Consider the following 138,137-nt stretch of genomic DNA (forward strand, 5'->3'; position numbering starts at 1 on the left):
TTGACGAATTAACGAACGATCAGAGTGTTCTTATTTTTATGATTTCACTCGCGTTGTAAATTTCTGGGCCGCGCGCAGAAACGAAATCTAAGAATCATTATCGTCGAACCTACACTCGGTTAGTGTTCGTCAAGATGTAGCGAACTTCGATGACGGTTCAAGAAAATAATTCATTGACGGACGATCAGAGTGTTATTTTCATAATTTGACTCGCGTTGTAAATTTCGGGGCCGCGCGCAGATACGGGATCTAAAAACGATTATCGTCGAACCTATACTCGGTTAGTGTTCGTCAAGATGTAGCGAACTTCGATGACGGTTCAAGAAAATAATTCATTGACGGACGATCAGAGTGTTATTTTCATAATTTGACTCGCGTTGTAAATTTCTGGGCCGCGCGCAGAAACGGGATCTAAAAACGATTATCGTCGAAGCTACACTCGGTCAGTGTTCGTCAAGGTGTAGCGAAGTTCGATTGTTGTTATTTTTTCTCACCTTTGACGATCTTCGACGAGTTTCCACTTGTCAGTGTAAGTGCGTCAGTCAAGTCTCTCTTTGCCGGCCCCGACGGAGCGTCGTAATTTCAGTAAGAATAGAACGAGGTCGTGAACCAGACGTCCGAGCAACGAACACCAGCGGGAAGGAGAAATGCTGAGGGGGAGGGAAAAGGGAAAAGCGGAGAACGAGAGAGCGAAGAGAGACGGACGTATAAACGGACAGACGGTTAGACGAAGAGAGAGAGACGTCGGGAGAGCCTCGTTACGAAATCATTTCGCCGGCGCATCGCCGTGCGATGGATCGATCGCAGCCATTTTGCATCCAGACCTCGAAGCACCGTGCTCAATGATTAATCCCCGTAGCCCGCTACTTCCCTCTTCCCTGTGTATCATCGGACACGATGGATTCGGCTTAAAATCCAGCTCCTATCCCTATCGGTTCTACGGGGTGCATTCACCCACACGGCACGAGACCGTTCACGGTGCAAGTTACCGTACTGTCTATCAGGTGGTCACGAGCTCTGTCCATCAGGTTGTCGCAAAGTTAGCCACCCCGTTTCTCGAAACTGTTCGCACGAATCTCGGCGTTGCTTACGTTCGTATCGAAAATCGTCCATCATTTGGCCGCGGTCGTCATAATTGTACACCAGAGACGTAAATAGACCACGTTTACGATCGATGTGGTCTCTATCGATATCACCACAGTCGCGCGATGTAACGCAAAACGTGAAGCTTTTCGCAAAGAAAATCGTTCTTCCGCGTTCAATCCTCGCGCGTTACTTGGATCTTTACGGACCCGTCGCGCACTCGTAATACATTATCTTTTCTCAATTGAAGATGATTTTTTCTTTTTTTACGATGCAACGTAAAACGTAAAGTTTCTAGTAAAAGAAACCTTACAATTGAAATGATTTCTTCGCGTTTAATTCTAGCGCGTGGTATATTGGGTTGCTTTTGTAATTAAAGCCATTCGAATAGATGCAACTGCATTTCCTTGCTCCTCTGGTTGTATTGTAAAGTTAGAAACTCGTGTTTCATACACTCCGGACATTTTTCAGGTAAAAACTTTGAGCGCATAGTAAAACGGAAGAAAGCTTTAATTTGGACATTTTCGGGACAATTACACGGAAACGCTTGGCTTAATATTTTATAGAACTTTCTTGACTATTTTCTATTGTTACCAGACTACCGTTGATCCCATTAGAATGAATTCTCTGTACAGTCGCTGGACACTTGTATCCACGTTGCAAGTAATACCAATTTCAATTGTTCTTTGTTCGCGGTATAATGGCGCCAAATTCTACCGTGTAGTTCACGCGGTACATTTTTCTCAACATTTTTCTTACTTGCGACGAGAAATCGATAGTTTTCCATTCTTCGGGTGTAGTCTACTTCCGTTCGATTTATCGTTTTATCATGAACGTTTCAAAGTGTCCGTAGGGAATAAACTAACGTTCGTTAACGTAATGCTCAACGAACGGAAAGGACGAACGAACAATTCCCTGAAACGTATTTCAGTTCAGAGAGTTTCCAAATTTTCCTGATGCTCGACCCGCGACAAGCGGTACTTTCCGTACACGTTCTTACGTGTATTAATTTTCCGTTAACGTTTTACAAAATGTTGCGTGACTATTTACAAATCGAACGAGTAACGGTATAGTGCGCATTTAACGTAGTCGATGCACGCGCACGAAATACAGGGAAAGGCGAAACAACGTGTAAAATTACTTTTCGCTCTGTTTCGAAATATATGAAATTCAACGTGGCGAATTTCACGCGTCTCGAGCGAAAGGGTTAAAGAATACGTGGCTGGATTTACGTTACGTTCGAGAGGCACAATAGCATTTTCAAGATCGTAGGCAAGCACCGTTCTGTTACCGAGCAATGAAACGTCAGTTACCTTTGTCTGCTCCGGTTAAACGATACCATCCGCCATCTTTCTTTAATAGGTTTCTCTTTCTCTTTCTTCAACGTATGCGCACTACTCTCAATTACAAATGCAACTGCACAACTTGTGGGTCGCAATTATTGGCCACTTCGGCACCCACGTTTGCACGGACATTTACCGTCTCGGACAACTAAATTCTCAACTCCACGGTTCAACAAATAGACACGTACGTTCGAGTGTGAGTACACGTGTACTCGTTCGGCAAACAGCCGGACAAATAATTTACAAAGAGACGAATATTCCTTGTTCGAGGAACATCGAGTGTGTAGAATTTTTGGGTCACGTTTAAAGGAAAGACCATCAAAAACAGGGCGGGATCGATCGCATCGCGAAAACTGTGAAGATTCGATCGATCCTTTTACAATCCGTTGTAATTAAAATTCAAATTCTAGCTAACTCGTGCTTCCAATTTTCCTGTACAACCCCTCCTTCCCTATACACCACCCCTATGTACACGTTTTTTTCTGCGTTAGAAAAAATCACGATTTATCAGTTTCTCTCGTGAATCCCTGGGCTGTGTAGCACTTTATCCTTTACTTTCTTCTCGGCCCTAAAACTTTACGTCGATGCGGCTCGCATAGAAGGGTCTAAAGCGAATGGTATTGCGAGAAGAAAATTCGCAACCCGAACCTCGGCGATCGCGTTTCGATTTAAGTTTCGACGAAGACTTTTGATTTTCCATTTTCTTTCCCCGTTGTTGAATCTGTATCTTGTTTATCCTATTCCTTTCTCTCGGTTCTCGTTTAAAATCGGCAGAAGTCAACCGTGACAACGTCGAGGAGCCAATCGATCAACGAGAAACGAACCTCGGGACCGAAAGTACCGCGAGGCGATTAACGTTGGAAGAAACGAGGAACGATCCAGTTCGGGTAAAACATTGATAAGGTAACTCTATCCACCGATCAAAATGGCCGAACAATTTTCTTGCTCGCTGATCAATCTCCCCCGTTAAAAGCGTAAGATTGAATTTTCGTGCACGTGCAACGCGTGACGCGATCGACGCGTCCTTCTCGCGCTGATAACGTTTAACACTCACGCAAGGACAAATTATTGAGTTAGCAAAAATCCGTAACCACACCGAACCACCTATCCGTGGACAACACTCGGAGAAATACTGGCGTAAACATTCGTTAAATCTTCAGCCATGCTTCTTGTCATTTCCAATGCAGATGCATCACTTCGAACGCTTCCGCGATTCCAAAGTTACGAGGGGCGGTTCAAATATAAACGAGACTGTTTTCTCCAAATTTATCGGGCGCATATTTTGGCAAACCGACAGAGAGTTATTTTTCTACACGGTGCTCGGTAATTTCTGCACACCTTCGTCAACGAATTGGCAGTTATTAAATACCGTGGAAACTCGTAGAGCAGTGATCGTATCAATCGTGCAGGAATTCTTCCAGCTATATATACGTATATGTCAAATTTGTTTCTTCGAAATCTGAACGATAAATGTTTCGTCGCTTGTCTAACGTGATATTTTTTAAATTTGTTGCATCGTTGGTGTTGGATCTTGTGTTGCAGCGATACACTGTACATTGAAACGCCTTCTAGATCGTTTCTAAAAGTTTGCAATAACGAACAGGATTGGTACGTACGTTGTTCGCGAATATCAAAATACTTTCTTGAATTTCGTAAAGTTGTAACGCGAATTTTGGCTTTCGTTGAACCTCTCCCGCTTATTGAACGCCACACCATACTGGTTCGCCTCGTTTTCGGGGTATAATGACGCAGCCATGATTCATCGACTGTTAGAATACGGTTTATAAATGCTTCTCCTTCCGCTCCAAAACAGTCTAAGTCATTTCGACGAAATATATGTATGTATGCCCATGTGGAAGAATTCGTGCGCAGTTGCGTTCATACGATCCACGAATTTTTACGATATTCGTACTTAAAAATTGCCAATTCTATGACAAATGTATATAGAATTGAACAGACGTTGCGTAGAAAAATAACTCTCGATGCTGTTGAAAAATGCAAACACACTTGTTCGTTTTTGATAAAATACAAATGTTGTGTAATATCTTAAATAATGTGAAGTTTAAAAAAAAGAAATAAAATAACGGATTTAAAGAACTTAATTTATAATCCACACCAGACTGTTCGTATACGACCTAACATCCAAACACTTGATCAGTGTACAAAATATTCAAATATTCAAGAACAGTAGAACTCGGTTATAACGAGCACCAGAGAACCGACAAAATTTGCTCGTTATAAGCATTGATCGTTGTATCAATATTGAGTTAAATCTGCCTTCTATTTTTCAATGTTCGATAACCGGGCGAAAAGATTTAAAAAACAAGAAAAATAGAGAGAAAAACTAGTATCTTTACACGTATACGCGCATTTGTATCGATCATTACAAATGAATGACAAACACCATTTGCGATCGGTCCTTTTAACGATGAATCTTAAAATCGATGTTTCCTTCGGACGATTTCGTTTCGACGTTGCTCAAATTTTCGAAAACTTTTACATCGCGTAGCACCGCTCGTTATAGAAGTGAGCGATCCCGTGGGAATACGCGTAAATTACCATCGTTATAGTTTTGTGCCCATTATAGACACGATCTCGTTACACACATAGGTGCTCGTTGATATCCAAGTTCGACTGTATTCGAATAGTGTTCGAGTTACCATTCGCGTAACACTTCTGTAATTCGAATACACTCGATTACGGAAAAATTCGAGCACGTAGCCCCGACCGTAGAACTGCGAATGTAACACACGTGGCTCGACTCCGATACAACAATCGTCGAGTCGTTAGAAATTCAAGTGTCGGCGAAGTAGAACCGTGTACAGAGACCCGATAAGTTACCCAGCCCGAGAAACGTTCCACGATTCGTATTTATCGGCACGAACTCTAAACAATTACAATTTTTTCGATAATACGATCCCAGTCTTTTCTTACACTACTCCGACGCGGTGTCTGCGCTCTCATCGGAAACTGGAGCACTAAAACACTTTTTGCCCCCGTGACGTACCGTTCGCCAACTTACCAGCTCCATGTATCACGCCGCATTAAAATTCTAGGACAGGGAGACGGTTTCTCGTATCGTTCCGTCGTGGTTCCAAGTAACGGGTCAGAAACGACCCGAGACACGTTGCCAGAGAATCGAACCGAACGTTGGCGACACGGTCTACCCGGTGTGGGCGGCGCTAGCTTTTGCGCGAAACGCGCGTATCGACTACGCATCGTAGCATCTACACACCCACGGCACCCCGAAATTTAAACATCGGCTTACCCTGAACCAATTACAAGTTTTTCCGCGCGAATGTCCCGTCAGCAATTTCCCAGCGAATTTCACGCCAGCGTAGATACCCGTGTTTCGCTTTTTTCTTCCTCCTTTCGGTGTTTTACTCTTTTCCCCGTGCCCGGCTTTTTCCTTTTTCCCTGAAACGCAAGCATCGATCGTTCTGCACACGCCGGCAAATCCTCGCTTGCCGTATCCGCATAATTGCAGCGATATACCGACAAGGGTGGAAGGGGGAGTCATGGGGGACCAGAGAAACTAGTTGGTGGGTTTCGGGGGGAGGGTGGGGGATGGGGTGGGGCAATGGGAGGACGAGATAGATGGAAAAAGAGAGAATAGGTGTACATATGTACGTTTCTACGGCGTTACGTTATCCGAGGACCCGCGCGCTCTACGCATGTCATTGTTCCGTGGATTCGAATACGCTTGGAGATCTACAACGTCGGCCATAAGTCATCGGACACTTGGCTCGTCCGGTTCCGAAAATGCGAATTAAGACGAGGGATAGAATTTTTCGAAACGTGGCGTACCGTCGACTCCACTGGATAATTGTACGTTTGCGTACAAGTTGTCGCACCAGGGAATTATCTTTTTTTCCTTCTCGTTGGTTAATTTCCTTTAAGATTGTGAATTCGGTTCGACCGATCTGATTTTTTTAAGATCCACGAAACAGTCGCTGTATTTATCGTTTCTTCGTTCGATGAACAATTTCACGACCGGATCAAAAGTTTCATCGGCTCGAAGAATGTACAGATGTCCCAGGGAGTTCAATTCACGAATTTTCGTGCTTGTGTCGCCGAGACGAAGCGACACTTTCTTTTCGGTCTGTACGAGCTCCGTTTCGATCGGTTGTAAAAAAGAAAAGTAACCGACGACTCGTTTTATCGATTAATTTGTTCTCGTAAGAATCGAGGTTAAAAAGATCCGGAACGATTCGAACTCTGCTCGCACGGGAGGCAAGGAACTTGTCAAATGCCTCTCGTGAAAATTGTAGATGCGGACACTGTACACGGAGATGGCGATAATTAACGAAGAGTAGAGACTGTGCTTTTCGAGTTTATCGGCTCCGCTCTCGAAAAAACGTTAAGAACTGACAATACGAGCAACGTTTGAGCGTTGTTTCGACGAAAGTTCCGTAGGTAAATATAAAAACGAAAAATACTCTATTCGTTGGATCCGATTAGAAACGGTGAACGAACACGAGAGTTTAAAGTCGATAAATATCGTAGAAAGATCGTTTGTACGGTTACAAAGATAAATAACGTATATGTCCCAAATGGTTGAACGTTGCGCGAATATATCGGAGATTAAATAACGACGAAGATTTAATTCTAGTTTTTACTTTCGTCCCTTTCGTAACATCGTGCTGATTTATTTTGGTGCTCGACGTTTCGAGCAACACGATCTTCAGAAATTGATAAATACGCGTCTACGAGCCGACCCGTTGCACCTCGCAACGCTAACGATGATACTTGCAAGTAGCTTACGAAATAGGTGCAATGCTAAAAGCGAAGCTCGCGCAAGAGTCGAATGTACATACGTAGAGAGGAGAGTGTGCATTGCGGAGCAAGCGAGATACACAATGCCGAATGAAGAAGCAAGCCACGTGGTAGAGAAGGATCGCTAACGCCCAACCGATCGTGCTGCGCTCGCTCAACAAGCTCCGTGGAACTTTCATTAAATTATTCTTTATCCATCGAATTACGTCAAAACTGGCTACACTTGGTTAGTTTTCAATCAACACCGACACCTTTTGTATTTACAAGGAGTTAATGGGTTTTACTCGTCGAACAGTAAATTCGCAAATTGCACTTTCCGCGACCTATTGCTTCTTCTTACCCGTCTGCCAATATTTTAATACTTTAGCATCCAACAACGCATCGGCGATAATATATTTACAGTTCGTAAATTGTAATTCTTCGTAATACGAAGGTATGCGTATTTCTATTAGTATTTATTGTTACCCTTAGCTGCACAATTACTGTATAAATTTCTTTGTTTTCTCCTACCATTGATGCAGACTTTACATCTGCTCTGTTATTTCGAATCACGGCTTAACACATTTGTATCTTGAACGTGAAAACAAAATGTGGAAAGAAATTTATTTTTCGAAACTGTCAAAACGACGCTCCCCGTTGATTTTTGTTGCGATCGAAACGCGTTTTCCAAGAACAGGAAACGATCGAGGTTGCGATTCTCCGAGGCACATTCAAAATTTGAACTGACGTTATCTATAGATTTGTTGCGTCGCCGGTACAGGTATATTTGGAAAAGCTGTTAAAATCGCCTGCAACCAGTCGTCGCAAACTCGACACACGTGCCCTCAACTTCGACGCAGGCAACACTATAAACCGCCACCAGCAGGCGTCGCAACGCTTGATCGCTAGACACGTTTAGTTCCAGAAACTTTCCAGTTTCAACTTTTTGGCAACCGATTCCGTACCCTCGAACGACATTCTCTTGCGCCATCAGCGCCGATCCCTCGTTAATGGAAAAATATGAAAGCGCCAATGGTTGCGGCTCCAGCTTCCAACAGTTACGTTCCATCTACCTCCAGTTATCCTATTGGACTTATCTTACTGTACATTAAGGTCTTCTAAAGAACTCTGGCTTACCTTTTAGAAGCCCGTAGAATATTAAAAAAAATCTGGTTTACGTAATAAGTAGGCGTGTACCAGAAATCAGGTTGGGAATTTCGATCGAGATCGGGTTGGAAATTTTTCATCGAGATCGAGTTCGAAAGTACGCAAGTATCTGTAAATTCGGATGGTTTTTCAATCGAGATCTCGAAAGTTTGCAATACTCGATTACTCGAATCGACACATGGGGAAGGTTTGTTTAACAAGATCCTACCTCAAAAGCGACTCTAGTGATCGTTTGTTGAACAGTTCCCAATTTCTCGATAGTTCGTTAGCACGTAATTAGTTCATGAGATCGTTCAAACGATTAACAACGTCACGTCTGAGACAGAATCTGCTCGATAACTGATAACATTGCTCTTTGTACTACAACGTTACAAAATTGTGTACCGATCAAGCGAAGAAGTGTAAACTTGTTCGTTCTTAAATCTCACCGTTATATTTTATTCAATTTAATTTCGTAGCTCGTATTAAGAAGTTGCATCTGTAACGAGAAATCTCGATCGATTGCTCCCTCTCTCTATACCTCTTTGTACGTTGCACGATTTCCGATTTAACGGTTAAATTCTGCGAGTTTTCTCGGAAGAAATTGCGAATCGAGAACAGATTCTACCGGCGATGAGAAAGTGGAATAGCAACGGGCGCGATAAGACGGGCCAAAGGAGCGCGAGGCGGGGGAAACGTTGAGCGTAGTATAGTGTGTCACGCCATGGTATGGCAGAACGCAATTTTGGACGACAGAAGATGGCAGGAGACGGCACGGCACTGCACGGCACAGCACAGCATGGCACAGCGTGTTATGTCGCGTCGAGTCGCGTCGAGTCGCGCACGGTGCGTCGCCACTTGAGCGTCGCGATCGACGAGCCGAACACCGAACTCCTACGCTCGTAGAAGTTAGGATAGTCGCGGATGTACACCGGGCGGTACAAAACTTGTCGGTAGTAGTCACGAGTTACCGAGGCGGGAAGGAAGCCTTGCTATTGGTAAAACGTGCGTGACGAATATTATTCTACGTTCCCCGATTCGGACAACTTTTGCCCCAGTACTGTCGAGAATTGGAAAAATGACTCTCGAGTTTAGAAGAATGTTTACATAACCACTCTGGACTACCAGTTTTACTTTTACAATACGTATTCTCACTGTTGGTCGAGGTAACGAAAATCAACTGCAACCGATAGCGTATGATAATACAGGAGCTAGTAAATTGTGGGCTACAATGGGGATGCAAACACTCGTTGGCCTTCTTTTCGCGGGCAGACAGTACATTCTCTTTAATCCAGGAGCGAGCGTCGATTTTCGTAATCGTTCTCGATCAATAGCGATAATGCGTGCTATAGTAGGGGAGATGGTATACTGTAAATATAATAATATAAATGTTCGTTGGTCTTTTCTCAGTAGTATCATTTGTCAGAGGAGTGTTGGCAGTATCGAGTAATCTTCACTCAGTCGTGGGTCTTCGAAGACCTATTAAAATGTTTAATTCGATACGATTCGCAGTTCCTTCCAGAGGTCAACTTCTCAGCTCTGCACAGTACTATTTAGAGATGGAAAGAAGACGAGTCTCAGCGGCTTAGTACCACCTCTACCGATACACGCTTCAATCTGTGGCGTAGTATCGGTTACAGCGGTCTCATCTATCGGTATCATTTATTGTTAGATCTGTGGTCCAAGTGGGCGGAGCGAACCACCACACCTACTTTGTCGCGTCCCACTCGTCTTCTTTCCAGCTCTGAATAGTACTATCGACTTCTCTACCGACTGAACTATTTAGTCGAGTCGAGCACCGTCCGCGACTTCTCGGTAGTCGAGTGCCACTTTCACTGTTTCGTCGAGCAGAGGACCGATCGACAAAAATATGCGCATTTTCGTATAGGTTCGTGCAATTTACCGCATCGACTAAACCGTCATTCGACAGGGAGTCGATGGTATGCGATTAACGTCGTTATTCGATCGAGAAACGAATAAACGAAGGGCGAATAGTGTCGCGTAAGTAGAACACATATTGTAAAAAACTGTTTGCGACGAATGTCGATCGCCTGGTCTAGCATATGTTTCGATAAAAATGAAAATTTGGAGTAATGCTACTTTCAGCACATCTCAAGTTAAATTTCTCTCGATGTCAGTTACAACCCCCTATAGTCAAAAATATGTAACGTTTAGATGATTTTTTTGACAATTTGTAATACCTAACTGTATAGCCGACCGAAAGCTACCTTTTTTGTTCAAAACATTTGTTCCGTGGATCAACGAAAATGCCTGAAAAATAATCAAATTTAAACGATACGCCCCGTTTATTCCGTGACTGCTTCTATTTGTGACTCGTTACTTAATTATGGTATTTCTTTAACTCGTAGAATGTACATCGCCGCAGAGAACCGTACAAACAGTATTCGTGATCATTCTAGCAAGAGTATTCTACGGCCGAGTAATTAATTCGAAGACCAAAGCTCGTATTCGAAAAGAGCGAAGTGATCCGCTCTTCGAATAAATTGTTTCGAATAAAGATTCGATATTCGAATCATTCGAGCGATACTTGTACGGCGTAAAAAAAAATGTAAAAGCGGAGCCTTAAAACTCGAAGCAAGATTAGATCCCCCGTCGGCTAACTTCGCGTCTTCGGAAAAATCTAGACGGTGCAGCACGAAGTTGCAATCATTCGTGCCGCATAACCTGGGGTACTGCTCTGCATTATCGTCATGGAAACGCAAAGCCCCGAAAGATCGTTTCGACGTTGAGCGTCGGCCGATAATAAAAAGGAAGATGGACCGTGAAACCGTTCTGTTCAAGTGAGCGAGAGAGCGAGGACCAAGGAAATTGAGAGTGTGCGAGAAGGAACGAGGCCGAGGCGAAGCAGAGTGCTTTTTCCGTACAGAATAATCGTCGAGTGGAGACGATAATACCAAGCGTTTTGGAAAATTACGCGAAACTGCAGCGTGCAGGTCTGGAACTTTTTGTGCTGTAAAATCGCAAAAGAAAGGGATGCCAAGAATTTTCGCCGAATTGAACGGAATAACCAAATCGGACTTTGTTGTCGATCGAACGATACCCTAGCATCGATCGATCGTTTCGTCGACGTTGAGAGGAAACAAAGGATCGAGGGAAAAAGTAACGACGAGAAGATATCTTTTCTTTTTATCCATCTTTCTCGTCTTCCGTATTGGTACGACATCGCGAACGAGATCTCGCGCGAAGCATCGTAGAATTACATTTCTCAAAAAGAAGTTAGAAAGATAGCCTTCTATTTTCTTAGAAAGATAGCCAAATCGGATTTTGTTACGGATCGAGCGATACCCTAGCATCGATCGATCGTTTCGTCGACGAAGAGAGGAAACAAAGGATCGAGGGAAAAAGTAACGACGAGAAGATATCTTTTTTCTTTTTTATCCATCTTTCTCGTCTTCCGTATTGGTACGACATCGCGAGCGAGATCTCGCGCGAAGCATCGTAGAATTACATTTCTTAGAAAGAAGTCGAAGAGGGGATACGACGACGTCACACCCTGACACTTGACGCTACCTCCGGGGGATGATTTTCCCCGTGGTAGAGCCGTATCCTAGATGCAACGGGTGTACGAAAAATGAAACACCGTGAAAGGAATCGAATCGATTTCATTTTCGTACACCGAGTATCGGCCACTGGCGCTACTTACGGTTATCGAATTAATTTCTATCGCGTTTATATTCGTATCTACATCGATGAGAGGAGCGATTTGATTCGAAACGGAAAATTATAATCTGCGAACGTATCGAATTCATCTTTCGGTAATGGAACGGCGGGATATGTATAATTATGTATGGAGCGATGTATCGTATAATTTCGATAAGAGTGAAATTGTTGAGAAATTGTACAGTTTTCTATACGTTGTATTCGATACACTTGTTCGCTGTAAGTTAATATAGTCGGGCAACGTTGAAATACGAATTGCGCTCACAGAATGAAAAAACTTTTCCCGGTTGTAGGATGTACGTATGCGTACGTGAAATAGAAATGTGTTTCTTTCTATGCGATTTCTGATAATTGAATTTTCAGATACAGGAAAACGCCGTTTTTAACGTTCACCGCTATACAAATAAAATTACTTCACCATTTTTTCGTTCCCAATACGAACCACCATCGCGCTCTGCTCTAGTTTTAGGAGCCGATTTCAACGTCGTCGAAATTTTATATTTCAATTGACGTTTTAACCTTTGTCGTCCTCGATACACCTATACACAATTGCTTTATTAATCATTTTAGGATTTATCGCTGTTTCTATGTCACAAAAGTTTCACGAATACACGACGAAACGCAGTGGAAATTTTCCACCACCTTTTTCTGCTTCATGGTGTCCGTAAAATCTAACGTACAAATACGATACTTTTAATATCAATGATGAATCGATACGCGTGTATTACAATTCGCAACGAAAGGGAGGCTGCATCTTTTAAATTTTTGCGACGAAAAAGAAAAATGACTATGTATTTTAATGTATGTAATATCGTCTATAAAAAATATCAGGGCTTTACTCAGTTTTGGTCATTTTCGTTTCGTAGAAGGAAATGTGGGTAAATAGATGCATTTAAATATTTCAAAGACGAAAGTTTTGTCTAAGCGCGGATCGAGCGTAACGCGCCTTAACATTGCACATGCACAGAAACGCAGTAACTGCTCGATTTGTCGTCTCGTGTATATTTTATTGACGATCGGTGCTGCTCCATCGAACCATTGTTATACAACAACGCGTTACAATAATCATTTGAACCCAACCGAAGATATTGAAATTAAATTCCGAGTCTCGCCCAAATATTTGAAGCGCTGTTCTATTACGTCTAGAAACTGGACAAAATTCGTTCGAAGAATATTCATTGAAAAAAATAAAAAGTCAATATCCGAGAATTCGTGTATCCGTGAATTTGAAAAAATATCCTACCGTTCTGTAACAATATTTCAAGCTCGGTCAGATTATGGTGCGACACGCAATCCTCGAGACGGTAACAAGGTGTTGCGCGTCCAAACGCGCCTAATTAAATTTGTGCGAGCGAAGAGTGAAGGGACTAGTACGTACTTGCGTCAAAAATTGTACTTACGAGGAAAAGGTGTCTAAAACGAGCGCATAAGAAACCGGTTGCGTAATACTTGAATATTCGTTGAATCACACGTGTGTCGTATCGTTGCGAAACGTTGACTTTTCCAAACTTCTAATCGATACATATCTCGCAGCGCGAGTGGCAAAAAATCGTGGCACGATCGGTGTTCGAGGACATTGTACGTAAATATCCCTTTACGGATAAAAATGGGACTGGAGTGAAAAATAAATGTCGAATCGAATATAATTTTCGATTATATTCGAAAATCTGCCCGATCGAAGTTCGCGTCTAGCGTGGAACCACGGTGAACCAGCGCGCCTCGCGACTCGTTCCGGGCGTTAGGGTCGCGCGCGACAAATGTGCGGTGCGTGATTGTTTCGGCTCGTTTACAAACTATTGCGCAGCGCCACCCTGCGTGCACGATGCGCGCCTAGTACGAAGCAACGTCGCGGCTCGGTGCGTCTGGTCGCCGATGCGAAACGTTCAACGGTTTCTTCCCAACGATTTTTCCTCGGGCCGTTTTCGAGACAAAGGGACCGGGGCCAAGATCGTCTCATCGTCCGTATCCGAAGACGGTGGAGGGAGTGTGAGAACGCGTGCCATCGCGCATAGAACGTCGGAGATGGAAGATAGCGTGCGATAGCTTCGTCACGCGTCTCGGTAGTTGCTCGACGGCTCAACGGCTCCGACGGTCCTTCGGTTCGGGCTTACCGTCAGAAGGGTGGGAGATCGAGGGAGGGGTTGGGTGTGGGGGTGGGTGGGGATAGCAAGTGGAAGTAGAACGACGGCTGGAAGGGACGACGGTTCCTCCGCGAGTGAATGGATGGGCGAGTGTGAGTTATCAGGGACAAGCAGGCTCATGGCTCTGGTGCACCGTGTGTGGGGGGAGGGTTAGAGAAGTCGGGGAAGGGCGGTAAGGGAAATCGAGGGGGTTTTGGGGGAGTTCAGGCCTAGTCCTCATCCGTGAACGGATGGTTTGGGGTGATCGATATGCTTGCCGCCACTAATGTCACGGCGCCGCAACGTATATATCAAAGTGCACTACGCTCGGTTTTGTGGCGCGCAAAAATAATCGTTGTTAAAACTATCCGTTGCAACTGGCCCGTTCTCGTAAATTCGATCGCCTACCGCCCGATGCGAACGTTCCGAATAATTTTGTAATTTTCACCCTGGGTTAGGGAAGATTGCGAGAACGAGAAACAAACGATCGCGTTTGGATCGCGATTACACGTTGGGCGAATAAACCGCGACCGGTAGTCTCCGAGTACCCGTATCGCCTCGATAAAAGTCCGCCAGGAGACTTCCGACGAGCACCGTGGACAATTTTATTCCGGGAATCGAGCCACTCCGACTTGGATCGAACGCGAACCGAGCAACTTTCGCGAAGAGCGTACAGGGTTCAGTGAGAGCGAACGAGACAGAGCAACAGCGAGCGAGACTCGCGTTATATGTGCTCCGCGAACGAAGCTTCAAAGCAAACTTGCTCGAGCGTGTAGCTGCACCCTGCGCTCTTCTGGAACGAATGTTTTTTATTTTTTATTCCATCCTTGCGAAAGTATCGTCGATAGGGGAGCACTTTTCGACTCTTTTTTTCATTATACGTTACATAGGAATCATTTTTCAACGACTTTCGATTGCGTACCGATCCGCGACGTAATCGAAAGGTGTTGTTTTGTAATCGAAACAGTTTAACGTTTTTAGAAACAAGACGAGAAAGTCTCGTTTGGAGAAAATAATACGTACGGCGTTCAATTACGCTACGCGAGGTATACGTCTACTAATTTTTCTTGCGATTCGGTTGTTGCTTTAGAAGAAAAAGAAAATAACAAAGAATACTCGATTTTTGGCCCAGAATACTAGACGTTCCCTTAACAAGGAGTTACGATCTACGATGTACGGATGCGAGCGATGGAAGCGAGGAATCGATGCGACAGGAGCGATCAAAATTGTGGCACGAACAGCACGAGCGGCACGAGCGTTACGCGCCATTCCGCGCCGTGGCGTCGCACGACTAGCGACGGCTTCGACCTAACGTGTCCAATCTTTCAAAAGTATTACAATGAACCGATCGTTTCTGTAATTTAGCCCTCGCTGGTCGTTCAAGTGTTTTAAATTGTTGTTTCTCCGATGATGCGTAACATTGTTCGCACGAATAATTGAAATAACAGGAAAGCGTGTAAATACGATCTCGCAATACGAAACGCAGCATTGGAAACTGAAATTGGAAATGTGACACGTGAAAATTGTCTTTAAATTAACGTACACTTAAGTCGACTTGAATCAACATTGCAACGAAATGTAAGTAAAGTGAAAAGGTGCACGAAAAATCACGAAACCAAGAACTGTCACCAACTATTTTCAACCAACGTTTAAAACTACGAACAACGATTCCAATGTCGAAGGGTTCTTAATTCTCGTGCCTGCGGTGAGCAATGAGTGTAAATTTAGCGATTTCTAAAATTTACGCAACGTATTTAAGGTCATATTTATTTACTTTTGTGTACAATGGTAAATATGGTTGAGTATCGATCGATTGTTCAGAACTTAGCGCTATTGGCTCGAGCTTAGTTCAGATCAAACATAATCGAACCAAATCATCGGTCTCGCGACGTTCGTATACATCGCTACTTGCATTCTCTTTCCATTTCCAGAGGTTCACGGCTACTGTACGGTTGCGCGCGCGGACGTGTGAAAATGCCACATGTGAACGACAAAAGAGACATCCGACCAGCGATATATTTCTCGTCTAGCTCCCTCTATGTTCCGAGCTGGCCAGAATCTTTAGAATAGAATTTTTTTCTCCACGATCTCACCTCTGTCTTTCGCCTTTTCTGCGATTAGCGTTTCATCTGTCCGATTTTATTCCGCTACCCTTTTACCCTAAAATGACCATGTTTTTTTCTTTATCGTTCTTCACAATTTTCATACGGTGCCTTCTCTCCTCAAAAACAAAAAAAAGAGAATCTTTGTAACCGAGATACGTAGACAAGAAATTGGTATTTCGTTTACTTCAACCCGTTCGAAACTAGTGTTCTCATTGATTTCGATGCACCGAATATGACATATTATTTAAGAAGAGTCTCCGATTAAATGTTTGCGAAACTCTTGCACCGATAAATGAATGATATTTATCGCAATATGTCCCGCGATAATGTGAAAATTCCAGTGGCTAATGAACTACAGTCGGACAAAACCTGTACCTTGTTGCACGGTGTGTTATCGTGCGAAATAGAGTTCGAGAAACGTTGATTCCTTGGAAAATGTGTTCATCGTCAAGTGAACATTACCGTTTTCGAATCTTCTCGATTTACAGTCATTCCCGCCTTCGAGTGAAAAATTCTGAATCGCCGATTCACTTTAAAGCGGGTTAGGTAGCGACTCTTATCTTGAACTGAAGCCAATAAAGATCGCTGGCGCGCTTGTAACCAGCGATCGCGTCAGTCGATGAGTTGCTTAAAGCAGGAATTATTGTATATTTCTCGTTTTGTAAACGAGTTTTTTTTCTAAAGGAATTTAAAAACACACTCGACGTTTCTGTCGCGAATCGTTTCACTGTCTGCGTATGTTTCACGTACGGGCACACCTAAGCGGGGTGGACGAGAACGTTTGGTACAACCACACGCAGGCTGAATTCTCGTGCAAAAATAAATCGAAATTGTGGAACGAAGTTGTTTCATACGGGGGCTTCGTTTTTTCGAGAAAATCGATTCCGAAAATTCATCGGGTACAGGTGCGATTGAGCACAACTTGACTAATGCATCTGGCCATCAATCATTATTTCTACTTGTGTTGGTGCTTCTAAACATGGACGATGGTATTTTATCTGTTTCCCATTGATCTTATCATCTTTCACCTAGCTAGACCCAATGAAAATAGATAACACCGTAAGACTGTTAATATTTACAAACACCGATACAAGTAGAAACAACGGGTAATGGACAGACGGGTCTGACCAACTCGTATCGAAGTTTTTAAGCAAAAATTTTTAGATAAAATTAAAGCAAAAAAGATTGAAATAAAATTTTCTTGTAATATTATGCTATAAATCACTTGTCCAGAAGAGTCTCTTTAAAGAAGTACTTCGTATGCCTTTTAAATAGAAGAAAGTTTGTAAATTTACCTGCATTTGTTTCTACATGTCAAGGAGAACGAAAAATAATAATTTTTATCTTCCACGAAAAAATAAGTCTCGAGTGTACAAGCTTTAAAGCTTCTATGCGTTATACGTGCATTCTTTTTTCCAAAATCTTCTTTTAGTCAAATATCTATGTTTCAATTTCAATTGTTTCTAAAGGTTCTTATGAAATTTTTATGTACTCATATACAACATTATCTATATATCGCCTAAAGGGTGATTTCTCGTGCAAAAATAAGCCGAACATATGGAATAAAATGTCGTTGTAAGAAATTTCCTTTTTGAGAAAATCGACTTAGAATACTTGTCGATTACATACGTAATTGAACAAAACTTGACGAACGTGTCTGTCCATTACTCTTTAATTCAACTTATGTCTCTAACATTGACGATGGTGTGGTACCGGTCCTAATTTGTTAGAAGATATCAACGAAACATAAATAATACCATACCGTGATAAATGTTCAGAAATATCAACACAAATAGAAATAATAAATAAGGTACAGTCACACTGGTCAAGTGGTACTCAAGCGCACGCGTATCGGACGAATGTTCAAAATCGATTTCCTTGAAAACGAAGGTTCGTATCGACAAATTTTATTCTACATTTTCTATTGATTTTCTCACAAAGAATCATCCGATATCCTCGTCCGCCTTGTATCGTTTTAGATGAGCTCGGAATCACCGATTTTACATTGCAAAATTCTTCTTCTTTAAATTTTTGCTTTAAGAAAGTATAATTTGAGAGGGAAATTAAACAATTTTGCAATCGTGTAAAATTTATTTAAGTTTTTCAATTGTTTGCTTACGATTCTTCAGCGAACACTCGTACACATCTCAGGGAACACAATTTAGGGAAACACTGTCCTAATTATTGACACAAGACTAGTTCAACATAATCTAGAAACTAGATATCTATCAGCATGCAAATTATTGTCACTGACCGACTTCATAGTCGAGACATCAAAAATTCGATCGGTCAAATGTTTTTTTTTTTTCTGAACGTGGTATTCTAGTTCACAGGATCCGCAAGAAATCGATTTTTCAATTTTATATTCGCTTAAAGTCGACGATTTTGAAAATCGTATCTTTAAAATTTTTTTAAAAATTTGATTCGAATAATTCGGAAAAATCCGATCGATATCACTGGTTGAATACAAATTTCGACGAAGTCGGTCTCTATCTCGATAAATATTGAAGATAATTTCTTTCAATTTCTTTACAATGTTTCTATACCAAACTTTTCTTTTCGTCTATACCAAAATACACTTTTGAAAAAACCCTCTACTTCGATCTGCGCATCGCGCGGATCGAATTTCATTTGAAAAGATCATCGTTCGTTAAAACGAACGTATTCCCTACCTTTTGTTCGTGTTCACGAGTGTACAACTCGTGATATCCAAGGATGAAATAACCATGGAGGTGGAAACAACGAAACTCGAAGGAACAAGATACCAAATCTAATTCATAATTGTACACTTTATTAATTTCAAAAAACAAAGGAGACTGTACATTGCGACGTTAGGCAAACGATGAAAAACCGTCGATCGAAACGTATTATTCCAGATGAATTTTGTTATACGCATCGCGGCAAGCTTGTCTTCATTTCTCGTAGCACTGGAATTCGGTGATTGTAAAGCAACACGCGTAGCAAGATATCAAGAAGTTGGGGAGGAGGGGTCGGGAAAGGGGTTAAGTTGCTAATACATATAGATATGGGATTTATTAAATATCAATTGATACGTTGATCATCGATATGATATCGCCATATCGTATAAGTAGGTACAATGTGGTTGTGCATTGCAGTTTCATAGAAAAACGTTATGCCTTTAGCTTAAGTTACGATTTATGATACGTATGGTTATCGTTATCACCATACGCGCAGTCGATTATCGGTATACGTTTAGGATGTGTCGCGCTTTTTACCGATCAGTCGAATCGGCCATTAGAGCAGAGTTCCAAAAACGTCACTGCCAGCTCTACTTCTTCGGCATCTTCCTAAGTAACTTGACGCACCAGCGAATATCAGCGCAAAATTATTCCCGGAAAATGTCGTGTACGTTGCCGTACGCGCTTAGCGATGGCAGTGAATAGAGTGAGCTTCCATTTTTTTTTTTGTTCATTTTTTCATTTTTTCTTTTTTTGTTTTCTTTTATTGATTCCGAGCAACTAGGCATGTTTTGTTTTTTTTTTTTCGACTCTTTGTTCTCGGTTCTCACAGTGTTCCGCTCGCACGATCCCATTTTGTTTCGTCTATTTCTCAAACTGTTTCGACCAATCGTCGATACTTCGTTGCTTCTCATAGTTTCTTATACCAAAAGAGATAATGTTCGCCTTCGCTGATTTGCAGATCATCGACGCCTAAAAATTTCCCTCTTTAGAGTGCGATACTCAGCGCTGACGAAGATTGGCAATAACGAACGTTTGGCTCGGTTTGACGACGCAGCAAACGAAAACGAGAACGTCGAGTTGTCAACGTATGTGACAATGACAGGCTTGTCATGTACATGCGGAGAGGGGAGAAACAGTGGTACAGTCGAAAGGGGTGATTTTGCGTGTAAAATCGAATCGAAAGTTTGGAAGAAAATTTGTTCATTCGAGAAGGAATAACATTTTTGTTGAAATTTATAAAGGAGACCTAAGATTCGGGACATGATCGAGAAGGGGATGAATTTCGCGTGAAAATAAATCGAAAGTTTGTTTCTTTTCGAGAAAATCAATTTTCAACAGCGTGTAATTCAACACAACTTGGTACTATCGTGTCCTTTATTCCTTATTTATATTTGTCTTGGTGTTTAGAAATATCATTCGTTTTTCGTCGATCTCGCTATCTTTCAACCAATTAAAAACTAGTTAAACATGTGTTATGGCTTGTCATACGGCGATCAACGTGTGATGATCGACTTCCTTCAATTGTTTCCCATAAATCCATTTTCTTCTGCTTCCTTTGTTTTCTTTTCTTTGTTCGTTTCTTTTTTATAATTTTTATTGTAATTTATCTCCGACCGCTGCTGGTACTTTGTAACGTACGTCTTCTAATATTGGAAGCTCGCAATAAATATTTTGATTAACGTTAACGTCATGGAGGAAACCATGCCACCATAAATTTTTGCAAACACCAACGCAAACAGAAGTAATAAACAACGAACAAATTATCTACATTCCATTTAATCGCACGTGTACCATATAAACTTTCAAAATCGATTTTCTCGAAAACTAAACCTTGCTATAAAAAAAACATTACACCCTATAGTCGTTCGTATAAAAATTCTATTGTACTCGCACGTCTGCGCGTAGCTGTTATTGTATAGATATCTTATCTTATCAAAAGGTTTAACCAACTTTTTTCCCCATGAATGTTCCGATCATATCGTACGTAATGTGGCGAATTGTATTTTGTGAAATTTTCACGTACATTGCTTCGTTTTCTTTTCATAAAATTATAATTTCATCCAATAGTATGTTAACTATTCAAACGTATACGCGAGTTCGTAAACGAATCACCTTTTTTAATTACATATAAATAAATAATTTTGAAATTATTGCCAATATGTTGTATAAACGAAGGAGGACGTTTCGTTTACATTTTCTGTAAATTTCATGTACGAATGCAATTCTTTCACACGTACAAAATAGACACGAATAATTGCAGAATTCACTTCATATTGGCTGGTTATTTAAATTATAGAATATACAAGTGGAAAGAGCTGAACCCTGTACAATGAAGTTTTAATCGATAACAGAGTCTCTCGAAGAAACGATGAACGAAAAAAAGAAATTCCATGCAAACGTATTGGGTCAGACGTTATAGTCAGCCTTTGTAAGGCAAGATGACTCGACGCTGTCCACATTCTACTTACTCGTAGACCACATTCCCCTTAAGACTGTCTTTCGTTCCCCCTGCGACACTTCGCCTCAATGACTCCCGTGCAAAGATCGTCCTGCACACAGGAACGCTTTTAGGTCAAAGCACGGCTTAGGGGTGAGAATGATTTTACATCGAGTCATTTCGACCAAGTAATGCATACATAAAGTCTCACCAGCTCAGAGTGCAACGCGTCTATCGATTCTTTATATTCGTCCACTGGTCGTCGAAGTCAGTTCGGACTGAAGATTTGATCAAATTCACATTACGTACAATCTGTTAAATTTAACTTTATCTATAGAGATCACTGTCCGCAGACTGCTGGTTCGACCAAATCTATGATAATATTTGTTCCAAAAATGAAACTCGATTCTTAAAAATAAATTAATCGAAATTAAACGAAAATAAATCGTAAAAGAAGCTGTCCATTCTGTAGATAATTTGTGCGTTCTCGTTTCTCTTCGATCTAATCTACTTTCCTTCGAAAAATCGTAAACTCGAGGAATTACCCGATATAAGAGCACCAACTTGGAAGGTAGGACACTCGATTTTTAAAAATAAATTAATCGAAACTAAACGAAAATAAATCGTAAAAAAAGCTGTCCATGCTGTAGATGATTCGTGCGTACTCGTTTCTCTTCGATATAATCCACTTTCCTTCGAAAAATCGTAAACTCGAGGAATTACCCGATATGAGAGCATCGGCTTGGAAGGTGAAACACTCGATTTTTAAAAATAAATTAATCGAAACTAAACGAAAAGAAGCTGTCCATTCTGTAGATGATTCGTGGGTACGCGTTTCTCTTCGATATAATCTACTTTCCTTACGAAAAATCGTAAACTCGAGGAATTACCCGATATAAGAGCACCAACTTCGAAGGTAAACGTACCGAAACGCGTCTCGGTCCCATCGTTCGGTTTCTCGTTACCCATTTACGGTCGAGGTGACTACCGGAGAATACGTTAACGCTCGCAACCGGTCGTCCAACTGGGAAAACGTTCTTGTTTGGATCCAGGCGCCATTTCGAGGCAAACTCGAAGGCGAGTCGACGGTGCAGCTGTGTCGACGTACTTGTGTTTCAAATATACGCGAAGAACAGGATCGCGTCGATGACGAGTACGACGTTGTTCGCGTTTGAAATGTACACGAAAACAGGATCACGTCGATGACGAGTACGACGTTACTCGCGTTCCAAGCGTGCATGAAAAATAGGACCACGTCGATGACGGTTCGACGTACTCGTGTTTTAAATATACATGAAAATAGGATCACGTCGATGACGGTTCGACGTACTCGTGTTTTAAATATACACGAAAATAGGGTCACGTCGATGACGAGTCGACGTTACTCGTTTGGGTTCGACGTTGTCCGTTCGAATCGACGTCGTTCGTTCGAATCGAGGTTCCTCGTTCTAAACGATCGTTATTCGATTGCTGCGTGGTCAAGATTCGTTGATACGTACCTCCGGGGGCAACTAGTTGATTACCCGGTGGCGAAGAGGGTTCCGGTGGCGTTGGGAGTCGATAAAGTAGCCAATAGTGATAGGACATCGGCTCCTCCTTGTAACCGGCTATCGTGTGAACGTAATGGCCGTTTGGCCATTCGGAAGCGGCGAACTGAAAATGCGGGGACATTTCCGCGGCAAGAAGCATCACCTCGTAGAACGTTTCGTTCTTGGGTGCGGTCACTGTCAAATTGTACGTCTCGTTCACGTTATTGCCGACCCAGAGAGTGTACGAAACGTTCACCATAACCGGGGCCGTGGTACCAACGATCGCGGTGTTATCCGTATTATTGGCGTTGAACGAGTTCCCAGCGTTGTTCCCCTTGTTCCCGTTAGTCCCGCTATTTCCGTTTCCACCCTCGTTCCCGGTACTTCCGTTGCTCGAGTTGCTTCCGGAAGCCACCGACACAGCTTCGCTGTGATTGCTCGAGATCGTCGGCTCTGCGATGAAATACATTGGAAACGTTTTCAACGATGTACGACGACGTCTCTGTACCGTGATATAGTAATTTTCAGAAGAAGAAACCTAATTCGTTTACTTACATTTTCATTCACAGGTCCCCGAGTGTAAGAGCCTCTTTTTTAACGAGTTTCTGTTGCAAGATAGTCGAGTCACAGTGGCAGAGGACACGATCGGGGAGATCATTGAACAACGATTCTTACCATCTCTGTTAGTCTCGACCATAGTGCCACCGAAAAGCTCTAACGTTGACTTTTAAATGAAGTTTTGAACAGCGACAGGGTTTCGGATTAGGGATTCTCGAATGTTTCCGTGTTCGAACATTATCTCGTTCAAATATTCAGTGAATTGAATTCGAATACTACTCGACGAATGTTAACTGTTACGGTGTTGTAACTAACACGCTATCGACGAGACTGTTTGAAGCTTCAACGTTCCACGTCGCGTAAATTATTAAACGTGGACCTCGAAAAATACATAGCGCGTCTTGGTATATGCGAATACTATTTCAATGATCGATTCAGCGCTTGAAGACGACTAAATAAATTCGTACAGACGCATACTCGTCCGAATCCTACTCTGGAATTATTGAAGAGTTTCGGTAACTCGTACTTTGGTCGATATCTCTGCGTTCTCGGTTACACCGTCTCAAGCTCCATCGCTGTGCAAAACTCCGTTAAGCAGTGAACGTCACCGGGGACCTGTCATTGCGAGTCATCCACTCGATCGAAAACCTCCGCGTCCTCGATCTCGGTTACGTACACGATCGAGGAGGCAGCGAGAGGGATACGAGTAGGTGGAACACGGAGAAAGACTATACTCACCGTTACCATTGCCATTACCATTACCATTACCATTACCATTACCATTACTGGTGGTGGTGGTGGTGGTTGTGGTTGTGGTCAGTCGCGATGGTGAGGTATCGGTGGGTCCTTGGCCACAATCGAGGGTTCTGATACTCGCCAAACTACGCGGTGTCACGCCGAGAAGAGCTTCGGCTGTCACGCGGACATCACCGGCGAAGGAACCATCGGTTCGTTGTTGATTCGACAGCCACATCAAGGCGGCCGATCGATTCCAATTGTTTGCCGGTTCGTTCTCGGCCTCCTTGAGAGCTTGCATCACCAAAGCCGTGGTACGGAGATCACCGAAGCTGCCGTCGAGTCTCTGTTGTTGCGCCAAACCGATCGGCGGTTTGCGCACGAAGTGATGGAGATTTCGATATCTGTGGTCTTGGACGATACACTTCAGGGCCAGGATCACCATCGCGACGGTGTCTGAAAGAGAAACGAGCATCGAGGAGAGAAAATTCCAGGAGAGCGAATTCGAAGAGAGAAAAGTAGCTGAGAGCGAATTCAAGGAGAGGAAATTCGAGAAGAGCAAACTCGAAGAGAGTTGGGCGGAGGAGGGTGAATTCGAAGAGAGCAAAGTAACGGAGAGCGAATTCAAGGAGAGGAAATTCGAGAAGAGCAGACTCAAAGAGAGTTGGGCAGAGGAGGGTGAATTCGAAGAGAGCGAGGTAGAGGAGGGCAGATTCGAGGAGGGAAAATTCGAGAAGAGCGAATTCAAGGAGAGCAAGATAGAGGAGGGTGAATTCGAAGAGAGCGAACTCGACAAGTGCAAGTGTAGAGGAGAGAAAATTCAAGGAGGGAAAATTTGAGAAGGGTAAATTTAAAAAGAGCAAACTCAAGGAGAGCAAGGTGAAGGAGAATAAATTCGAAGAGAGAGAACTCGAGGAGAGCAAGGTAGAGGAGAGCACGTTCAAGGAGAGTAAGATAGAGGAAGGGAAATTTAAAAAGAGCAAATTCAAGGTGAGCAAGATAGAGGAGGGCAAATTCGAGAAGAGTAAATTCAAGATGAGTAAGGTAGAGGAGGGCAAATTCGAGGAGAAAAAATTCGAGAAGAGTAAATTCAAAGAGGTTGAACTGAAGAAGGGTAAATTCAAGAAGAGCAAATTCAAGGAGATCGAGTTAAAGAAGGGTAGATTCAAGAAGAGCAAATTCAAGGAGAGTAAGGCGAAGGAAGGTAAATTTAAAGCGAGCATTATTCAAGGAGAGCAAGGTAGAAGAGGGTGAATTCGAAGAGAGCAAATTCAGGGAGAGCAAGGTAGAGGAGAACATATTCGAGAAGAGTAAGATAGAGAAAGGCGAATTAAAAAAGAGCAAATTCAAGGAGAGTGAGGTAGTGGAGGACAAATTCGAGGAGAAAAGGTTCGAAGAGAGAAGAAGATTCGAGGAGAGAAGATTCGAGGAGAGAAGATTCGAGGAGAGAAGAAGATTCGAGGAGAGAAGAAGATTCGAGGAGAGAAGAAGATTCGAGGAGAGAAGATTCGAAAAGAGAAGATTCGAGGAGAGCGAAGCAGAGAAATAGAGACCGGGTCTCTCGCGAAGCTCTCGTGAACACGATCCTCACCAACGTTGTGATCCTGAGCGGCGTTCGCGATGTTCAGCAATCGATGTATCTGTCTCTTTCGCACGTGAGCTTGCGCGTTACACGTGGCCAGTGTAGTGAGAGCGAACTCGTAGTACGTGGACGGCTCGTGATGCTGGAGCGTTCCGATCAGATCGTGACCGTGAAATTGTCTCGGGTCCGTGCACATGGCGTTTAAGGCGAGGGTGTAGCGCGCCAATCGGACCGGGGAGAAACTGATCTCTCTGTGCCTGAGGAAATTTAATCGTCGTTCGATCACTCGGCCGGTCGAGAATCAACGTTCGATCTATCGAGCCGGCGACCGTGGAACGCGAATCTTCTTTGCGCTTCGGGACAGTCGTAATCCCGTCTTTCTGAACATTCTTCGCGATACAGTGATTTTCGTAATAATTTTAAAAGTTCTGCGAAATAAAATTCGATTCGATAGAAACGTTTTTAATTTCACGAGTGACAATAAAATTCAAATATCAAGATATCCTAACGAATTAATGATCTCGGTTTAAACGCACGCCGAGAAAGTAATTTTTTAACGCGAGACTCAAGATACTTTTAATACTTTTGATACGCTTTTGATACTTTTGTGCGCGGAACGACGCGAAAAATCGACTTAGGTTTAAAAGTGCACGGTTGTAATTTACACACAAAGAAAAGGAAAATAGATGTAACGTGCACTTACTTCTCTAACAATGTTTCTGTATCTTCGTTCAGAACGTACAGCTTGTCCCAGTTTCTAGGATCAGCTTATACGTAATCGTGTTACAGTCGAGTACGCGCGAACGGAATTATTTAAACGCGGCTAAGTGCGCGTAAAATGATACCAATGTACCAAATTGAGAAAGTTACACCACGTATACCGGAGTGCTGAAAAGAACGCATCGCTTCGTCACATCGTCTACGCACCATGTGAAATACTTGTCTTCTTTTCAAATGGTTCGCGCGTTCGAAGAAAAATCGTTACGGATTATTTCGTTGAACGGAAATAATTTTTCAGCGTACGACGATAAATTTCCGCGAAATAATCTCGCTTGACGATCATGGAAACGTTACCGATTACGTTTCTGACTATCAGGAGGTATAAATTTTCGAAAAATCTTGTACTCGAAACGCTAAATAAAAGTAAAAACGATACTTCGATACTCGAAAAAAACGATACTTCGGTACTCGAAAAAAAACGATACTTCGGTACTCGAAAAAAAGAAAACGATACTTTGGTACTCGAAAAAAAAGAAAACGATACTTTGGTACTCGAAAAAAAAAGAAAACGATACTTCGGTACTCGAAAAAAAAAAAAAACGATACTTCGTTTCGTTAAAAAGGTGTCGAGTTATCCTCGAATCGTAGACCTTGGAGAACGAACGACAGGAATCGTCTCGCGGTATGGTATCCACTCGGGACGTATCTTTACCTCCAAAGTTGCATAACTATTTCCAGCTCCATCTGTTTGCTGCTGAGCTGCAACTCGAGCGGTGGCGCGGGAGCGACGTTATCCTCCCGCGAGAGGTTACCCAGTCGTAGAACCAACAGCACCCGATGAGTATCGTTCCCCCAACCGGCGTCTTTGTCGCGCTGACTCCACAGCCACGCAGTCGCGCGTTCCAAAATACCCTCCGCTTCCGTGTCGCTCGAACCGACCTCCGCCATGTTCCCTATCGAATCGTACCAAGTTACCGCTACGTCCTCCTTAACCCCGTTTTTTTTTTTCGCGATACTTCCCCACCGAAGTACGAAAAGAAAAGAAAAAAAAAAAATAAAGAAAACACGGTTCGAACGCACCTTCACCGTGAACCACGTCGAGCGTGCACAAGCACGTTAAAAGTAGAAGGATCATCACCGCTGCCATACTCGGTCTTCCCCGCATCGTGACCGTAGATCGAACGATCCACGTGTCTAGACTCGGTGGTGTCGATAAACAGCGTCTGCAAACACAAACGAAACAACAAAGATATTCGTGTTTGTTCGATTCGCGTTCACCGACCGCACCTCCCTCCGCACCCCCTCCCTCAATCCCTCCCCCACCCTCCCTCGATTCCACGAAATCTTGGAAACGTTTCTTGCCTCGATGTGCGAATAAAAGTTCCCGCGTCCGAATCGTCGTTTCCGTGGAGATCGCTCGGTTCGATCGATGGGCAATTTCGTGTCAACGATCGATCAACGGGGGAATCGTACGAGCGTCGTCGTAGTCGTCGTCACGGATACCGGGACAAACGAGACACGAGGACGCCTAGAGCACGTCGCTACGCCTGCGGAAACACTACTGGGAACAAACGCGATATTGCGTGGGATCGATATCGCGGCAACCGTCGTCCTCCGTGGCGACGTATATGCCCGTAGTTACTCCTTAACTATATAGGTAGATACGTGTACCTGCGCTCTCCCTTTCCGTGCTATTGCCTGGTTGCGTTTAGTCTCTCTTTCTTTCTACCTCCGCCCCCGTCAACGCCATCGCCATCTCGTCACCGTCACCACCACCGCCACCGCACCTCTGAACCGAGCCGTCGTCGTGTCGTCGACGTTCTCGTTGTCGTCGCGGTCGTAATCCTCGTCGTCTCTCGCTACGTACTTTTCTTTTTTCCTTTCTCGACACTTTTCATCGACATCTCTCTACCCGCTCTACGATCGCCGCGCGTTTCGACACGACCCCGGATAGAACTCGGTGTCGTTTCCCCCGTTTTCGATCGATCCATCCGCGAGAACCTCGACCTCCTCGTCGAACGATCACACCGGTGTATCGTAATCGTGTATCTTCGATACCCGCGCGCTCGCCTCTCGTCTCGTTCGTTCGTTCGTTCGTTCGTTGGACAATTACCAATCGTCGTACGACGCTCGATAACCAACTGCTCTTTTCGTACCGGTAATACACCGCGATAACGATCGACACCGGTGTTCCAAACGTATCGCGATATTTTTGCGCATCGATGTGTATCGATATTTCTCGAATACGAACAAAAATCGAATACACGTTGATAAAATAATCGCACGGTGATTGGATACGAACCGAGAGTAGTATCTCGACTCTCCTCGAGTATCGATTTCCGCGTGATTTCTCGAAACGTTTTCTCGCATCGTGCTACTCGTTTCTCTCTCGCGATTTTTCTTCTCCGTGAACGCGCGCGCCCCGAAATCATTTCATCGATTCTCTCTCTCTCTCTCTCTCTCTCTCTCTCTCTCTCTCTCTCTCTCTCTCTCTCTCTCTCTCTCTCTCTCTCTTTCGTTCTTTCTTTCTTTCTCTCTTTCTCGGCATTGTCCGATCATCTGCGCTCGTTTCCCGCTCGTCGAGGGGTTGCAACGAACGGTTTCAATCGGTCGTGAGTAATCTCACCATCTAGCGGTGAATCGATCGCGACTCGTGCGGAAAAAATGCCGTTTTATCGACCCCGGCGCCGACCGGAATTGTGTAAAGAATTCGTACATACCGTCCAAAGCGGAATACCGTCGAAAGGTGGCAAAGGTGTTGACAGAGACGAAAGAAGAGGAAGAAACTGAAGAGAGTGCGGACAACGACGATGGCGACGATGGCGACAATGGGACCGAGATACCGTTGTGCGATGCGCCTCTATCGAATGAATGCGCAATGCGGATCAAACTTCAAGGAAAATCGACGTGTCCGGTGTGAACGCCACTGGAACCGTGCTCGATTCTGCGCAGATTTTCCCACTCCAGCCAATGACTTTTTCGACTACCGAATCATTTTTCGAACCCGGTACTCTTCGCTCCCCACCTCTCGATGAAGAAAAACTCTACTGGAATTTTTACGCGATTCTAACCGCGAACGCGCGCACACACGACGTCTTTCGTAACCGAGCGTTGTTACCTGCACTCGCTGGTAAATCGAGATGTTTTTCTTTCTACGCGCACACACGTTCCGCCGATATCGCGCCAACACGGATATCCTCTAACGCTCGAGAAAATTACAACACACGCGTCGGATCGTGCCCATCGTTGACGGAGACTGACGCGAACACGCGAGACCGACGCATCGAGCGAAACGGGTGCGAAGGGCTTCGAGGTCGCCCTCTTTCTTCCATTATTGAGGGTAGCTAGGCGTATCCCCTCTACGAAACGCAGATCGAACGAATCCCTTCTCTGCTGCGGAGAAAACCTTTTACACGGTCAGTCCGTCTCCATCGGTACGGATGATCGCGTTGGAAACGTTCGCTCTTCTTTTTTGTCAGGGGTTTGAGAATTTCTCGAACGGACAGCTTTCCGTTTTACCGCTCGTTCGTTCCTGTTCCTCGATACTTTGCATCCTCGAGGATGAGGCGATTTTTACTCGCGAAACGTCGCACGATCGATCGGAATAAATTATGAACCGTGGCGTGTGTCGTCGTTCGATGAGTCGCGAAACGTAATATCTTTCGATTGGGTACTCGGTTTGTCGTAAATTTTTTTAAATAAAGGTACGTAGCGAGAGTCGATGTATTTCGTTTATTTGTACGTGCGGATATACGAGGGAACGTATTCAAAATAATAGTACGATTAGCATAAATACTTGTGAAAAAATAATGTACCTGATAAGATTGTTTTAATATCCAATGAAACGGTGTGCGTCGCACGATTTCGGAGCTCGTATGTTGTATTATAATTTTAGTGTCGCATCCTACTTTATCGATTCGAAAATGGTATCGGCTTACCGACGCGAGAGAACCAATGAAATTTAATGTTACAATATTTTCCGAAAGTTTGAAAAAAGCACAAATGATACGCAAGGACGAGTTTCCTTCCTCGTTTACTTTTATCGACGGTGATTCGATTAGATATACTTTTCAAAAGCACTTTTCTTAAACGAAGACATCGCTTTGAAATTACCGCTATATTTTACGGAATCGTTTCTCTTTCTTGAGGTTTATGTTATATTTCGTCTATGATTTCGACTGTATCGAAATAACTAATTCTTGTGTTTAGTTTCAATTCTGACATCAAATAGCGTTATATTTTATTCCAGTCGATAACGTTGAAATTGACACGAAAATGGTAAAGAACCGCGAACGCTCTTACCATTTCGGTGTCACGAGGTCACGATCAACGTTATCGATTCAGATTGGAACAAGATTACAATGCTACAAGCTACAAGAATTAAAACTACGTGTACCGACAGTTGCTTATTCAAAAATGATCGAAAAAACTCTCCCTACGTATTTCAAGTTTTATATGCGAAAATGTATAGAAATTATTATTAAAATATTTTCTGAGACTGATAAATTTGATAGAACCTTATATAGTATACAGGGACCTGTGTTCTACATTTATCAGCTTTACCGATTTCGGTGACGCATTGAGGTCGGTATTTCAGATTGTGGAATCATAAAATCAATGAGATGATTCGTCTACTCTCTATTTTGTCTATGCTTTTTATACGTGGTCGTCACTTTTCATAGAGTATCCGGTCAATTGTACACTTCGTTTGTGCCTGTACGAATATTCTAGAACAGATGGTATTACGTATATCCGTTGAATGTGAGCACATTGGAAAAGGGTTCCATGGATCTCAGGACGTGGACACGTAATTTTCTAAGAACTGTTGTTACCCTATTCACATGGCAAACATGAAGAGTTCGCATTTAATTGGAAAGCAAAACGTTATAATATCACGCTTTCAACGATTACGGCTGACTGACGATTACGGCTGATATTGTTACAATTACGGTAATATGCATTTTTTTAAAAACAATTTCTTTTCATCTCATCGTTTCGAGAATTTATAATTTATAGAATATTTTTCTCGTTTTATTTTTTATTCATATTTTTACCGGACTTATAAAAGCAAAAGGATATAAATTTCGCGTCTGCGAATTGACCACGTGGAGCATTACCAATAACAATATTCTGGTATTTGTAATTAACATATTGAATGATTTGTAATTGTTTTTGTAATTAACATTTGAACAAATGTACTATGGACTAAAGTTATATGCTCTACTTTAAAATGCCTCAATTGATGTTCAAATAGTTTGAAAAAATGTGTAAGTTTTAACACACGTTTTTAACTAAAAAAGATACATCTTCAAGAAATACTCAAATGAAATCCTGAAAATTTATTAAACTGTTATTAATATTAATTAAACTGTTATATTTTCTATGAAATATATATCTATAATACGTGTAATGAATAAATCATTTTTAAATTCTAGATCGGCTCCTAAAAGAGATGTTTATGTAATAAATGATGCACAGAGTACCTTGGAAAACATGGTTTTGGATCAAAAAATTACCAGTTTGATGGTTCAAGTATTTCATTATTACCTTATTTGAAGTAAGTTGTTTTTGTCGTTAGTATGGGTACAATTCTTTTGCCCAATGATGATAAAATATGACAGAGGAGGGTAAAAGTTTAGATGATTAACTAACATAAGTTTAGGTTTATTGAATTCTCTCCTCGTATTTCCTATTACGAGAATGAAAATTAAAATCCTTTATGCGTGTTAGTTGACAATCTCTCTTTTACAGTTACTCCAAAGATTAATGATTATGAGATCTGAGGGCTTTGTTTTATTTTCATAAATTTGAGAAAATAAATGTTAACTGTAGTGAAATAGCAACACATTTTTTCAGCTAATTCTTTTAAGGAATTGACGGCAGTTAAATTTCGTAATGCAACTTCATCAAGAAACTAACATTTGATGCTATTAGGAACCAAATGTAATCACTGTTTTCATTACAGTGGAAATAAAATGGTAATATGTTAGAACATGTTCTTCTTAAAGTAAACAACAAGCAAAGAGAATTTCAGTGGTATTTAATTATAACTAACTGATCAGACACTTTGCAAGAACAAGGCATTTCAATATTCTTTCTTTTGTTCAATTTTCACGAATTTAATTGAAAACAATTTGTCTAATGCTACAACTCTATGGGTTACAAATTTTGTTCAATCAATAAAAGTATACCAATTTATAAAACTATGTGTATTTCTATTTTAAGATTATCGAAGATGCAGAACCATCCCAAATTTGCGTGCGCAAATCAAACCAATATCAGCGTCTGGAATGATTGCTCGAATTGCAACACGCTCTGAATTTACTATTATCTGTTACTCGTTTTCGTTGTAATAAACAGCAATCAATCATTTATTAATGTCGCAGATATGAAAGTGTAAAGCGTTTTCGAGACATTGATAAATAAAACTCAACAAATCCTATTAGTCACGCAATTGGTGAAAATGATACTTAAAATTGATCATGTACGTTCACTGAGTCCGTGATGTAGCCTAAAAGGAATACATATATTCTACTTCGACTATGAATTATGCGAAGATAATTACATTAACTTATACACTCCACTTTCACTTTGAGTTACATTCACATTTTTAATCGATAACTACGTTGATGACTCATACCTGTTCCGTCGTTGATTCGTTACAACGATAATTCGAATAAAGTCGTTTTACTTGTATCAATACTTACGACGTTTTGGGTTTTATTAAAATCCTCTCATTCCTGGTATTTGATGACACGATAATTCACATTTATATTTACATACAGATATTCATATATAGATTGAACGAAGCACGTCTTTCCATCAACGATCTCTTTTTATTTTCATTGTAGGAACAAAAAAATTTGTCACATCGAGTCAAGGTATAATCGTGTTAACAGATTCTTCTTTCTGTATGTACACTCCAGGATAAGGGATTTTGTTTACAAAAGGTTTGTTCTATAGAATGTATTCGTAAAGCGTAAACATAAATGCAGATCGATCAACGTAAGAAACAGAATTTGGTTACTTTCTACTAACAGAATGGCACAAAATACAATCGCTTGTACATATTTATAAATTATATTATAACAAGAATATATACCTCTGTCTTACTCTCTCCTGCTCATTTCTCTCGTATGTTCGGTCTTCGGTCTCTGTGAACCGACTTCGTAATTAATCTTTCTCGTATCACAAAATATACAATCTATCCCAACGTAACGTTATATCTCTTCCTCGCCTTTCCTTTTTACATATTAAGTACACATCCCCAATGGATTACCAATATTGCACGCATAAAGTTCTTGCTTGGAGTTGCAATATTTGCCATAACAATTTTCGATAGACTTAACAATATCGAAAACACAACGCATTACTTTAAACTTCTTTAATCTCGATAACAACGCTTCTGTATTTTTCAATACAGAATTCGGCACTTCGTTTCATCGTATATATTTGCATCCTTATAGTTCTCTATCCTCGTTTACAATAATTCTTATCCCATTCGAATGTACGAATTGCAAGCTCCAGCAAAGCCTTATACATATTGACACGGTCCTCGAATCTCGACGTATATCGTTATACGTTAAGAACAACGAAAAATATGTTTTTTATCACTCATGGAACGTATTCTTTAAGGGGGTTGACCAGGGTGCCGATTCGAAAAGTACGATCATCTTTGCAATTTATCTTTGAGCTTAATAATTATATTTCTATTCTAATTTATTAATATACTAAACATTCATTCTTTGGGGAGTAAAATAAAAATAATGGTTAAAATCATTCATTTTATTTAAAGTTATTTATCATCGAAATTGATCTCCCGAGAAAAATATTGTTACGTGAGTTATCAAATCTTTGATCGCTTGAAACATTTCGAATAAAAAATTTTAGTGACAAGAATTTCTGAGTGTTTCTATCGTACAATCGTGGTTTTTGTAAAATAAAATTTTGGTAAAATGACTTCCATTTAAATTAAAAAATTTTACATTGCGATAAAATCAAATAAAATAGAAACAAATGAAAAAAAAGCCACGATCGAGCAGTAAACAATATATTTGAGAATCTGCTGTAAAAATATGAAGTCAGTACTGTTCGTTACATTTCGAGGAATCTTGACAATCAACTCGAGATAAACACGTTTAAATCTTACGGACGGTGTGCTGAATAATTCGACACGTTCGCAAAAATGATTCGCGATTTTGTTACTTTTTCAAATGGTTAAATCGTTAAAAGTTGTAGCAAGAAACTTTCGTTCGTTTCGATACGACGGCACCGTGATTATCCCCCTTAAACCGACGTGTTTCACGTGGAAACGAATAGGAATTATGCATCGTAAAATACAAATTACGCGAGTAAAAAAAACAAAAAAAAAAAAAAAACATATAAAACATGACATATCGATGACCCGCTCGATGCGTTACCTAACTCAGCCAAAACGATTAGCGTTCATTCTTCATATTTTCTTCTTCTTCTTTAATAAATAGGCTATGCGAATTTCATTATTCGTTAGACAATTACTCAACTAAAAGTTACATGCGCAGCGGGGCCTCTAAATTTCTCGATTACTATGATTACAATTTCTTGAGCATGGGCAAATGAAGTACTTCCGGTATTTCGATATCTTCCAATCTTATATTAGACGGGTTGAATGGGAATCTTACCGGGTACGAATACTTTAGATCCATTAGAAGCTGAAAAAAAAAGAAATATTCACCGTTTAGTGTCCTTCCTATCGATGTAAATTATCAATAATACGTATCGAACAATTACGTAAAACCGTAAACGAAATAGAAAAATTTTGGGGACTTACTTGCTCGTTGTTCTCACCCCGCTCGCTCAGCTTGGCTTTTACGTTTTTGATAAACGAGACTGGCACGCGTGTCTCGAAATCGTCGGCGGGTGTGTACAAATTCAAAATTTTCACTATTTGATTGGCGGTTAATTTGTTACACATCTCGCATACCGCGTTCACGTCCTCGTCCGTTTTACGAGCTTGTAGAAGCTGTGCAGCCTGGATGATCGGTTGAAGCGCTTCCGAGGCTGGCTCTAATTCCCGGTCCCTTCCCCATTGCTCTAGATGGCTTAAATTGTACCTTATCTGCATACCCTTTGTCCAGTGACAGAGCTCGTTCCTCAGGAGCAAATTATTCAGAGCACTGGCGCACATGAAATAGAAAAGCTGCTTGAAGAGCTGCACTACGATCTCGAGATCGACGCCATGGAACTGGAGGGTTTTGTAGACGGACGAGAGCTCATCGAGAAGTTTGTTGAGTTTCTGTTTCGTTGATTCTGGTTCCTCTCCCATGGACGAGGACCGAGGTCGGCCGGGTTTGTTCGTGTTCAAGCCGGTTATGGCCTCGTGTTCCAGAAGAGCAGGCACCGTCAGAGCTTGAATCCTCTCCTTGAAGCTCGTCACGATGTTATTGAAGATCCACAACGCCACGTTGCTCAACACGACTCGGTACTCGCTCAAATCGAAATTCCTGAGACACTGTTCGTTCTGTCGCGGTGTGTTCTCGATCTGGAACGGTTTGTCACCGGAGTACTGTTTCATACTGTGCAACAACCTCAGTGTATTGCTGAGCCAGAGCACGCTCGAATCGAAATCCTCGCGTTTCTTCACCACGCGTTTCACAGCGTTGAGGTAGCCCGTTAGTATCAATCGAACTTTCGTGTCATCGTTTATGCAATCTGTGTGCCTGATACACATGAAGAGGATGTACGCCGGCAGACCAGGAAGCAACGTCACCGCGACCCTGGGTTTTAAGTCTGCGAAAAATTGTCGTAGCTCAGAACCAGTTTGAAACATTTGTAATCGTTCGCGCGAGTCTACGTACACCTGTTTGGTATAGTATGAAAATCCAAAATGAAGAAGGTTTTATGTTGTGCAATAGGAAACTAACGAAATATTAATATACATTGCGATGGAAAATCTTTTTCCTAGGTATTCTTCAATATACCTGTATTACACCTGTATACATCTGTTTCATTGTTGTTTTGCATTCGTCGAGCTTAATAGACAGTATCACTTTGTTCAAAGTTCCTCTCGTTCCACTGGCAAACGATACCTACGGGATTATCGAAACTCTTATGTCACCCGTAATATTGTAATTTATACTCGCTCGTGTAGGCGTACGTAGACTCCTGCGATCGATTAAACATTTTATCGATCGAATTTACCGATAACTAGATGACGTATTATTATGTTAATGTCCTCCTTCCTGCACTCGAACATGCCCTCGTAGTCCCTCTCCTTCTTTCGAACGATTGGCATGTTACTTCCTCTATCTCCCGAAGTACCATTGGAAGACGTTATCGTAGGATCGCACGTAGGTTCCGCGTTATCTAGCACTGCAAAGTAAGAAACGTTAAACCATTCGAATCCTATTTTGTCGTTTGGATAGATTTTCGAGCTTCGTCGCGAACAAACTGTGATTGTTGATTCATGAGCTAGGGTGAGTTATGGCCTGTGTAAAGTGCGATGAAGATATAAACACTGGACCATGCACTCACCGGCGCTCCTTGAATTATATTGTCGATCCTTATGTTCCTTATCGTCTCCCTCATCTTCGAAAGCATTGAAATGTTATAAAATTTTAATACCGTATTTCTCGAACCACGTTGTTCCGCTACACCATGATTCTTGCGTCAGGTGTTTGCGAAGGCCGATTAAATAATTATTCTTGTTTCGTTATTAATTTTTCAACGACGTACGGTATGTATATACTCACAGCCTGCATCTCGGAGACGTTTCGCCAGTATTTTGCATTGTTTCTTGAATTTCCGGCACTCCTCTGCTATTTTGTCAAATTTCTCTTGCAGTTCCTGCAATTCGATGTAATTGTTAAAAAGAAAGAACATTTTTCCGATATTCTGTAGTAAGATTCGCGCGATTTTTACCAAATTTTCGGACGTTAGTCGGGCAATTTCGTGTTGCATGTAGGCCTCTGTTTGAGTCTGCGGCGATTTGCTCAGGTTCACGGACAACAGTTTGTGTTGTTTCTCAATTTCCTCCTGTAACCTGTCGATTTCCGCCCGCCATTCGTTTCGTTGCTCCCGCCATCCTTTTTCTTTCATTTGAATCTCGTCCTCCAATTGCCTTCGGAACGAGGTGGAAACAAACAAAAAAATCATTTAACGCGCCGCGAAATTCGTCAATTGATACGAGACTTGTTCAATCGAAAGAAATGTGAAAATTTCGAATACTTTCGGCTATTTCATAACCGGAATACCCTTGAAATTGAGAACATTATTAATAAGTATTAATAATGTACTAACACTTGACAAGTATTCAACGATTGGGATTCCTTTGGCGTATAATCGTATATTTAGCGTCAAAAAAAAAAAAGAAAGAAAGTAAGAAAGAAAAGAAAACAGAATTTAGCGTATATACTGATTTGTCTCGATTGAACAGTATAAGGATCGTTAAATGAGACCGCCGACTATTCGCGGGCAAAGTATCTTCTCAACTCACTCTCCTCTTGAGGCCTTTCGCTTTGTCTTAACACTACTGAAAATCGAAGTGCATGCACAAACGACAAAACGACGATTAGTCACGGTGCTCTCAATCACGTGAAGAAAAACGTGGCTCACGCCCCGGGAATTCTCGATTTACCTGTTGATCTTTTTCTGCGTCTCGAACGCGAGCACCAGTTCTCCGTCCTCGTTTATGATGTCCACGTCCCGACCGTAATTCGAGCCTAAGCTCTTCATTCTCCGTGTATTATCGGCCAACACGCTGTGCAGCTGAATGCATTCTTCCCTTCTTCTCTCGAGCTCCTCCTGAAGCGCGTCGAATTGTCCTGGAATGGCAAATTATTTATCGCACTCACTTCGCCATATTCGTTTCGCGAGACGCGGGTTTCGAAGGATGATGATTACGTGATCAAAATGACACATCAAATAAATCACTCAATTTTGCTGCAATGCTTTTTATTGTTTACAATTATTATAAACAATAACACGAAGAGGTGCGTTCAACTTCGAAGCGTTCTACGTACGCAGAGTGTCCCGCGATTTGCACATACGAAGTCTCGTGTAAAAAGGAAAAGAAAGAAAAATTTCATCGTATACTTTCGATCAATTTGTAAACGAAAAATCGCATTATTTTGGACAACGCCGCGATTTACGAGACACTCTGCGTACAAAGCGGGAAATGTTTCATCGTCAATGTAAATCGCGATACGTTGAGTCAGCGTGCGTGAATTACACACAAAGGGTGCGGAAGCGAAATAATCCACGAATGTGCAGTGTATGTGTGCGTGTTATACAAAAATCCAGTTTCGGTTTACGAGGATACAATGCGAGTGAGAAGAAAGGAAAGAAAATTAGCAAACGATTTGTACACGCTTCTCGAAGCGAGCTCAAGCGAACGAAACGAAGAAAAGCAAACTTACAGAAATCGATGAAATACATATTGAAAGAACTCTTTACTCAGGATTATTATCAATTTACCCATAAGACTCTGTTGTGCACCTGGCAGCCCTGCCGAGGACACGCTTTTCCTCAGCGTGCATAAATCTTTCTTCAGCTGAGCGTTCTCCATTTCGAGTTCCTGAAGCTGCGAGCAAAGAGTTCAGAGCGTTAGCGTTCGTTACGATTGATTGTAACCGCGATCGGATAAACTTTCTACGATTACTTGAAACGAGTAAATATTACTTTGAACGAGTCTTGCGTCCTCGAGGTCTCTTCGGGATTGTCGCGCTCCAAATCCTCCACCATCCTGATCAATCTTCCTTTTTCTTTCTCAACGTCCTTCAATTTCTGTTGAAGTTTCAGGACCAGACCGATGTCCACGGGGGCGTGGGCCGGTCCGTTGGTCTCCGCGGGCGATTTATGCGATTGCACCTCTCCGTCGGGTGGACTCTCCGATCGTTGTTGATTCCAATCGATCGTCTCCACTCGTGAATAGGCGGTAGACGAGGGAGCTGTCGATCGTACCGATCCGTAACCCAAATCCTTCGAAATTACACGGGAATGAAAATTGGCGCGCGTTACGAACAAGAACGTAAATACTTCGAACCGATTGAAAGAAACGAGAAACGATCTTACGATATTCAGATCATCCGGCGGCAGTTCCGTGGAGACGATTTGTCCGCTGCTGCTGGAAGCGTTGCTCAGCGAACGCGAATGCGCCGGAACGTGCGTCGTGAGCTTCTGTTCCAAAAGTTCCGCGTGTTGCTCGAGTTCGTGATACTCTTTCAACAGTCTCTGATAAGCACCGCGATCCTGATCCTGATCCAGCAGGAGTAGATCCTTCTCTTGCTCCAATCGGTGCTTCAAGTTCTCCTCGGCGCCCCGTTGGTTGTTCTTCAGTTTCTCGTTGGCCACCGAGAGTTCCTTTCGCAACTTGTCGATCTGCCCTTGAAGCTTCTCGTTCTCGTGTTGTTTTTCCAGATTGCTTCTCTCCTTGTCCTAACCGAAACACATCGAATTCAATACCAAAAATTCCTTTCAATTTTCGAACTCGACCAGCTACCTGCAAGATGTCCATTTTTTCGTCCCTCTCGTGCCTCACTGTGTCCTGAATCTTCTCCAGTTCTTTCTCCTTCTCCAGTAGCGCGATGTTCAATTTCTTATTCTCGACCTCCACCGTCTTCAACGTTTCAAGCTTGTGTTTCAAGTCGATCATTTCGTTCTGAACGTTCTTCAATCCTTGATTCTCTCTTGCCTAAAAAAAGAAAAGAAAAATAACGGATGAGAAATTACGTGTTCTCGTGATCGACTCTACGAAGAATTCGAGTTAAACAACAACGTGAGAACGAAACACACGAGTTCGGTGATCTTTTGCTGCAACGTGATGATCTTCTTCTCCAGTCCTTTGTTCAACGATTTCACGTGCTCCACGCTTCTCGCCTCGGCCTTCAATCTTCTGAACATCTTCTTCGCTAGGTACCTTCTGACGGAGGACTGGACGATAACGATGTCCCTCAATTTTTGTTTGCACGCCATTCTCACGAGGTATCCTCGAGCGAATCGTTGTATTACGGTCGCGGCGGCGTTGTCCTTCATCAACTCGTACTTCTTACGCGCCATTTTGCCTCTCCCGTACGTCTGGATGCCAATAATTGTGCGCTTTATCTTGAGGTACCGACGCCTCTTCAGCCAACCTTTCACGTGAGCTTGAATCTTTATTGCAGCTCTTTCCTCCCTCACTGCTCGAGCTTTCTGTCTGGCGATGTAACCCCTGCCGTACCTTTGAAGACCGAGCACCGCTTGTCGTATCTTTCTATACCTGTTACGACATATCAGACCGCGTACTGTCTTCTGCATCATGATGCAGGCATCACGTTGTCGTTCCGCCCTCAGCTTCTCCAAATAGGCTACTTGACCGGCTCGAAACAGTACCTTCGTCTTACCGAATTTGAATTTGTCCTCGTCCTTGATATACCTGAAGAGTTTCGATTTCAATTCATCACAGGTTTCGTAACTGAACACGTTCAAACGCAGGGGTTCAAGAACTCGAAGGAGAACAGTACACTTTTTCGCACGTTCGATAATTTACCTCCTTCTCTAGACCGGAATAAACGTAATCACAAATTCAATGAAAATAATCAACTTTACTCCGTCGTTGTATTTTCCTGGAACCGATACCAGTGGATCGGTTAGAATCTACCGATGAAAACGAGTCTAAACACGACCCTGATCAGACTATTTTTAATTTTACTATTTCGAAATTTCTTATTTCTCGTTATAATTGGAAATAGTCCAAACGACGTCGTGTGCATCGAAGGTACAACGAAAAGCATACAAGATTCATTTTCGTATTCGTTTTGGTAAAATTGGAACCGGTCCGAACGACGTCGCGTACAACGAAAAGCGTACAAAATTCATTTTCGTATTCGTTCTTGTTTTCCGAAAGAGAGAAAGAAACTGGAAATCGATCGATTTCTGGAACGAAAACTCGAGCCAGCCCGAATAATCGAAATGTCGGGGAATCGGTTTCGCGTCGATTCAGCACGTCGGACGAACGTAATTCAAACGAAAGAATACGTAAACGACATCGAGTTCTCGACGATCAAATATTATATTTGACACCCTGCACGAACACTTGAAAGAATTACAGGTAGGTTGACCAACCTTGCCAATATGCGTCTGCAGGTTTCTTTGAGATCGTCGCGTCGTATATCCTTGAATTTGCACAGGGATCTGTACCTAAGGAAGAATTCACCGTAGGTTCTCTGACTTGGGAATCCGGCCGCGGATATTCTGATTGTCTCCAGTACACCGCAAGCTCGTAATTGTTGCACCGCGCGAACTGGGTTGTACTCGAAAGCTTCCTTTGTATCGTTCGGTTTAATGCAGCGCACGTAATGCGGAGTGGTCGCGTTTAACGTCGCCATCAGCATATTCAAAGAATCACGGAACTGCGATCCTACCTATGGATTTCGTGCGTCGAGATATAAATTTGATTTCCTCGCGTGCGCGGCTCGCTTGAACGTTACCAGCGACATTTTTCACTTGGAGGAAATTTACCGTTTTCTTGTTTTGCTTGGGCGTGTTCACCAGTGGCTTCTGAGCGAAGATTTTCACTCTCACGTTCGACGGTACGGCGAGCTTCGGGTCCTCCTCGCTGAACAACTTCTTCAACAGTTTATTCTGAAACGATAAACGACGCTGGATTTTCGATCGGACGGAACAAACCGTGCACACGCTGGGACAGTGAACATAAATAATAGCCCGTGGCGGTAACGTTCCATTCAAAGCCGATACTAAATTTCGTTAACGCGACATGTATCGATTTTGTAATCTTTCGCGGTATCTCTGTTGCACGATAAACGTAAAATGTTCCGTTATCTTTTGCTTTAGATTTTTTCATCGATAAATACACCGAAGGGGGACTCGGAATATAGGATCGAAGCGTTTAATTACACTGTCCAACACGAACTTTTGTTTGCAATATCCATTGGGCGATGCCCGTAGAATTTCTCGATCTGAACACAAATCCGTAAACAGAATTGCTCTGTCGCTTTCGATGTTCAAAATATTTCAAGTTTCGTAAAAACGTCGAAAATTTGTTATCGAGAAAAACTCAACCTGGATCCCCCGGGCTGGTAGATATTGCAAAATGGAAGTTAAAAATTTGTTGGACAGGGTTATCGTTCGAGCCATTATTTATGCACTTGTTCTCGTGGAATAAGTAGCAAGATACGTTGTATCGAATCTACTTTACGCACATCTCCGTTTCGTAGCACGTCAACCTGCTCCTCGATAACAGTGTCTCGATTCTTCTCCAAGAAACCGATCGTCTCGTACTGCACCAGATCGGCGAAATGATGGATCAGGAAAGCGGAGGTACCGAATCGTGGCTTCTCAAAATGTTTCGATTTGCCGCATTTGGCGTAAAGTTTCTCTGCCCAGGAACTGTCCGAACCTTTCGGCATCTGTCGTTAAAAGCAGACTGGTTAATAATCGCGCGGAACGGTTTCTTCGAACGATCGGTAATACACGATGAAAGTTAACTGACTCTGCACTCCTCGTCCAACAGGTCCAAGATACCCAGCTTCGTTTCGATGAGGTCGATACAGGGCTGATTGTCATAGAAGTCGATGAAGGTCCACTCGATCTCCTCCCGTAGGTACTCCTCCTGCTCTAGCTTGAACACGTGTTGGTTAAACTGCTGTTGAAGTTTCTCGTTCGCGTAATTTATACAGAACTGTTCGAACGAATTGATCTCGAACGTCTCGAAACCGTAAATGTCGAGTACACCGATGAAGCATTGCGGCTTGTTCTTCGATTGCAAGGAATTATTGATACCAGCCACGATCCAAGCGAACAGCTCCGCGTAAATGTGTTTCGCCAGGGCATCCCTGGCCCCGATCGCCTGTTCCACGTTTATCGGTTTCAGAAACACCTCTCTCATCGAGACGATTTTCTTATGGCACAGCCATTTTCGCATCGCGTTCACCTCGGTGCCTAACAATTCGCAAATCGTCAACAGATGTCTGTCCGACGGCTGCAAAATGAAGCAAACAGGTGTCAAAGAGACAGCTAAGAAAAGATACGATTCACGGAACGCAAAAGTAACATTTAGGGAAGTGTACGCTCTGATTTAACGTAACGTGGTAAAACGGTAGATCACTATTTGTAGATAGGTGTTGAAGAGACAATTGAGAAAAGATAGGATTCACGGAACGCAAAAGTAACATTCAGGAGAGTGAATACTATGATTTGACGTAACGTGGTAAAACGGTAGATCACTGTTTGTAGATTAATATTGTAGATCACTATTTGTAGACAGGTGTTAAAGAGACAGTTAAAGAAAAGATAGAATGAACATTTAGGACAGTCAACGCACGATAGGATTCACGAAACGCAAAAGTAACATTTAGGACAGTCAACGCATCGATCTAACGTAACGTGGTAAAACGTTAGGTCATTATTCGTAGATTACAATCGTTCAGATTCCATATGTTACGATAGTAGAATTTGCTAGAGATAATTTTTGAATGCATTGTCATTCATCGATACTATATTTTAAGTCGATATCTTTCGTTCAGACCATCGTCAAAGCCTAAACGAGGTCGAAACTATATGTCGGTGTTAACATTGATCGCACGAAACTGATCGATTAAAATGAAATTAACGATTAACAGATAGTCAGAGAACGTGTACGTCGAATGTTGGTACGTTTGTCAAGCGAATATAAAAGAGTGTATATTTACAGAGATGTAGCTGCCCTCGGCGTCGCTCTCGTTGTTCGAATTCTGAGCTTCTGCACTTCGTATATCAACATTTCCTAGGTGCATTATGGCCGCTAAAATACGAAGCATGTCGTCCTGCTGTTTGGACGTGAATCCGAGCATGGTGAGCGCGTTTATCGTTTCGTCGAAACACGCCAGGTCCTCCACGCCGTCTATCACCGGATTATTTCCTTGTTTCAGGTAGTGAAAATCATTCTGATGGCCTAAATGCAAGTGAGGATGACGTCTCGCGGCTGCGCACATTTGGTAAAAGATGTGGTAATTCCTTTCCTCGTTTGCCTAGAGAATCGCTCGATTTATAAATTCGTTTCGTACGGTTGCACGGATAATGAACGCTCGCACGGCCGTCGACGGGTTTTTACACAAATTACGGTTGCAATAATCGTGAAGATACCCGATCGGTTATCTGGATATATAATTTATATATCTACATAGACAATTATATCGTAAAGAAGACGATTACTTAGATTTCTTTTAGAGATTTTTCATTTTTCTTAAAAGGGACAGCAACTTTTACGAATCGTAAACACAGTTTACGCGTTCCACTCTTCTCGCCACTATAGAATGGCAATTACTTATGCAATTTACGAAACGAAATTATTTGCATTTTATATATTTTTGAAAGTACGGCTCAGAGAACCGATACCGAAAAGAACGCGTAAAGTGGATTCGAAAATAGATGGAATTGTATACATAACCGTATAGACCAGTGGTCACCAACCAGGTACTATGTAAATCTTATGGTTCTCGGTGAAGTATTGTCGAAATATTGGAATTTTTGTACGTATACGCGCAAATTTAAATAATAAAATGACAAGACAGGTGAACATTTCTTTGAAATAAAGAAACAATGCTTTCGTACATAGTACTATATGCAATGTGGTAAAAGTAGGAGTAGAAAAAGTTTTACCGTTGAATTAATTTCACAATTTATTTCTCAACGCGTTTGCTACTGGTATTCTTACGTTGGAAAAGCGGGTACCACAGACCACGGTTATATTTGTATAATTTTATTTAACGTAGCGCGTGCTTTCAACTATCCACACATGCGGTGCATTAAATAGGCCAACTGAATATACCGAATAACGTGTCACACGTAATGCGACTCTGGTATATAGTTCATATTTCATTTGTTCTACGAACATGAAATAGAGAATTTTCGGTGTCATACATTCACATTTATGCGATATATTATGGTCTTGAACCGAACTCGACGTGTCATACGTATGCAAGCGTGGTAGCGAACGTATTAATAATTATTATGTATGAAAATTGAACGAAGAAGTAACAAAACTTACAGAATTATCTACGAAAGTAAAAAAGTTTACTCGGTGTTTTCTTTGTGTATTTATTATAACTTTTATCACAAATCAAACCCCCTTTGGATTGTAAAATGCTCATCTTAGAGGTTGCATCCTTTACCTTGATCTATTATTAGATCATTATGTATGAAAATTGAACAAAGAAGTAATACAACTTGCAGAATTATCTACAAATGTCAAAAAGTTTACTCGGTGTTTTCTTTGTGTACTTATTACAACTTTTATTACAAATCAAACCCCCTTTGGATTGTAGTGTCCTTCTTAGGAGTTGCATCCTCTATTTTGAGAAACAGTGATCTAGAAAGATCCACCGACAGCCGTGCGAGCATTAAATGTTTATCGATTGGCATACCTGAAAAACGACTCTCGACTTTTCCAGAAGGTACGTTCTCATGCTGGCCCCCGTTATGTGGTAATATTTGTTAAATTGAATTTCGATGAACTTGCCGAACCTCGAGGAATTATCGTTCCTCGTTGTCTTCGCGTTACCGATCGCCTCCATGATCGGCAAAGAAGCGAGAACCTTTTTCTCGACCTGTGTTTCTGTCGTTGAACCGCCAACAGTGGCGAAATATCGCATCGTGTATTTCGCGGAGACCGTCTTTCCGGCGCCTGACTCGCCGGAAACGATGATGGATTGATCGTGGGCCTCCCTGAGTTCACGTTACAATACGTAAAAATCATTTACCTAAAAGTTTCTCGCAAGTGGGGACTGTGAACTGTTAGACACCGATGAAATTTCGCAGAAAGTTGCCTATTAATTTTTGCTAGTTTTAGATTCGAAGAGATAAACCACCCCTCGTATGACTGAATAATTCTGAAATTATTACAAAAGGTATCGAGAAACATTTCGAACGAATGTTGTTCCACAGGTCTGTGAAAAGTACAATTTATTTGAAATATTTTCGATATCTTTTCTAATTTAAGTGTTATCCGGGAGTTAATAAATTGGGTCAGATTCATATCGTATGCAATAAAGCAACTGTAACACTTTGACGGCCGTTGTCGCGTACACGTGATTTTACTCACTCAACGTATATCACTTTGCGTCGTTTGTTTATTACAATATCTACGTTTACATTTTTTTCACGATAATATCCCGAACACCCTCGTGCGCCTTACTTTGCTCTACAAATATCAGAAAAGTGTTCAGCAAGGTGTCTCGTGTCGGTAGTACGTTTCAAATCGTTCATCGTTCGCCTGGAAACGATTTATTCTACTTACACTGTTCATTGATTGACAAATTCGTTAAAATTGACACAAAACCACGATTCTCGAGGATAACGGTAAAATATGTACCGATTTTTTCTTTGACTTCTTTCCGATTTTAAGAGCAATACGTTATATTTCATTTAAGATCGATCAAAACGTTTAGAATAAAGTCTACACCGTTTCGAAGTTAATAATTTCAAATACTCGAGTAAACAACCACAAACGAACTTATATAATACATTGGATCGTTCGGAAAGTCGTCTCGCTTTTTTTTTCGGTGAAAATGAAACACGATTTTTTCAGAGCGTACAAACATTTTGCTAAATTATACATTCTCCATTTTGGAGAACGAAACGACTTTCCGAAAACCCCGATATTATTCCACGATATTCACGAAACGGCGATATTCAAATATTTTCGGACCGAATGACACGTTTGGAAGCTAGAGGAAGACCGTCAAAGTGTTGGGATGAAAAATTGTGAAAAGATGGACTTGAACCTTTCCAATTTCGTGTAAGCCTCCTCGGCGACTGCGAATATATGAGGCTCCAGGTCGCCCATCGCTTGACCTCTGTACGCCCAGATCGTGTCATTTCCGTAAATGGGTAGCTCATTGTACGGATTGAAGGCGACCAAAACGATGCCGCAGTACGTGTAAATGCAATGTCGTTGGAAACGTATCTGGAGATTGTAGAGGACGGCCGGTTCGTGAAGAAACGACAACGACGTCAAATTATTCTCTCCGATGAGTATGTCGGGGTTCCTCAGGGGCGGTAGGTTGACGTCCGATTTTATTTCCAGAGTCTTCGTCTGATTCGAATCGTCCGTACGGACCCTCAACGTCCGCTGGTTTAGCTTGTAATCCTCCAGGAGCACCGCGCCTTCCCAGACCTTTTCTGGATGTGGTACCCATACTCTACCACCCTGGAGAACATAGTTGCTTCTTCAACGATCGTGTCTTAACGTTTACCTACAAGTCAAGGGGTTATGTACAGTAATCCACGCTGGTACCGCACCGATATTCTCCCCCGTGTGGAGGACACGGAGTGATCCACTGCCACTGCGTTCTTGTTCATTCAACCGGAGCGATTCGATAGCCACGGCCGAGAACGATTCTTATCTGAATCATCGTCGACGAAGATTAAAATTTTCATGCTTGTCGTTATACCTCCGTACGATCATTATCAACGAGTCGGTGATGTTTGCCCGATGTAAATGAGTCCAAACACGGCCTCGTACGGACCAGTTTTAATCGCGCGTTGTGCGAATCGCTTTTTAAAAAATTCGCAAACGCGTATTGTCGAAAGTGGACGGAACTGGGTCGTGTTTGGGCTCGTTCTCGACGAGTAATTTCACGCCGATACATAGGTAATTTCCACGCGCGGATACAACGTCAAGTGTAAAAATGAAAATTTTCGTTACCGGAATGACTCAACCGCGCGCATGTCTTATCGCTCTCGATTGCCGACAGTTGAACACAGCTTGTCGAGACTCATCCGTTGTTGCTCCGTCTTGCTCGCTTTCGAGACGCTTCGTTCGCTCTCCTTCTTAAACGGCGCGTATATGGTTCGCGGTCCGAGATAACAAAAAAAAAAAAAGAAAAGAAAAACAGGTCGATTGTTGAAACGAAACCTCTACCTTCCCCGGACGTATCGAAACGAGTGCAACGTTTACAGAAACGCATCGACCTTGAAAAATGCAACACTCATCGAAGCCACAACGAAACCAGTTTTTCGAGAGAGGAATAGTAAAAACTTTTTCAATATTTTTTCCTTACCGTTGTTACACCAGTTCTACAATACGAAGCACCAAGCCTGTAATCGTGGTTCTACATTCGAAACACATTTTTCAACGATGCAAACGAGCTCTTGCGAGTTAATTACTCAGCATCTAATTCTCCTTCTTTTGAAAAGATGACCCGCTTTTTCATATATATATATATATATATATTTTTTTTCTTCTTCTTTTGCGAGTGGCACTACGCATGAAAATGAGGTCGGCAATACAGCCATATCGATTTCCACGTCGAGTGCGCCAAATCGGGATTGGTTATCGTGTTAACTGTTATTACTTCTTCGCCACGAACAGGGAAACGCGTCCCACCGCAAAACACGACCACAATATCGGAATCCAGAAGGCGGAATGAATCGAAAATCGTTAGCCCGCGAGTAATTTTCGCCTAGTTAAATACACGTATCGGTGTTCCCGTAGAGACGATTTTACGTGCGAAACGAACACCAGAGAACTCGAATTTTTTCGTTAGGGGACAAAGGTATCGCTTAACGGTATCCGCGAAGTTGTACTTCGACACGAGCCGGTATAATACAAACCTGGCACGAAACGCCAAAATGTACTGTTACCGAGCACAACGTCGGGACAGAAGGATTACGTGATCTGAACGAATATCGAGCAACGGTAAAGTTCAATGTTTCCTCGTATTTTTTCCTTCCCACGCTGTTCCCTCTTTTCCATGTTACATTTCTGGCAAAGAGCTGGTTGGAAAGACCGCTCGAAGGTAGAGAAATTTAAGCATTACGGTCTTCGAGCGGGACAGCGATACGCTCGCAATAGGTGAGTCAACTATGCTTAGAACGATGTGAAAAGTAGCCCTGAACTCTCACGATCCAATCTTGTATGTCAAGTATTACGTAAGACACTGGTTGAAGGACACTAAGAGCGAAAAATAAAAAGAGACGAATTTACCGAGTCGCCGATAGTTTCGATTACACGTAGTTTCGACAATTCTCTACGTGTACTCGACAAATTTAATTAACGCGACGTGGTAACGAGCAAGGTAACGGGCGTTCGTTAAAGCAATTTCGAATCGCGTTTCGTCGCGATCGAGGACCATCTGCCGAAATTCTTAACGCTCTGACGTACGATAACGAATTGTAATCGATCGGTCGGTGTGTTTATACATAACGAGAGAAGCATTAATCGAAACGGAAGCACGCTCGTTAGAGAGAATCTCGACGATTTTTAAATAGAAAATCGCGAACGTGAGTGCAATTATACGTGAATTTATTACACAAGGTATGGAATTGATCGATGAAACGAATTTATCGATAAGGTACCGTATAAAGAGTTATGTTCGTTTTGAAACAAAATTTCGAAGTTTCCTATTTGAGGACACGTGGAAACGCATTTTTGTGCATCGGTTTTGCTTCGATATCGCGCGATTTTTAACACACGAAATTGATACCTGAATAAAGTGAACTGTAATTTTTGTTAACACGTCTAAGCACCGGTATCTTACACGCAAGACGCGTCGTGACCTACAGGAAAAATATGTTTCTCGTAAAAAGATCACGTTTCCGAAATGCACGTAAAATAAACACGAGTTTGCGAGAAACAATAATTACGTGCTCGGCGGTTCAAGGAATCTACGTTTCTGGGTATCATCGCGGTAGATTTTCAATTTGAACGTTCACCGTCGAAACCGTTGCAATATCGTTGAGAAATGCTTACTAATGACACGTTACGCTCACCGTGGTTATTTTATTTTTGCGACTCGAAGGTTCGTCGATCGCTGACATTGCAACACCGAATTGCACAACTACGAACTCGCGAGTAGACGCATCTCGGTGAACGATGGAATTTCTTTACGAGGACTTTCGTAATCCCCGTTATCGAAAGAGATCGAGAGAAATGATCGATTCGATGGATCGGTGAAATAACATCGATCAAAACCGTACCGTACGGGCTCGTGTTGCATTAATTCGTAATTTCAAGTTCTTCCGCGGCGAAGTAGGCGCACACGTTCGCGATGGTCGACTTCGTTCATCGAAGCACACCGAAGAAACGGGGTTCCCATGCTTTCTACGTTACATACCAAATAACGATTACGCTCCTAAGTCTTGCACACCGAAAGGCATAGAAAAAGCGGAATCCTGCCGGGTTCCCACGCAGCTTGTTAATTGAAAAGGTGTCTAGAACGAGAGAGTGAACCGCTCGTGGTTGAGTTTACACGCGACAATCGGCGAGTCCAGAGATGAGAATACCTGACTTTCCCTTTTTTTTTTTTTTTTTTCACGAATTAATTAATGCTCGCGATCCTCTCACGATACTCGTAGATTGCGTAACCCACGATTAGCTACGCAAATTTCTCGGTTTCATTCATGAATGTTTCGTTCCTTTGCTGGTCAACATCCGAGTCGAACATGAAGTTCATGCGACGTTTACCTTTTAATTGAACTTAAGGTGAAGTCAAGAATGGATAATTCCGTGTACTTGGGAAATGAATAGATGTAACGTTATAGTTTTTCGAGTCGTAACTGTCGCCCGAGGAGAGCCAAAAAATAATTACTAACGACACTTGGGTATTAGTTACAGTTGTGTACGATCGTTGTTTTTGGACTGAAAGTATATATTTTGATAATTTATCGCCCGATAACGAATACCACCGAACGTGTAACCATTTTCTTTAATTAGATTTTCTTAATTGCTACAGAAATTCTCTTCCGTAATTTCTTAACTCGTAAGAAGAAAAGCAACTGTTTTATAACATTCACTGCAAATTATAAAGAAAGCTAGGTGAAGGTACTATTATTAGTCTATTGTTGATCAGTCATTCGCAGGAGATTGTATAGGTGTTTGAAAAGATAATGGTGTGGGTCTTGGGCATAGTTGTTCCATAAATCGAACAAAAGAATTTTACTAAAGTAACGGTTAGAATTAAAATAATTTCAATATTGAAAATAAAAAACGGAAGAAGGTATTTTAAATTAATTTTAGGCAAAATAAAAAGAATAATTGGAATCGTTATTAATATTAAATATAAAAGAAATAAATGCAATACTGTATACTATTTAAATTGTTTAATCGAAAGTAACAAGTGACGACATTGTCGCGTATCGCGCAATGTCTACAAAATATCAATATCAGGGTGCAGCTTCGATAAAATCTACAAAAATTCCTACCAAAAGAACCTATTCAATTTTCAAGCAGATTATAAACTATCACTCGCAACTATTGGCGATATCAAAAACTATATTTCTGATGAAACATAAGGAGGAGAGATATTACAAATGTGAAATATGTATTAAATAACGCTAGGCGTTAACCAAACGCCTACGATTCTATTCTAAACACCATGTATTTTTATAATTCGAATATTCGTCTCGTGCGTTCCAACGTGTTAAACTAATGCAAAAAGTGAACATTTATCGTGAAATATTCTCCGAGCTTGCAAAACGATAGTACCAGACGCAAGCTTGTATTTTTACAATTCGAACATTCGTCTCGTGCGTTCAAACGGGTTAGAACTAATGCAAAAAGTGAACATTTATCGTGAAATATACTCAGAGCTTGCAAAAGGATAGTTCCAGACGCAAGCTTGTATTTTTATAATTCGAATATTCGTATCGTGCGTTCCAACGAGTTAAACTAATGCAAAAAGTGAACATTTATCGTGAAATATACTCAGAGCTTGCAAAAGGATAGTTCCAGACGCAAGCTTGTATTTTTATAATTCGAATATTCGTATCGTGCGTTCCAACGAGTTAAACTAATGCAAAAAGTGAACATTTATCGTGAAATATTCTCCGAGCTTGCAAAACGATAGTTCCAGACGCAAGCTTGTATTTTTATAATTCGAATATTCGTCTCGTGCGTTCCAACGTGCTAAACTAATGCAAAAAGTGAACATTTATCGTGAAATATTCTCCGAGCTTGCAAAACGATAGTACCAGACGCAAGCTTGTATTTTTATAATTCGAATATTCGTCTCGCGCGTTCCAACGGGTTAGAACTAATGCAAAAAGTGAACATTTATCGTGAAATATTCTCCGAGCTTGCAAAACGATAGTTCCTGACGCAAGCTTTGACGCCTGTGTAAATGCAGTCCGTTCGCATGTTGTGTTTGAGCTTTGCCAACCGTCTACCGATCTACGGCTTCTGTCGCGTTCCACCTACGGCTCGTTTCAATCTTCGAACTATGCAACATTTTTACCACACGTTCGCCGCGCGGCATTGAAACTTCGATACCGTCCATTATGCCGGTAATAAATTAAATTTACCAGCACGCCCGAGGGCTTCGAGGATTCACCTACTTCCCGTCTTGTTATCGACTAACAATTAAAACATCCGTGACGGAGGATCCGTCACTGCGATCGAATGATTATCCATCGTTGAAAAGAATCGGGCGCCGATCGAAACCCGCGAAGAGCACCCGTTTAAATGTCCACGTGACCCGTAAAATTAAACGCTCGAAAAAGTTAAACGGAAATTACGTTCCATGGACGATTCGAACGAAGAGCCAACTCGACGAACTCGTTTTTCGAATTAGTTACGGTATTCGCGCGAAAGTAGGAAGAGGATGAAACCAGCAATCTTATCAACGGTTGCGCGGGGCCACTCGGGAATGAATCACTACCGTCACAGTTTCCTCCCAAAGAAATACAACATTGATACGGTAGCCGCGCGAGAGATTTCCGCGAAACGACTAACGCGTGCGCTCACCGGAGAGATATCTCTATTGCTATCGTGTTTCGAATCGTCGGGTGTTCATCGATCGAAATAAAACGTCGGGGAACACGGAATCCTTTCTCCCGGTGATTAAAGTCGGCGAAGTGTTAAACTGCGACGACCGCGGGTGAAATATAATCGAAATTGTTGCACGGTGTCGTGTTTCAACGTTAAAACGGAACACGGCCCGTGGTGCTCGTACGTTTACTCGCGACACTTTATGTAACATTTGCATCCATTGTCCTCCAAACTCTTACGCGTAACGTCCATCAATATTTCCACCGACTTCGTTCCCTTGGGCTTGCAAGTAATTGCACACGTGTACTATTTATACGGAAGATGAAATTCAACGAATCGTATTACCCACGTTTCGTGTCGCGAACGGTGCCGACCAATTCGAAGCGTTCTCGTGGCATCGCGCCGCACACGGATACCGCTCGACGACGACGACGTCGTCGTATTCGTCGTCGCGAGATCGATCGTTCATGGGCTCGCGTTGCTCCTGAGAAACGTGCCGTGTTCTCCGTTATTGAGAATATAACCGGGTCAAGTTTCCCGCCCATCTACGTTTCTTTACCGCGTGCGTGGAAAAAATATTGCCACCGTTGACACCGAGCTGCCTGGCTACGTGTCCCTCGCGCCCTTTCGCTCCCGGAAGTTTTCCCTTTCGTTGAACCAACAATAGTAACGGTGCCCTTCGGGAACAAGGATCTTTCCTGTGGGACAACCGAGTCACGATTCCGTAACGCTTCTTCCGTCGCGATCTCGAACAGGGGAAAGTTTCGAAAAACAATTTGTACCAACGAATCGATTCTGTTCTCCAATCATCGTTTGTCAACGTTTCTCTCTTTTTCGTCTCTCGATCGATTTCGAAAAGTACAGAACGAAAGAGTACAGAGCTTCGAGAAAGCGATTTTCGGTTTGGGAACATTGAAACGAACGTGGGGTTTGTTTTTTTTTTTTTTTTTGCTAAGAAATAATTAGGGATTTTCGAACATCGAGCAAAAGGTTGTACTCTTGACATTGTAACGCTCGATCTTTTTTTTTTCGAAAAGAGATATCGGTTTATCGGAGTAGTTCGGTATAAAGAAATATAAATTCTTTGTATTTGTGATAATTTAAACTCTGTTCACCGCGAACGAGAAAATTGCATTTGACGTTTGAAATAAATGCAGAGAAAGTTAGGGACGAAAGGAGAATGTTTACTGCTGGAGTTTTTCAGGACATTGCCACCGAAAGGGCAGATTCGAGATAAAATGATGGATATAATGCCGACACGGTCGATTATACGCAAGCAACTGTATATTTCGCAATAGAGTACGTTACTAAACTTCGCAGCTTAGTTCGAACAAATTGCAACTTTCCCCGAAAAGAGTAAAAACAGTGAAAACTAAACTGAGTTACTCTCGTATTGAATCAACTTTAAGAAAATGTAACGAACGACTATCGATTCTTTCGAACTTCTAGGCTGGAAGATTCCCTTCAACTATGAAACCAAATATCGGAAGACCCTCTTAAACTATGGAATCAATATCAGAAGGCCAGCTAAAACTATGAAACCAGTATCAGGAGAAAGCGAAGATAAAAGTTCCTCTGTGTGAAACACATCGAAAAGAATCAATTCGCCGGAAGTGACTCCAAACGCAGGGATCTCTTTATAAAAATGGTCGTTCTTGGTGCTCGGACTGCAGTATTTATTTTCCAAAAACGTGCGAAACTTTACACGGTGTGTTCACCGATGAAATGAATTAAAATTTCGGTAATTAACATCGGCTGGTCGTCTTTGGAATTTTCTTGACAAGCGTCCTATTAAAAATCTACGAAAAAAAAAAGAAACCAATTTCTATTCAAAGTATAGTTCGTCGCATCCTTTTAAGCCGCTCGTGTTGCATTTGCGTTACACGCGAACCATCGCTGTCATTACCTACTTCAATTATGAAGTAGATACTGACAGCGTGCCGCGTTAAGGACGGCCCGATATTACAAATGCAAATTTCGACGCTAGTAAGCTCTCGTCGAGGAAAGCTCGTGACCGTGAGAACGAGAGTTTGTTCTTTCAGCGGTGTCCCCGTTGAGTAAGATCGAGAAACGGGATGCCTTCGTGGGAAATTGCTGCGAGGAATCCTCTTTTTTCGCGGAGACCTGGACAAAAGGGCGATCGCAACACTGTATTTAACCGGACGATAATTTTGTCGAATTGCTGAATCACGTTCAGATGGAACCACGACTCACCGAGTTCCACGCGTGTTCTCCAAAGAATACGCTGAGTCGATCCGTGAAAAACCAAGGTGTACACTCTACGAGGGTACGTGGAAACGATGAATATTTTTCAAGGAAAGACGTAACTCGAAAGAATAGCGTAACCTACCATTAACTCGACCGAGAGAAAGTTACGGAACGCGACCTTTACAACTTTGAGACACGTAGACTGCGCTCACTGTGCGTGAATCCCGTGGTCCCGTTTCTTAAGCGTACTCGACGAACGCCCATGGGCGTTCACCGCACGCGACGAGCCCCGATCGATCGTACGCTTAGAAACGCCCGCAGCATCCGACGTATCAATGTTTCATTCCGTTCTCGGTCGTTTCGTTCCCGGAGATTCTTCGTTGGTCGCGTTGCGAAAAATGTTCGCAAGAAATCTTCGTTGACCTTTCAGATAAAATCTCACGGCAACGCGGAATAGAGTCTCCGCGATGGTACCCTCCGTCTTCTCGCGACGGGGCACGAAGAAGCAAGGAGAACGACCTATTCCAAGACGTTTTGCTTTTCTGTCCCGAGAGAAAGGGAACTGCTCGCGAGCGAGCGAACCAAGTCTACCGATCACGTTCCACGAACCGATCGTGCGAGCAACAGTTTCGAACGGGGTTAGCTTACCTTTAAATGTAAAGGCGCGATCGGGACCACGGTTCGAGTTTCGATCCATTGCGTAACATTAATTTCGATGCGTTACTCGTACACCGTACCAATTAACGTTTCGTTAATTTTGTTACAACTTTTCCCTACCACGAGCGCGAACACACCGAATACTGGTTCGTAAATTCTTTGCCGGCGAAACGTTGCGTAAGCGGTCGAAAGCTTCGATACCGATCGAAAAAGCTCGTGTATTTATAGTAGATCTACCGCGAAGCTTTCGAGAGAAACGATATCGAAGTTTCGGAGTTTCTTCGACACTCGACGAACCGAGTTACCCAATCCGTATCCACGCCACGAATTCAATACGGATCGTAATTGAAATAAACAGAGGGACCGTCTGCAAGATGTCCTGATCAATATACACGCTCTATATAGGCGGGATAGTCGGCCCTGACTTTATGCGTGCCCACACACTTGGCGTCAATCACGAACACCATTATACTCGACCACTCTCTTATTATCCCTTCAATTATCGCCAACCTTACGCGTACAATTTTCTCACGATTAATATCGCGCCGCTCAAACGAACAACCTTACCGTCCCAGAGAAATGTCGATCGAGAAGATAAACTCGTTACTTCTACGGACATCATCGTAGAGGGTGATTACAGACACTGGGCTATAGGTTACTTCGTAGCTGGAATCGAGAGGGAAACGACGAAGAAAAATATTATAACAATTTTCTCTGTTCTAACTTGGAAAGGGGCTACGACGGTTCAGTGTTTGGATCAACGTGCCCGAAGGTTAACATTTCGTCTCGAGGAATAGAGTGAAAATCGATCGTTTAAACAGTGGAGAAAAATTCCTGCCCGAACAATAATACTGATAAACTATTACCACGATTCGAACGATACTAAACGTTGGAAGGACGACAAAAATTGCGACACGACCTCGGACAACCCGCGCAGTTCACCTGACCAAGGCAATAAATCAGCCAAGATGGAGAGCTACCGGTACGACCTTAAAGGGGCAGGTTCGAGTTGGATTAAACTCTGTTCTCGTACAGAGAATATTTTCTCACATTTCTGGTTTGCCGCGCGCGTACAACTCGTACCAGTTATCTTAAGACCGTGGTGTAAAGAGCAGTTGCCACGAAATAGTTACACTATTGAATTAAATACAGAATTATTTAGAATGTTGTTTTCGCAACTATTGTCGTTTCAATTCAACATCATTTCCCGAGCAAGTTCCTCGCATTAACGGCGTTCAATTTTATTTATTAACGAAGCCCCATTTCTCCGGTGTAATCGATTCCAGCGATTTCTCGATGCAACGAGACGTTTAAATAGCGATAAATGACCGCGACGAATGGTGGGAACTAAACGACAGGTGTTTCGTACCCGCAGACGCCGAACAAACGTTTCAACGCGATAGTCTTAGGAAAGATATCGCGTTTGCGCTAGGACACTTCGTTCTACCGAGTAAACAAGTATTCGTCTAAGCGTGTATCGAAATAAACGTGTATCCGAGCAAGCGAGTAGACTAGTGAATGTCCAAGTAAGCGAGTATTCAAGTACGAGAGTATTCGAGGAAAACGGGTATCGAAGTAAACGTGTATCCGAGCAAGCGAGTAGATTAGTGGATATCCAAGTAAGCGAGTATTCAAGTACGAGAGTATTCGAATAAAGCGAGTATCGAAGTAAACGTGTATCCGAGCAAGCGAGTAGACTAGTGGATATCCAAATAAGCGAGTATTAAAGTAGGAGAGTATTCGAGTAAGCGGATATTCGAGTAAAGCGAGTATCGAAGTAAACATGTATCCGAGCAAGCGAGTAGACTAGTGGATATCCAAGTAAGCGAGTATTAAAGTAGGAGAGTATTCGAGTAAGCGGATATTCGAGTAAAGCGAGTATCGAAGTAAACATGTATCCGAGCAAGCGAGTAGACTAGTGGATATCCAAGTAAGCGAGTATTAAAGTAGGTAAGTATTCGAGTAAGCGGATATTCGAGTAAACGAGTAACCGATTAAGCGTGTATTCAAATAAGTGAATATTCAAGTAAGCGAGTATCGAGATTTACGCGCGACAAACGTTATCGTGTTCGTCGATCCGACTCGACAATCGTAATCGTGCCACCTGCTATCAAAACAGAATTTAGGTCTTGAGTCACCTTACTTCCTAACGACAGTTATTGATTTTTGTTTTGCAAAGAGATCCGTTCGCTTCGCGGTTCTTCGCCGTATTTATTCTCGACTGGAATATTCCGCACGATTTTCCGCCGTGTTCCAGAAACGGACAAAGTTACACGAAAAAAAGAAAACGTTACTCGGTCAGCCATTCAAAGTGTTCGGTTGTACGCGTCTCGATCGAAAAGAAACAGATTTCGGAATTCGATAGGTAAATTATATCCAACGCTGGCAACTTTCTTTCCGACGAGAGGGAAATCGAGTAAGCGTTTTAGTTGTACGCTTTACTGCTCCTTCGAGTCGAGTTGTACGTGCTTAAGAATATCGCAAATCGTTTGCATGTGCATAAGTTCAAAGATGCGAACACCTTTCGTGAAAGTTGTTCCTAGATCCAGCCTGAGAAAGATACCTTCACTCGGAGCCAATGATGTATACATCTTCGACTAATTGGTTCAATATATTGTCTACCCCATTATTTTCTCAAACAATTAACCTTGCATCGTGCGCAACAGAGGAGAAGAAAGTTTTGCTCGATTTTGCGAAATTATCTACAGGGTGTTCCATGGAATTCGGACGTGAGATCGAAATTCTTCGAAACGAGGAAAACGATACTGGAATACTTTAAGTACTAAAATAGTATTATACAATTATATTTCCATAGATTCTTCTCATTCTATGTACGAAAGTATTAGAAAAAGGTGCTCTACAAATGAATGCTTTGCGAATTACTTCATATTTCTTAATTCGGTATACGTTTTGTTCGAACAAAAGATCGAGCGATCGATCCATTCACATAAGAAGGGTTTGTTTGTTTACGTATGTATCTTGTTTGAAATATCTCGCAAAGTATTCATTTTTCGACCACATTCCCCTGACACTCTTGTGTACAGAACGACAAGACAAGTTTTTTTTTTACGTAAAAAAAACATATCTGGTTCCATTTAAAGAAAAACGATAAAATTGTACATTGTAAACGCGCGCGTGTACATTAACGCGCAACTGTGACATAGAAAATCGAAGTATTTATTGGGTTGTTCGGAAAGTAATTTCGTTTTTTTGTTTTTCGTGAAAATGAAACACGATTTTTTTAGAGCGTATAAACATTTTATTAAATTATACATTCTCCATTTTGGAAAACGAAACGACTTTCCGAACAACCCAATAAAATTACTCGATTTTTCCCAATACGTTATCGTATTTCGCATTTCGAACAATTTCGACCGCACAACCCCGTTGACATTCCGTGGGACACCCTGTACGCGCAACACCGTTTCGTTACGGAATTTCGACAACGTAAATCTCCGAGTGTCCCAAATTTGAAACAACTGGAGCAACCTCGCGCAATTTTCGTGTGCGCGGAATTATTCGAAGCTGGCGTAAATCGAAACAGGAACGCGGCATTACGAGCAACCTGAAAATCGATAGGGGCTCGTTAAATCTACTTACATCGGGCGTTTGTTCCGCAAACCGGGGTCCGACTTTGTGCAACTTTAACGAAAAGCACGCCAGAGAGCCCTGTGCCCCGGGGGAGTATCGTGGTTCACGGAAAAATGTCAGGTAGTGTGTTTACTCAAGGTATGTTTCGAGCCATCTGCTCGAGGACCAGCTTTGAACTTCCAACAGTGTAGCAAAAACTCTCCTCGAAATGTCGTACACGGAACGAAGGACTACCGACAAACGCGGTCTAAACATTCCCCGTATGCGATACGAAAGATACTTCGTAGGAAAAAGAAAGAAAAAGAAAGGGGAAAAAAAACTGTTGCCACGACGTTTCGGACTCGTCCTTGGTCGTCAACAGACCCGATTAGTTCGGCGAATGAAATTCCTTTCGAGCGAGATTCACACTCTAATCCGTAACAGAACGAATCCTTGGACCGTCCCAGCGAACAGTTTCACGACGATCGCAGATGTCAACAGACAAACCAGTCGTGGAACAAGTTACCATCGTGTAGTATCTAGCAGGTACCTGCCGCGCGCCACGATAATCTAGGAATTGGCTCGTACCTTGACGTACAATTCCCTCGTAGTCATCGTTGTCGGTCCAGGCGGTCCACCTGGGTCAGGTCAGGTACGAGCGGAGGTGAGTATCACCCACGGGCACACCGCGTTTTCAAGCACACGCGCACACACCTGAGCACAGATAACGAGGGTACCCTACGACGGTCGTTCGAACGAGTATCGTACGTGCTACGAGCACCGCGAGTTTCCTTCGTTCTTACAGTACATCCTGGTGTCACCTGAGGTGCGGTCACGGCATGTTTATGTTTTTATTTTATGTTTTTCTGCCCCCCCTCGGGCTCGGTTTTCGTCTCGTCCCGATCTAGAGCTGTCCGTGGATCGATGACGATGAGCTACGGATTACCTCCTGTTCCTTCGTCTAGTCACGGTGTCCGTCGCTGTCGTTTTTCGGGACTCGACCGTACGAATCATCGACCGTGCGCCACGGGAAAATGGATTTTCGCGAAGGTCGTACCTCCACGTAAACGTCGCACGACGGCACTGCCACCAGCTGGTTCGTTATCGGGCTTAGATTCGGCGCCCCTCTACGTCTCCTCGCTCGACCACTCTTCGGCTCGTAAGCCGAAGCGCCCTTTCACCTCTTTTTCTAACCGGAGCGCTTTGTGTCGCGCTGTCTCCCTCCGATGATCGAACTACGAGTTCCACGCCATCTCACAGGGGAATCGGAAAACGCCACGGACGACAAAGTGTCCGCGCGCGCTTCTCCCGTTTCGTCGATTTCGCGTGCGTAATTATTTTAATCGAACGTAACTTTTTTCCACGCGATCGATCGGTATTTTGTATCTAGAGCGCGTTCGTGCGTCTCTCGCGAGGAATTACCATCGCGAGGTGTTATCCGTCTCGTGAATTACCGTCCGTCACTTTCTCGAAAAAAGTTGAGCAATCGAGATCCGTTTGAACGATAAACGTATCTCATACGTTGACACTTTTTTCGGTTCGCGTCGATCAATATCGTTGCAATGAAATTAAAAACATATATATATTATGCAACGGGCTCGCGTTTGTAAAATACCGGAAAGACGGTGCGTTATCAGTCCGTGTTACGCGCAGCTTCAAACTTCCACGTGCTTATCGTTTACTCCAATGATACGTTATCGGCACTATCGATAACCAATTGCGAATTAACCGACGGAAACAAACACGACGACAATTAAACCGTGCAACAATTACCGATTCGTGCAAGCGCGTATCGTTACAGTTTACTTCGGTGGTACGGTAATTGAGACAGAAAAAAAAAATAAAGTCGCGGTTCTTTTAAATTACACTGTCAACGAAAATGTCGACTTTCGTCGGTCGCTTACAGTAACACGTTAACCGTAAATTCGGACGATGAACCTTTAACCGGTACCGAACGGAAACTAATTTCAGTTTTAGTTAGCAGTATGATATATTAGTGACGGGCGGACAGCCGGATCATGGCATTTTTCCAATTAGTCCTGAAAGCCAGGAAGCTCGAAAAAGCGAGGTTAAAGTACGAGGATGAAAAATTGGCGTCGATCGCGATCTCGAAAGGTGCCAAGCCTCGATACACTTTGAAGCAGCGTCTTCGTCGAGCGAGATATCGGTGAGATTCTCGTTTCTGCCAGAAAACTGTGCCCGAAACTTTTTCGTAATAATATCACTACCGTAGGTTCAAGAAAAAGGTTAGAACCGTCTGTGGGAAAATATGCGCCTTCCCGAAAAGTCTCTGGCCTTGCAGAAAGATGATTTCGATCCGTACCGATGGCACTTGGGAGAATTACATAGCGAAGAGTCTTCTTGGTTTCATCGGTGGAATGTTTCTCACGTATCTTTTCTTCACGTTCTTCGTTCTTCAGCTGAGCTTCAAGCTCTCGTCGGCAACGTTTCTATGCTCGGTAATAGGCGTGATCCTCTGTCTCGGGCTGGCGTTCTCGCCTCGAATTCGGTAAGACAGAAATCGATTTTCCAATGTTTACTACAACGAAGCTGCGCGTCGCTGTATAATACGGTCTCGCGGTGGTAACCAGAATCCAAACACACGCTGGGGTTAGGTTTTTCGCGTGAAAATACAAATCGGAACTTTACGCGAAGATTTACGAGAAATTTGAAAAAAACATTCGCACAAAGTTTGCTAACATTTTCTAGCATTATTAACTCCTGAATACCCAAAAATCTACCAATTAAATAACTGTTCGATACTGGGGGATAATTTTTCGTTCGTTATGAATTATATTTACATTTTTCCGAATTATCGATCTCTATTGTCAAATTTCCAAGAAAAAGTTTTCCTCCAACGAATCGAAACGCTCAATTATCGAAAATCCAAGGAATCGTGTTACGTATGTTTGCGACCATGGTTATCACCTTGTCCTGTATATTCCACCATTCGACTTTCGAACCTTGCTTCGAACGTTTACCTATACTTTACACTTTCTTCCAGTTGCTTGGTGTTCCTGTTATTACCACAATTTTTCTCGAAGCGAGGTAGACAAGCCTTAATCGCGTACGTGTTTATTTTAGCCTTCTCCGGACCGGTCAAGAACACTTTGCACAACATCGGCGTTCTCTCGGAATCACTGGCCTGTGCGCAAGTACGGCTATATCATTCTCTGTCATTAAATCCGTCATTCGCGATCATCGAACGTATCGTTCCGAACGGATTTCCTTACATATTATATATATATATATATATATACATATACGTTCGAAAGGACGTGCTCGGCGATGCGATATCGAAGAAACAATTTTATTTTCCAGGAACAGTTAAAGGAAGCAGTGAAGTCCATCGTGGACTTGGTGAAGCAACCGTACTACGCACTACGGGACGTGGTATCGAAAATCATAAGATCGGTAAAAGTAGTCGTGAAGAAAATTAAACAGACACTTCTCGCGATCAAGAGGATCGTTCTCAGTATACGTAAGCGGAAATGCGACGCGTTATCAATTGCCAATTAAATATTCTTGAATATTCTTAAATATTCTCTCGTACAATTTCAACGCAACGATTTAACCGAAACCCATCGTCTTTCAGTCAGGGTCATCACTTCGGTGTTCCAATGGTTGGGTAATGTCGTAAACATCTGCAATAAAAAATTAGGCACGCCGTTCGATAGGTGTCAAAGTGTCTTCGACGGTGCAGTGTCGGACTGTAAGGCGAAATTGGGACCGTATTTGGGAGCAGTGTGCAACCTGACCTACGTAGTCAGTACTCTCTGTTACGTGGTGAAACCGTTTGATCTCATATGCATGCTGGTCTCATACATCGCCGATACCGTAGTCGGTGCCGTGAAAAAGAGTAAGTGTCCTTTCGAACCCATCTCGACCGACTCTTCCCCATATCTCTCATCTCAAATCGTTCTGGAAACAAATCTAGAGTACTCGTTGTTACGGTTCGCAGGAATAAAAAGATTCACGATGCACATGAAGGCGATGTTCTACGTTAAGGTCAAGTTCTCGCATTCCTTTCATTTCGAAACGAACGAAACCAAGACGATATCCGAAGTGTCCAAGGGTATCACCACAGAGATACGCGCAAGAACGGACAAAATCTTCAGATTCTTCAATTTCGTCAACCTGGTTACTTCCATCTTCGTTTTCATTATCGTGCTCAAGTACGCGATCGTGGACCAAGTCCGTTCGACACTTAACGAAAATAATTATATTCCAAACACTTGGTATTCCAGTCTACGGGTTACGGCGAATCGTCTGTCCCAATTTCCAAAAATGTTTTCAGGGTGATCCGTTACCGTTACAAATGGATGACCAGCGAGCGCTACGACAATCGATACATCACCAAAGATATACGTACCATCGATTTGATAAGAGCGCGCCAGGACAAGGAAACGGTTTTCCCGCTCAATCCGCGAGAAAGGAATCGCTACGTGTCACTGACGTCCGTGAGGTTAATCAAATCGGAGAGGATCAGGTTGGCAAGGTCGTTGGTATTTTTAACCATGGCTACGATCAAGATCACGGCCTACATAATTATAGACTACAGTTTCTACTGGTTACTGAACCTGATTCGTGTCCACGGCCGGTTCCAAAACAGGGTAAATTGAATTTCCGTGTTCGACCTTCTAGAATATTTCACGTACGAAAACCCAGTGACAATTCCCAGGTCGAGAAACCGAGCGTGGTGACCGTTCACGTAGCCGGTGATGGATATTTGGCTGGCCTTTACAGAAGTATCGCCAGATCTTTCACACCGGATGGAAAGGAAATGGAAATAGACACGATGCTCTGTCTACCGATGCCGGTGCCACCCGATCAGGATAATTACATTCATATCGGCTTTTTGTTGATTATTTGCTGGTTCGTTACGATTTTCGAGCCTTACGGTTTACGAATAAGACACGTGGTACTGTGTAACTACTATCCCGAGAGAGCGCAACAAAGAGCGGCCTGGTTGTACAACCAGATAATCAGGTATGAACCAGAGACGTATTGTCCGCCTTGGAGAAGATTGAGACTAACAGAGCAAACATTACCGGGTCTACGTTTCTCTTAACTCAAGATCTTTCCCTTTACGATACAGTTAGAAGGCCACGAGAATGGACCTGGAAAGAACAGTCTATTGGTCAGACTCGTTATTAGACGGTACACAAATGGAACCGAGAAGCTCTCAACACACGATAACCGTCAGGTCCATTCTCGTCGACATTGTATCTCGATAACGCTCGCATCGAGTCGTTCCTTAAATAGACGAAGACACGTACACGAGAAATTTTCACTCAGCCTTTTCTCTAGAGATTGTATCGACGGACTACCACCTTATCTGAAGTGCGCTTAGGACCGACAAGTTCTAAGTGTTAGCTATTTAGACGAGCATAACAGTAAATAATATTATACTTTTCGTAATCTCGGTCGAACGGACGAGAGCGATTGATCCAACGATGTTCGATACACTGTTCGCAACATTGTTGTGAAAATGTTTCTCGTTGTGCAACAACAAAGATCGATCGCGTAATTTTGATTACACGTAGACGAATTCGTGGTACTCCATCGTTCGGAAATATAAACGAAAATTTCTTTCAAAAAAAAAAACTACTCGACGTTTCTCTGTTGCGTATTTCGTTAATTGTTATTCCCAAATGCGAGCAGGTCGAGGGGACGGTTCTTAAAATTCGCCAGACGCCAGCTACGAAGGAAGTTCGGTCTGGGTGGAGCGGACCCGATCGAAAGGATAACTTTGAAGGAGAGACTGTGGTCGGTGTTCCCTTGTTTGAATTTTTGTTTCCCGCTAAAGCAGAACATGTGTCTACTATGCGGCGCGGTGGAACGTACCGACGCTAATCCGCACGTGAAATGTCAGACGCCTGGTTGCGTCGGTCTGTACTGCGCGCAGTGTTACGCGGATTTGCAAAACTTGTGCACCATTTGTCGGTCGCCGATCGAGTACGGCGATATGTCCGACATCAGCGAGGAGAAGTGAGTCACGCTCGTTAACGAACGACTTTATCGAACTTACGGGCGGTTAAGTACGTTTAGTATCTTTGACGTTAGAGACTCTTCGGATGACCAGTTAATGGAGAAGGAAATGATAGGGGTTGAAGTTGAGGAGTTGGTAATGGAGGAAGAGGAAGAGGACGAGGGAGAGGAGGAGGAGGAGGAGGAAGAAAAGAAGAAGATAGAAAAGGAGGTGGAAAAAGAGGAGAAGAAGGAGGTGGACGAGAGTATGGAAAAAGCAACGATAGTAAAAGACATGGTCCAACAAACGGATGATAAATACGTCGAGGATTCCGATCAAAGTTCCAAGAGTAGTTACAGTTACAGTGAGAATTTGGCGTATAAGTTTGAGTAACTCCCGAGAATACACAAGGTGTTCCTGAAATATATAGCCAAACTTTAGGACCGCGTTCAGGTGATTGTGGTTCGGAAATTTATCTTTACAATAAGTAGGATACGGTCCTGAAGTTTGGCTACCTGTTTTAGAAACGTCGCCTATACAGGGTGATTCGAAAACAATTGCTCTGTGAAATGACATCAGCGACCTGTAAGAAAACGATCTGGAAACGATTTCCTCGATCGAAATATGCTCTATTGTATTCGTTAAAATGTTCAATCGATGAGTTCTTTTGTACGGCAATTGTTATTCATCGCGTACCGTTGCGATAAAATATTCCACGAGTTCTTTGATCGTTTCAGCGTATCAGTACGAGTCACCGGAGGAAACGGTGATCGAGAAACGAAGGAAACCGTTCAAAGACGTCGAGGCGCAGAAAATTAGAGACGATGTGACGATTCAAGTATACATAATGCGTACTTCGACGAAATCTCGGGCAATTTCATTTTATTCGATTTACCAGCACCGTCGAACGAGTGATTTCCAATCCAGATATTTAACGAACCGTTTGCGAGAGAATCATCGTCGGGCAGCGAGACGTCGACATCTTGTTTCGTGGTGAGGGCACGTAGAAACGTTCGTACCAGTTCGAAAAAACGACCGTGCTGTTCGCCACCCTTGGGAAAGGATTCCGATTCATCGAGCTCGACCGAGGAAGTCGTCGACGAAGAAGTAATACACATGGAGGTGGACGACTCCTTGGAAGAATTACTTCCGAAGGATCGAAAGGATAAGAGGAAATGGGGTCGTATAAATAAAATCGTCGGTGCAGTCGCGAGGATTCCGTGGATCGGTAAAGGGGAAGTACGAATCGTTCTAAATCCCTGTAATTCTACGATATCCCCGGTCCCTTCGTAATTTTTCGTCGAAATTTCACCTACCGTCGAAAGAAGGTGCGATATTGTAGGAATTTATTTAATTAGATGGCGCTGATGGTCGTAAAACAAGCGTGAACAAAGTTCTAGGATACACGTGTATCGAATAATGTAGTTGCAGGAACGAAACTTTGACAAATCGCACAATTAATAACTACCTTAATAACTACGTCTACGACGTTACCTTTATCGTTCATCTTTCACACTTCGCTCTATTCCAAACACTTCGAATTCTCCCCGGGCCGAACGCAATCCCTTTTGTTCTCTTGCATCACAATATCGATTTCTGTGTACTAGTAGTTTATCAAAATTTCCTAGTACAACGCTATCTCGATCGTTCATCTTTCACTCTTCGCTCTATTCCAAACACTTCGAATTCTCCCCGGACCGCACGCAATCCCTTTCGTTCTCTCGCATCACCACAATATCGATTTCTGTGTACCGTAATATTCGTTTCATCGAACAAGGTACCATGCCAGACGTTGCAAACGAGGCGGCCTTCCCTTATGAATAAGATCGTCAGCATGTTACGAAAGAAGTCGTTGTTGCCGGCGATGACGTACAAGCGAACCAGGAAGACGAAGTTGAGTTCCGCGTCGAGTTCGTCGTCGTGCGTCGACGAGAACGCGGCTCTGTTGAAAACCGAGGACGGATCGTCCGACGATGATTCCAGCGACGCGGAAAATTTCAATCTGGGGCGATCGCGCGACAAGAAATTCGTCGCGAAGAAATTACCAAGGTAGTCCGCTGAAAGGTAAACGGTGAACGACCGTTCGAATTTTTCACGAAACCACGACGAATCCAGGTATTTGGAATCCACCGCGAGCTCCACGGCTTATTTCGAAGTGGACGAGACCGAAGATTCGCGAGTAGCGCGCGAACACGCCCGACAAGTAGAAGACGTCAACAAACTGTCAGGCGTGAGAGTATCCTCGGACTACGCGGAGAGGAACGCGTGGAATATAACGAAGGACGACGAGTCTGTGGTAATATTTCTTCTTTTCTTTTTTCTTTTTTTTTTTCACGCAGGGTTTCACGTCACGTCGGCTATTGGATGGTTAGCGATTACTTGTAGCAGTTTTGCCTTTTTCGCGTAACGATTGTACACTCTTTCGGTAGATGTTGATTTCCTTTAGGAATTTCGGTATATTATCCGTCCTCGCACGACATTAAAACGCCAGATGGTTTTATCTTGTATTTTTGTTCCAGAGTCTGCCATCTTTTACGTTCGTGTCGTAATGTTATACCTTCGTGTAAATTACGTTCCGTGAGTTATTCTAAAAAATAATTTCGCATCTCCAGGGTCCTTGTTCTTGCTCGTCGGAGATCATCCACGAGACGATCGGGAAGAAAAATGTTTATTCGTTGGACGTAAGCACTGTATCGGAACGCACGGACGACGCATCGAAAACCATCAACGAAACGGAGATGGAGAACGTATCGACTGTTCTTGAAAGCGGCACGGTGTACACGGAGGGGTTGGAGAGGACGAAGAAGACGGAGAAAACAGAGAGGATAAAGGAGACAGAGAAGACGGAGGGGACGAAGGAAAAGGAGAGGATGGAGGAGACAGAGATAACGGAAATGACAGAGACGGAAATTGAGGGGACGGAGGAAATGGAGGAGACAGAGAAGACGGAGGGGACGGAGGAAATAGAGGAGACAGAGAGGACGGAGGGAACGGAGGAAATTGAGGAGACAGAGAGGACGGAGGAAACGGAGGAAATAGAGGAGACAGAAAGGACAGAGGGAACGGAGGAAATAGAAGAGACAGAGAGGACAGAGGGAACGGAAAAGACGGAGGAATCGACGGAAATTTCGGAAAAAAACGATACGAAGGATACTCTCGAAACTAGCGAAATGTTCGTCGACTCTAGCGAATACGAGGAACGGAGTGATTTGGAGGAAACGAAAGGTGAGATGACAGAGACGAGCGAAAGTCCACGAGAAGAAATTAGGATGAAAGGTGGCGCGTCCGTGAAAGGGGAAAAAAGATGGCCGATAGTTCGCAGAGAAACTGAGACAATTTCCGCGAAAGAGAATACGAAGAAACCAATGTATCGAGAACGAGCCATGCGGAATGTGCTAGCGGGGTTGGAAATTTTTGAGGTTCCTCGTAAAATGAGAAGAAGGTCTAGACTGGTAAAACGCGGGACAGTTAAAGGAAAATTAAGCGAAGAGAAGAAAACAAAGAAGGCTAAAAAAAAGAAGGCTGCGGAGGAAAGGATTAAAGCGATAAAAGCTGAAAAGAAATTTGCCGAAATGAAAATGGCCGAAGAGAAATACGCTGAAATGATAATAGCTGAAATAAAAATGGCCAAAAATATGAGAATGGCTGAAGAGAGATATGCTAAAATGCAGATGAGGAAAAATGGAAAGGATAAAGAGGAGAAGCCTAAAGAGGCTTTGTTGATTAAAAAGGTCAAGGAAAAGAAGAAGGCTAGAAAGAAGAGGGCTGCAGAGGAAAGGATTAGAGCGATAAAAGCTGAAAAGAAATCTATTGAAATGAAATTGGCTGAGAGAAAATATGCTAAAATGCTAATGGCTGAAAAGAAAATGGCCGAAGATATGAGAAAGGCTAGAGAGAAATATGCTAAAATGCAAACGAGGGAAGATGGAAAGGCTGAAGAGGAAACGGTCGGAAAAAAGAAAAAGGCTAAAAAGAAGATGACTGAGGCGGAAAGAATTAAAGCGATAAAAACTGAAAAGAAATTTACCGAAATGATAAAAGATGAGGAAAAGACCGATGAGATAAAGGTTGATGAGGAAAAGATCGATGAGGAAAAGATCGATGAGGAAAAGGCTGAGAAGGAAGAGAGTGAAAAAGCTACAGAAGCTGATGACAAGACTAAAAAAAAATCCATCGATTCGCAAACTCTTAAATCAAAGATTGACAAAGCTACCGATTTACCTGATAAGAATAAACGAACACAAACTAGGTATTATAAACATGTTAGGAAGAGAAAAGCTACTTCGATGGAACGAGATACCGAATCTCCAGATGTAAAAGGTTATGAAAAAGATGCAAAAAGAAGGTGGAAAGAAACGAAGAAAAGGTGTTTAAAAAAAAAAGAGCGCAAAAAGAGAAGGTATTGAAATGTTACTTGTCGTAATTCTTTTAATTAGGAAAGCTTCTCGAGTTCATAATACTTTTCACTTATTTTTTTTTACAGACGTAAAGATGACGATTGCATCAAACACTCGAAGAAACGAAGAAAGCAAAGTTGCTCGGAAAAGTCGTCTTTAACGGACGAAGAATCGTATGTTATATGTAGAAGAAAAAGGAGAAAGAAAAAGCGCCCGCGAGATACCAAGTAAAATTAATTTGCATTAAATGCTGCAATGATTTTTCTGAAAAAATTATGAAATTTATTATTATGAAAGCGGATTGATTAAAGATTAATGAGAATAATATTTTAGATCGCATATATGGTAACGATAAGTGTTAATAATAGCTATTCGAATCGGTGCATTAATTTCTAAGAAGAATTGCAAAGATGTTCTTTTATCCAAGCAAATGATTTTTTAATCAAAGGACGTTTGATTCTGGGTTGCAAATGGAATTTTCCCCTTCTAGCGCTTTTACTTTTCATGTAATACCTCATTTTTGTCGAAAATTCTGGGTCTTTATAAAAGTTTTAATTTATCGGACAGTGTAATTTAGAATCACACAAAGAGTATACAAGAAGACCAGGTAAAGTAAGAAAGATACTGGATTACTCGCAGTGAATTCATTTCATATAAGTATTATTGATTCTTACACTCTACAAAACTTTTCGATATCGTAGTATAATATTATATTACGATACGCATTTCATTCTATACCCAGTCTAATTAAGTTTTGATAAAGGAACAAATTTTAAACTCTTCTTAAAAGATAATGCATCGGTAATGTCAACCATTGTTAACAAACGCAGATTACATTACGAAGACAAAAGGCCACTTCGAAGATCAAGAAAGAAACGTTTAAGCGACGAAGATTCTTCCACAGATGGGAGGTTGTACGAGGCCTCGAAAACCCGTTATGATAGATCGATAGACAGAAGAAGAAAGGAAAGAGAAAAATGGAAACCGTGCGAATATGACGAATATCCTCGATACGATCGTGGTACGACATGTCGTACGCAACGATGTTCTGATAAGTCCTCCGCAACGGATGATATTGTGTGGTACGATCAATCTCGAGAAGACATAATTCCATCGCACGTTGAGCGCGAGAGGAGGTAATTCTTACTTAAAAAATAAATCGAACACTGCATTTGTGCAATCAACGTTGATAAAACATTGCGTTTCAGACCTTGTCACTATTATCCCCGCGATTACGAGCTGGACGATTGCAGAAGGTTCTCTCCCGAGCCATGTGACGAAGCCCCCAGATACGTGAGAAATCATCCTGAAACATTGAAACGAAGTTTCGAAATGCCTATATTGAAGAAATATTTACCCATGTACCAAAGTCCAGAATTGATCGAGGAACTGAAAGGACACGATCGTATGAGATTGATCCGCGAGAGAGAGGCTATAAGACGCCGACAGGCGAGTTCTCCTCGATCTCCAGATTCTTTCTCTGTTAGTTCGAAAATGGTCCACGAAAGATCCAAAAGCGCAGATATGCGTCACCCTCAAATATCCGTGAGTATCGAAACTGGAAACGATAATCGTCCATTCGAAACTCAATTGTACAATTATTTCGTTTGAAGATGACGCCGATCGATGTGGCCAAACTTCCTTATCAAGAGACGCCAGCCTATAAAAAGGTGTTGCGCGAATTTCAAAGGACCGCGCAACGGACGAGTCACGGAAATCGTAAAAACACCGTACCTCTGATACGTTTATCCAAGGAAGCGGATAGAACTATGAAAGTAAAGCAGTTGTATCCCCCGCAAGACCGAGGTCAAAGGAAATCTAGTACGGTGAAGAAATTCGCTAGCAAAATAATTACTTCGCTCAAGGTAATTTAAAACTCGAATGGAGGTTGTAGTTTGCCAGAATCACGCGCGGTGTTTTATAATCCATGTTTTGCGTTTAGCCGGTCTCGTGTACGAAACACACGTGTAAGAAACGTGGTAAAACGATCGAACAAACGGATAAGTCGCATTACAAACGTTCCATCGAGCCGGAAATGTTGAGCGACGTATCTCCATGCACTTGCCCGAAAAGGGCTCGTAAATTTGACTATACGAGTTCTGCCGATGAAACCACAGACAATAACGATTCGACGCATTAAAACGGTAAGAATTAAGTTTAAATATCTCTTTGTTACTTGATAAAAACTTTCCGAAAATACGATTTACGCAAAATTAATTTTATCACCCTATTAATTTTAATCGACACAAAGAGACCGTCGATTGTTCCAAATCCTCACCGTCATCAATATGTATAACCTCTGGGGTAACACCGTGAAGTAAAATAAAATTTGACCCCTACGCATTCGAGATAAGAGTAAATTAATGTGTCGTGATGAAATAAAGCAAACAATTAATACAGCAAACAAATTCGACACTTCGTACACATCGACATGCGTCGCAAATTATTAAAATGATAACGTAAACATTGGAGTGACGCGAGCGGTTAAAATTAACCAAGAATGATTTTATAACGATATCGGACCTACGTATTCTATATACATTCGCGAACCGTGTACGATCGAAACGTGTGAATTACTCTTAAATTCGAGCTTCGGCGATGTCGACGGCAACGCAGAATATTGCAAGCAGAAGTATTACAGAAAACTGCATTACGTACTTTCCGAAAGTCAAAAGTGTTCATTTGAGAGGCGATACAAAATTCAACACCGATAGAAGAAAGAGAAAAAAGTAACGAAGGGGAAGTTCTTGCGAATCTGTCGATTTCTGGGAAACGGAAATGGTACTCGGAAGAATATTCAGTCCCAAGAGAAAGACAGAGGAGAATGTTCTCGAACCTGACAAATCTCCGGAGACGAAGAAAGATGAGGCCGTTTTAACGAAAGACTCGAACCAGTCTCTGAAACTCAACAACGCGAAACCCAACGACGCGAACGGGCTCCATTTGATTCACGATTCGAAACTCAGTAAAGCAAATGTGGTCTATCCGTTTCAAGATGCGAAAGCGACCAGCTTTCCGTCGCCCCTCTCCAGCGATACGTTGATGTTCAACGATTCACAAAATCAAACTGCAGCGTTGTTTCAGAACGAGAGAGAACGATTTTTCAGCGGCCATGGAAAAACGGACGAGAAAGAGAAGGTGGACGAAGTCAAGGGCAGTGTCTGTGACTCCAAAACCTGCACCAAGGAAAAGTGTACGTCGGTGTCCCACGAAGGCTCTCTAAAGAAACAAAGCGATTTGTCCAACAAGCTCGACCACGACAAATTGACGGAGATGATCAACAGTTCGATCACAGAAGCGATGAAGACTATCGTGAAGCAATGTAGAATGGTATTTAAGAAGCAAGTATCCAAGATACTTAAACCCTCGAGTACGATGACTTGAATATCGCAGACATATTTACCGAATAAACGTTTAACCTTCGTTACGGTAGTTATCTCGATTATCCGAATTAATTGGAGGACACGATATATTGGGATAATCGAACATCAGAGATTTCACAGAGAGAAAGATCGTTTAAAGAGTAAAGATGGAAATTTAGTAATTTCCATCGATCTCCATTCTCGTTTCTCGATCTTTCTCACCTTTCGACCAACCAATGTATTTTTTTTTTAATTACACCGTTCTGATGAAATTACTTTCTCTTTAGACGGGATTTTCTTCCAAAGTTATTTCTAAAGCGATAAATGCTCATGATAAATATTAGAAATATCTTCTTCGTTGTTCTCGTAGCTTCGAACAAACTTTTCGATAATTTCATCAACTCGTACACGCTCAATCGTTTTATTTTTCATCGTTTTCGTTAGAATGTATACGCTACGGTCGGTTGTATAAAATTACGAGCGTGTCGAAACAACGCTCGGGTAATCGAGGTAATTCACTGTATTTTGAATCGACGCGATTTATTTTATCGTGTCAGTAGTATGTTTCCCTGTTTCTAGAATCAGGAGGAAAAGGATCTCGAGAAGAAACCGAAGGAGGAGTGTCCGGTACAAACTAAACACGAGAGTCGACCGCGTACAGTTCAGGAACAGTTCAACAATCGTTTAAAATCCAAGAAAAACGTTCACAAATCGAATCGACCGCAGGAAAGGTACAATATCGTGCGCCCGTGTCCGAAGAAGGTATACGAGGAAAGCGTCAAGTGTAAAAAGGAGACTGTATGCGAGGACGCGAGAAGCAAACGGCATTCGAAGCCGGGAAACGTGAAAACCGATAACCGTCGGATGACCGGAAACGTGAACATTTACATTTGTTCCGAAGCTAACGAAAATGCCCAAGTAATTTTATTCTTCGTAACTTGTGACGAATTGAACGAAATTGAAAAAAAAAACAGTTGACCACCGTAATTCATTGAAACGTATCCCGACACGATATATTGAAAAGAAGTTAAAATTCAAACTTCGTAAACGAGATCGTACACGTTATTCGATTCATCAAATTTATACGTAATTATACGATCTCGCGTAAAACGAATCTTGAGAAAAAGTAGTGTACTCGATCGTTGCAAAGAATTACGGTACATTGTCGATTATAATACGACAAGAAGGTTACGTTCAAACAGAAATAGTTAATTCCAACCCAAAGGTGTTACGCAAACTTTGAACAATTAATATACTTTCGAACTGTTTTTTTTTTTTTTTATATTATTCGTACATGCAACGATACTGTCGAATGGTCGTTCCATACGACAATCCCTCACAGGTTACGTTCAACATGGTCGTATCGAACCAATCGTACGATTGAACGTCTCTCTGTGTTTACGGTAAGTTATAGTCCGGTACGGTCCGTTTATGATACTTTGAACTCTGGTTCGCAGGCAACGAACAAGCAAAAGAAATCCCCGCCGTGCGCGGAATCGAGTTCGGAGACAATGTCCACGCGATCGGACATCTCGTCGAGCAAACTAGTAACCAGTATACGAAACAAACGCAGGAAGAACAAGGAGAAAAATTCGGTCGAATTCGTTCCGTGCACGGAGGAGAGCAGCGTTAACAGCAACTCCTGTACCTGCCTTACGAAATCGACCGAGTTGAGCGTCGCGGCGAAATTGGCGAGCAGCGAGTTCATCGATGTCTGCGCGGTGGAGACGGGTTCGACTTCGATCGAATGCCATTGCGAGGACGCGAGCACCAGCAACAGCGACAAATCGGATTTCTCGTTTCTGAGCACGAAGTTCGTCGTGTGCGAGAACGCGAAACCTTGCTCGACGATCCATCCGTCGAAAGGTTCGTCGTATTCCGACAGCGTGGAATGGTCCTCGAAATCGATGGACAGCGACGGTACAACGAGAGTGTTGTGCGATCAGAATCGAAGGGATTGGTCGTTCGGTGGGAAATCTTCCGACAACGATGCTTACAGAGCACGCGTCAAAAGGAATTTCGATAACGTTTGCAAATGTCGTAGGAAGGATTCAACGAGCGCTCGTGACGCTCAGAACGATCACAGAAGTAGAAGACAATTTTGCAGAACGGTCGAGAAAGAGAATTCGATGCAACCGTGGTCGACTTGCAATTGCATCACGGAGGAGAACGAGGAGGAAGACAACGTGTGCATCGATGTTAAAACTCTACCGGAAAGTAACGTGTGCAGGAAATCGGACGAACAAACGCACGAGAAAACAAAAGCTTGTCCGCACACTTCGAAGAAGGAATTGACGGCGAACGCAAAGGAGAACGCAGCAAGAGCGAAAGAGGAATCTCCCAGAGACACGAGTCCTGCAAAGATTTTGAAAAGTCAGAGTCCTGAGAAGATTTCGGAGAACCCGAATCCTCAGAGGATTTTGAAGAGCCCGAGTCCTGAGAAGATTTCGAAGAGCCCGAGTCCTGAGAAGATTTCGAAGAGCCCGAGTCCTGAGAAGATTTCGAAGAGCCCGAGTCCTGAGAAGATTTCGAAAAGCCCGAGTCCTGAGAAGATTTCGAAAAGCCCGAATCCTGAGAAGATTTCGGAAATACCGAGTCCTGAGAAGATTTCGGAAAGCCCGAGTCCTGCGAAGATTTCGGAAAGCTCGAGTCCAGCGAAGATTTCGAAGAGTCCAAGTCCTGAAAAGATTACGAAAAGCCCAAGTCCTGAAAAGATTACGGAAAACACAAGTCCTGAAAAGATTACGGAAAACACAAGTCCTGCAAAGAATTCGAGAAACACGAGTCTTGTAAATACTCCGGGAAACTCGAATTCTGAAAAGATGTTGGTAGACAAGAGTTCCGCGAAGATTTCGGGGAACTTGAATTCCGTAAAAGCTCCGGGGAACTCAAATTCTGGAAAGATTTTGAATGACAAGAGTTCCGCGAAGATTTCGGGGAACTTGAATTCTGTAAAAGCTCCGGGGAACTCAAATTCTGGAAAGATTTTGAATGACAAGAGTTCCGCGAAGATTTCGGGGAACTTGAATTCTGTAAAAGCTCCAGGAAACCCGAGTCTTGCAAAAGCTACGAAAGCCGACGAGAAAAATACGAAAGGGAAACAGCCGAACGTAGAGGTTCCTTCGACTCGGCCAGTATCGCCGGGTCAAGCGATATACTTTCCAAGACCGATAAGACCCGAGACGCGAACGCTTCAATACATTTTATCGAAACAATCGAACGCGCCCTCTTCGGCCGCGGGTCAGAACGCCGACGAGCCGGCTTACTTGAAAAAGTTCAATATACGCGATCAACACAAATTTATGAAAATACCGAACCTTGAGAATGCCAAACAAACGTTACCTACGGAGAAAGGAACTTTAGGATTTCCTGCGCACGAGAAGAAGTTAGAGGAGGAGGATCGGGACAAGGGAGCGAGGAAATGGTTCCAGGATAGATTGAGGGACTCGTTTCTGGGTAGAACGTTCAACAGATTCGTGTGCAGAGTGGATTGTCCCGCGCAGCTGCAGAAGGGACTCGCCGAGAAATCGATCGACGAAAAGCGTCCGGACGATCCCGGTAAGATCGAGAATCTCGAAGCGGAGAAAACAAAACAGGAGGAAAAAGTAGAGTTTAAGTCGACGAAGGTTGACGATGTTCCCGAACCAGCTGTTCCTGAACCTGCTGTTCCAGAAATATCACTACCCGTCGAAGAGGTGGTCTCTTCCCCCAAGGTAGACGACGTTATTGCCACGTCACCGGATTCTACGATCAAAGAAGAAACAAATGGAGACGAAACAACTGCCGTCGTTCCCGAAGAGGAAGAAAACAAGACCGAGTTGTTGGCCGGTATCATTGCCAGACAAAGCAGCGGTCTCAAGGTGACGAAACGAGCAAAGTCGCAGGAACTTTCAAACAGATCCGTAACACTTGTTGATTTTACGGAGAAGGACGAGATCCAGGTGTCTCGAAAACAGTCCGAGGTTGAGCAAGTGTTGCGCGATCGAGAGAAGGAGGAATCCGAATCGCGAGTATGCGTAACGCGACATCAAGAATCGATGAAAGAGATTAGCACCGAGCAACCGGAAAAAGACACGGTGACCGTGTGCATGCAATGCGTTCAACGAAAATTGTCGTCGAAATGGTCCAGGCAGCCCCCAGCTTTGCAGTCTCGGGAATCGGAGACTCGCACGATATGTATCAGCTCGAAATTTCCAAACGAGAGTTTCAACTTCGATAACGAGAGACTCGAGGAGAGCAGATACAACTGCTGTTGTTCGATGACGTCCCAATACAGCGACAGACACACGGATTATCCAAAGAGCTGCTTGAAGAAGGAAAGGCAATTCTATCGCATCGGTGTCCGGGACACTAATTCGACTTTGTATCACGAGAATAGAAACTGGGAGGAGTGCAATTGCAGGAGAGTGCTTCCTTGCGATAATTGTCGCGGATCGAGAAACGAATGCAGGTGATTCGTACGCTAGCATTTTTATATATATATATATATATATATATATATATATATATATATATTTTTTTACGCTAAAATTTCTTTACGGTAGTGAACAACGATCGTGATCGATGAACGTTTATCGTTGCTCACGGAAAGATCACTGGTTTAGGTTTTCATCGATTCGATCAGCCAAGGGAACGTCGATAAAATGAAACTGTACACCATTCGTTAAAATGGTTTCATTTACCGGTTACAGTACGTACGTTGTCGATGAATGCTTACGAATATAGTTCATTGTCGATTAACTTCGATGACAATTAGTTCGTCGTTTAGAAAAGTATTAAAATCGTAATCACCTGTGAAGGAGATTCGAAGCAGATATTAAATGGGAGATCACACTTGTTTAAAAAACACTTACGTTTCATTTGAATTCAATGAATCGAGAAATCTTTCCGATTTCTTCCTTTTCTTTCGGAAAAATTTGTCCGATGACGTCGAACGATCGTTAATCTTTTCGAAGTTTCTTTGTAAAATGTTACCGGTCGTTCCTTGCAGTTGCAGACCGACGATATCTTGCACGAATTGCCGCAAACCGAGGAACGAGTGCGAGTGCAGTGCTGTCTGCAACGCGAGGAACACATGCAGATGCATGAAGTCGATGTTCTGTCTCTATTGCGACAATCCTCGTGAAAAGTGCGTGTGCAGGGCGCCGTTGCGAAAATGTTCGTGTTGCGAGCTGTCCGTGGATCTGTGCATGTGCGAGGATCGTAAAAGCTACGGGGACGGAAGACCGGTCCTTACCGAGCCCGATAACGAGCGCACCATGTACGTCACCGCTTGGAAACCGAGGGAAGAGGTGAGACGTTACTTTTCCAGAAATTTCGAAAACCGTCGGACCGATTCCGTCAACGAGTGCCGTTGCCACGAGAAGGTGAAGTCACGCAACTCCGATGACCTTCCTTATCAACGGTTACCTGTGTTCTCGGACGTGATGGACGAGCTGCAACAGAAGATCAGCGAATCGACGTGCTGCACGCAATGTAGAAAGTCTCCCTGTTGTTGCGGTATCAAGGCTGAGAGGGATGAGGTACGGGAGGAGAGAAAGATGAAATACCGTGTCAGGTAAACCGCGATTTCCCGTGAGAACGCGCGATAGTCGCGAACGCGTGTCTCGAGGAAACGTTTTCACATCGATTTCTCGTCTGTTCCCGTCTAGCAGTCCGAAAACACGACGCAAAATCGTCTGCCGGGACAAACCCAGAAGCAAATCGCCGAACGTGTGCAACTGCGACGCCGCCGCCGCTGGTCAAACGAAAATCGACAAACCGAAGAAGATCGTCGTGCCGGTTTGTTGCGCGTGCAAATCGTCGCCGTGCAGATGCAGGAAAACGAAATCGAGCCCGAAGAAACCGAGAGCGAAGTGTTACTATTGCAAGAACTCGCCTTGCGTGTAAGTAGCGCGCGCGTAAACGGAAACGACGATTTGACATTTTGTAAGCGGTCGTTGAAACGGGAGAGATAAATAGATAGATAGAGAAAGAGAGAAAAGAAACGAGAAAAAGGAAGCGAAACCTTGCGTTAACGAGAACACCGCTTCCATCGGTTAATCGTCCCGAACGTAGATCTGGTACTTCCAGTTGCTGATCTTTTATTACATTCCTTGCTACAGCTGTATTACGAGCAGAGAGCGCGGCAAACCGAGGCCGTGCAGGTGCGCTGATTCACCTTGCCGTACGAAGGAGAAGGAAATTGTCCCATGTGGTAAAACATCCACGAAACCGAAGAACAACGAGGAAAAGTTAATTTGTGTACGTTAACGCGAACACCTGCGATTACTTCGCTCGTGGTACTCGCCGCGTGTGTCGCCGCGGCTCGAGCGACACGCCGATCGGAATTACCGAGACAACGAACAAAAGAACCAACAAAATTACCAACAGGGCGAAAAGTTTGCTTGCCAGCGTTTACCGTGGAGAAAGGAATGTTTATACGCGCGTTCGTTAATTGTTATTTGTTGTCGTGGAAACATTACCGATATTTTATAATCCATTCGTCGTTGCGTCCCGTGAAACGGAATAAACAGAAATTTAGTAGCGGTATTTACGTATCGTACTTTGATTGTCTCGTAGCAGGAGAGGCACCAGCAACGACAACAACACAGGGACACGTTCTCCCGGCGAGTGTAATCGCTACGTGTCGATCGTACTTACGCAATCGGTCGAATAAATAGTCAATTCTTGAAAAAGAAGACGATAGCTCGCGTTAGTCGTTTGTCGTTTTTATATCAAGAGATGCTGATACAAAACAACGGTGCTGCTGCTGCTGCTGCTGTTGTTGTTGTTGCTCCTACTCCTGTTGTCGCTTTTTCGTATCGTGCGATGAAGCAAACGGAGTAACAAACGTCCGATAAGAAGCTTAAAAAGAAATCGGCCAATTCCGGAACACGAGGATCGGAAAAGCGTTAACGTCGTTCGATTAATTTTCGCGCGATAACGCTCGTCGAGTAATGTTTGAAACGCGTGTTCGAACGGACTCGTCAAGATCCACCGCACGAGGAACATTCATTCCATTCATGTGCAATTGTTGCAAAATTGTTGCGTAATTTCATCGTACCGATATCGATCGATCGATCGAATTTCTTTTCCAGAAGCCCGAATATTGTACACAATCGCGTAATCAAGCTCCGAAGCGTTGTTTCGCTTCGTCGCAGGTCAAGAAACACCGATAACACGATCACGTCAAAACAATCGACGTATCGACAAAAATTAGTTTACGAACGTGGCAAAAGTATTTGAATCTGTTTATAAGCGGTGGGAGGAGTAGGGGGTATCTTACGCTTCGTACAAGACGCTGACTCCCCTGTTCTACTAGACCGGTACGAGCCGTAGACCGGTAACGTGTTCCTCCTCTGTTAAACGCGCTCTTCGTTTCCTCCCGCTTCCTAACGTTTTTATCTCTGAACCTGAACGAAAATAAAACAAACACAAATCGAGCACATCGACGTTCATTCTCGTATCCCCCCTCACGACAAGCTCACCATATTCCCTATCGAATCTTTTCCGCGCGAGTGTGACAAGATCGAGTCGCTTAGAGGAGAAAGTAAATCGAAACGAAACGGGCAACATAGTCGAACAAAATCGAAAGGAAAATGCAAGTCTACGGCGAGGATCCTGGATTGCTCTCCGTTACACGTGACAAGCTGCTCAACGATAGAAACTCCCACGAACGGAAGGTAACAACCCTACGCGAGCTCATAAACGGGTTGTACGAAGCCTTCGAGACCGATCACGTGAACATCGACCACGTTCAGGATCTTATGGCCAGCTACAGAAGCAATCCTTCGGAATGGAAGAAATACGCGAAATTCGATAGATACAGGTAACCGCGACACGTCTTACAATATTCCGTGATCGATCGTTTCAACGGTGAATCGTTCGATCGTTCGACCGAGTATCGATTGGCGAATTATTAAAATTCTGTACAAGTTCCGTCTGTTGATAAACACCGTGAGGGGACGTCTTCGAAACGGTTCCACCGAAGCGAACCGCGTCCTTTGTTTATCGGTAATCGTTAAACAACGGGAACATTGTTCGGCGACCCGATTAAAAACTGGTTGTTCGCGATCGGCTGGGTTGTTCCAATTGCGACGAACGCAGAAAACGTAATTGCGTTTCGCGCGCGTGTTTCGTTCTACACGAGTAATCGAATTTCTCGGTATTTTATCTGGCATCGTGCAAATAGAACGCGCACAACCGCACCGGAATTGTGAAACGAAATTAACGTAGTTCACGATAGGTTATCGCTCGTCACGGTTTCTCCAACCCCGATCGTCTCGTAAATTTTCTGTTCGTTTTCGTAAAACGAGCAACAGGTCGCGTACGGTCCACGCGTGTTTACGAGCGAAGCAAATGACCTCGCGACGAAACGAGAAGACGGACGATACCGTAATTGAATTTAACCGCAGGTGTTCCAACGTAAATTTTTCAAATTGTTACCGATCTCGTGGACACGTTCAGCGATCCGGCGTGCCCCCCGTATCGGAAGCGGCACGCTTTTCTTACGCGCGATCGATACTCTCGAAAACGCGGTTATTCGAAAACACGAAAAACGCGCGTGACCGTTACGTGCATCGAGAACGATTCGTTGTTGCCCACCAGCAACGCAAAATCGATACGAAACGGATTAACCGGAATCGTTCCCGAGAAACGCGAACTTGATCGAAAGCAAACGACAACAAACCGACTTCACGACCATAATGCACAATACGCGCATATATACCCCGCTAACGGGTTTTCATTCGAGAAGGTTGAAACGACCTCGTAACACGAATTCTATCTTCTCGATCGCTTCGTAATCTAATTTCTCGGTCGATTAATACGAATAAACTAATCGCGGAAACGAACGTGGGCGTTGCGTTGCGTTTAAACGTTTCAAAAGGGGCCGGTGAATTCTTTTTAATTCACGTTTCCATCTTATTCGCGTGGTCTCGGCTCGTTACGAGAATCGTTTCGAAAAATCACGAAGATAACGAATAGGTCGAACGTGTAACGTAGAATTGTACCGCGTAATAGCCAACACGGCCGATTTCCACACGACATGCGAAAGTATGGAAACTGCAGTTCACGCGGTCGCTACGTCTTGCAAAAAGTGGGACGTGAGTATAAAAATGCGAAAAGGAAACATTTATCGAGCACTCAGCATTTGCGAAACGATTGAACCAATATCGGTTATCGTTTTACCCTGTACACTTGTTTTTACACTAACGAACGGAACTAATATCGTAAAGCGATCTTTGTTTACTTTCTCGTTGATTTCGCGCTAAATACCTCTCTCTTTCCTATCATACCCGATAATATATCTACGAAAGAACGGACACGATCGAAATGGTTCAACATCGTTGCAATCTGAGGCTAAGTATGCGGAACACTTCAAAGTCTGTGTGTATTGCGGGTAAATCAGTGGTGTTCGTACGGTGAACGGCTGGTTATACACACTTTCCACGTGTGCTCCTCCCCTCCGTCCCCCTTTCTCTCCACTTACATTACGTTTAGAGCCAGAACATCGGTTCCTCGACACACGACACATGTCGGATCGAAAGCGATCAACGACCAGAGTTTTTCACACGAGTAAGACTGATTAACCCGATTGCGCGACGGAAACGCTTCGATCAATTTTCGTTAACAAATATCGAAAAATGTCCCTAACCAGCACCGTTTTCTTATTACCACGATTCAAAAGCCCAATAACGTGGTCGATGGTAATTTATTCCCCTTTAAATACGGATGTCGATTAATTATCCTTCAACGCGACCTGACACGTACTCCACTGTTACTCGTTCCACTTAGTCGAAGAGGGCAATTCTTAAACGGGGAAATAAATGAATCATTCTGTTCAGATACACAAGGAACCTAGTTGACGAAGGAAATGGAAGGTTCAACCTCATGGTATTATGCTGGGGAGAAGGTCACGGATCGGCCATACACGATCATGCCAATGCTCACTGTGTTATGAAAATTCTCCAAGGTGAACTTTCCGAGGTATCGAGTGATTATTTCGTTTCTGTCGCGTTTCTAGCGAAAGATTTTTCTCGAGAATGCCAATTTCCCACAGACTAGATACGCGTGGCCTACGGAACGCGACGACGATAGAAAATCTGACGAACCGGAAGGACTGGAAGAATTTAAAAAAGTTTCCGTCGGTCTCAATGAAATTTCTTACATCAATGGTACAGTTATTTGTAAAATTAAGTGGAAATTTTGTTTCCTTCGTTGTAATTACGAGCAAAGGTGTTCCTTGTAGACTCTTTGGGGCTTCATCGAGTAGAAAATCCGAGCGCTGTAAATCCTGCGGTTTCGTTGCATTTGTACTCACCACCGTTCACCTCGTGTTCGGTTTTTAATAAGCAAACTGGGCAAAGGACATGCTGCAATGTCACTTTTTGGTCCAAATACGGGGAGAAGAGAAACCGGGTAAGATTGTTGTTATTATTTCTTCTTATAAGTTTAACAAGAAAATTAGAGAAGCATTGCAAATAATTCTATTTTAATCTGCAGGAGATTCAAAATGCCAGGTGTCCCGAAGACAATTAATGCGTCAAAAATGAGATTTACCGTGAGGGAAATTTTTTAATAGAAATTCTTCTCAAGACGAACGAAACGAAATTTAAAGTTCAGAAAGGTTAATATGTAACTGTATAAAATGTTAAGTACTTAAAATGTATTTATGAGGACAGCTGTACACGTCGGTGTATTTATGCTCAATAACGATGAGGTCTCTGAAATTATTATATGTATCTTGATGACGACGTTTTATATTAAAAATGTAAGTTTTAATTTTAAATTGTTACGTAAGTCGAATTAAAATCAAAATTTTCCAATTACTAATCTTACGATCAACGACAACTGAACCAAAAGACAATAGAAATATACGTGTTACCTGTTTGTTGTAATAAATTAGATTTTAACAGTACGTACTTCGTGAAATTCCGTTTAAATTGATAATCGATAGCGCGCCACTTACACTGGACCCAATCAGGGATCGGTGCTAGTAAAAAAGGCACATTTGTTAAAATGTGCGGTTGTATTATAATTGAGCAGCAATTGAATTCGAAATGTGTCTCGAAAGATAGTGATTTAATTTGGGAAAACGTATACATATATCGATCAATTGATATTGGATGGAAAACGGAAAAAACGCAAAAACCGATTCAACCTTTTTCGTAATGTCGATTTAATTTATAATCAAACGTGTATTAATATTAGATCAAAGTACTAGTAAAGACTAAACAAATGTAGTAATAGTCGGTAGAAGACATCGAGTATCAAAAGATAAAACATATGTATGTATTTCCAAAAGCTGACAAGATCAAGGTTAAGAAGGATATGGACAACGTCGGATAATTTTTGCTTATCCAGCTCCCTGAGGTACCTTTAATATTCGTAAAATATAATTGCAGTATAATTATTTGCCGTAACTGCTCGAGTGACAAATTAGGCAGTGAATGGGGAAAGTTCCAACCTATCCACTGAAATTTATATTTTTAACAAAATGTCACAGAACGTTGCATCTATAATAATATTAGTAATACATTCCGTCTAAACCGCCTCGGATAAAAAGTAAGATCGTGAAATGAGCAAAGACACCCATCTTATATTTACTTTTTCAATGGATGATTGTCATATATTTTGATATTTTTCGAGGAATAAATTGTTTGATATAAGTATCTTTATTTAAGAACAATATAATTATCTCTTAGTCTAAATATTTGTTTCACGAACGAAAAATTAGTTTGTAGATATTACACATACCTCACTATGACTAACCTAGTATAGGACTGTATATCGATACACACACACATGTAAGGAAACAGAACATATATTATAGTATAAGGTATATTTGGCGCGAGATTCTATTGAATCTCTCTGTTTATTGCGTTTTGTTTGATAATAAACTATTATGTTATACAGATATTGAGTGCAGACTGTGTGTTAGTATGTCTGTGTAAGATATTCTTAATAAATAAATTATGACAAGTTTGTCTCACGTGCAGCGTGTTAGAATGCTGTACAAAACAATTTTAAGGTTACATCGTGGTTTACCGACTGAAATGCAATCCTTGGGAACTAATTATGTACGAGATGAATTTAGAAGGCACAAAAAATGTAATGAAACTGAAACAAATATTTTTTTAAATGAATGGACAGTGAGTAACATTGAGTATTGTATTCCAATGATTCTTTAGAAAAATTAGATTACCTTTCATTTAGTTGTCTTATGACAAATGTCAAAAGGTAGGATATAAAGAACTAATTCTTATTTTATGCCTAAAAATGATGGTTTGTGAATTGAATAATGACAATTATTTTTTCATTGTAGAACTATGCAATAATGCTTGCTACTCAGCTCGGATTAAAGGGGCCGCATACTGCCAAGCCATTAGGTGAATATTTAACGCAAGAGGATTTTGAAAAATTTAGAGATGAACAACTATACCAGTTGTATGAGTTAATGAATGCAGTAACTGGTAAAACAGAAAAAGATACAAACTAAATATAATCTAGTCGCCCCAAAATATTAAAATTTCCTACATTGTACAGTTGATGAAGTATATCATGTTGTGTATTATAATCATGTGTTATTCACATAATTTATAAATGTAATAATTATAGTTTTCATGTACATAAATTTTAATTAACATTGTACATTTAAACAGAATATTGAAATATTAGTGTTTAAAGACAGTGTTCAATAAAATTGTACATATTTATCAAACATAGTAATACATATCTATGTACCTAATGTTATAATAAATATAAAATGTGCTCCAACGATTTCATGAATCAGTAAATCATATCTGAAATGAAGATGAAAGAAATCTGTGGAACATGTTAATGTTGGAGACAAATTTTGGCAATTAAATTACACAATTGAAAAAACAATAGAACCATTTATTATAACTGTAAATGATAGTTCTGGTAGTTTATAATTATATACAGACTGGATGTACAAAATATGTAATAAATTGATAAATTATGTATAGAAAAACATTTTTTTGTAACTTATTTTGTACTTTAATTTATCTTGTTACATATTTTAGTTCAAAATATCAAATTAATATTGGAAATAAGGAATTATTGTTTAGAAAATTAACTTCGTATTTTCTCATGTGCAAGGATCTGAAAATTGGGTTTCGGCCCTGTTCTGCTCAACCGTCGTTTACGTGCAACTGTTTAAATTTCCCGCCAATTCTTGCTAAACAGAGTTACAGTTAGATTGCAAAATCAACTTATGAAAGTATAACCTTAACAGTTATTTTCGATACAAAAGCAATTATATAAATTTTTAGATATATTCGTAAAATTATAAGTACTTTATTAATAAAGAAAAATGAAAGCTTTTAAAGAATCAGCTAGTTTAATTCTAGCAGCTCGTTACATGAAAAAATGTATTCGTCCTTCGATTCCTCTAAACGTAAGTAATAAAATTTGTTGCTTATTTTATAATTGTTTATGATTGGATGTTATTTTAGTTTATTGTCATATATAATAAAAAATAAATATTGTTAGATATTATATCAAAATTTAAAAGTATATAACTGTTAATTGCAATATTGTATTGCTGTAACTGTAAGAGTGCGCGAAAATTTAAATACTTTAATAATTATACATCTCATTGTCAAGACACCGAATTAGAGCTATTTATTAAATATGAAAAAGAAATGTAGAAAATATTGTGTAGTTTCAGTATAATTATAATTTACTGTGCCTGAAAAGACATCATAATTCAAACTTTCTGCCGAGTTCATACGTATTCCCTGGAGGAGTAATAGATCCATCTGACGCGGACTTAAAGTGGCACAATCTTTTCTCCACATTTGGTTTTGACACCAGCAGCTTTATGTCTTTAACTCCAAACACTGCTGTACGACCACGAATTTTTAAATCGAAACGAGACGAATTACCAAGAGAAATTTCGTTACGAATTTCTGCCATTCGTGAAACCTTTGAAGAATGTGGTATATTAATTTGCAAGAAATCACGAGAAGACCACACACATTCCGAGTGGGCACAAAATATTGAAAGTAATTCTCTTAATAAATTCGAGTTTCGTAACAGTTTGAAAGTTTGTTCATTATAGTTATGAAACACACGTTTTAAACAAAATAGCATAATCATAAAAATAATAAAATTTTGATTATTTAGTTTCCAAAAATGAATTGCAAAATTGGCAAACAAAAGTACATAACGATGCTACGGAATTTTATACTTTATGTGAAAATTTTAAATGCTACCCGGACTTATGGGCTCTCTACGAATGGAGCAATTGGTTGACACCTACTTATTCTCCCAAGCGTTACGACACCGTCTTTTATTTAGCCTGCATACCAATGATGCCGTACGCTAAGTTCGAAGTTACAGAAATGGAGGATATGAAAGTAATACTCTACTTATTAATACGTTAATAGAATGATTTGCATCTAGCGAGAATATGTTTTGTGCCATACAGTGGGATACGCCAGGGAATTTCATATTTTCTTCTTCGGGTATTTCGTTACCACCTACACAACAATATGAAATTGCAAGAATAGCAAACTTTGAAAGCATAGACAATTTGCTAGATTTTGCCATTGATCGTAGCAAAATAGGAGTGTGTTTGAATTTGCCAGTACGTAATACATTTTTTTAAATTTATTTTAAATTTCAACTTTTGAATGATTTTAGTCAAATGTATGTGATTAGGTGAAGGTGGAGTTACGGGATGGATGCGTGCACGTTTTGCCAGGAGACACAATGTATCCTAAATGCCCTAGTTTGTTCAACAAAGAAGTAATCGACAAAACAGACATCACTATTGGCGAATTTCGAGATATGTCATCCGTAAAAAATAGAGTGGAACTTTTCAATCTCGAAGTAAAGGAGCTTTTCGTTCAAAATTTCGAGAGTATAGATGGTCATTTACCTCCTATACAACTAAAAAATATTCGCGTACAACAGACACATAAAAAGTAGAAATTGTGATACAACGCAATTTGTGATATTTTCATGATTAGTATATAATTTTACATGATGTTTGAGTAAATGTTTCGTTTCTATTGCGAAAGTTAACTATGATAACAATAATTGTAAATAAAAGTGCACTTCAAGTTATACTTCGTATCCTTTTATTTCTAAATATTTGGAAATTTTGTGTCGTACAATGTAAACTGCTTATTTAGTAGCAATTTGTGTATTCCCCTTTCTATCACAGCTCCTTCAAATAACTGCGGGAAAAAAGCGCGGTAAACCTGATGATATAGAGTAATGGCTGCATAAGTTCTTTGAGCAAAAGTAAGTGTTTTAAAGTCGAACAAATAATAAAAATGATTGTTCTCAGTGAATAAAATAACGTTTACTAAGTATGTGTAAACTTTCTTGCGTGCGTTGTTAATCATTCAATCATTTTTTTCTTTGTTATAAATCACTTCAAAAGACCAATATATGAAAGTAAAGATTAGAATGTTTAATATAATTGAAAATAAAGAATTATGATACATTTGTCTTTTAGAACATGGAATATACAAAACGACGGCGATTTACAATTAATGTTGAAGCTAGTAACCTTCAAGATATTTATCAACATGACTTGCAAATGTATGATTTCCCTCCAACAGGTGAAATTCCATTTGTAGAATTTCAACAACTGGGCATGGAAAGATTAAAACGTAAGTTTTTGGCTGACTAGAAGCTGATGACTATTCAGTGATTATTTTTTTATGCATTTAACTCATAAGAAAATTGAATAATGAATGTTATTTCAAATGAAGTTACTTGTACATATATATAAATATATAATTTTTTGTAGTTCTACAAAATATTGAAAACAATGCAGTACGAACAGATTTAAAGAACCTAAAGGATCGTAAGGATGATCTAAGTGCAGTTCTAGGAAAAGCAGGTCTTAAAAATTTTGCACATCTCTTAGATGCGAAGGGATGTAAATCTTCTACCGAAATAGATTTACAACGTAGAAAAATGGATCACGTATCGCATTTTATCATGAGATTATCATATTGCCAAGATCCAGATCGTCAAATGTGGTTCATTAATCAGGAAGTAGAGCTATTTAAATTAAGATTTGATTCATTAGACAAAGAAGGAATAAAAAAGTTACTTAATTTGCATGACGTCGAGTGTGAACAAGTAAGAGATGCAACTTATAAAATAAAATGTAAAGTGGTTACATAATAATTTCATAATCATTTTTCCAAAGATTACACAAGAAGAAAAAGATGAAATTGCAGATGAACTTACTTCGTCCAAGCCAAAAGGTATAAATATTGTTTCAACAGAATTTTATAAAGTGCCTTTTCAAAAAGTCACTGACCTAGTTAGATCACGCAAGGTTTACCTTACTCAAGGAATGGCATATATTCCACAGGCAGACTTAGTGTCTCTGTTTGTTTCTTATTTTAGAAAAAATTTATACGATGGTATGGAGGTAAGTTTTATCAAGATGTTACATTAAATTCATAAAGTGTTTAAATTTAAATTCAATTGAATATATTTTTATTATACAGTATGCAAAAAACTATGTTTCAAATATATCTGACGATGAAAGATTAATGTCTTATCTCAAATCATTGCCTGATTCTTTCTCTGGTATGACACGTGTTGTTTGGTCGACTACCACTACCCCTGTGGATAAATTAGACGAGGTAATTAATTTGTTTTCCATATCTTTATTTTTGTTCACTATTGTTTAACTTTCAGTTATCAAAAACCTCTTATCCTTTGTGTATGAGAGTATTACACGAAGCACTTAGAACTCAGCATCATTTAAAAAATAGTGGGCGTATTCAATATGGTTTATTTGTAAAAGGTATAGGTGTAAAATTTGAAGATGCTTTGCATTTCTGGAAAGCAGAGTTTACGAAAAAGATTGATTCAGATAAATTTGATAAACAATATGCTTATAGTATAAAACATATGTTTGGTAAAGAGGGAAAACAGACTAATTACACTCCTCTTGGATGTCCAAAAATTATAACTTCTACCGTGGGTCCTGGAGAATACCATGGCTGTCCTTATCGGCATATGGATTCTGAATCATTAAAGCAAAAATTATCTACTTACGGTGTACCAGCAAAAAGTAAGAGTACTATAACTTTGTTTGTGAAATATCAATCCCGATACTTACAATTTTGTGTGTTTCAGATGTAAATGAAATAGCAGACAAAGCCAAGAGTGGTCATTATCTTCCTGCTTGTATAATGTATTTTGAGGTGTTACACAACTGTCGGCTAGATAAGGCGATTCTTCATCCAAATGTATATTTTATGGAGAGTCGAGCCATATTGACTAAAGATAATCCTACAGGCGAAGGTAACCTAATTTTTAAATTTAAAAATTATGATTTACCATTATAAATAAATGTGACCTTTTTTATTTTACGCAGAATTCGAAAACAACGAAAGATTTTCACAAAGTGGAAGATTTAATGAGAGAATAAGTAACACACCTGCGAGAACTCCTATAAGAAATAATGATAGAGCGATCGGTACCCCTTTAAGGAATAATGATAGGTCGATCGGTACCCCTTTAAGGAATAATGATAGGTCGATCGGTACCCCTTTAAGAAATGATAGATTAATCGGTACCCCTTCCAGATATATAGATAAAAATAGTACACAATCCAGAAGATTAGATAGAACAAGTATAACCCCAATAAGGGCTGGTAGAGCTACTCCAAAAAAGCTAGACATTAATCTCAACGCCGATGATATCGCCGAATTAATGAGTGAAGACATGTGAAAACAAATAAATAGTAAAAATATCATTGAAGAATTATTAGTCATATTTTTTATTATAAAATAAATATTATTTTTATAACTTGTCTAATTCACATTAATTATTTCCTAAGTGACATTGCGTTATACGTAACTGTTGACCTCCTTCAATGATCTGGACGAGAAGTTTGCCCTCACATCACGTACCATTGACTCCACAAGTCTCTCCAAGTTGTATCGATGTTGCCATCCCCAATCTCGTCGCGCTTCGCTGTCATCGAAAACTTGTGGCCAACTTTCAGCTACAACAATTTAAATAGTATAATCTTTTATTTAATCAAATGCATCGACGATTAATACACCTAATAGTATAATTAATTAACCAATGTATTGTCGTCCATCTGGTTTGTACGTAATCTTTAATTCAGGAACGTATCTCTTAAGTTCGTTGAATAGTTCTTCGGGTGTGAAGCTCATTGCAGTGACGTTATAAACTCGCCTTTGTAACAGTTCAGTTGGAGTATTCAAAAATTGAAACAACGCAGACAGACAGTCCTCTATGTACATCATCGGCAGTCTCGTGTAAGGTTCTAAATAACACTCGTATGTTTTATTAAGTAATCCTTCGTAGAAAACTGCGACAGCGTAATCTGAAAAAGAAAAATTAAAGTTTAACTCGTCGCATAATTATTCTTACAGAAAATAAACTCGACCGCATTGATTGTATCACGGTTGCCACTTCGCAAATATGATTCTAAACAAATTTTGCCGCATATCGTAGTTTCTGATTCGTCTATGTAGTCACTCCATGGTTTACGCATCAGGAGATAAGGGAAACGCAAAGAGCGATCTCACGGCTCATGATCAAGAGACACTCAACAATTTACTAATACTATTGTCCTTGAGGAACGATGGATTGCACTATTATGCAGTTACTCTAATATGGAATGTGTTCTATTTCTTGGCACAAAAGATTATATTTGTAATAAAATTCTGGTCGTTGAAAAAAGAGGAAAAGGAAACTGATGTGTGCGGTGATTAACTCGTGATTATTCGTCAATGTTTTTTAAAATTGTCCGTGTATCGATTACCTGTGGTACCACCGCCCGGTGGATCACTGCTGACGACTCCCGGAAATCGAAGACAACGGAAGTCAAGTCCGAATCTATGATGATAATATTCACCTAAAAGTTCAGCGTGGACTTTACTGACACCATAAATAGTCCGTGGTCGTTGAATGGTAATATTTGGAGTGGGATTTCTTGGCGAATCAGGACCAAACGCTCCAATTGTCGATGGAATGAATATCCTTAATTTGTACTGTTTTGCCAGTTCAATAACATTGTGCATACCTGACGCAAAAACGAATCCTTAATAATAGTCGAGGTGAGAATTATTTCGTTAGATTGTACGTATCGTTTCTATATTAAACAAGAGTTTGTGTTTCTTTAGGGACAGCTAGGAAAAAATCCACTTTCACCGACGTGCTTTCCTTCGCGGCGGCGGTAACAATATAATTATTATCGTAACGACAAATTCACTTGGCACGGCATTCCATTTCACCCGAGCGTAGTCTCGAAAAGCAACGAAGCGTTTTTAGAAACTTTCGTTTTGAACAGTTCATTGAAGAAACAAAAAATCATTTTACCTTCTATGTTGACTCTTACGGCAAGGGGAACGTTTTGTTCACCGACAGCGCTGAGAAGTGCGCTAAAGTGAATCAGCCAGTCGATTCCATAGTCCACCACGATTTTTTGAAGACCTTTGAAATCAAGGATATCGGCGAAGATGAAAGGTCCGTTCGACAGGCTGTCTTCGGTCGGCTTGATTATGTCGGAGAGAATCACGTTCTCGTTTCCATAATTCTTACGAAGCAGTTTCGCGCACTCGGTACCCAACTGTCCAAGACCACCTTGCAAGAATGCAAATGAAAAAGAAATGATGTAATACAAAACACGATGCAATTGATGATTTACAGGAAATGTAAGAATGTTGTTTTCATCGTTGAACCGTCATCGTTGAAACGCGTTATTTTTTAATCGCTCCACGTATTGAAATTTTAACAAGGAAATATTACAAAGATAAAACTGATTTTATAATCTACATTCTAATTAGCTTCCTAAGATCTTACGTACCAGTGATAAGTATTCTCGGCATTTTCGTTGTAACGCTCGATCTGTTGTTTTCACTTTCTTTCGAGTCCCGAAGATAAGAGTTACGCGTAACGTGGGAGCATCTCAAAGTGTTTCTCGAAAATCGTTGAAAAATGTGTAGAAATTTGTTGGACCACATGTCTATTTCAAAACAAATCACACGAGCCTATCGGGAAACGGTAATGTAGTTTCTTTACCGCGGGATGAATACTTCCCGATTTAGTTTTAAACGCGTATCGCTGTAAAATTGAAAAGCACGGTGGTTAGCCGCGAACGAATCTTTCTTCCTTACAAATGTAACAGAAACAAACGCGACTGCTTTGTCTCAGGACTACGAAAGATCGATCGAGCCCCTCTGGTCTCAGTGAGGATAACTGGCTTAGGCTTGCTTGGTTGTATCATGTTATAACGTGGTTGATTCTGAAAACCAGTTAGAACACACAGATAATTCCCTTAGCTTGTGTTCGTGCGCCAATAGATGCAAGACCTTCAACATAATGATGTTGAATATATCGCGTAGAGATGTTTCAATTTATCGAAGACGACGAACATTACACATTATAATCTTTATTTTGCTGCCAATTTGTACTGCGATACTCGTAGCATATCGATTACTAGACACGATAAACCCAAGTATTTTTTCAAAAAATTCTCATTCATTTTATTTCGTGTACTGGTAGTTCGATCACGATTGTCGACAAATTAGATCGAACTAACGTGTCTCGTTTTCCGTGTCGAAACGTGGCGTACAAATAATTAACTATTCTTCAACGCGTCAAATAACAAAGGTGAAATGTTCGTACTCTGCGGTAGAGTAATCCGTTCGTTGATACGGTTTAGAATCGGTTATTGTCGAATATCTTATCTCGAGCGTGAAACATCGAATACCAAACTCTAAACGAAATGCTACGGTACTTGAATGGAAACATACATATAAAAAGATCGCCAAGTTTTTTGAAAGACGGGACCGAAAGAATCGCACAACAATAAGGCGAATTTGTTTGCGCGGGTTCGATACGTTGCATTCTTCTCGAGTCGATGTTTTGCAGCGACTACTCTCACGCGTTCGTTGTTGTTTTGTTTCAGTTCGAAGATTTCGTACGTTCGACGCGTACCGTGTACGGAGATCCCGTGCTTGCCGTTTGCCACGTGTATTCACCGACGTTGTTCACCGCACGCACCGTATGTTTCCATCGAACGTTAACGATGGGTCCACGTTGCGTACAGGCTCAATTAGAGCCGCGAAGATACAACGAGATCGTATTGTTGGTACCGTTGCCGCATCTCGAGAAGAAAAAAGTTGGCCCGAGAAAGATGGAACTCGTGGCATCTGGACTGGAACCCGTTTAACTGCACGTTTCTGAGAAAATCGTAGATCATTACGATCATTGTTGACTCGAATCGAAGAAAGCTCCAACATCGTTACGAGGACAATGCGAACGCAACGTGAGGACGATCGAACGGTATAACGATTATCGTATCGATTTAAACAACGATCTCCAAAGATTCCATTCTGTAATTTCGATCGATGTACGCTACGACGCGTGTAAAATATAAACGGAGAGAAACGTTTACTCGTAGATAATCTCGATTGCACTTTGTCTTCCAGATAGCCGCGGAGATTTCACGAGGGTTCGATCCGGTCGAGTCCGTTCGAAATTCCACGGATGTCCTCGCTGCTTCTGACAAAAGGACTCGGACACGTAAAATCTTCGTTTACGAAATATGTCGCCCGTCGTCAAATCGTTCGAACGCGAAGATTCGGTGGAAAGGGAAGAATTTCCTGGAAGCGTGCCTTCACGGTGGTTGGACACGGCACTTCGCAATTCTCTTTTCGTCCCGCTCGCCATCGCCCACGCCACAGTCATCTTCTCCCCTCGACTTTGTGCATCGGCACGCTTTGCGGAAAACTTCTTCGTGTAGTTAGTCCGTGCCTGGCCGTAACGAGAGCACCGAGGCTCTTGCTCGTGTCGTACCGCGGGTGCAAAACGCGTCGTTTGTTGCTCGCTAAGCTTTGCGAACAGGCTGTGATAACACACTCGTTGCTCGAGGAAACATCGAGGGTCCACCGCGAACCGTCGAGTCTCCTAGGAGAACGTCGAGCAACTTTTTCTTAAGGGATAACGTAACCACGAGCCATGACGAATCAACAGGTAGGGACGACTCGAAGCACCGAAGGGGTGGGACGGTGGAAATTGTTAAGAAATTGTTGATCGTCCTCGCGCGACCGCAGACTCGTTTTTATCGTTCGACTCGATCGAGGTACGTTCGAAAGGTACACGACCTTACGTCGAGGTTGCATAATTCTCGAACGCGTTGCGCTCGTTAGGGCACGATGAAAAACGAGAGCGGGGAAAAATGATGGAAGTTCGCGTATCACTTTCACCGAATCGATACACGACCACGGTGTTTCGACGATAGTTACCGGCGGTGTGGTTGACAATGCAGATTGCCGCTGCTGCACCTGTATCAATTGTACACATTGTAAACTAACAGGCGGTACGCAATAGGCGATTGTGTGTCGGCCGTTTGTGGTAGCCATCGGGCACGAATCACGCGGAAGATCCGCTCGTCGTGTTACGCGCGACAGAGAGGACTCGTTCGGTATCGAACGAAGCTCGGTTTAGCGATTCATCGAACAACGAACAACGATCCACCGAGCGATCGGGGACGTACCAGTTCCAGACCGCGATGCAAATGCAGTCACGTGAGTGCAGCGACCTGTATTCCTCGATTCTGACGCGCTCCCTTAAATATCCGACCGAACGCGTCGTCTGGAATTGTACGCGCTGCATCTTAATTGAATCGTTTTTTTTTTTTTGTTTCTTTCTTTTTTCTTTTTTTTCTATTTTATTAACGATCACACGATATCAACATTCTTCATGTTCGGCTGCCTTTCCAGGCCGTCCGATTGTTCGTACTTACGGAAGACGTTATGAAACACACGTGGTCACCCGTGACAACATCCTAGGAGAATACCTTTGTTTTCGTTCTGGCCGATAGAGCGAAGGGACGTCTTCCGCGTGAAGCCCTTCGAAACCGAACGATTCGTACAGGTCGCTCGAAGTTTGAAATTTTTTTTCTTTTTTTTTTTTCTTTTTTTTTTTTTCTTTTTTCGGATCGTTGTCGTCTTCGTCGGTTGTTTCAGGCGACGACGAATCGCTACGGGGCAAGATTGTCCTAGCGGTGTTTAGCTTTGCTTACGGTACAAAACACATTAATTTTGTCGTTTACAACCGTGACGTGTAGCCAGCAAGATATATACCCACACACGTACGTACACGTGCGTTCCTCGGTTCCACGCGTAGGGAACACCGTGACAACCAAGGACAATTCTAACACCTAAAAAAAAAAGAAGAAAAAAAGAGTGCCTCGTGAAAGTCGATACGTAGTTTTTGTGAATCAAAGCAAGGAACGGAATATTTCGTCGCGCGGTAGGAACGAGGTGTCTCTTGACATTCTTTCCACTGGACAAACAATCGTCTTCGATATCGAACGCGAACCGGTCGAAGCGCGAGATATATGATTTCTTTTTGCAGAAAATGCGGGACTGGTATTTAAGGACGTAGACCAAGGTCTAAATGCGCGATGGTTAAGCCCCCGGAGGGTGGAGGCCTCTTTTTAACCGGCTGGTTTCTGACACTGTGTTGCATCGGTGTCGGTGGCCAGCCGAGTTCGGAGTACGGGTGTCCTACTCAGGAGAGGATTCTGCCTTGCAGATGCTCGACCCGTGACATGGAGATACAGATATGGCAAGTGTACGCGCCGATGAAAACCACCGATTCACGTGCACCGGTTCCGAACGAGCTTCCTGGTCAACGCGAGCGTCACGCGCGAAACTCGTCTCGAACGATGATTTATCGTTTTTTCTTCTTTTTTTTTTTTTTCTTCGCTCGAGACGCGTGCACGTCAGCGATCCAACGATCGCTTCGAAAACAATTACAATGTCACGAGGTAGCGCCGTACGCGACTTTTCGTTTCCCAACGCGAGTAAAGTTTCTCTCTCGAATATGGAGATTTCTAATTTAATCGGAGAACTGGTTTCGTGCGGGATGCTCTGCCGCAGCGTTTGATGCAAGGAGCTAGAAAGAATGCTCCCCGGAGCGATGTTCACGGTGCGTGGGGTCGTTGACCAAAAATTCTATACCGTGGCGACGCTTTCGATCATTTGGTTATTTAGCTCGCGTGAATTCCGATCGATGGGGAAATAATATTTTTCGAAGTTTCGGTATCCATTGTAGGGGATCCTCTATCCAGGTCTGCGTGTATTTATACCAGACGAATTTTTTCGTATCCGGTGCACTCTGTCTCCCGAATAACTGCTCAGCCTTTTCTTCGTAATTTCGTCTATTAGTGTCAATTAAAATTTTTTGCACGCTAATACATTCGCGAACGAACGACGAAGTTTCCTCGTTAAGAATAAATCCACGCGCAATCACGCTCGAATTATTTTCAATTGTACGTTATTCGAATCGCCGTTGGAAAGTTCTCGATTAGGTAAATCGAAATTAACCCGAGCGGGGTTGCGTTCGGACGAATTTGTTTCTCGAGATAATATCGTCGCTTCGTTCTGGCGATACTTTCGCGGGGATATATCGGAAAAGTTTCGATTTTCGCTGACTCGTGACTCATCCCACGAATGACTCAGACCGAAACTCGGTGCATTATCTCGCTCGTTCGCCATGTATTCCATATCGTTCTCTTCGTCGAACGATACGTGCGAGGTACGATTACGGATCGAAATAAAATAGGTCGATCCTTGAAAAGAAAGTCGCTACCTGGTCTAATGGAACAAAAGCTGACCAAACGCCCGATCAGTTATCCGGGATGCAGTGCTCGTTCGACGTAAACGAAAATTAACCGCTTTGTTGGTTTCATCGGCGACTTTTTTCGTGGAGAATTGAAAATTGCGTTTCGAACCTTTGCGAATCCTTGTCGAACGATCTAACGCGCATTTTTATACGTATTCTCGTCTTTGACCCTTTGGACTCGAGAGGAGCCTGTACCTTTTCCAATCTGGTAAAACTTTGTGACTTGGAGTTCAAATTGGAATTTAACTATCACACTCCCGTAAGATGTAAACGTATACACGCAAAGTATTAAAATAAAAATGTCCCAGATGAACGTTACCATTTGAAAGATTTTATCGAGTCGCCAGTTTCTCGTAGCGAGAAAGCTTCGAGCGCAAATTTAAAAAAGAGCACCTTTCTATCTTTTCCTGTAAAATTACAACGCGAAGGAAAAAAAAATGTACCATATCATATAATGTACCAGTTGTGTATTCAACGAGGATCCGTACAAGTTCGAGACACGATGTTTCTACGTCCCTTGAGACATCGTCGACGAAACAGAAACAAAACCCGTGGATTTCGTTCGTAATTGGACCTTAAACACGTAACAAAGATGGACTGATTCGCGGTCCTGGAAGTAGGTGCAGCCACAGCGAGCTACCGAAAGTTTTGGAAGGTCTGAAGGCGGTGAGCCATTATCTGGATCGGCCGGTGGACGAGCTGATCCTGGAGAACAACAATCTACCGAGTCTACCGGGCAGAGTATTCGCGACGTTGCGGGTTTTGCGTTTAATGCTGCGAAACAATCGATTGGAGAGGGTGTCACCGGGCTGGCTGGAAGGTCTCCACGATTCACTTCTGGAACTGTTCGTCGTGGAACCGGACTTGCGTTCGTTGCCGGTGGACAGTCTGGAGGATCTCCAAGGTCTCGAGGCGGTGACACTGCAGAGTCGTGTGATGAAGAAACTTCCGAAATTCTCCGGACTGGCCAAGCTCAGATACCTACAGATCAACTCTCCAGCCCTGTTGGAGCTCGCGTCGCGTAATTTCCGTGATCTACCCGGTTTGGAGCAACTCCACGTCTTCGGTAGCTCGCGTCTGATACGCTTAGAGGCGGGACTGTTTCGCGGTCTGCCGCGGCTCGAGTTGGTGAACATCACCGATTGCGGTATCCATTGGGTACATCCCCGCGCGATGATCGATCTACCGGAATTGAAGGAAATCTCGTTGGTCGGTAACTCGATAGTGGACGCGGCGATGATCGGTCGTGCCTGTACCGATCTACCGTCTTTGTCGGCGATTCGGCTCGATCGTAACCGGATAAACCGTCTCGGGGAAGGCGCGTTCGTCGATCTCCCGGTTCTCTCGCGTCTTTACTTATCGAGGAATCAGATTACCGAGGTGTTCGCCGGAGCGTTTCAAAGAATGCCGGCCCTGAAGACCGTGGATCTCAATCACAATCTGATACATCGCGTGCATCCGGAATTCTTCCCGCGGCGGCCCGGTAACGTGCTCGAGGAGATCTGGCTGATCAGTAACGATCTCAGCCACGTGACCGAGCTCAGATCGATCATGGAAGCGTTGCCGAGACTGAAGTTCCTCGACGTGAGTCACAATCAAATCGAGGAGATACCATTCGGCGCGTTGAGGGGTCATCCAACGTTGGAGAGGCTTCACCTCGATCACAACCGCGTGGCCTTTCTGCAAAGGGAGACCTTCACCGCGATGCCCGCTCTCAGGGAACTCCGATTGAAAAACAATTCTCTGTCGAACCTGCTGGAGGCGCCGTTCTGGGACCTGCCTGCCTTGAAAGTGAGTCCCGCGAAACCGTCGTTGTTCATCGTAATACAGCGACACTTGCGATTTTCAGGGCCTGGATCTATCCGAGAACTACTTCCGTCACGTGGAGCCGCGTTTGTTGGCGAATCTACCCAGCTTGAGACGTTTGGACATCAGCGGGAACGCGATCGGGCTCATAGAGCCGGAATCGTTCCTAGGCACACCGGTCCTCGAACACATCAACGTTTCCGGGAACGCGCTCTCGGTTCTCCATCCGCTAACGTTTCATCATTTGAACAACCTGTACGAGCTGGACGTCGGCTGGAACCGAATGCTCGAAATCGTTCCCGGTTTACCGCGAAACATCGAACACCTTCATATGCCCATGAACCGTATCGTTGTACTTCCGGCCGTCTCGTCTCAGGATCTGGCCCTACCGGTGCTCAGATCTTTGGATCTCAGCGCGAACGGAATCGAACGAGTGTCACCTGGTAGTTTGACCGATCTATCGAGCCTGAAGAAACTGATCATCGGTTACAATTCTTTGAGAATACTCGAGGACGGTGTTTTCGACGGACTGTCCAGGTTGGAGCAGTTGGATCTTAGATACAATCGACTGGTCACGCTACACGGACGTAGCTTCAGACCGCTCAGATCGTTGATGGATCTGAGCCTGCGGGGCAATCGACTGGAGGTACTCAGGCCGGATATCTTTCAAGAGAACGTGCGACTGCAGAGGCTGGATCTGAGCAGGAACAATCTCGCTCAGATCCCTCACGTGACATTCGCGAACACCAGGTAAAATCGGACGAGTGTCGCGTCGGTTGGTTTCCGTATGAGAGACTCCAACGCGACTCTTGTCCGACAAAACGGTACAACGAGGAGGCGTTTCCTCCCTGCGCGTTAACACGCCGGCTGAAAAGCGGTTTCACTCGTGGTCGTTTGGTTGCGTCACCGACAAATGGTACCTAGAAAGTTCTTCGTGCTCGCGTTAAGTGTCCCCTTCTAGCTGCGAGCTGGCACCATCCTGGCGTGTCGCTCATTTTCTACCAGGTGCTTAGCGTTGCTTTAGCAATGGACTTAACGTGCCTCCGTTTCATCGAAACGGAGAGACTGTTTTCTCTCCGACGATCGAGAACCTGGACATTTCGTTCGAAATACCGAAATTTTACGATCACTCCGGTCGATGATTCGTTCGAAACGCGTACAGATCTTGACGCGATCGATCTTAAACGCGACACGCGATCGAATCGGTGTCCACCGATCTGGCCAGGTCGGAAACGACTCTTTCCGTTAATGACTCGATGTCAAAGGGAGGAAACGACGTTAATTGCAGAGACCTTCGGGAACTGTACGCGTCGCACAACACTTTGACCGAGTTACCCGGATCGTTGCACGGCTTAACAGCGCTTCAGGTTCTCGACTTGAGCTTCAACAAGCTGAACATCCTGTCGCCGGAAACCCTCAGCAGCCTATCGGCCTTGCTCGAGCTGAAGCTGGTCAGAAATCGCATCCGTGAACTACGCGAGGGCGCCTTCGACGGTTTGCCCCGGTTGTCCTTGATCGATCTCGAGAACAACGATCTCAGGATCATCGAGAGGAACGCCGTCAGAGCGCTGCCGGAATTGCAGGCGTTGCGACTCGGGAAGAATCGATTGCAGGTAATCAAACGATTCTCGATTCTTTCTTCGAGACGCGTACAGGTGTGCGTTCGGAACACAATGAACACGTGTACTCGATGTACTTACAAGTACGCGAACATAATGAACACGTGTACTCGGTAAACTTACAAATACGTGAACACAATGAACACGTGTAATCGGTAAACTTACAAGTACGCGAACACAATGAACACGTGTACTCGGTGAACTTACAAATACACGAACAAAAGGAACACGTGTACTCGGTGAACTTACAAATGCGCGTTTTCTCGTTGTTTCGTTCGCAGATGATACCGAGCGGTGCTTTCACCGAGCTGCCGCTTTTGCAAAGCGCGGAACTTCAAGAAAATCGGATTCAGGAAATTGCGAGCAACGCATTCATTAACGTGCCTCACCTTCTCTTCCTCAATCTGAGCTACAATCATTTACCCGCGTTGGATTACGTTGGTTTGGAGAGCCTCCGTTCATTGGAGGTCTTGGACTTGAGCAACAATCGACTGGCCAGGGTGTCCAGCAATAGTTTAGCGTCGATGGAGTGGTTGGTCGAATTAAAAGTGCGTCGTGGAAGATTTTTTTTTACAGAAGCGTATTTATCGATGGTCCCTTTGGGAAGTATTTTTAATTGTTGCGTAGAACTAGAAATGTAGAAGCATGGAAAAACTTTTCATTTTCCGTTTTCAACGGGAGATCGTTGAAACGAAATTTTATTTCGTATTTTCGATATGTTCACGAATATACGAGTTAGATTTCTTAGTTTAATTGTACGGTAATAGTTTACATTGAGTTTGTAATTTAAACTCAAGAGAACGAGGTAGAACGAGGATTGATTTTAGATTGAAAATTCAATAATTTACCGTATAATTCTCACTTTGTTTCTCAACTCGTCCACGAAAAATCGAAAAGAGAGTTCGGATGCCACTCTGTGTAACGTTTGAAAAAGAGGGTGTGCGAAATAATTGCGACGAGAGTCGATTTTTCGTAACGATCGCGTTAAATGAACGCGAAAAATGAAAAAAAAAAGAAAAAGAAAAAATTACACGACGTCGGGGATCGACTTTAGTAATAACGGAGAATACTTTCTCGTCGAGAGTGAAACTTCTCCACGAACCGTGGTGCGAGGCCACGTTCGTTATGCTAGCAGAGCAATTATTCGTATAGCTGAATCGTTAATTAGAGAGATAGCGGATCGTTTTACATACGTTTTCCACTTTGCCCACAGATGGATAACAATCGAATTTGCGCCATCCAAGGCTCCCCTTTCGATGAAATGCCGAGGCTTCGAGTTCTCAGTTTGAGAAGCAACCGGATGGCTTCCGTTTCGGAAGCGGCGTTCAAACGATTGAGATCGAACATTGCTGTTTTGGATATCGATGGTACCCGAACATCATTCTACATCGGTGTTTTACAACGGAGAAGCGAAGTTTCGAAAAGAAGACGTATCGATCGTCGTTACTTACAAATAAGTTTAAATTAAAAAATTCTTAATCAACGAATGAATCGTCGGTACGAAAAGTTTTGGAAGTTGTTATGCGCTTCTCGTACACTCGATTCGTAATTGCAGAATCGATGGAAATATTGGTTATTTTACCCAATAGGGAGAACTTTTGCTTACAAAATTCAGCGACAATATTTCCTATCCGGGAACTATTGATTTAACCATTACTTTTAAATGTACCTGAATACTTTTTCAGTTACACTTTACCACAAAGAAACAATTTCCAACTTCTACGGCAATACTTTTTCCTATTGTTTAAAATTTTCGATCAAACGCTCTGTTGAACGCTCTCCGTATTAAACTACATCGTCCTGGCTACATAACGCCGCTAATTCCGATACCACATTGTTAAGGCAATCCACTTTCGTGCTCCTGTGGGATGTTGTGGTTGCGAGGATGGTTGCAGCAAGCCTCGTCCGAAGGTCCGAGATGCGCCGATGGATCTCTGTTCAAAGAAATTCGACTGTCGCGACAGGATTGTCAACGAGAAAGACAAATCGATCCAATTCATCCCGGCTGCGAAGCTGAATTCATCGACTCGGCGCCCTATCCTGTCTCCTCGTCCAGTGAGTAAGATTCGCGCGAACAATTTTACCAACCGTGTGAAACATTTACGTTTCCCTCACTTCCAGTTTTCGGAGCAACGGAGATTGTACCGCTTCGAATGCACATAAAGGAGTCATCGACGCGAAAGCCTCCCAATAATCCGGACTCCGAGTACTTCTACGAGTACACGGATTATCAAGAAACTAAAAACGACACGTCGAACGGGACATCGGTTGAGTCGTCGGTCACGGTGCCAACGGACACCGTGAACGTCCTTCATACACAGGAGAAGGTACAAACTCGAGCGAACAGTACCGTTCCAGTGAAGAAGAACACTTTGATGCCCCCTTCTCCAAGTAGCTCGGGCTTTACGTTTTTCGGGGTACCGTTGCCCAGTCTCAATTTCAATCTATGGGGAAACACAGGGAGGAAATCCGAACGGAAGAATTCATCGGATAGACCCGGTAGGGGCCGTTACAGAACGTTTCCACCAACCGAGCCAGAGATTCACAGGGGCGGTTTCGTACCCCTGCCTCGTGGACAGAGCGGTTTCGTGCCAATCGTTGATCCCAGACTGACCTACCAGAGGCAAGTTAAAAACGAAACCACGAGCAAGCAGAATACAAGCATCGCGCTAGAGGAGAAGAAACGATGGAGAAGCGGGAACGGTACTGTGGTGAAGATCGAAAGAAGCCAGGTTAGAACGAACAGACCGAAAACAGGTATCAAAGAGAGGGAAGAATTGTCCACGATGGCTACGAACGTACCCGATCCTCGAGGGCAATCTTCCAACAGAAGTAAAAGGTAAGTGTCCAAAGGGACGGTGGCTGGAGGATTAAGAGGAATAAATTCTTGCGTTAACACGATTCTGTTGAAGTTCTGGTAATTCGACGAAAAGCTCGGATTCGAGCACCGCGGCGGACGAGTCCGGCCAAGAAGCTAACGAAACCTCCGTGGCGACTAGGATCCACGATGACGAGGTAAATCGAACACCGAGCAAGGTCGAGGAGAATCCTCGAACAGAAGTAGCGAGTAGAATCGTTTGGACGACACCGAGAACGATTTTGGAAGCGACGAGAGGACGTTCCGTTAAGGAAACGACGATGGAAACACTGAAAGGAGAGAAAAACACATTCTGGAATTCCAAGGGAATGGAGTTTCAAGAAACATCTACCTCGACAGCGACGAACGTTCGAAACGAGCCGAGTGGTAAAGACACAGTTTCAATTACGATTGTTCGATCGTGGTTTTAGGTAAATAGTTTCTACCGTATTGTTTACAGACGACTCGAGGGTGACCGTAACGGAACAATCTACCTTTCGTTCGGCTCTCTCGGAGAATCGGCAAAACAACACCTCCGCGTCTCAGTTTCCTCGGGAAACAGAAGCATCGGCTCTTTCAGCGTTTCTGGTACCCGGCGGTCAAGTACCCTCCTCCGTGTCGGTATCAAATTTACGACCATTAGGGAGGTCGACTATAACGAAAGTTCCTTCGCCGCATCTTGGACTTTCCAGCGAGCCGGAGAAACAAAAGTCCGTGGCCGAGGCCGTTCAACGGAACGTGGAAAACGTAGAGGGCCAGATTCTTGACAAAGAGGAATCATCCGACGAGAACGCCGAAGTTATCGAGGACAGTTCGTTCAATTGGTATTTTCAACATTACAACGATACCAATTTAGAACCCTACGTGGGCATAGCGTACAGTGCAGGTGAAAAGACAAGTACGTGTCGATGGACCCTATTAGGTCAGATATGCCTTATTTTTTACACTTTCGTATAGAAACGTAAAAGATTAAACATTCTAAACGATTAATTTATTAAGCGATTAACGCGGAATTTCCATTTTTTAAATACGCGGAAAACGTTGAGCAATTTATTTCGCGAATGAAAGACGAAGAGAATCTATATAGGTTTCTTAAAAAATAAATTAAGAAATAAGTCTGTTAATGAAAAACAGCGTGTATCTCAAATTATGTAACGTACAAGTACAAGCATGATAAAATGCTGTTTCACGGTACACAATTTTGCAGTTCGCGCGTACGTTTAAGTATGAGTTCGTATGATACAAAGCGAGGAGTGCACGATCGATTTGTACATCTCATTTTGGTCTTCGTAGAGTCCCTTTGTAGTAACAAAGAATAAATAAAACCGTATGTTCAAGTGATCCATTCTTCTTTTTCTTTTTTTTTTTTTTTATTAATAACGCAGTGTGTTAATCATGAAAGCTCGAGTTCTTTAGAAAACATGTCTGTAGCGTCTAAACTGTCTATATTATGAGAGAGATATCAGATCGGAACTGATATCTTCGGATAATATAGGAAACTTTTATACATACGGGCAAATTGTTGACAGTGATTGAGCAGTTCACGAGAAAATTGCAATAGTTTGTTAATATCGAGACGTTATATAAAAATTACGCAGTTTCAAGTAGTCGCTTGTTCCTGACGAAACAAGGCAAGTTGATGGTAAGAACTCAGTAAACACATCTATTGTGTTATGCCGTATAAAAATTATTTAACGCTATAATTTTTAATAATTATGCTGTGTTTACTAGATTTAAATGGTGAAAATGTGTAACTGCGTTCCTACTATCGTATCCTTTGTCTAATGTACATTTTTAAATTCATACTATATTGGAACACTTTAAGAATAAGGTCATTCATGTTTATTTTTGGTGTTAACTCGAAATACCGGCCGTTTAAAAGCACGAAATACATTTGTACATGTATAAACAAACTTCGCGACTTTTGTGAACTTTCGTAAGATTAGGAGTCTCAAACGCACAGGTTAGTCTCGATTTCACTTTATTCACTGACTCTTAGCTTTTACTTTATCTTTCTCATCCTTCTTCTCCTCTTCTTTCTTCTCGTCCTTTTTCGTTTCCTTTTTATCCGTTTCTTTTTTCTCGGCGTCGCGATTTGTTAATTTATTATTAATCAAATTATGTAGCGCCACTATGGATCTAACAAGAGCTGCGAGATATACGACTAACATTTGATCATTCGTTTTTACGTACAGTGCATCGACGAAGCTACTTTGCGACATATCGGGTAGAAGATTAAAAATGTCCTGAAGTTGGTAAACTATCTGATGGTTTATTGGTAATTTACCACTGCCAACTTGAAGCAGGTAATCTCTAATTTCCCTAATTTGCTCGTGAAGACCTTTCAAACCTAATAACTGGTTTGTAATTCTCTGGCTAAGGGTACCAACGGTAGTATCTTTAATATCTCTTAACAAGTGTTCCACGCCTACTTCCTCTGCTTCCTCTGCGCCAATTTCGCTAGGGATGTGTTCAAAGGTTTTAGACGTCGGTGATCCATCCTATAAATAATTTCATCGCGTAACAGTTGCGTTAAAAATGATGAGATACATTATATAATAAAAAACTTACATCGTGAATTTCTTCAACGGCTTGATATGCTTCTGTAGGAAGCCCAAGATCTTTGGGTTTAGCGTCAATGATGACCAACACAGAATTAGGGCAATATCTCCTAATGAGTTCATTAATAGCAACATCGTTTTGATGTAGTTTAGGCCCTGTGTGATACCATCCTACTACCTTTTCACGGGCTAATAATATATACAATGTTAAATCGATGTTTTCATTAAAAAATTTCAAATTTTTGTATACAGATGCCAGCCTTACCGTTAACTTTTTTGAACATTCCATACATGTTTTCGAGATAATCATGGTCAAGAAACCATACATTCTTCTCTTTGTCATCTTCGTCAAAGGGCACTGTAAGAAAAACAATTGATTTTTCTAATTCGAATGTCTCATTTACTCAAGTTTTGGAATTTGGGTATAATTACTAAACCAGTTACACTGTAAATCACTGTGCAATCAAAAATTAAAATTCATTTACGAATTGATCACAAACGTAATAAATTATAAATACTTTGTCGCAAAAATAAGTAATAATTTTAAGAAGTTATAAACGTTGGAAGAGTCATTCTAACCTGCAAAACTGTTTGACACGTCCAGCACACCTTTAGCCCTCCAACATCCCAAAAGAACACCGACGACTCGCTTTTGATTGCCAATCTTTCCCATACGATTAAAATGGTCTACTACACTCAATAAAACCAAAGGGTGAACCACCACTTTTGTAGTCACAACCTCTTGACTCGGCATTTTTGGGCAGTTTCTTTGCTTTCCACAATGAAGGTAGTCACGTTAGAAACAAGTTCAAGTTACACGTTAATCTTTCGCTAAAAAACCCTTCTACATGCAACAATGTAAGTTTCGAAATTAGAGTAGAAAAATTTATAGACCACTTCTCAATGAATCTAAGAACAGTATTTACTATAAAATGAGTTAATTTATATCGTAGTGGTACTGGAAATATTATTTCCCAATGAATTGGCGATAAAAAAATAGATTTTATAAAGAATCTAATGGAAGTTTCTTCTAATTTTAAGCAAATCATGAAACGTGAAAGTTTTAGTTTATTTTTTCGTTTTACAGTTACAACAATGTTTCTACACTTATCGAAAATTCAAAGTAGTGTTACAGTTAGCAGCACTGTCAAGAAACATGTTTTTTCACAAGTGTATGCAATTACAATTGAATGTCATATTACTTTGCATTTAACCTGTTGCAAAAAGGTAGTTCCGTTTATTATAATATTTTTACAGTATACCAATTGTGAAATTGATACGAATAAGATGTTTTTGAATTGTGTTTCGATTGTAATTTATTGGAAAACAGATGTATCGTTTCACGTTTTCACTGCAATATCTCACTAATCAGTTATAGCTGAAAGGCGCGAAATTTCAAATCACAATTTTTTTTGTTATTCGAATGGAATATTTTTGATTCCAAGAAAGTCAAATATTTTTAAATCGGACAATCTAGTAAAGATGCTTCTTCAAAATTTTTGTATTATCTAAGTTCTGCTTTAGTTTCTTGTCACGTTTTCGTAAATAAACAATTTTCGAATTCTATTCTACAGGATGTCGAAGTCCATAGTATTCGTAACCGGAAATGCAAAAAAATTGGAGGAGTTCATAGCCATTCTGGGCAAAAATTTTCCACGAAATATCACAAGCATGAAGATCGATCTTCCAGAGTATCAGGGTGAAATAGACGATATTTGTCGCAACAAGTGCCGGGCTGCATCTGATTTGGTGAAGGGTCCGGTTATCATCGAGGACACCTGCTTGTGTTTTAACGCGTTAAAGGGCTTACCTGGTCCTTACATTAAATGGTTCTTAGACAAACTTGGCCCAGAAGGTCTTTATCAAATGCTTCATGGCTGGGAAGACAAAACAGCGGAAGCGGTCTGTACATTTGCCTATTGTTCCGGAGAACCAGAAGCACCTATTATACTGTTCCAAGGTCGAACTCAGGGAACCATCGTGAGTCCTCGAGGACCACGAGACTTTGGTTGGGATCCGTGTTTCCAGCCTCTGGATAGCGATAAAACTTATGCGGAACTACCGAAAGAAACGAAGAATCAAATTTCTCATCGCAGCAAAGCACTAGAGAATTTAAAACAGTATTTTACGAAGTACATCGAACAATGAATCAGTGCACTATTCCTATCCAAAGAACAATATTAAATATATAGTAATAAGTTTTTTGTAACACTGTTAAATACAAATAGTAGATCGATTGTTCCTCGATGGAACTTTCTTATTACTTCTTCCCTACCTAGCTGCGTGTTTTCCTTTACGAGCGACCGATTATCTCCAGAAAACACGCTGGGCACTTTGACCCAATATCAACACGAAGTTTCTTTCTATTATCGAAGGTGATTCGATGTTAAAAAATACATTTTAGTCGGTGTCACGATAGCGAGTGAACTCTGGGCTACAGCCCAAATTTTCATATTATTTATAAACTCGGCATATCGTTAATTGCACCGTTGCATCGATAGAGTTAATCGATTACCGGTCGCAGATCCATCGTTTCTTTACTGTTATTTTACGATTATTGGTTTACGTTTTCTGCAACAATAATATTCTGCTAAATAAAACGTAATAACAGTCAAATGTTGATCACGGTAATCAATACCGTGCGAATCGCGAGTAGTCATGATATTACGTTTATCAAAATGGTTGCTCAATGATGCAATAATATTTAATATGTTGTTATATTATTTTTACAAGAATAAACGTACAATTGTTAACGATGTTAATTTCATTTTATCGAATTTGGCAAAACGATCTATTACTGTTTTATTATTTTTATTATTGTTGTTCGTTACGAGCGACGGTAAACATACAATCGTTTCCGATTCGTTGCTATGGAGAGCATCGTTGATAAAGTTAATTAAACTCTTTGATTAAATACGCTTGGAACGCTGTGCTTTTTAAGCGTAAAGAAATCTCGAAATTTTTTATCCGATGTGTCATAGTTTCTTATAATAAATTCAATAATAAGTTCCAATTACTCTTACTTGTATTCGAATGTTGTAACATAATAGAAATCGTTTACAGGACGACTTATAAATATTCTTTATTAATTAATTTATCTAAATATGAAACTAAATATACCGATCGTTCGTTCGAATCGTGATTTCGAATTCTTGGTATAATTTTAAGATTATTTTCTCAGAAATATCAATGTTTTTCCGAAGTATATTTAAATTCTTGTGCAACGAAATTTTAATTTTTTTACGTTACTCGAGCGAAATATGTTAACGAGAACGTTGCGACACCGTGTATATAAATAAACCGCAGTTCCATTTAAATGTTTGTTACCGAATTACGGGAAAATTGTAAGAGCAAATGTCACCGAGTTTAAAGCGTAACTACAAGATGATACGACTTAAAATTTATCTAACGATGAAAGAATTTTCAAAAGGAAGACTCGTAGGCGGTGTCGACCATAGAACTTACGATACCTCGCTGATCCTTGCTTTTATAGCAAAAATATACTAGATAAGAATGATCGTGAATTAAATTTGGAAACTTTTTCGTTCCGTACCGATTATCGATGGAATCGATGCTAATCGAAATAACGATTCGTTTCTTTCTTCCCTCGAAGAATCGGTTTTTCCCATATTCTGTATTGTAGACAAGGTTTATCACGTCGATGTACTTTCGTTAATTAAAATATAATTCGTTTGCCGCGAACGAAACGAAGGAGATGAGAAAGAAATTGAAATGGAAACGAACGAGGAAAGAAACGAGTTCTATTACGCATTCAATTATCTATCGTTACGAAAACGCGAGAGGAAAACACGGAAAACCGCGAAACGTTCGCTCGAGGGGACATGGATATTTTTAAGAGTCATTCACGGGATGAAAAAAGAGTCGGAGAACGATGTCCGAACGGGTTATCTTTTGCATTGATTACACCGGCACGGTAACACCCTCTTGTGAAGGGTTATCGTTTACGTTTGCACATTCTCGTTGTACCCGGATTCGCCGATTTTTCGCCTTATAAAAGGGGCAAGCCGCGCGGTAGCGTCTACAGTCATTCTTCGAGTGTCGTACTACGATGAATGCCCTAATCGGTAAGTGAGACGATGAGATCATAGGTCGTTACGTTTCTTTTATTCCTCGCCGTAATTCAACCGTCTCTGTCCGTGAGCTCTCTACACGATCTATATAAGATTCTTTTCATTTTTTTCAGTATTATTGGGGTTGTTGGCGGCGGCGCAGGCCGTGCCAGGTACGTTGATCGAACTAGACGAACAATTTCGAATTTTCGAACGAACGTTCCCGTGTGTAAAAACGTATCTTAAAACGCGAGAATAACTTTATTTTTCAGCCTACTTCCCTCATGGTAAATTGGTCAAGTACAAGTACTCGGTGGACGTGAAGTCCGGTGTTATGTGGGCGCCGAACCAGTACGCCTCGAGTTTCGGTATAGAGTCACAGCTTCGTGTACAGCATGTGCTCAACGAACAGACCCTGACCAACTCCTATTACGTGGAACTGAGGAACGTGGTGCACACGATGCACAATGGGCCGGCGATGCACGCTCAACGTCCCGATACCAAGTTACTTTCGATCCGTGACGACGTCAAGCTGATCGAGAGCCCGTTCGCGATCGTTTTCGACAACAATGGTCGGGTAAGTGGTTGAAAACTTTCAAACGTTCGATCCAGCGGTAAGCGGTAGCTTTGAACGGTGAACATCCCCAACCGTTGGAATTCACACGTAAAATTCTCATCTTTAGCTGAACGGTGTGAAATTCCTCGGTACGGAGAGCGAATGGTCGAAAAATATAAAGAGAGCCATCGCCTCTACGTTCCAATTGGACATGGTTCACATTTTCGGACACAGCCCGGTGAAACCGAGCAGTTTCGTGACGCAAGAGGTAGGTAACGACTGATGGGAACATCCCGGGGATTGTGGTTAATGTTCTCTTTGGTTGTTACCACTAGGAAACCATTCACGGGTGGTGTCAAGTAGCCTACAACGTGCAACCGAAGCTCCAAACTTCTTCGTTCGATACGGAAACCGATAACGAGCTGACGATCACGAAGTTCCACGAACCGATGAATTGTACCGAATTCTCCCACCACACGTTCAACAGTATCGAGCACGATCGTTGCGAAATCGCGGAAGAGGTACTACCGAGCAATCGTGGATTTTCCTAAGCGTATCGAAATTCTTCTGTCTGTGACTTGATCGAACTTTTGTTTCCCCTGGGTACGCGCAGAACGACATGACCACCGCCAGCAGACGCGTCTTCGAAATCGAGAACTACGGTCATCAGATCCTTATAAAAAAATTAATCAGTCACGGAGTGATCAACTATTTCCCGTGGATGGCCAGACAGGAGTCGCACTACCTGCTCACCAAGTAAGTCGAGAATCGTGTCTCGTTCTTGACCCTCGTCTCGCCACGTCTGGGTCTCACCTTTGGAAATTAAGAAAGGTGAAACGATCGAATGTTTCCTCGATATGTTTGTGCAAGCGTGGCGAAGTTACGGGTCCGTTTGGACCCAGGCGTGGCCATTCCCGTGGTCGTACGAACCGCTGGTATCGCGAGGGTTGAGAACGTTCGTTCATTGAGAAACGTTTACTCTTGCGCAGCCAAACATTGATCTTCGATGGTTTCGAGCCCGAATGGCTCAACATACCGATATCGAACGTTCCGATGGAACACGTCGTGTACTCAAAACCGACCATGAATCACTTTATAACCGGCCACGTAGACCTGACGCAAGGTGGTCACCAAGTCAAGCGGATGGAAGTCATCGAGAAAGTGAAGAAGATGCTGGACGAGGCCGTCAGTTACCTCAAGGAGGACCACATGGAGAAGAAAGACCCCGAATGGAAGCACGGTCAGACGATCAACAGGCTTCTATCCGTTATGAGTTACATGAATCTGGAATCTTTGGAGGAGGTGTACAACGACATTAAGCATCCAATGGACGAGAGGAGAGCAATGATGAAGTGCGTGAATCGATGTTTATCGACTATAGGGAGTATCCGACGGGTGAATAACGATGATCCTTTCCCGTTCGTTTTCTTTTCAGAAACATTTTCCTCGGTATAGTGCCGAACGTGGGTACCACGGCCGCGTGTCTCTTCACGCGAAACGTGATTCTTCAAAGAACAGTTCCCGATTTGATAGCGCTCACGATGCTCAGCAAACTACCGATGAGCGTGAGACATCCGACGGAACTGTTGCTCAAAGATATGCAGGAACTACTGAAGAAGGACGAGTCTATTTCCATCGACGTGAGGAAAGCCAGTATACTTTGCTTCTACACCCTGGTCCACAAGACTTACAGGAACGAAATGAAAACTACTCAACGGAAGTTGTACCTGCAGGAGCTCATGGAGGAGCTTAAAGGTAACACTGTTTCTGCATTTGACTCCGAAATCTCGGCACGGTCTAACGATAGAACGCCTCGAAACCTTAAAGAAACGACCGACTCGAGCAATTAATCGATTTCTCGTACGTTTCACAGACACTCCTAGCGAAGAAATGAAGGTTACGTACTTGATGGCCCTTAGAAACGTCCGTCTACCCGAGGTACTGGACCTCCTCGAGCCAATCATCCGCGGCGATCTCGTCGTGTCCGATAACCTGTACATGATCCGCATCTACGCCATTTTGGCGATCAGGGACGTGGCCCACGAATCCCCGACTCGTACTTACGCTTTGCTCTGGCCAATTCTCAGCAACGTCACGCTTCCGGTAGAGCTCAGGATCTCCGCTTACGAAGTGTTGATGCACAATTTACATCATACCGGGGATCTGATGAACATGTACTGGTTCATGGTCTACGAGAAGGACGAACATCTCTACAATTATCACGTGGAAACGATCAAGGGGCTGGTGAACTCCGTCGATCCTTGTTCGTTACAGATTCGTGAAACCGCTAGGAAAATATTACGCTTTACGAGAATGAGGCACGTTCCTGGCCAACTGTCGACCAAGTTGCACATCGAGACCCATGACGAATCGTACGGACACGGCGAAGCCGTGAAAGCCTCCTTCATCCTTGATCGCAGATTCGGTCTGCCGTACATTGGCTCGGTTCATCTCCGTACGTCCACCGCTCGTAGACCTACCAGTCGATGGGGAGTGAGTGTCTCTTTTTTACGAGATTCTTTCGTAATACCGAGTTACAGAATTTCGGATTGTTCGTTAACTCTCAGCGCGTGTATTTCTTTGTTCTATGGTCGTTCTAGGTTTACTGGCACGTGGAGGGTATGCCCGAAATAATAAGGAGCCTCAAGGGCGAGGTGTTGGGTAAGACCGTAAAGACCATCAACAAGCAGAACGTGAAGAATCTGATCACCGAGGCGGCCAAGAGCGCGCCGATCGACAAACCCGTCAAGATGTACATGATTCTAACCGGTTTGAACGACAACGTTGTCGCGGTACTTCACTACAACAAGGACACATGGAGGAGGTTCTTCGACGAGTTGAACTGGTGGAAGCAGTGCATGACCGATCACAATAAACACGTCAATTGGCAGAACGTATTCTACCAGGAGAACTACGAGATGCACGTGCCGACCGATTTCGGTGTACCGGCCGTATTGGCGACGAAAATGCCGATGGTCGACTCCTTGAAACTGAAAACGATTTGCTCGAAAGAGGACAACGTCGTGAAAGTGCAACTGATGGCCAGATACCAGGAATGGAAACACGGCGAGTACTTCATGTCGATCTACAATCCTCTCGCCGATACGTGGCACGCCGTTCGTAGAACCGAAACACGGGACGTTGTTCTACCGCTCGATCTGACGATCGCTTACAACAGCGTTCTGAAGAACTTGATGGTCACAACGTCGAGACGATTGTTGACGGACTACTCGACCGTTGGATTGTTGACTCAAGCCAGAACCTATGTCACGGTAATGGAGGACGAGACTGGCGTCTTGGCGAGCTGCTGTCCCCATTGCTCTCACGTACAGAACGTCACCACGGTCATCAACAACAAACCCCACGAGGTTGACGTTCACTCTAGGGACCTCGCGCTTCGGTATTACTGGGGTATATACAACTGCGACCGTCACGTCACACCTTTACCATTGGCTGGATGGGTCGAGGCCATCACGGCCGACAGTGTTCCAACGTAAGTGGTAAATGCACGGTGAACTTTCGTGCGAACGTATTAACAAAGTTTCATTTTCGATGTACAGGGACATAGAGAAATTCGTGCTGTTCGTTTTGAGACTACGCCAGAAGGTGAAGAACGACATGATCTCGTCTCAGGGGGCGAGTTGCACGAATCTGATGAAAATCGAACCGAGCACCGTCTATCCAGCTGTACAGGTAAACCGGAAGAGATGATTCGCGCGTGCATCGTGTGTACGTTCCCTCACGTTTCAACGTTAACGTTTCTTTTTCGGGAATGGAAACTCAGGTCGACTTCACCGTCAAAGCCAACATCAAGGATACACCCACCGAACAATTGCACATCCTCGAAGCTATGAAGATAGACGTCCGCGGGATCATGGACGTTAAGGGGTACACGAACGTATCTATGGGACAATGGGAGGCGAAGGTTGACATTCAGTTGTCACCGGGACACGAAGAAAACCGCGCGAAAATCGTGCTCACCCACACCGTTCCGGGAGAAAAGATCTTCAAGGTTCGAAAGATTTCGCGGATCGAAGTAACAATCGATAACTGGTTCTGTACTTTTAGATATGCATCGACGGACAAAAGGATTATCCGCAAATGTATCACGATCCGTTGATAGTGAACGTTACGGATAGACAGACCTACATGAAAGTAACGATCATAGCGGGTAAAACGATGGACAACAAGTGCGTGCGCGACGACATGGACGTCACGATTAACGTGAAGAGCGAGTTGTCGGAGGACCAGCATCTGATGGATCACATAGAGCACGAACGTCTTCGCGACACTTGTGAAAGTCATATCCACCATCCGGATTTACAAGTCTTCGGAGTGAACGTCCCGAGAACACGTGAATGCATCCGGGAAGCTATACTTCATACCACACCGAGAAAGTACAATATAAACTTGGCGTTGAAGAAGGTAAACGTTGGTCGTGAATTCGAACAGCTGTCGGTGTCCTTTTAACGTTTGAAGCTACCACGCCTGGGTCTCTGCGGACCCGGAGAGACTTTTCCACGATTACATCGTTCGTAGAGCTTTTCTTCGAAATTAAGAAACGTACTGTAATATAATGGATTCCATGGAAACATTTGCCCGGGAGAGGTCAAGTTACGAGTTCGTTCGGACCCAGGTGTGGTCTTTTCTGTGACGTTTTTCGAGGTCGTTGAAACAGCTGGTCGAGGGTTGAAATTGTTTCGTATCACTCGGACATTAATTTCCAATTGCTGTTCGTTGTTCAGGTGCCACCAGTCGTGACGATGTGTGCGAACGTGATGCAAGAAATTGTACGCGGTATTTATTTCTCGCACATACAATTCACTTCGGAAACCGTGTATCCTGGAAACATGAATATTATCTTGGACTATTCCACTCGTACACCTAAACTCGACATGTCGGTTATTCGTTCGTCCCACAGCTACCGATTGCTCCAATTGCCATTCGGTGATCTGGTATGGAATCAATTTATGGACAACGTTAACTTCCCTGTTGATGTTTTGGACCAATATGTCGATCAGACGAGCAGTAAGTTTGAAATCATTTTGTAGTACGAGAGAACTTTGAGATCGGTGCAACTTCGATAATTGCACGCGAACCTCGTTCGTTGCATTCTGTCCGCAAACGATATGTAAATTTTCCGTTCGAGGCAAAAGACGATGGAAGTTATTTAAGAAATCGTGACCATTACGCAAGTGATCGAGTATCGATTATTATTAAGTAGAGATTGTATAAATAGAGCTATGTTTTATCGGATCGGTTGCCTCGATAATTGCACGCATCTCGCTACACGGAGGAATTTTCAACTCCGTTCTCCTGCACCCAACGAGGCTCCGTGGTTATGATAATCGATAAAATTAACATCAGTCACATTTTCATGTTACAAAGATTATACGTATTTACGGATATTAATTTTGATTATTTCTGCAGAGATATGCACGACCTACCCGCAGATTATATTCAATTATGACGGTTTCAACATTTCGACGATTATCCCTAACACTTGGACCCTTCTGACTGCTCATATGCATGGTACAGAAAGTACATTCGCGATCTTTGTACAAAGAGTAATGAACAACAGATTGGGTATATTGTGTTACATCGGTGAACATGTACTGGAAATCGTTCCCAGCGGTACGTTGGTAGTCAAGGTCAACGGCACGGAAATAAATAATTATAAAAATGGTATCTTAGTACCCCACGGTGAAGTGGATTCCTACGTTATGAAGTAAGTATTGTTCGAATATTAACGTATTCCCTAATTTTTATGTAATATATAATTTTTCATATCAATCTTACCGTCTTGATAATTTCTAAATTAATAAAACAATTTTTAGAAAAAAAAAATAATTTAATTACGATAACGATGGGTTTTCTTGTCACAGGTTAACATTTAACTACGACCAGATAATGATCACATCACAATGGGTACCGCTGATCATCTCTTACACAGCAAACAGCCTGTCTGTGATATTAAATACGGATCTTCAAGGTCATGTATTCGGTTTATGCGGTTCCATGAGTAACACTCATCCCACAGTTCTAGATGTGCATACTCTTTCGGGCTACTGAAGGTATCAATAAGAGACCATTCAAGCATTGCAGCCATCTTACTAACTGCGTTCATTAGTTTCATAAGCCACCAGACTCTCTTCCTGTTTTAGAATTATGTAGAACGATAAATGTAGAAAGAAGAAATGACAGAATAAATTTTTATTTTGGGTGTTCCGTGACCATTTACTTCTAATATTTTCAGTTTCGTTAGACGAAGTACACGCGAGGTGAGATCAATTCAATTACTTCGCCAGCTGTTCCAAATCTTCCAAAGGGTGAAATATATTTTGCAGTAAGAAGTACTACTCGTATCGTACTATTAACAGCAAGCGTTTCATTTCATGTACTTGTATAGTATTATTATCCAGTTGGGTACGAATCTGCAATTAGTGCAATTATGTACAAGCAAAATATACTTGAAAAATATATGTATATACACATGCTTCGAAGCATTGGACCTCTTGAAAATAATAATTGAAATATATTTTGTTAGGTTTTGATAATATAGGTACTGTTTTTCTTTCTTCAATTTACAATATAATGTCCGAAAGTAAATGTTTTACTCGTGATGTCGTAACGCATCTGTTATTTAGTTTTTTTCGTTGACGGAAAAAGCAAATGCTTTTATTTTTATTCCGTACTTGTTTTTATCAACACTAATGTAAAAAATATTTATTTGTATAGTATTTTTAGACTGTATAGTTATATACTATATAATGGAAACGATTGAACAAGTCGCCTCCGTGGCGCAATCGGCTAGCGCGTTCGGCTGTTAACCGAGAGGTTGGTGGTTCGAGCCCACCCGGGGGCGTTCTTTTTTTATATTTAATTTTCAAATTTCATCAAAGTTGTACTCGGTAAGATTAAAAGTTTGCATACTGTGCCTGTTCGTCGTTAAAAATGTCACGTTTACGTGTGTTACTTGAACGAATTTTTGTTATCGACGATAAATACATTTAAATTTGCCTCGTTGGAAAGCAGTTGCCAAGGGGCGCCACTGTTGCGTTTCTTTTTGATCCGACTCTGGACTCCATTTTCTTTTTATCAATACACGTATACCACGCGGGCAGAAAAGTTATAATTCCAACTTCAAAGACAGAATTTATTACGTAAGGATTAATTCTGCCGGCAACAAATTTTGATTATTTTTCATTTTAGTAGTGTTGTGATTTGTCAAAGGCATGCATAATTTTGTTTTAAACGTGAAATCAATTGGATGCAATTCCTCTGGGCCGGTCGTAAAATATTTCTAGATATTTAGATGTTCTTTGAACTTATTCGTTTCAATCAGTTTACGCATTTTTCGTTCATACAGTTTATAGAAATCAAACTTCTGTTATAACTACTTGACGTGGAATTCGAGTCGTAATTTGATATAATTCTAGGTTAGAATTAGTTGGCCATAGTTGAAATCCATTGTGTTACATCAGGTTACAGTCACTCGGTAAAAATTGTACAGATCCTATCGTGAAAAGTACAGACTCGGTATAATACTAAGATAAGGAATTTGTTTGAAAAAAATTACTAATCTATAGATTAATACTTGGCGATTACTCACACCAAAAATGAAAAATGAAACGTTATTTTTGATTGATGAAACAAAAAACAATAACGCAAAATCGTACTCATATTCGTTCGTCACATCGTACATAAAAATGTGCAGCATATTTATACAGTAAAATAGCAATTTGGTTCAGTATTTTTACAATCAAACACGATCAATTGTTTTTAAATCAGTTGATCAAACTGCTCTGAAAATATCTTAGGAGCAATTGAACAACCTTTTTCGAGCAATCCTTGATGCATGTTTCGTGTCATTATCACTGTAATACACAAAGGAATCCAACAATCTTGACTTTCAAACACAAAGCATTATGTACCATTATGTACCACATTATGTACCATTTGTCCAAAGAAAAGCAATATTATGCTGTACAATTTGGTATGTATAACAATGTTATTGTTGTTTTCCATAGATAAAAAATGTTTAATTTTTCATTTTTGGTAACAGTAATGACTAAATACTAATCTATGGATTAGTAATCTTTTTTCTTCCAAATTCCTTATTTTTTTACTGTATCGGATCAGTATTTGTTAGGGTATGGCAAATTTTTATTACAATTGATGTGTACATTGATGTTTCTCTGGTAATTAGCTATTATTCATTTTTTCAGGCACTTCATTAGAAAATGTTAAAGTACTTCAATAAAATGGGACCGTTTGGTCTGGCTTTAGCTGCGACTGGAGCCGTTGTTAATTCTTCTCTTTACAATGGTTAGTTTTCTTCTTTTCACAGGACTGAAAATATATGCATCTCATTTTGTTTATGAGCTAAGTATATGTTTTAATTTTTTTAGTGGATGGAGGTCATAGGGCTGTTATCTTTGACAGATTTGTGGGCATAAAGAATCTTGTCGTAGGAGAAGGAACACATTTCTTCATTCCTTGGGTACAGAAACCTATCATATTTGATATTCGATCTAGGCCAAGAAATGTTCCCGTCGTTACTGGAAGCAAAGATCTGCAAAATGTAAACATCACACTTCGTATCCTCTTTAGACCAGTACCAGATTCCTTGCCAAAGATCTACACTATTCTTGGCATAGATTACGAAGATAGAGTACTGCCGTCTATCACTACTGAAGTATTGAAAGCAGTAGTTGCTCAATTTGATGCAGGGGAATTGATCACACAGAGAGAGGTTGTATCTCAAAAAGTTAGCGAAGATTTAACAGAAAGAGCTGCACAGTTTGGATTGATTTTAGACGATATTTCAATTGTGAGTACATTTGAATTACTTTCTTTCTTCGATGCAAATATAGTATTTTGCATTAACTTTGGAGTATTTTTTGTTTGTTTCAGACACATTTAAACTTTGGAAAAGAATTTACACAAGCTGTAGAGTTGAAGCAGGTAGCCCAGCAAGAAGCAGAGAAGGCACGTTTCTTAGTAGAAAAAGCAGAGCAACAGAAGAAAGCAGCTGTCATTACTGCAGAGGGTGATGCACAAGCTGCCAGTTTAATCGCACACTCTCTCGGCGAATCTGGTGATGGTTTAATCGAACTTAGAAGAATCGAAGCTGCAGAAGACATAGCCTATAATTTATCCAAATCCCGTCAAGTAGCTTATTTGCCATCAGGTCAAAGCGTTTTACTAAACTTACCACAATAAAAAGATAAACTGGAACAAATATTATACATTTAAGTTGTGCATTTATATCATAACATATGCATTTATATGCTATAGCAGTGTATGAGAAATAGATGCTGTCGGAAGCTGCTTGAAAGTGTTGCTTAACTGGAATATATAACATCTCAGAAATTATATTTCAATTCAGTGGTTACAACTTTTATGCGCAAATATGTTCCTGTACCTTTTGTTCTGTACAATCAATTATGGTCAATTTATTTTACATTTTCAGTTTTACAACTTTGGTTTTTTCAATTACATAGTAGTTGATCGACAACTTAGAAACGGATTTGTATATTGCTACCTACAATTCATTTTGATTGCTTTACAGGACGAGGAGAGCATTTTCCCTGTGTTTTCAATATCCCAGTAACAAATTTAAAATATTAGAAGCAATATTTTAAAATTAGAGCGTGTTCCGTTCTTGTAAGACTGGTGGTTATTGATTTATCAATTTTTGGCTCTCTACCTCGACGAAAGTATTCATATGAGTTAGCGAGCAAGAAAAGCTTTGTCCGTTTGGGTGCCAAGTAATAGAAGCAGCATTTTTACAAAATTTCTATAATTTGTTCAAATGTACAATACTTTGCATTATGTATGTAGATTATTATATTGACACACGAGTAAATTTGTAAACATCTCGGGTACAATACAAACCAGAGTTAAGGAAAATAATACCACGAATAGTGAAAAGACTGTAATCTAAAAACATAAGGTAATGGAGTACTTATATTTTTAATACAATGGCTAACGTTGCACTATTATAATAAGCAGAGAGATACAAACGTGTTTCCAGTGTAGTGATTGTATGTACTACGTGAATAATGTTAGTAATAATTCTAACTTTGGAACATTTTATTTGGTTCGCAACCTTGTGTTCCTCAAAGCTTCGATCTTTCTTCCCGTTTACACAAACACCAACGAGGAGAAGGACATCGAAGTTTCATCACGGCGATCTCTTCGTGCGAATCGTCGATTCGATAGATCACGCTGATCGATCAGCGACTCGAAATTGGTGAAAGATTATCTCAGTCGGGGTGCTGTGGTTCCACGTTTGTCGGCGTTGCCAGTTAACAGAGAAAACAATTCATCATAATTTGGCGAGCGCGACGGGGTTCCTCCCGAAGGTGGTCCGTAACGAAAATTGGAAATACGCACTACTAACTCGAACCTCCCCTTCGTAAAATAAAAACGTACGTATACTTTCTACGATACTCGTTGCAACTGCTGTATACTCCACTAATTTAAAATTGCACGTGAAATTTAAATAATATCAATGGAACATCGCAGTTTACACCGTTCTCTTGCCCGTGTAATTCTCCTTTTCGTATTCTTTGTCCAATTTATGGATTTTAACGATCTACTAACGATTTCGTTCGCGGTAACGATAGTCTGTGAATAATTCTCTTCGTTTTTAGTGTTCATTGTACTCGATAGCGCTCCGTGGAGGGAACGAAAGTATAGAAACGTGGAACAAAGATTGGAAAAGGACCGTTTCTCCGTGATAGATCGTACCGGTATAATTTTCGTTAAATTATAAACTAACCGAGAGAGCTTGCAGACTGGAGGAGTAGAAGGGGTGAGATTGAGGCGGTCGGAGCGCGAGGCGAAAGCAGATTAGCGTGAATAATGAAGACACGACCCCGTGAAAGCCTAAGCGGGCCTCCTTAAGTCTGCTCCTTCGAGTAGAAGCCGAAGCCGGAAAGGAAGGATGCTGGCTGAGAGGTGGAGCGGACAGAAAGGAGGTAGAAGCAGTTAATTACTCCTCCCATCCAGGGGATAACGACTTCCCCTTATTTGTCGAGAGGCGCAAACAGCCAACCCTCGGCGAAATCCCTTGGCAAGACGCTTTCTCGGATATATATCTCACGGATTCTTGGGTCTATCCCATAAATCGAGCGTTGCGCCGTTTTGGTGGCCACCGATGGATCCAATACTATCGTGGAGTCTTCGAATCGTAGCCGTGGGTAACATTGCCACCAACGGGGAGACCATTGAATCTGGAAACACGATTTTTCAACGAGTCGTCACAAATTCTAGGCCCTGATACGAGTCGCTCCAAGTGGAAATGAAATTTGGACGTTACGAGAGGAGGGGTACATTTAGGAATTAATCGAGGAAATATTTCCCATTCGATTCTTTTAACTTATTATATAACTTATTATATAAGCTTATTATACATTTTGTTCAACGAAGAATACCGATATATTTTCTCACATTGATACAATCAACAGTCTTTCAGAAAACAAAAAGAGATTCGTTTCCCTCGCAGAGCTGACTGCTATACATCTTAATCGACCGAAAGAGAAATATTGCCGCAATATCGTTAGGTATGAGTTCAATCGAGTTATTTTGTTAAGTTGCCCGTTTAAACGTGAAAAATTGAAAATTTACGAAAGAGTGTTGTTCTTCTAGAGCGAAAAACATCCACGACAGATATTGTTACAATTCTGGTTCAACGGACGAGCGGACATATTTTCTACGAATTATTAAAACGTACGATTCTGAGCTCTATTAGTTAGCGAAGTATCGATTACGTAAGCTCGAGAAGCGTGGTTCGCTGGAGGAGAACGGTTTGAAATTTTCCGATCGCCATTTTGCGAAATACGCTTAACCGATTGAGACTATTGTAAGAAAATGAGATGAAAAAAAAAATCCCTTTCGGATGGTCGCGCAAAAGAAGAAACCCTTTTTAAGAGACGAGTTCGTTTTTAGGTACAATTGGGTTACTCGCTTTAGAGATACATTCGCATAATTTCCCCTTTATTCCGTAGATTGGTTAATTTCATGCGTTACGAATGATTTTATGAGGCGTAGTTAATATCGAACAACGACGATTTGAACAGTTTTGCGACTACTTCTTGAACGGCACGTCGTGTACCGCAATTCTGTTCAAAATTTCCATCGTGAAATATACTTCGATCGATCTTACAATTTATTTTAAAAGATCCATAAATTTCGCGCGACGCCCGCGAAGTTACAGCGTCATAGATTTCGTTCATTGTTTTCGGTAACGCTTTCGGTAAATTTCCCGCGGCCGATGCGACAATAACACGTTGCAAACGCGAGCAATTAGTCGATTGAAATAGTAACGCGAACATGTAAATCGCTTTGTTGCCATAAATAGCACGGCTACGATCGCGTTGGAGGGGGACTGATGAAAGGAGCTTATTCAAAATCGACGATATCATCCCTGTCCGCGTGCATTTACTTCAAATTTTCAACATTTTTAGATCTACGCGATTGTCATCGATTTCCGTTGTCAATATTTTTCTGTATTTATAGGGGTCGGGGCACGACGAAAGTGGCGTTCCGCGAAAATTGAAATAAATTCATAACTTTGGAACGGTTAAAGATTTTTTTAACGAGAGTCGCGCTACAAAATAACAAATAATCATTGTTCTCGTACGATACAGTTTCCACGGATTATCGTTACTTTACACGATTTGTATCCATTTTTCTCGATTCATCCCCCGAAATACGTATTAATCGTTATAAGAAAAAAACTCTTCCTTCTAATCTTGACAAAAAGTCTCGATTATGGTTCGATGCTCTTTCGAATGAAATCTCGAGTTGAGTGGAATAGTGTTTTGCCAAGAGTCAACGTCGATTAACAGTGTTTCGTCCTCATGGTAAGTTTGTCGACGAACTTGATTCCAAAGTTACCAATTCGTTTTCATTATTATCGGTAACTTATTCGTTCTTCTATTCTCCAATTTCGATATCGTGTCTTTCATGCGACTCGTTCGTTTCATTTTCCAGCGCTTGGTTTTTTTTCAAGTTCCACGTGTTCGTCTAATCCACACAGACGTGTACATCTTCTCGCACGAGGAAACATAATCCAGATCGGTAAGCTTCCTCCCATGTTGCAATACTTTTCCTCGCATACATTCTACTTTTCGACGAAATTTCTTTTTTCACCATTTTCTGTTTCGATAAAAATCGGACAAAGATCGAGAAAAAAGGCTACTACTGAAAATTGAATACCTCTGTTGAATTATTTTTCCATTCTACACGTTTCTAGATCCATGTGGTTCGTCATCGATTCCCATTCTTTTCACCCGGATTTACGCACTGGATCGAAACGAAGTGGTAACCAAAATTTATCGATTCGTTTCAATTTTTCCTGGCTAGTACTTTCACTCCTGTTTTCTATATATTCCATCGTCTAAATCGACAACTATGTAAACCTACGAGTACGTACGATTGTAAACAAGGCCACAGGGGATTGATTTCGTCGATTTTGCACAAGGTCCTCGCAGAAGAAAACGTTAAGACGTCTCCGATGAGAGAAGTTCAAGGTCGACGCACTGGATCGAAACAAAGTGGTAATAAAAATCTGTCAATTCGTTTCAATTTTTCCTGGCTAGTCCTTTCACTCCTGTTTTCTCTACATTCTATCGTCTAAGTCGACAACTACGTAAACCTACGAGTATCTACGATTGGAAACAAGGCCACAAGGGATTGATTTCGTCGATATTGCACAAGGTCCTCGCAGAAGAAAACGTTAAGACGTCTCCGATGGGAGAAGTTCAAGGTCGTCGTCATCGTCGTCGTCGTCATTACCACCGATGTCCCAGAAGACGCGAAGAGAACCGCGAACGACAAAGGCTGGCACATGTTTCTTGGCCTGTGCATGCGTGCAACGAAATAAATAATAGGTACACACCCGAATACGCGTACGAGAGATGTGGCGTAGGGGCACCAGAGAGAGAGAGAGAGAGAGAGAGAGAGAGAGAGAGAGAGAGAGAGAGAGAGAGAGAGAGAGAGAGAGAGAAAGATATAGGGAGAGACTAATTACGAAAGAAATCGTAATAGGCACACATGCACCGCGGGCTGTCGGGCTAACGATCGCTTCCTCTGCATCTGCACCTGTTACTGCGATCCTACGGTTGCATCGATGCACGCGAGCCGCATATGCCGATGCCTTCCCTCGGAGACGCGATCGCCTAAAGCGGCGGCGGCGGCGGCGGCGGCGGTGGCGGTCTCTTTTCATCGCTCCGCAGGCCTTCGGAATTACGGAGACCCGCGGCGTTCTTGGATTTCGGGTTCCAGTAGCCTAGTGGCGATTAATCGGGACAAATTCGTGCCTCCTCCTCGGTAACATCGAAATTTATTTCACTCGTCGCGAATTCCCACGCAAGGTGTGCAAAAAATGCTTGTCAACGTTTCAGGACAATGGAGGGAGCAGCGGCCGAAGTAACGAGGGAATTGTCAACGAGGCTACGAGAATCGCGCGTTCATCGAGTCGCGAGCCGGAGGTTTTCACGAAGGTACGAACCTCGAACGTGCATCGTTGCTAACCGAACTTGTTTTCGTGAACAAATATGGTGGAGCAGTTCGGAAAGCTCATTTCGTTTTCCAAAATTGAGAATATACTATTTAACGTTTATACTTGCTCTGAAAAAATCGTGTTTCTTTTTCACGAAAAAAAAAAACTAAATGACTTTCCGAACAACCTGATATTTTCTCCGAATATCGCATAGCGATATTGTGGTAGAAACTTTTCGATACTCTCGTTGAACGAGGTATGCGTGTAATATAGGGGGCAGAAATAATGTCCAAACGTCAGGAATCTGCGTACCAAGACGAGTAAAAAGTATCTCACGAAGGTATACTATACTTTATACACCTTGATTTTCGAGTTATGGACGATTGGAGAAAATGTTCCAAGTATCGAAAAAAGAAACCGATTGTTTGAACCCGGATTATCGGAATATCCCGTTAAAGGGAATACAATACCACGTTACAGAGGAACGCGAAGTTAATAGTTTTCGACACATGGAATATTTTTCACTCCGAAAATCGATGGCGTCGATGATCGAAAGAGTAAGCGTGGATTGTTTTCATGATCATTTAATACGAAGTTTTGGTAAAATTCGACGATCGAAGACCGTCGCTTGCTTCCCGACTTTAATTCGGTTAACCGTTAAATAAGCTCGCCTCGCGTCAGTTTGGAGAACAGCGAGCGTTGCATCGTAATGCACCAATGGGCACAATAATTTGAAACATAATTAATGCCCGCCCGGAGCTTTGTTCGTCCGTTCAGAAAGGAATCGTCGCTTTGAAATGACCAACGTAGTAAATTGCGGTGATCGTATAAACGTACACGTTATTAATTAAGGCGGAAAATGTGGAAACGAAAACGTCCCTCGTACGCGACTTCGTCCCTCTTTTCGCCACGGAGAACACGAGACTCCGGGGCATGCAACGAAACGCGCGTTGACCATCGTGCGCGAATTAAAGCCCGGAAAATTGGATGCGTCGCGACGTTAAACGGCCGTGCTTCGCGTTTTCTTTTATACCGTGTTCCGTTGATTGCTCGTTTCGATGGTAACTCGTGCGTGGAATAGACATTGTCGTTCGTAAGTAAAAATAAATTTTGCTAATCGTATCGCCGACCGTCGAATCGCTCGCATGCGTTATTCCGTGAATTCAGTTTCCCGTGTTGCTACAAAATACGCGTCGACGATTACACGTTTTTTACCCGGGACGAGCGTTTAAACGAACACATAAGAAATTTGTTTCCGTTGTTACGTAATTTGTCAACAAATATTCTTAATACCATGGAACGAGATTCGCTTCAGGCCTTTTATTATATTACAAGAGCAATACGTATCATTCGGAAAAGAGTAACGTTGCACGAGGTTGGACATATTCGAGAGATTTACGATGTATCGATACAACTTTTCTTAGAAATTAAGAAAGGTACGATAAAACGATAGCTTTTAATTGGAATTTTTGTACTCGGTCGAAGTACCGGTCTGTACCCAAGTGCGATCTTTTCTCCGGTCGTTTGAACCGTTGGTATCGCGAAAGTTAAGTAGACCTACAGCTCGAGAACCTTTTCCTTGGTCGACCGAGGGACTGGACGCGTTGTTCAAATGCGAAAACTCGCGTTGTATTATTTTCTCTGCTGGAAGTCTCCGCTCGAAGTCTCGGGTTCGCCGACGAATTTTCGGTTAACGGCCGCGGGCGGTGATCCGACACCGGATGGCCGCGGTGTGAAGATATCGCGCTTTAAAGTGTTTCGACTCATTAAGGCAAGCGCCGCTCGGTTAGCATAATCGCGAGGACCGTTCCTCGCTGCACCTTTTTCACCCCTTTGCCCCTCCCCTGTCCCGGTTCACCGTCTCTCTCGCGCGTTCGAACGCGCTACGCACGCGAGCAGTAATTTTCAATAAATGCAGTCGGCTCGATTTTGTCGCTGATCGTCTTCTAGTTGGTGCAACGGCCAACGGTAGTCCCGCCATTCACGGCCCCGTCGAATCTCTCTTTCTCTCTCTCTTTTCGTTTCTTTATCCCCTTTGCGCCGTTCTAGGCCGAAAATGGCGGTACTTGGTCCAACGCGCGCGAGCAAAACGACTAGGTTGCAGTCTCGGAGCATTCGACGACCGCGTCACGTTTCTGGCGTTCACCTTACGTCGTAGAAACGAACGGTTCAGGCGAAACCCTCGGGGAAGCTCCACGGCAGATTGATTTACATCGAAGCGAGGCCTCGAACCGGCCTGTAATCTCGCGAGCACGCCGGCTAGGTATACACGCGAACGTCGATTCATCCCTTTCACGACCTCCGGGGTGTATCGGACCGATAGAGCGTCCTGTCGAGAGGCAACCAAACTTACGCTCGAGAGCTGCGTTTACCGAACGTTCGGCTATCTACAGCGACGCGTAACACGTTGGACGAACGTTTACAACCGTTCTCCGTCTAACTTACAATCGTAAGTTTACGATTTTGTCCAATGTTTCTAATCGTAACTTGTTTCTCGGACTTTCGCTCTCTTGGAGTTGTTCTTTTTTTTTTTAGAGTTTCATTTTTTCAGAGACTCAGTCTTTCACCGTTTCTCGTTGAAAAGTATCGTTTCGCTCGTTCGGGTATTAACGGAGCGGTACGTGTATCGTCAAATTCGCAAACGAACGTTTCAAATGGTCGATTTTCGGTCGAAAATTCTTAAACCGAAGTATCCTTTCGGTACATCGATTCGATTTAGTCGAAAATTATCGAGTCGGCGATCATAATGGGAAAGCTTCCGTTGCATCTATTGCCGCAAATGTATTAAACAATGCGACGGGAAAATCGATAATTAAATGGACAGCGATGTGGGAATTAAAAGGCGAAAAAGAGTGTATATAAATATAGTGGAAAACAGAGGAAATCGAGTGCTCTCGAAAAAAAATGAAAGAGCTTGCTCAAATTTTGCAAAAAGGCACAAGGACTGAGCGATCGTTCAATGGAAACACATATTTTATTTATTTAACGCCTTTTTAACGAGGTTCGTCATCGGTTGTTTCGATCTAACTCTAACCCTAGTGATCAACACCAATTATAATCTGCTTTTGCAGGACGATAGCGACAGCGACATAGAATTTAAACTACGGACGATTAGAAATGAATATTTTCCGTTTCAAGTGTACACCTATCGAAAATTGATTTTCATCTTCATTTCTCCAATTTTCTCCATCGCGTGGATTCGTTCTATAACGCTACCATCCTGCAAGCCCATTGTAATCGAAGTTGTTCATTCGAGGTCCTTGTCTTCTTACAATAGAATCGGCGACATAGAATTTAAAGTATAACCGATTAAAAATGAGTACGTTCCGTTTCAAGGGTACACCTATCGAGAGCTGATTTTCATTTCTACTTCTCCAATACTTATAATCGAAGTTGTTCACTCGGGGTTCTTGTCTTCTTACAATCGAATTGACGACATAGAGTTCAAAATACAGCCGATTAGAAACGAATATTTCGAGTGTACACTTATCGAGATCTGATTTTCATTTCCATTTCCCGAATTTTCTCCAAACGCGTTACCATCCCCCATCGACGTTCCGCGTATTCGTTGGAATCGGTTCGGCGACACGTCCGTGTTCTTCCGCGATTTCCATTCGCGTGTCCAACGTTCCGATTTCATCTAGATGGAATTGCTCCGGGCACGGAACAAAGGGGCGAGGCCTTCGGACAGAAAGCGCGGGGCCACGCTCCCGTTAGAAACGTTTCCTTCTCGGTGCGTCCTCAGGAAGTGCGGAGGTCATCGCGTGCAGACCCCCGCGAGACGATCCGTGGATTTCCATTGTCAACCGCGCACGAGAAAAGAAGGTTCACGGCTATGGGGTTACCCGCTGCCGCCTTCAGGGTCACCGTTATCCAACGATCATTGTACGAACGAAACTGGAACGCATTGCCCCGTTCAACACCGACGCCACCGATCGTCAGACGCCGCGTCGTCGTCGCGATCCGCGTTCGCTTCGTACGCGTATATCTCGGTGTACGTAATCGACCCGTACCGCACTTGTACCGTACGCGGTCGAGAAGATGCCCTGCGGATGGAACGCGGCTCTAATTGCTCGGAGCGAAAGGAGCACACTTTGCACGCATTTTCAGTAGAGTATTCTTGACTGGTAGCGTATATGTACTAATATATACTTATTGGTACATATAAGCTACCAGTCAGTAGTAGTATATGTACTAATATATACTTATTGGTACATATAAGCTACCAGTCAGTAGTAGTACATGTATTAATATATACTTATTGGTACATATAAGCTACCAGTCAGTAGTAGTATATGTACTAATATATACTTATTGGTACATATAAGCTACCAGTCAGTAGTAGTATATGTACTAATATATACTTATTGGTACATATAAGCTACCAGTCAGTAGTAGTATGTACTGTACTAGAGTGAACCACGTAACTTGGTCATTGTTCACTCGCGTTGTGTACACACAAATGAAAATCAAATGGGTTCAACGAATCAAAATCCAATAGGTCCGAATCAGGTAATCGTTGTAACGGTACAATAGGTCCACCTTGATGGCACATTCGTCGATTTGCAAAGGGGTTGTTTAAAAGTATTCTCGCGAAGGAAATTAGTTTAGATTACTAACGAATTTTACAATTGCGATGGTATTGTGCGTAAACATTAGACAAAATGTACCAAGGTGTACGGTAGAACGCTTTCCTTTAATTCTTTGTAACTCGAAAGGAAGGATTGCAAGGTATACGTTCGCGCGACGTTTTTTTTTTTTACTTATTCGAAGGTGTACACTCGTTTCTCGAAATATGGACGGACATTTACGAATGTAACATCTTGTTAAACGAGACACGTTAAAATCGAGCGAGACAGGGAGAAGTGAGCCCCTGTACCATACCACAGGACTTCTTGCCAGCCGTGCACAGTACCTGGAAGCAATTTTGCGGCTCGCGTTGTAGCGACCGCGGGCCCCCTCGGGCCGCTTCTCTTATTCTCGTTTCGCGGGCCCCCTTTTCTCGGGCCCCTCGCCATTCTTCGTGGCGCACAATGCTGCTCGGTAGCCGAATTACTTATCGTTTCGCGCGCGCGTGATTCCCGGTAACGAATGTTCGCGTGATGATCGCAACATTTTGGATAATATCCAGTTAGGGGACAGAGAGCACCTTCCACCACCAGAGTTCCTCGAAGTCCCCCGGTTTCTTCGTTTCGTTCGCGATCGGTGATTCTTTCTCGCGAGAACGACCAGTCCTCCGCTAGCCTCCGTGCCCCGAAACGACGATATTTGCATAATGCGCGATACGTAATCGATTACTGGCGCGAATCAACCGAGAGAATTGAAAAATCGTCCGAGCCGAGCAACACTTTCGGTCAACGAAACGGTCAGTCTCTTGCGACAGGTAATTTGCGGTTTACTCCGAACGAAAGGGTTCACTTCGATCTAAGGTTAGCTGTGAGCCGAATTTTCGACTAATTAAAAATTTCGAACTCATCGAAATTTATTACGGATAGAAACTCCGCTCGATGCTTAAATAGCGATACGTATTTTTTGATCCTTTTCGTGGAGACCTTCTCGGAGATAAGTAACGCGAAATCTAATATCGGTGAAGTATCTTCCATGACCGCCTATCGAGAAAGTTTCTAACTTAAATTCAAGTAGTAATATAATACCAAAAGTACATTAACAAAAATTCAGTGCTCGATACAATTGCGTTCGTTTATTTGTTATCAAATACGAAAGTAACCAGTAATACGTGTAGGAGAACTGCCCTCGTTTCTCGATATCGAATACCATCGAAACGAAACGAAATAATCGTTTCTTTTCTTCGATTCGTCGCTGCTACCGGACCGAGTTGCCCGATTCACGGTACACAGAGTCCGGTGACGTCTTCCTCGTCGCGTTCAGCCCCTCGTGGCCCGGTCTCGTCGTCGTACGTTCGCCAGGCGTTCGTTGACGAGGATCAACGTCGACAAAGCCGCGGCTCTCGGTGTTCCCACAGGACAGTGTCTTTCGTGCTGCCCGTACGAAACATTAATCCGGGCAGGAAGGAGCGCGCGGTAAGGAGAGCGGCGGGGAGTGGTGCCCGGAGGAGGAGAGGAGAGGGACAGAAGGGAACTTGTAACATATGTGTAACGCAAGGGGCGTTTCATGGCTGCGGTCCCGTCCATCTGTGGCAAGGAGTCCACACGTAAATTGCTTTATCCTCGGATGCTGTTGTCGTACCTGTGTGTACGCCGTTCGCTCGATTCACGAAAATCGTCCTCACGAGCGACCACTCGCATGGGACACGCATCACACCGACGACGACGACGACGACGACGACGGACACACGCTTTCACGTGTTCAATTTCCATCGCGACACCGGGTATACTCGGTTACTCCTTGTCCGAAGCACTCGTGACCGGAATTTTTCGGGTTTAGTCGGTCCGGGGAATTAGAGGTTAGGTGCTTGCGCGAAAGCAACGCACACTTTATCCGTGGCCGATCGGTAAACATTTAGTCTGCGCGTTGTTCTCGTCAAGCGGTATAAAGATCACGCTACGAAGTTACTAGAGGATCTTGCGCAGCATTGGCTGAAATTTCGAGCGAAGTAAACACGCGTACCGACAGGGTACCAATCTAGTTTTTATACGACTCTATTTGCGTAAGTTTTCGAGGTCAGTTGCAAGCTTCTTGCGGACAATTCTATCATTTGTTTTTTTTTTTTGAGCAAGATATCGCGACGGATCTGAGTCAAGACACAAATATTTTTTTCATCATCGTCTTTACCGTTCCGGTGTTCCCTTTTATTCGATATCGTTTTGGCAATTTCTGCGTCTCGAAGGGAGCGCGTAGCAAGTGACCGTCGGTGTTCACGTTTCGTCGGCGTCAGTTGTCACCGACTAGTTCGCACATTCCATTGGTACGTTATTGGTCGTAAACAATGGGACCTGGTATCGTTTCAGCGCGATCGAATCCGTGGACGAGCTCTCATGGAAAATTTCAAGACAATTTATTATAATTTATAAAAGATTTCACAGAGGACCCGTCGAATCGCGATCCGTTCTTTTGTTTGCGTGAAATTCGCTGCCACGGTGTAACGCATCGCGACGAAGTTTCCGTTAGTCTCGGACGGATCGTTGCCGATATCCGTGACATCGTGCGTCACACGCTCACGGCATTCACATCGTCGCGAAAAAGGTATTCGTATTTCCAGAATACCTTGGCCCTCTTCGCGGAGTACACGCGCGGGGCAAGATGCAAATACACGCGTGCGTGTGCCAGCGATCACGGGCCCTTCTGTCACGCGACGTGCTGCTTCCACCGGGCCCCCCTCCCCCCTTTCTCCATTTTTCTTTTTCTTCTCCTTCTTTTTCGCCTTTTTTCTCTCGTTCGTCGTCATCGTCCTCTTCCTCCCTTCGCTCTTTCGCCCGCAGACCGTCCCCCTGCCTCTTGGCCCGAGCTTTCTCGTGGACGGTCACCCGTTTGCACGTGAGGACGAATTCCCGCGGGTGCAAATCGTCGTGAAATTGTCGGTTCCAGGGAACGCACGTTCGAGAGGTACATCGAAATTAGCGATTCGTGAATTTCCTGCATCCTCCTTCGGGTATCTTGTCTCCCTTCTTTCGTTTCTGCTTGCGGTCCTCCGCGAAACCGCTCGGAGATTTTTATTGCCCGTACACGAGAGAAGTTGATTAATGGCTGAACATACGATGAATATTTTATTAACAGTGTTTCTCAAGCCGTGTTCCACGGTTCCCCGAGGGAAACGTAAACGAAACTTCCGAAATAATCTTAGCATCCCCTCCGATCGCGAGTCTGCTCCAAACGGTACATTGGTGTATACGTAGAGTCCCAACGATTAGGATTATATTTTGTTTTTTCGACGATTTCTAAAAGAGATGAAAAGTCGTTGATTTGTATGCGTGTATTGTGTATCAAAAACCGTATCAGACAGATGGCCTCCGTTCACGACGCAAATGCACTTCGAAGCGTGCACTTTGCATCTGTGCAGTTTCGTTTCGAAACTGCTCAAAGTTCTCGGAGAAATGTTTGTAATTTTCCGGTGTGCGTTACTCCTTCAATTGCCTCGGAGTTCTGGGTTTGTCAACGTTGAGTTCTTTGAGAAATTTCAAAGATGTCCGGAAACGTGTCTTTCAGAGCTCGTGTCGTTGCCTTTCGAGACGAACTTAATCAGTATGCGCGATAAGAAATTTCGCAACGTGTCCCCGATAACGTCTCGAAAAAATACAGGTCAACGACACTTCTTATCCAAATTGTCACTTTCGCGTAGACGAAACGATCGTTCGTGAACTATACAGGGATTTCCAACACCCCACGAGCGATCGTTCCGCTTCTCGAGGAAATCGTCGAGGTCATTGCGAGTCATGTCGCTTGATCGTTAATTTTTTCATTGAAAATATCAGGGTCACCGTTAACGATGTTTATCGTTGCGTCGCTGTATTCTCGTGGACGATAAATCCTCGCGCGTCTTCTTCGCAATTGTAAAGTAAGAAATTGCCGCGTGGTATCGAAATGGTAGCCAATCGGAGTACGGGACTGATTTTCGAAGCGTCCTGTATCAACCTTGAAGCACTCCTACCTTCGACTGTACGCTCAAAATGGCGCACAAAGTTGTCTGGTTTGGCCTGCACTAAACGCCTGCCAGCAACATGTGCCAACCCCTCCTCCTCGTTGGTGGGCGATGGGAGACTGTGGTTCACTTCACAGTCGGCAAACGGGGCAATATGGCTCGATGAGTTGGAGACTAAATGGAACGAAGTGGAATCCAAGTCTGTCCAGAACGACGGCTCAAAGGGAAAAATCTTTAACAATGCAATGGACTGGAGCGACGATACGGAGTCTTTGGGCCCTCCTTCTCGCTCGATCGAAAGGAGGAGAAGATACATAAATTAGCACGATTATCCGAAACACGTTCGCCTGTGCGTGCGATTGCGTTGTAAAGTGGTGCCAGACCACCTGGTAAAACAGTAGACGTTGATATAGGACTTAGATCCGAGAAACAACGCGTCTATTCTTTTCAAGGACCAATACAAACCACGAAGTTACACGCACCCTCGAAACCTATAGGTAGAGAGGTCTTCGATGTATAGAACTCTTACTTTCAACTTTATAATACAACGAGAGGACTAAGGAAATACAGGAGCATCCAGTCACGTCCATGTAACAGTTCGATTACAGATAAACAATACACGATGGCTCGGAAAAGACCCATCGAGAAACGCACCAAGGTGAAGCCTGTGTACGACTTATATACGTACTCGACAAAGAGTGTTTTCCAGTTTGTTTCTTCACGGTTCGAGCCACGAAACCAGTGTATTCGCGAACTAACTATAAACGAACCATTTACAAAATATCAAACAGCCTCGAAGAACTTTATTCAGTTATCTGTGGGACAACCGACACGTATTCGATGCGGAGTGTTCCTCACGTGGTATGTATTTTTCACGTTTTCGAGATAGATGAAACGTTGACAAAAAAAAAAATCGAGCAGCCCCAAACAGGAGACACTTTACATATACGGTACATCGCATGATTAGTTGTTCCTCTTACGGTACCGCGAAACCGGAACAATGGGCGCGGTCGGAATTTTCTCAGCGATTGTTTCCACGATTTAAGGAAAAGTGTAATTCGACGAACGGAGAGGAGGACACGGTCGCGTTTCGAGGTTTCTTCGTTCGAACGATGACGACCGTCGCGTTTACGTAGACCACGCGATCACGGGGTCGTTCGTTTCTCCCGTTAACGGAACGGAATTTCGTGGAACGCGGTCCGGCTTTAACGGGGCTTTTTGTTCGCGGGAAATAACGATTTCGCCTTGCCGCAGTTTTTACGACCGCTAACGATACCGGCAAGATTAACCGCCTCGGCAAATAAAAGCGTGGGCGAAGATAACGTAATAAATCTTCATTAGGAGGGGAAAGAAAAAGAGAAGAAAGAAGAAAAAAAAAAGAAGAAGAAGAAAAAACAAGAAGAATACGCGAGAATGCATATACAGGCGGATAATGCGACGATAAATGGCCCGCGTCTTCTTTGAATTTTCCTTTACTTTTTGCACCACTCTTCCACCGAAGATCTTGTTACAGGCTGTCGAGTTCCGGCGACTCCGTTTCGAAGGACTCCGGTTATTGCTTTATCGTCGATCTCTTTACGAGCAAATTAACACCGGATCGTAGCCGCCAGGGTGGGGAGGAATCGTTCACGACGAATGGAATTTATTTATCGAATTGTAGTCCTCCGTTCGACACAGGTATAATAAGATTCCGCGTCCGGGCACTGCGTTACCACTCCGGGCAGAGATTGGTTATTTTATCGTTTGCCGAGCAAACAGACTCGCCGAGGGTGCTTCGTAATGTACCATGGCGTACCTCTCCACGTTCGAAATGAAGGGTTGTTCGTAAATGGTGGGTTAACTTGCTCCCGGTACCGCCACGAAAATCCTCGGGGTCGTCTAATTCAATTAGGATTCCGCTGCGAGGAGACCTAAAATCAGCGGACGATTAGGGTAACCTTATCATTACGTTTCGAGCCACTACGTGTACCGAGTGCCTCTTACACGCCGAATTGAAAACAATTCGATACAGTAATTTGGAGCTATTACGGTTCACCTTCCCATTTCGGTGGTCGTTTACGGTTTTCTTCTATTTCGTTCACTTGACGCCTTTATTAACCGTAACGCGTTCTTCCTTTCGAAATATACGCTCGATGTTCTCGGCTAACGGATATCACGATCGTATGGAATTTGTGCTTTTAAATTTACGATGGAAACAGAGGATCTAGGAAATACTCGGTTAAGTTTATTATAGTAGCTTTAATAATTTCCAGTCGTGTGTCTGCTCTCAGCCACCACAGCAAGGAACCGTACCAATCTTACACTTTATTCAACTGTGTGTACCTTTTCTACGAACCAACCTAAACGTTTGAAGAATCTGTTCACGAAGCAATACGGTGCTCCTATTAGAGATAACAGAATCCAGTAAAGAGGAAAGGCTTAACGGAAAACTGCGTATATCGCGGCACCACGAAGATGTGAAAAGTAAAGATTGTTCTGTATGTTCAAACGGAAAGACTAAGGGCGAAAGACACCAAACTAATTATTTTTGCGGCACGTGTAGTCGAAAACCAGAACTGCACGTTAGACTGTTTCGAAAGATACCACGCGATGGAGAGTTATAAAATAGAATTTTTACAGTAAAACATTACGTTAAAGCACACCGTTGTACGAACATATCTTGAAAGTTCGCAAAAGAATGAACAAATCTTGTTTATCCTTCGTAATCTTACGTGTTATCTATCACTGATTTTTCGAGCAGTACGACACCCATGTCCAAATTTAATACGACCGCAAATGATTAATTACAGACGAAGAACATATATTTGTCAACGATAAGAATAATTACATTATAACGAGGACGCGATTCGTCGAGAAGAAATCCGAGGAACGTAGCAGTCTCGAGCGAGCAACCAGTGAATACAAAGTCGATTTAAAGCGTTGCTTTAGAGCCCATTTGAACGTAATAGCGTATATTTTTTAGTAACAAGAGTATCAATAACGAAGATAAAATATCGAAGAACAACCGTGGGCTAGGGGAGCGCGTGTCTCGAAAAGAAGGGTGCGAGGTTCACGGTCCGATAGCAAACGAAATTGTGGGACGAAACGAAAGCAGAGCATCGATTCGGATGTAAATTGTTGATTTCACTTGTCAATCATCGTTGATTGCAGCTCGATCCTTGAGAACGGGGCTGCGTCTCCGATCGTTTCCGCTAGCGCCGGAAGTCGGACCTGTAATTTTCCACGTAATTTCAACCGAACTTTCGTCAAATCCGTGGCGTTAGCCGTTCGAGGCAACCGCGTTATTTTCGTACAAACGGCTGCTCGCTTTTTAAAATGGCGACATCTTATCCGGCGGAAGAGGAGGTAAAGGTGTCCGTTTAACGGAATATTTCGTTTCTACGAACAAGATTATTCAAAGTAACGCGTCAAAAGGTTTATTCGTTCAATTTACCGACCCTATATTACTCCACGTTTAAAGTATTCTTTGATCTTGATACAAATAAAATTGTTTTACACAAACACGCTTGTTTCGTTGAAAATTAGTATCGTATTAAAAAGTCTTACTCGAATACGA

General features: G+C 42.3%; 16 protein-coding genes and 1 non-coding gene across 31 annotated transcripts; 13 read left to right on the forward strand and 4 right to left on the reverse strand.

Annotated features, from left to right (window-relative positions):
* Nucleotides 1-19,251: 19,251 nt before the first annotated feature.
* LOC143147641 (uncharacterized protein CG3556) lies at nucleotides 19,252-30,334 on the reverse strand. 6 transcript variants are annotated; one of them, XM_076313059.1, is made up of 7 exons: nucleotides 30,312-30,334; nucleotides 27,577-27,719; nucleotides 27,209-27,449; nucleotides 25,786-26,033; nucleotides 24,198-24,650; nucleotides 22,872-23,354; nucleotides 19,252-19,904 (listed from the first exon to the last, which is right to left on the reverse strand). In XM_076313059.1, exons 2-7 carry the CDS (start codon nucleotides 27,659-27,661, stop codon nucleotides 19,843-19,845), a joined length of 1,572 nt encoding a protein of 523 aa, XP_076169174.1. In that variant the 5' UTR covers nucleotides 27,662-27,719; nucleotides 30,312-30,334; the 3' UTR covers nucleotides 19,252-19,842. The 6 variants fall into 6 exon arrangements, with proteins under 6 accessions (XP_076169174.1, XP_076169175.1, XP_076169170.1 ...); XM_076313060.1 differs by lacking the exon at nucleotides 30,312-30,334 and adding an exon at nucleotides 29,217-29,748 and having other exon boundaries at nucleotides 24,240-24,650; XM_076313055.1 differs by lacking the exon at nucleotides 30,312-30,334 and adding an exon at nucleotides 29,217-29,748.
* LOC143147643 (uncharacterized) lies at nucleotides 29,037-33,198 on the forward strand. Of its 5 annotated transcripts, none has more exons than XM_076313062.1 (5): nucleotides 29,037-31,080; nucleotides 31,179-31,446; nucleotides 31,932-32,053; nucleotides 32,353-32,474; nucleotides 32,722-33,198. In XM_076313062.1, the coding sequence occupies exon 1, from the start codon at nucleotides 29,368-29,370 to the stop codon at nucleotides 29,842-29,844; it is 477 nt and encodes a 158-aa protein (XP_076169177.1). In that variant the 5' UTR covers nucleotides 29,037-29,367; the 3' UTR covers nucleotides 29,845-31,080; nucleotides 31,179-31,446; nucleotides 31,932-32,053; nucleotides 32,353-32,474; nucleotides 32,722-33,198. The 5 variants fall into 5 exon arrangements, with proteins under 5 accessions (XP_076169177.1, XP_076169178.1, XP_076169179.1 ...); XM_076313063.1 differs by having other exon boundaries at nucleotides 29,037-30,200; nucleotides 30,841-31,446; XM_076313064.1 differs by having other exon boundaries at nucleotides 29,037-30,200.
* Nucleotides 32,572-60,712, reverse strand: Didum (dilute class unconventional myosin). 4 transcript variants are annotated; one of them, XM_076313053.1, is made up of 21 exons: nucleotides 60,472-60,712; nucleotides 60,239-60,364; nucleotides 47,232-47,656; nucleotides 45,873-46,173; nucleotides 44,160-44,477; nucleotides 42,962-43,450; nucleotides 42,672-42,878; nucleotides 41,971-42,093; nucleotides 41,575-41,873; nucleotides 40,267-40,885; nucleotides 39,974-40,165; nucleotides 39,547-39,909; nucleotides 39,154-39,453; nucleotides 38,950-39,055; nucleotides 38,111-38,297; nucleotides 37,396-37,594; nucleotides 37,227-37,320; nucleotides 37,009-37,062; nucleotides 36,676-36,846; nucleotides 35,306-36,264; nucleotides 32,572-35,186 (listed from the first exon to the last, which is right to left on the reverse strand). In XM_076313053.1, exons 2-21 carry the CDS (start codon nucleotides 60,263-60,265, stop codon nucleotides 35,067-35,069), a joined length of 5,553 nt encoding a protein of 1,850 aa, XP_076169168.1. In that variant the 5' UTR covers nucleotides 60,266-60,364; nucleotides 60,472-60,712; the 3' UTR covers nucleotides 32,572-35,066. The 4 variants fall into 4 exon arrangements, with proteins under 4 accessions (XP_076169168.1, XP_076169167.1, XP_076169166.1 ...); XM_076313052.1 differs by having other exon boundaries at nucleotides 60,454-60,712; XM_076313051.1 differs by having other exon boundaries at nucleotides 60,239-60,712.
* A 956-nt stretch (nucleotides 60,713-61,668) lies between these two features.
* Nucleotides 61,669-67,041, forward strand: LOC143147432 (DC-STAMP domain-containing protein 2-like). Its single transcript, XM_076312679.1, has 16 exons — nucleotides 61,669-61,817; nucleotides 61,884-62,159; nucleotides 62,655-62,805; nucleotides 62,972-63,131; nucleotides 63,246-63,509; nucleotides 63,612-63,825; nucleotides 63,948-64,263; nucleotides 64,332-64,639; nucleotides 65,315-65,641; nucleotides 65,717-65,805; nucleotides 65,863-65,985; nucleotides 66,033-66,108; nucleotides 66,163-66,290; nucleotides 66,359-66,472; nucleotides 66,544-66,882; nucleotides 66,980-67,041. The coding sequence occupies exons 1-16, from the start codon at nucleotides 61,669-61,671 to the stop codon at nucleotides 67,039-67,041; spliced, it is 3,096 nt and encodes a 1,031-aa protein (XP_076168794.1).
* A 1,508-nt stretch (nucleotides 67,042-68,549) lies between these two features.
* LOC143146889 (uncharacterized) lies at nucleotides 68,550-74,087 on the forward strand. Its single transcript, XM_076311613.1, has 7 exons — nucleotides 68,550-70,020; nucleotides 70,105-70,245; nucleotides 70,849-71,154; nucleotides 71,227-71,563; nucleotides 71,632-71,883; nucleotides 71,961-72,162; nucleotides 73,960-74,087. The coding sequence occupies exons 1-6, from the start codon at nucleotides 68,792-68,794 to the stop codon at nucleotides 72,156-72,158; spliced, it is 2,463 nt and encodes an 820-aa protein (XP_076167728.1). The 5' UTR covers nucleotides 68,550-68,791; the 3' UTR covers nucleotides 72,159-72,162; nucleotides 73,960-74,087.
* Nucleotides 74,088-76,138: 2,051 nt separating this feature from the next.
* On the forward strand, nucleotides 76,139-80,809 carry LOC143146888 (uncharacterized). Of its 2 annotated transcripts, none has more exons than XM_076311610.1 (4): nucleotides 76,139-77,830; nucleotides 78,371-78,937; nucleotides 79,032-79,265; nucleotides 79,485-80,809. In XM_076311610.1, the coding sequence occupies exons 1-4, from the start codon at nucleotides 76,203-76,205 to the stop codon at nucleotides 79,630-79,632; spliced, it is 2,577 nt and encodes an 858-aa protein (XP_076167725.1). In that variant the 5' UTR covers nucleotides 76,139-76,202; the 3' UTR covers nucleotides 79,633-80,809. The 2 variants fall into 2 exon arrangements, with proteins under 2 accessions (XP_076167725.1, XP_076167726.1); XM_076311611.1 differs by having other exon boundaries at nucleotides 79,035-79,265.
* LOC143146890 (cysteine dioxygenase type 1) lies at nucleotides 80,705-85,279 on the forward strand. 2 transcript variants are annotated; one of them, XR_012992111.1, is made up of 6 exons: nucleotides 80,705-81,190; nucleotides 83,208-83,349; nucleotides 83,423-83,537; nucleotides 83,612-83,781; nucleotides 83,866-84,133; nucleotides 84,574-85,279. XR_012992111.1 is itself a non-coding variant. In XM_076311614.1 (5 exons), exons 1-5 carry the CDS (start codon nucleotides 80,961-80,963, stop codon nucleotides 83,899-83,901), a joined length of 693 nt encoding a protein of 230 aa, XP_076167729.1. In that variant the 5' UTR covers nucleotides 80,705-80,960; the 3' UTR covers nucleotides 83,902-84,280. The 2 variants fall into 2 exon arrangements, 1 of the variants encoding a protein (XP_076167729.1); XM_076311614.1 differs by lacking the exon at nucleotides 84,574-85,279 and having other exon boundaries at nucleotides 83,866-84,280.
* A 42-nt stretch (nucleotides 85,280-85,321) lies between these two features.
* Sdhaf3 (Succinate dehydrogenase assembly factor 3) lies at nucleotides 85,322-86,350 on the forward strand. The gene is made up of 2 exons (XM_076311615.1): nucleotides 85,322-85,514; nucleotides 85,688-86,350. The coding sequence occupies exons 1-2, from the start codon at nucleotides 85,338-85,340 to the stop codon at nucleotides 85,859-85,861; spliced, it is 351 nt and encodes a 116-aa protein (XP_076167730.1). The 5' UTR covers nucleotides 85,322-85,337; the 3' UTR covers nucleotides 85,862-86,350.
* A 242-nt stretch (nucleotides 86,351-86,592) lies between these two features.
* LOC143147168 (acyl-coenzyme A diphosphatase NUDT19) lies at nucleotides 86,593-88,458 on the forward strand. The gene is made up of 5 exons (XM_076312163.1): nucleotides 86,593-86,782; nucleotides 87,050-87,392; nucleotides 87,514-87,746; nucleotides 87,818-87,976; nucleotides 88,051-88,458. The coding sequence occupies exons 1-5, from the start codon at nucleotides 86,699-86,701 to the stop codon at nucleotides 88,318-88,320; spliced, it is 1,089 nt and encodes a 362-aa protein (XP_076168278.1). The 5' UTR covers nucleotides 86,593-86,698; the 3' UTR covers nucleotides 88,321-88,458.
* Nucleotides 88,459-88,546: 88 nt separating this feature from the next.
* On the forward strand, nucleotides 88,547-91,254 carry LOC143147166 (DNA primase large subunit). Its single transcript, XM_076312161.1, has 8 exons — nucleotides 88,547-88,638; nucleotides 88,856-89,012; nucleotides 89,153-89,490; nucleotides 89,561-89,788; nucleotides 89,868-90,005; nucleotides 90,061-90,439; nucleotides 90,505-90,672; nucleotides 90,746-91,254. The coding sequence occupies exons 2-8, from the start codon at nucleotides 88,859-88,861 to the stop codon at nucleotides 91,099-91,101; spliced, it is 1,761 nt and encodes a 586-aa protein (XP_076168276.1). The 5' UTR covers nucleotides 88,547-88,638; nucleotides 88,856-88,858; the 3' UTR covers nucleotides 91,102-91,254.
* On the reverse strand, nucleotides 91,133-93,601 carry Tdh (L-threonine dehydrogenase). Its single transcript, XM_076312162.1, has 5 exons — nucleotides 93,212-93,601; nucleotides 92,725-92,988; nucleotides 92,168-92,428; nucleotides 91,460-91,726; nucleotides 91,133-91,378 (listed from the first exon to the last, which is right to left on the reverse strand). Exons 1-5 carry the CDS (start codon nucleotides 93,366-93,368, stop codon nucleotides 91,221-91,223), a joined length of 1,107 nt encoding a protein of 368 aa, XP_076168277.1. The 5' UTR covers nucleotides 93,369-93,601; the 3' UTR covers nucleotides 91,133-91,220.
* Nucleotides 93,602-95,010: 1,409 nt separating this feature from the next.
* Atk (artichoke) lies at nucleotides 95,011-105,663 on the forward strand. The gene is made up of 11 exons (XM_076310951.1): nucleotides 95,011-95,382; nucleotides 96,769-96,981; nucleotides 98,661-99,831; nucleotides 99,890-100,596; nucleotides 101,135-101,459; nucleotides 101,747-102,013; nucleotides 102,679-102,832; nucleotides 103,308-103,520; nucleotides 103,587-104,304; nucleotides 104,378-104,709; nucleotides 104,783-105,663. Exons 2-11 carry the CDS (start codon nucleotides 96,818-96,820, stop codon nucleotides 105,277-105,279), a joined length of 4,548 nt encoding a protein of 1,515 aa, XP_076167066.1. The 5' UTR covers nucleotides 95,011-95,382; nucleotides 96,769-96,817; the 3' UTR covers nucleotides 105,280-105,663.
* Nucleotides 105,439-107,676, reverse strand: Rpn8 (regulatory particle non-ATPase 8). The gene is made up of 4 exons (XM_076310954.1): nucleotides 107,463-107,676; nucleotides 107,149-107,241; nucleotides 106,894-107,072; nucleotides 105,439-106,823 (listed from the first exon to the last, which is right to left on the reverse strand). The coding sequence occupies exons 1-4, from the start codon at nucleotides 107,635-107,637 to the stop codon at nucleotides 106,308-106,310; spliced, it is 963 nt and encodes a 320-aa protein (XP_076167069.1). The 5' UTR covers nucleotides 107,638-107,676; the 3' UTR covers nucleotides 105,439-106,307.
* A 308-nt stretch (nucleotides 107,677-107,984) lies between these two features.
* On the forward strand, nucleotides 107,985-109,130 carry LOC143146561 (inosine triphosphate pyrophosphatase). The gene is made up of 2 exons (XM_076310955.1): nucleotides 107,985-108,110; nucleotides 108,458-109,130. The coding sequence occupies exon 2, from the start codon at nucleotides 108,459-108,461 to the stop codon at nucleotides 109,029-109,031; it is 573 nt and encodes a 190-aa protein (XP_076167070.1). The 5' UTR covers nucleotides 107,985-108,110; nucleotide 108,458; the 3' UTR covers nucleotides 109,032-109,130.
* A 1,692-nt stretch (nucleotides 109,131-110,822) lies between these two features.
* Vhdl (larval-specific very high density lipoprotein) lies at nucleotides 110,823-117,734 on the forward strand. Its single transcript, XM_076310952.1, has 16 exons — nucleotides 110,823-110,968; nucleotides 111,088-111,126; nucleotides 111,226-111,530; nucleotides 111,637-111,777; nucleotides 111,845-112,030; nucleotides 112,123-112,265; nucleotides 112,499-112,861; nucleotides 112,945-113,264; nucleotides 113,383-114,002; nucleotides 114,110-115,002; nucleotides 115,070-115,202; nucleotides 115,294-115,521; nucleotides 115,578-115,934; nucleotides 116,255-116,537; nucleotides 116,940-117,237; nucleotides 117,395-117,734. The coding sequence occupies exons 1-16, from the start codon at nucleotides 110,953-110,955 to the stop codon at nucleotides 117,579-117,581; spliced, it is 4,512 nt and encodes a 1,503-aa protein (XP_076167067.1). The 5' UTR covers nucleotides 110,823-110,952; the 3' UTR covers nucleotides 117,582-117,734.
* A 566-nt stretch (nucleotides 117,735-118,300) lies between these two features.
* On the forward strand, nucleotides 118,301-118,374 carry Trnan-guu (transfer RNA asparagine (anticodon GUU)). The gene has a single exon. It is a non-coding gene; the product is annotated as a tRNA-Asn (tRNA).
* Nucleotides 118,375-118,586: 212 nt separating this feature from the next.
* Nucleotides 118,587-120,849, forward strand: Phb1 (prohibitin 1). The gene is made up of 4 exons (XM_076312044.1): nucleotides 118,587-118,672; nucleotides 119,738-119,837; nucleotides 119,921-120,342; nucleotides 120,426-120,849. The coding sequence occupies exons 2-4, from the start codon at nucleotides 119,753-119,755 to the stop codon at nucleotides 120,732-120,734; spliced, it is 816 nt and encodes a 271-aa protein (XP_076168159.1). The 5' UTR covers nucleotides 118,587-118,672; nucleotides 119,738-119,752; the 3' UTR covers nucleotides 120,735-120,849.
* Nucleotides 120,850-138,137: the final 17,288 nt, after the last annotated feature.

The sequence above is a fragment of the Ptiloglossa arizonensis genome, chromosome 5 (genome assembly GCF_051014685.1).
Source record: "Ptiloglossa arizonensis isolate GNS036 chromosome 5, iyPtiAriz1_principal, whole genome shotgun sequence".
NCBI lineage: Eukaryota > Metazoa > Arthropoda > Insecta > Hymenoptera > Colletidae > Ptiloglossa > Ptiloglossa arizonensis.

Excerpts from the sequence above, each read along its gene's own strand:
- Vhdl (XM_076310952.1), top strand. Across the intron at positions 112,266-112,498 it reads TCGCACTACCTGCTCACCAA|CCAAACATTGATCTTCGATG; the intron begins GTAAGTCGAGAA and ends ACTCTTGCGCAG. Across the intron at positions 112,862-112,944 it reads GAGAGGAGAGCAATGATGAA|AAACATTTTCCTCGGTATAG; the intron begins GTGCGTGAATCG and ends TTTTCTTTTCAG.
- Sdhaf3 (XM_076311615.1), top strand. The coding sequence starts at position 85,338 with ATGACAAGTTTGTCTCACGTGCAGCGTGTTAGAATGCTGTACAAAACA. Across the intron at positions 85,515-85,687 it reads TTTTTTTAAATGAATGGACA|AACTATGCAATAATGCTTGC; the intron begins GTGAGTAACATT and ends TTTTCATTGTAG.
- LOC143146890 (XM_076311614.1), top strand. The coding sequence starts at position 80,961 with ATGCAAGTCTACGGCGAGGATCCTGGATTGCTCTCCGTTACACGTGAC. Across the intron at positions 81,191-83,207 it reads GCGAAATTCGATAGATACAG|ATACACAAGGAACCTAGTTG; the intron begins GTAACCGCGACA and ends CATTCTGTTCAG. Across the intron at positions 83,538-83,611 it reads TGAAATTTCTTACATCAATG|ACTCTTTGGGGCTTCATCGA; the intron begins GTACAGTTATTT and ends TGTTCCTTGTAG.
- LOC143147432 (XM_076312679.1), top strand. The coding sequence starts at position 61,669 with ATGGCATTTTTCCAATTAGTCCTGAAAGCCAGGAAGCTCGAAAAAGCG. Across the intron at positions 62,806-62,971 it reads AATCACTGGCCTGTGCGCAA|GAACAGTTAAAGGAAGCAGT; the intron begins GTACGGCTATAT and ends TTTATTTTCCAG. Across the intron at positions 66,883-66,979 it reads ACGAATCGTTCTAAATCCCT|ATGGCGCTGATGGTCGTAAA; the intron begins GTAATTCTACGA and ends TTATTTAATTAG.
- Tdh (XM_076312162.1), bottom strand. The coding sequence starts at position 93,368 with ATGTGGTCCAACAAATTTCTACACATTTTTCAACGATTTTCGAGAAAC. Across the intron at positions 92,989-93,211 it reads GCCGAGAATACTTATCACTG|GTGGTCTTGGACAGTTGGGT; the intron begins GTACGTAAGATC and ends CATTCTTGCAAG. Across the intron at positions 92,429-92,724 it reads CGTAAGAGTCAACATAGAAG|GTATGCACAATGTTATTGAA; the intron begins GTAAAATGATTT and ends TTTTTGCGTCAG.
- LOC143147168 (XM_076312163.1), top strand. The coding sequence starts at position 86,699 with ATGAAAGCTTTTAAAGAATCAGCTAGTTTAATTCTAGCAGCTCGTTAC. Across the intron at positions 86,783-87,049 it reads GTCCTTCGATTCCTCTAAAC|TTTCAGTATAATTATAATTT; the intron begins GTAAGTAATAAA and ends AATATTGTGTAG. Across the intron at positions 87,747-87,817 it reads CAGAAATGGAGGATATGAAA|TGGGATACGCCAGGGAATTT; the intron begins GTAATACTCTAC and ends TGTGCCATACAG.
- LOC143146561 (XM_076310955.1), top strand. The coding sequence starts at position 108,459 with ATGTCGAAGTCCATAGTATTCGTAACCGGAAATGCAAAAAAATTGGAG.
- Phb1 (XM_076312044.1), top strand. The coding sequence starts at position 119,753 with ATGTTAAAGTACTTCAATAAAATGGGACCGTTTGGTCTGGCTTTAGCT. Across the intron at positions 119,838-119,920 it reads TAATTCTTCTCTTTACAATG|TGGATGGAGGTCATAGGGCT; the intron begins GTTAGTTTTCTT and ends TAATTTTTTTAG. Across the intron at positions 120,343-120,425 it reads TTTTAGACGATATTTCAATT|ACACATTTAAACTTTGGAAA; the intron begins GTGAGTACATTT and ends TGTTTGTTTCAG.
- LOC143147641 (XM_076313059.1), bottom strand. The coding sequence starts at position 27,661 with ATGCGGGGAAGACCGAGTATGGCAGCGGTGATGATCCTTCTACTTTTA. Across the intron at positions 27,450-27,576 it reads CGACGTGGTTCACGGTGAAG|GGAACATGGCGGAGGTCGGT; the intron begins GTGCGTTCGAAC and ends ACGATTCGATAG. Across the intron at positions 23,355-24,197 it reads TGGTAATGGCAATGGTAACG|AGCCGACGATCTCGAGCAAT; the intron begins GTGAGTATAGTC and ends ATTTCATCGCAG.
- Didum (XM_076313053.1), bottom strand. The coding sequence starts at position 60,265 with ATGACTACGAGGGAATTGTACGTCAAG. Across the intron at positions 42,879-42,961 it reads TGTTGGACGAGGAGTGCAGA|ATGCCGAAAGGTTCGGACAG; the intron begins GTCAGTTAACTT and ends TTTTAACGACAG. Across the intron at positions 39,454-39,546 it reads CGCCGGATGATCTGAATATC|GATTTGGGTTACGGATCGGT; the intron begins GTAAGATCGTTT and ends GTAATTTCGAAG.
- Atk (XM_076310951.1), top strand. The coding sequence starts at position 96,818 with ATGGTTAAGCCCCCGGAGGGTGGAGGCCTCTTTTTAACCGGCTGGTTT. Across the intron at positions 99,832-99,889 it reads GGGACCTGCCTGCCTTGAAA|GGCCTGGATCTATCCGAGAA; the intron begins GTGAGTCCCGCG and ends TGCGATTTTCAG. Across the intron at positions 104,305-104,377 it reads TCTTCCAACAGAAGTAAAAG|TTCTGGTAATTCGACGAAAA; the intron begins GTAAGTGTCCAA and ends ATTCTGTTGAAG.
- LOC143146889 (XM_076311613.1), top strand. The coding sequence starts at position 68,792 with ATGTTCGTCGACTCTAGCGAATACGAGGAACGGAGTGATTTGGAGGAA. Across the intron at positions 70,021-70,104 it reads AAAGAGCGCAAAAAGAGAAG|ACGTAAAGATGACGATTGCA; the intron begins GTATTGAAATGT and ends TTTTTTTTACAG. Across the intron at positions 71,155-71,226 it reads CACGTTGAGCGCGAGAGGAG|ACCTTGTCACTATTATCCCC; the intron begins GTAATTCTTACT and ends ATTGCGTTTCAG.
- LOC143146888 (XM_076311610.1), top strand. The coding sequence starts at position 76,203 with ATGTTGGTAGACAAGAGTTCCGCGAAGATTTCGGGGAACTTGAATTCC. Across the intron at positions 77,831-78,370 it reads GGATCGAGAAACGAATGCAG|TTGCAGACCGACGATATCTT; the intron begins GTGATTCGTACG and ends CGTTCCTTGCAG. Across the intron at positions 78,938-79,031 it reads AAGATGAAATACCGTGTCAG|CAGTCCGAAAACACGACGCA; the intron begins GTAAACCGCGAT and ends GTTCCCGTCTAG.
- Rpn8 (XM_076310954.1), bottom strand. The coding sequence starts at position 107,637 with ATGCCGAGTCAAGAGGTTGTGACTACAAAAGTGGTGGTTCACCCTTTG. Across the intron at positions 107,242-107,462 it reads CGTGTCAAACAGTTTTGCAG|TGCCCTTTGACGAAGATGAC; the intron begins GTTAGAATGACT and ends TTTTTCTTACAG. Across the intron at positions 106,824-106,893 it reads CCGTTGAAGAAATTCACGAT|GATGGATCACCGACGTCTAA; the intron begins GTAAGTTTTTTA and ends AATTATTTATAG.
- LOC143147643 (XM_076313066.1), top strand. The coding sequence starts at position 29,368 with ATGCGCAATGCGGATCAAACTTCAAGGAAAATCGACGTGTCCGGTGTG.
- LOC143147166 (XM_076312161.1), top strand. The coding sequence starts at position 88,859 with ATGGAATATACAAAACGACGGCGATTTACAATTAATGTTGAAGCTAGT. Across the intron at positions 89,013-89,152 it reads GGGCATGGAAAGATTAAAAC|TTCTACAAAATATTGAAAAC; the intron begins GTAAGTTTTTGG and ends AATTTTTTGTAG. Across the intron at positions 90,673-90,745 it reads AGATAATCCTACAGGCGAAG|AATTCGAAAACAACGAAAGA; the intron begins GTAACCTAATTT and ends TATTTTACGCAG.